General features: G+C 39.7%; 1 protein-coding gene across 1 annotated transcript; it reads right to left on the bottom strand.

Moving 5' to 3' along the window:
• Positions 1–10917: 10917 nt before the first annotated feature.
• KPNA3 (karyopherin subunit alpha 3) lies at positions 10918–109891 on the bottom strand. The gene is made up of 17 exons (XM_049852907.1): positions 109734–109891; positions 63077–63121; positions 51451–51540; positions 51229–51258; positions 51087–51139; positions 50857–50952; positions 47712–47797; positions 45603–45689; positions 45067–45236; positions 43597–43641; positions 25155–25286; positions 22622–22750; positions 18403–18507; positions 18237–18308; positions 17920–18082; positions 15410–15504; positions 10918–14697 (listed from the first exon to the last, which is right to left on the bottom strand). The coding sequence occupies exons 1-17, from the start codon at positions 109800–109802 to the stop codon at positions 14599–14601; spliced, it is 1566 nt and encodes a 521-aa protein (XP_049708864.1). The 5' UTR covers positions 109803–109891; the 3' UTR covers positions 10918–14598.
• Positions 109892–132196: the final 22305 nt, after the last annotated feature.

Here is a 132196-nt window from a genome sequence, read left to right as displayed (position 1 = left end):
TTTTGAAGGTCAGCTGCATTCCTTTTGAAGGTGTATTTACTTCAGATTAATCTTAGGATGAATCTCTTAAACAGGGTCGAACTTTCAAGCTAGAGAGATGTACTGGGTTCCTCCCACTCTTGGCCCTGGACTCCAGTTCTTGTCTCTTTAGTACCATGTGTCTAGAGCAAACATTAGCCTCTCAATAACTCTCTCCAAAATTAGCAAACTCCCCTAAGGGAAGTTAGCCCCAAATCTGGGCTCCTTCCTTGGGTCTCCCCCAGATCCTAGTCTGCTAATTCTTCACAATAGTGTAGTGCTTTCTATTGTGTTCAGTTCTTCTAGTTATCCTCCTGAAATGGTTAATCTGAGTTACATCTTTTTTTCTAGAAGCCCAAGTTTTGATGACTTCTTTCAGAAAGAAAATCTTTTTAGTAATTTCTAAAAAAAAAAAAAAGACAACTCTGTTGGACTTCTCAAAGACCCTTCCCTCATTCCTTCTTTCTGCCCTCTGTTGTTGTTAGGTGCCATCGAGTCAGTTCCAACTCATAGCGACCCTAGGGGATACAGCTGAACTGCCCCATAGAGTTTCCAAGGAGTGACTGGTGGATTTGAACTGCCGACCTTTTGGTTAGCAGCCGAGCCCTTAACCACTGCGCCGCCCTCTGTAGGGTAGTTCAACAAGGGCTAGAAGGAGAGGAATAGGAAAGTCTATGACACATGTAGATGCTGAGGCTGTAGGACTGCTCTTTATGCCAAAAGGTAGGGCTGTGTTTCCGTGCTTCTCCTCTGAGACTAGACTTCCTAAGAAGTACAGTCTACCCCCAAATATATCATATTTTTCCAAAGGAAAGAATATATAAGGCATAGAATGCAAATAAACAATCAAATGCCTCATATATATGTGTGTGCATGTGTGTGTATATATATATTTACTATTTAGTTATACATGTTGATATTCATGTTAGTTGCTCAGTCAATTCCAACTCAAGGGAAACCCGTGTGTACAGAGTAGAACTGTGCACCATGGAATTTACAAGGTTCTGACCTTTTGGAAGCACATCGCCAGGTCTGTCTTCCAAGGCCTCTGTGTGGATTTAAACCACCAATCTTCTGGCTAGCAGTGAAGTGCACCACCCAGGAGGGACTCCTTTAGTTATATATTTAAAATCACATACCAAATGATATAGTAATTTAAAATACTGGTTTTTTATTCCACATTCATAGATGTATGCAACAGTTTTTATTCACAAATTTTTACTTGACTCTTTGAAATCACAAGAGAACTTTTAGAGCAATTTCACAGTTTTCTTGACTGCATCATCTTTTCCTCCATCCAGTTGTTGTGAGAGGCAGCACTTCTTAAATCTTTTTGTATGATGCTGTTATAAGAAATTTTATTCCAACCTTCAAGTAACCATTTGCTTTTTGTGATCGCCTTGGTGCAACCACCATTTTACATGATGCTCAGTTGGGCTCATTTACAACATCTAACACTTGCAATTTCGAGGCTATGCCCCCAGGAATAATTTGAACTCTACGTTAAATGTGTTTGAATTTTTTTTTTAAACTGATTACCCGTTCAGGCTACTGTTTCTTCTGATTATATAACTAACTCTTTGTTGTTCAAAACGTAGGAGAACTTTAAAATTTATTAAGGAAAAAAAGCAAGGAAGAGAACAATGTGTATAGCGTGCTACTCTTGGCATGGAAAGGAGGAAATAGAAGGGAACGTATTATTTGTATTTTCTCTTGTGTGCATAAAGAATCTCTGGAAGATTACACAGGAAGCTAACGGGTTGCTGTAGGTCTGAAGGGAGGGAATTAGGCAAATGCGTGATATGGATGGGAATGAGACTTTCACTGTATCCTTTTTAATTTTTGAAACATATCTATCATACCTATTCAAAACATAATGTATTTTTTAAAATTAACTGAGAGACGATCCCATAATATGAAACTCTGTTAAGAGTACTTCCACTTTTCTGAAGGATGGCTTTTTTGGGAAAAAAATTCTTGCTTTATATCTTAGTCATCTAGTGCTGCTGTGACAAATACCACAAGTGGATGGCTTTAACAACAAAAAAATTTTTATTCTCTCACAGTCAAGTAGGCTACAAGTCCAGATTCAGGGTGTCAGCTCCTGGGGAAGGCTTTCTCTGTCGGCTCTGGAAGAAGGTCCTTGTCATCAATCTTCCCCCGGACTAGGAGGTTCTCTGTGCAGGAGCCTGGGGTCCAGAGGATGCCCTGTGCTCCTGCCTCTGGTTTCTTGGTGTTATGAGGTCCCCACTTTCTGCTTGTTTCCCTTTCCTTTCATCTATTGTAAGATAAAAGGTGGTGCAGGGCACATTCCAGGGGAACTCCCTTTAAATTGGATCAGGGATGTGACCTTAATAAGGGTGTTACAATCCCAGCCTAATCCTCTTTAACATAAAATTACAATCATAAAATGAAGGACAACCGTACAATACTGGGAATCATGGCCTAACCAAGTTGACACATATTTTGGGGGGACACAATTCAATCCATGACGATATGACAAAAAGTTCCTACAATGGGGCTAAGGGTTTCTAGGGCACCAAAGAGAAATCGGAAAAAGCAGGAAACAAAGCTTGTGACCTTCACAGGACACACTTTTCATAAAGCCCATGGCATGCAATAAAACTCACGAAATGGCTTCTGGTAATTAGAGATCAGGCCCCAGGAGCCACCTGCCCATCTTGTTACTCAGCAGGAGGTTGAAAGGGAACAAATCCTAGAATGACGACACAACGTATGTTATACAGAAATGTACTTTATTCTAGGAACTCAAGGTTGTCTCCCCCACATCATCAGCATCACACTGACACCCTGTGATGGAGGAGATGGGCATTACTACAGTGATTCCACATTGCTTATGAGAAGAAATAAAGGTCCTAAATGTGAGCACCAATGAAGAATACTTACTACAAAGTGGCATTCTCTCATTTACTGCAGTGTGAAAATGCTAGACACGTATGCCTGGGTAACCCTGCTGGCCCTGCGAGCTGAGGAGGCTCATCTATATAGGACTGATGACAATCTAAAAGGTCACCTAAAGCACAATAAAATGTTAAAAAAAAATCTAAAAGAAAGCTACCTGAGATATCTAATAACTAGAAGGTTATGAAATAGCTAATAGCTAGAAGGATCAGCCTTAATCCCCAGGGTATTTCCTAGGCTAGCCTGGCAAGGTGTCTGTCTCTGCTAGCTATATATATCTGTCAAGAAGACAGGACAAGCAGATCAGCTGGACAGGGCCTCCTCCTTCTTCATCATTACTAGGGGACACACAGAACGGGCAAGTGTCTGTACAGCCCCTTTTGTACTCATTTCTTACCAGCAGATAATCAAACCAAACCCCTTGCCATGGAGTTGATTCTGACTCATAAAACAAAACAAAAAAAACAAACCCGTTGTCCATCATAAGTCACGGCGAATGGGAAAGACACCAGGATTGAAGATGGACGAATGTTGTCTGTTATGGATTGGACTGTGTCCCCCAAAATATGTGTTGGAATCCTAACCCCTATGCCTGTGGGTGTGATCTCCTTTGGGAATACGGTTCTCTGTCATGTTAATGAGGCTGGATCAGTGTAGAGTGTGTCTTAAGTCAATCGCTTTTGAAATGTAAGAGCACAGTAGGTACAGAAGCACGCAAGCAAAGATGAGGGAAGACAGATGCCACGCCACAGAAAGATTGCCAAGGAACCAAGGAACAGAAGCCGAGAAGAGACAAGGACCTTCCCCAGAGCAGAGGAAGAGCCTTCCCCTAGAACCGGGTGCCCTGAATTTGGACTTCCAGCCTCCTAAACTGTGAGAAAATAAACTTCTGCTCCTTAAAGCCACCCATTTGTGGTACTTCTGTTACAGCAGCACTAAGAAACTAAGGCATTGTCCTAATGTCCAAAGAAGAAAAAAATAATTCCAGAATTGTCAAACAGATCATTCGTGAGCAGTTAGAAATTAAAACAATTGCTGGCAGTGAAGACAAGTTGAAAGACTTTCTTTTCTTTGATGGGCTCACATGTTGGCGAATTCTTTTAGTAAAACAGTTGATAAAATATGCTTTTTAATATTATGATATCCTGGTGAAAATGTTAGTTGAAATACAATACTATTAGCTGGTTGATTCACTTAGAGAGTCTTAATTAACTCAGGGATATTTGAACTAAGAAACTAATGGATGGTTATCTACTAACCTGGTCTTTCTTAGATTCCTCAAAAAATTCTTCTTCTACTCCACCTAAGCCATCCCCTCCCACCACACTTTGACCTCATTACCTGTAACTTTGCCACTTCCAAAATCATTGATGTGTGTGCCCTGTTGACCACAGTTCTCTTCTTCCAGCATAGCTTGTTCAGTTATTCTCACTATAACCATTCTTTGACTCATCAGAACCTTACAGAGGTTGAACCCTCCCAATTCATCGTTCATTCCTTTTCTTTGCTTCCCTTATCATCTAATTTATATTCTGTTGTCCATCACTGTACTAACACTCTTGTTAATACTAAAAATTCCTGGATCTGAATCTGGACATTGCTCCTTCCTAGGTTCCTGAACTTGGTCAAGTTAATTCATCTTCTCTGTGCCCATTTCCTCATCTGGATATGGGTATAGTTGTAGTACCTAACTCATAGGGTAGTTCTGAGGTCATGCAAATGAAGTACTTAGCACCATGCCTGGCACATGGTAAATGCTGAATGTTAGCTATTATCGAGTATTTACCATGGCCAAGCGTGGTGCTGACTGCTTTATTTGGATGACCTCACAACTATGCTGGGTGGCACAGTTTGCGCTTGATGACTACTAACGTAAAGGTTGGTGGTTCAAACCTCAGCATTGCGGAAAAAAGGCCTGGCAATCTGTTTCCATAAAGGTTACAGCCAAGAAAACCCTATGAAGCAGTTCTACTCCACTTGGAGTCACCATGAGTCAGAACCAACTCAATGGCAATGGGTTTGGTTTGGAGCTACTATCGTCGCCGTCAAGATCTGTTCAAGAAAACTTCATCTCTGAATGAATACCAGCATTTGCTTTTTCATATCTACACCCAAATAGCTGAGCATCTTTGGAGGAAGTTAAACAGTAAGGCAGACTGGAGGCACCGTTAACTTTTATGATCACTAGTTTCAAATGGATCCTCAACACGACTGAAATCCAAGTTTTCCTGGTTAATTTCTTTTCAGTACCTTTCTCATCTGCGTTCTCTTCAAGCATCTAGTGTCCTCACCTCCCATCAGTCTTAGTGGATGCCCCTACTTCCTATTTTATGGAGGGAGAGAAAAAAACAAAAAACACCACCACACAAATTGCCTCCTCTTCTTTCTTCTAAGTCTACAACGCCTTCACCTCATCCCATTTACCTCTGCTGTTACAATAAAATTGCCACACCTTCTAAGTGGACAACTAGATGTCTAAGTAGGTATCTCAAACCAAACATGATAAAAACAGAACAGTTTCCACACACATACCCCTAAACTTGGTGCTTCCGCAGCCTTCCACTCTCGGTAAATGGCACCATTTGTCTATGCATCTGCCCAGGCTTTGATCTCACCTCCCCTGAGACCCGAGATCCCATCTGTCTTAGCTACCTAGTGCTGCTGCTGTTAACACATTCTATGAGTGGGTGCCTTTAAAAAATAGGGATTTATTTTCTCACAGTTCTGGAGGCTAAAAGTCCAAATCAAGGTCTCGGCTGTATGGATTTCTTCCTTGTCAGTAGCCATGGGTGTTCCTTTGTTCTTGGCTTGTAGGCGATCAGCACATGGCATCTGTCTCCCACCGTGTGTGTCTGTGTGTCTGTTCTGTTCTTTTTATAGCTCAGATGTGATTAGGTTTAGGACCCTCTCTGCAGTGGTACAGCCTCATTAACATAAAAGAAAACCCTATTTCCAAACGGGATCACATCTACAGGTAGAAGGGCCAGCAATTCAACATTATCTTGGGGCGGGGTGGGTGGTGGCGGGGGGAACATAATTCAGGCTGTAACGCCGTCATCCATTAGCCAGACCTTAAGCTCTAACCTCATGGTGTGGATCACCATCTCCAGTACCACAGTCCATCATCAGCTCTTGCCTGGAAAACAGTCTAACTGGGTTTCTGCATCCACTCCTTGTCTCTTCCCCCGTTCTCCACTCTGCAGCAAGCCGGATCTTTTTAAAGGATACACCTGATCTCTGCAGCTTCCCACTGTAATTGGAATAAAATTCAAACTCTTCTTGGTGGCCTACAAGGTCCTTTACAATCAGGCCCTCTCCCCTCCCGCAACAACGCTCACCTATTCTGCAGAGAAGCCAGGCTTGTTCCTCCCTCAGGACTTCTCACTTGCTAGTTCCCCTCCCCCAGATCTTCAGAGGACTACCCTCTGCATCATTCACAAAGGTCATCTCCTCAGAAAGGCTTTTCCTGACCACTGTTTATAAAGAACAGGACTCCTCCCACCCGTAGTAACTCGTTATACCATTTTCTACATAGCAGAAGTTTTCTTATTCCTTTACAAATTTATTGCTAGTCTTTTGCCACTAGAATGTAAAGTTCCACAGGACTAGGGGTTGTCTGCCTTGTTTACTGCTGTTTGCGCCTGGCACCTATTAGAGTTTTTTTTTTTTTTTTTAATTAGAGTCTGGCAAATACTAGTTGTTGGTGGCGCAGTGGTTAAGTGTTTGGCTGCTAACCAAAAGGTCAGCAGTTGGAATCCACCAGACACTTCTTGGAAACACTATTGACTTGATGGCACCGGGTTTGGTTTTGGTTAGGTTGCTCAATTAAATAACGGCTGAGTGAAGGAGTATGGCCACTCCTGGCCCCTATGCTCTGGATTCTCTCCTACAACCTAAAGAACTGATTGTTCTTCTCTTGTATATTCAATGTCTTTCTCAACTGGATTTTCCCCATGGCATCCTTTAGCCACCATCCTCCCCTCCTCCCCTTCAGAGCAAATATAAACTGAATGAAAAAACTAAGCAGATTGACTGTCTCCATTTCCTGTTCTCCTGCTCCTCTGTCCAACTGCTGATTTCTGTCCTCATTACCACACTATACAGGTGAGTCTTACTAAGGTGACTCACTAAACCCAAAGGACATTTCCATGGAGTCAATTCTGACTCATAGAGACCCTATAGGGCAGAATAGAACTGCCCCCTTGGGTTTCCAAGGAGCAGTTGGTGGATTTGAACTGCTGACCTTTTGGTTAACTGCCAAATGCTTAACCACTGCGGCACCAGGACTCACTGGGCAGTGAAATTTTTTTTCCCTTGGTTTTCGGAGAGAACATACGGATTTTCTATCTTCCTAGCCATTCCTTCCGTCTCCTTTGCAAGCTCATTCACCACACCACTGAATGTTGAAACGCCCTAACACTCAACCCTAGGCCCCGTTCTCACTCCAAACACCAGACCCAGGCAGTCTCATCCTGACCTCCTGCTTTAATGACCATCAAATAGGCAAGAGCACTCAAATCCCCAGCCCAGACCTCTATATTTCCTTCTGCCCTGTGTGAGTCATTTGGATGTTCATCTCTACAAAACCCCAGCCGCACTCATCACCCTCACCCCCAATCTGATTCTGTCTTGTGTTATTTCCTTACCTCATTTCCACTCATCTAACTTCCGTTCATGAGTTAGAACTCAGAAACCTAGAGCTCATCCTGGGTGCCTCCCTCTGCTTCAAACACACATGGAAGGCAGTGCTAACTCCTGCTTCAGTTGGGAAGCATCTTTTGATGCCACGCTTCATGGGCCGAGTGGTTTCACCGCCTCTTGCTTCAACGCTTCACACTGCAACCAGTGAAAACTTACTAAGCACGAATCTTACATCACCCCTCTTACTGACTGGCATGTGATCTGTAAGGCAGTGAGGTCTGGCCTCCACCTATCAATTCAGTGCTCCCCCTCCATAATCCTTCTATCTTTGATCTAGCTGTACTCGCTCTTTCACTCCCTGGAACTCCCCATGGTGCCTCCCATATGGCCTTTGTACCTACGGTTCCTTCTGCCAGAAAGCTTTTCCGGTCAATTTGCCTAATTAGTTTCTGCTTTTTCTTCATCTCCATCAGTTGTGTAACTTTGGGAAAAGTTAACATCTGCCTGATAACAGAACTTCCTTCACAGATCTGAGGGGATTGAGCTGGTCCTTCTCAGTACTTATGACACTTAGTAAGGACTGTGTCAGCCCAGTGATCACCTTCCTAACGAGGCCCATTCCTCTCCTATCTACTTTATGTCATCATGTACCTCTTTCTGCTGACATTTGTTGTAGCTTTTCTTTTACATTTATTTCTGTAAACTTTTATTTTTTTTTTTTAATAGTATCGTGTGCCCTAGAGTACCTGGCATGGAATAGGGTGATCAATAAGCACTTGAACGGATGTTTCTAGAGGCTTAGTCAAAGTTCTTACTTCTAAAAGACTGAACACACGGAAAGAATAGATAACAGAATCTGATCTGATTATGAGGAAAACTGGGCTGAAATACAGTGAAACCTGTAAGCTGGAACTTGACGGGACTGCCTTGTTTTTCCAGGTCTAGCAAGTTTTCGGCCATTGATAGGGTGCAGTCTCACCACTTTTCTATTGCTCGTTTTAGTGGAAAACATTTCCTCCTCACACAGATTCCGGTACTGCAAAAAATGGGCTGCAACAACAGGTTCGGGCGTAACGACGATTGTGAAGATGGCGCAGGGCCGGTTAGGGTTTCGTTCTGTTGTGCACACGGTCGCTATGAGTCGGAATTGATTCGACGGCACCTAACAACAGCAACTGCAATATGAAATTTATAAATTCTTATATTCAGATTTGAAAAGTGCAACGGCATAAGTACAGGTCAAAGAGAGCCGATGTGAAGGGGAGCTGGAGGCTTTTACTTGAATGACAAATCTAGTATGATTAAGCTGGTAAGATAACTGAAATAATCTCCCCCACATTCATGGAACTGTGTCTAGATAATGGAACATTCCCATTGCATTGATACTAGTCATAGCACACACTTTCTTCTTGGGGTCCTTGGAGTGCATCAAGCTGGCAGGAAATAGGTTCAGGGAACCACTCCATAAGCAGAGTGGTTGAAGTACATGGGGCTGTTCAGACTGAAGAAGGGAACTGATAAAAAGGGATTAGTCTCTTCTGCTCTCTGGAGACAACAAAAAAGTCTATGCCCCGTCAAAAACACTAAATTTACAATGATGGTCATTTAAGAGGATGATTTTTGTTCAATATTAAAAAAGGACTTTGTAACAGCTTAAGCGATCAAACAGTAGGAGAAATTTTTCTGAGTTACTCTGCCAGGAATATTTTCATAAGATGGCCTGCCTCAAAAATCAGATTTTATCTTAAAAACATTATAGAAAATGTGTATTTTGCTGTTAAGTGTAGGGCTGTATCACCATGAGGCTGTTTTACTCACCATCAAGTGAAATAGCTGTCCTTTGGCACAAAACCCCACATCCTTGGTACCACCGCTTCAGAAAAGAGAAATTAAGAAGGTTGATGGCAATTTGTTAGGGAAGAGGGATGTTGCGGAAGAGATTCTCCTGCAGGCAGCACCTCCTGTATAGCACGGCTCAGCCATAGCTCTTCTGCTTTTAATCATTTCCAATACATGTCTACTGAACATCTAGAGTCCTGTGCTTAATCCAAAGGAATCTAAATCATGAACCACTTGGAATGGTGTAGATCTAGTCCTGAAGAACTTATCTTTTCAAAGTCTCAGTCCCACTATATCCAAGAAGCATTTCACTGTTTCCCTTCTCTGAACTTTGTTCTCATCTATTTCTACTTATTAAACTTAGAACACGTTCCTGCTAGTGGCAAAAACCGTTCTTTGAAGAACGGCCTGTCTCATCTACTGTTGTATTCTCCACCGTCCTCCGTCTGCTGCCCTATACTATTCACAAACGTGTAGATATTCCCAATTTTAAAACTAGTTAGCTAGTTTTTGCTATATGATTTAAACTAGTTTTATACTGCCTGTTTTCACTATTATTTAATTAATGGACCATCCATTAAATTAAAAAAATAAATAAATAAAATGGCTTCGCTTTCCCATCCAGACGTGCAGTTTCCTGAGGATGGGGCTAATCTCTCACAACGCTTCAAGAACTGGTTTTCAAACTATGATATGATTTTCTGGTCCAATGCTCGCTTTCCTCAGAGAACTAAGAGACCAACTAAAAATGTTTGAAAAACACTGCCACAGGGAAGCGTTGAGCAGATGGGTAAAATCTCATTTATAGGTAATTTCATGTTTTTCACCCAACCCTATTATGTATCCAAAGAATAATTCTAAGAGGGTAAACAGTTAACCATATTCTCATTTCTACTCTAAGCCATTTGCAATAGATGGGCCCCAGTAATACCACTAGCTCCCACAGACGGTGACCTGGAAACGGTTAGGCTCTGATTTCTCCTAAAACAGCAAATGAAGAAAAGATAGTTTGTCTCCTCTTTCTTTTTATCCTATGCATCTCAGGAAAGCCTAGAATTGTTCACACAACAAAACGTCATCTGAGTGGAGACGTTTTCCTCAGGAATTGAGGCCAGTTGTTCTCAACCAGGGGAGACTTTGCCCTCCCCCTCCCCGGGAACATTTGGCAATATATGGAGACATTTTTAGCTGTCATGACTGGGGGGAGAAGGGGTGCAACTGGCATCTAGTGGGTAGAGGCCAGGGATGCCACTAAGCATCCGACATGCACAGGAGAGATCCCCCACCAAAAAGGACTATCTGGCCTACAATGTCAGCAGTGCAGGGTTTAAGAAACCCTGATTTAAAGTTAGCACAGGGATTTTATGGGCAAATAAAGAGGCTGAGGATGTGACTATGGCTGCATTCCTACATCCCTTTCTCCAAATACTTTCTCTTGATATATATATATATATATATATATATGTTTTTTGTTGTTGTTATGATGCTTTAAGTGAAAGTTTACAAATCAAGTCAGTCTCTCATACAAAAATTTATATACACCTTGCAAAATACTCCTAGTTGCTCTCACCCTAATGACACAGCACACTTCTCTCCACCCTCTATTTCTGTGTTCATTTGGCCAACTTCTGTCCCTCTCTGCCTTCTCATCTCCCCTCCAGACAGGAGCTGCCCACATAGTCTCAGGTGTCTACTTGAGCCAAGAAGCTCACCCCTCACCAGTGTGATTTTCTGTCTTATAGTCCAGTCTAATCCCTGTCTGAAAAGTTGGCTTTGGGGATGGTTCCCTTGGGCTAACAGAAAGTCTGGGGACCATGACCTCTGGGGTCCTTCTAGTCTCAGTCAGATCATTAAGTCTGGTCTTTTTATGAGAATTTGAAGTCTGCATCCCACTGCTCTCCTGCTCCATCAGGGTATAGAGTATTTTCTGAGACTCATTCTATCTCTGTTTTTCAGCTGACTGATTCAAGTACACTTATATGATAGGTCACGCAGAACACTCCTTGGGTTATAATGCCTCCCTACTCATAGCTTAATGTACAGAAATTATACTCCCTTTCCCCAAATGGATCAACTAGGGTTAGAAAAATTAGTAACAATGACCCCAAGACAACTCTCAGCAATTAATCCCCTGAAAAGGATGACATTTCTGAAGGAAATTCTGGCAAGATTATATAGGAGTACTATCACATTTATTATATGCTGATTTTTTCAAAAATAATTTGAAGTAGCATTATATAACAGTAAAAATGTTTGTATACTTAAAAGTTTAGCTCCTCCTTTGTTGTTTCAATTAATTTGAGATTTCACTTTGAGCCACAATTTTTATCTAACAGGCTAAAGCTTGCAGGTTTCAATTATGATCTTTCATAGCTACATGTTTTCAAGGGTTAGACAAGACTTAAGGTCTTTTTTGTTTTTTGTTTGATGAAAGTCATAACCACACCACCTTTCAAATAAATGGCCCTTTTTTAGGGTACAGTATTTAAGTCTGAGACTCTGCACTACTTGTTATAAGGTACTCCTTAAGCTAGCAGTGCTATTGGTCATCCAGGTGCTGCGATAGTGGGAAAGGAGATATTAACACACAATGGAAGGCTGATTCATGATTCACCTCCTTTGTAGGTGATATGTGAAAAATAACTCCAAATTTAAATTTAACCACACAAAAGCAAAACTAAGCAATTACGTTTTTTTGAAATAAGTCCTTCACTGTTTTATCATATTTGATAGCAGCTTTTTTTTATTGGTTACAAAACCTAAGCCCATATACAAAATTAGGAACACATTTAGATGCCTCTTTTGAAAGAACGTTTTAGTCTTTAACTGAGTTAAAAAAAAAATAAAAACAATGCAATTTTTAAACACTGTTTTGAAAACTTAAAAGTGCAGCAATATAGTTTCCTTTATCTACGAAATGGTGTAATTCCAATTCAAAACCTGGTAAGGTCACAACAAATTGCATCAAGCCAATGCATACGCAGGGGTCTGCACTACTTGATGCTATTGTTCATTTAAATGTTAGTTTGCACTTAGAACACAAGAGGAAATAGCAATTGTTCACAGGAGAGGCCCGATTTTAATCTCAATGTGTGCAAAATTTGAAAGGTAACTGTCAGTGAGTATGAAGAGTCCAGAAGTAACTCAACTGGAAGGGGTACAATTCACAATATCAAGAAGATTTGGACTTCAAGGGTTTCACCGAAGTTTGTGACCTTAATTAGATTTGATTTTCTTATTCCTACTTTTAGTGAATGCCACACAGTTTCAAAAATTTAGACTATAGCGCCCGAATAGGATGCAGTTACCGTATGAAGCTTTAACTCAAAATCTGGATAACGAAAAAAAGGCACAATGAACTTCAACTCAATTTTATGTGCACAAGAGTTGAAAAATCTGAGCCACCTTAAAGAGAAATTGATTCTAAAATTTATAAAACCTATAAATAATCAGAGGCCAAACCACTATATTAAAACAGATTCTCTAGCAAGTAAAAATCTTGCAGTTTAAACATACGCTTGTATCCACTTTAGATACAAGACAAAACTCACTCTTTAAAGTGGCTCCACCTTGGCAGATACATATAGTTTTAATGAACGCACACCTGCTATGTGTTGTTTATCAGTGAAAAAAACCCCAGCTGATTCACGAAGCTCTGATGGCATCTGTCTCATCTTCATCACAGTAAATACACCCCCCACTGGATAACTACATTAGTTTGGACTTTCTATCCTTTCACATCAATGCATTGGGAAATTATACCCAGTAAACAATAGCAACAAAACCATTTTTGTGACAGCACAAATTATTCTGTTTTAAAATTTTCAAATCCATATTCTTTCATTAATAACTGGGTCAGACAATTTTACCAAAAGCAATGACTTTACATAGTAATACCAGATATTGCAGAATTATTTAAAGATCACTGAAAATCAGGTTTATGTTAAACAACTGCAGATTATTCCTCTACACAGATCCTTGTCTGAATGTTTTAATATGTGAATATGCATTTAGAATAGGATCTGAATTAACGCTTCCAATACTCAAGAAAATGAAGTCTTATGACACTTCTAAATAGTTGCTGGTTTGTTGCCAACCACATTATCAAAAGCACTGGTTACTAAGTAAAAAATAGTTTAAGACTAAAATTACAGTAAACATGAAAGCTCCACAGTTTAAACCCAACGTAAATCAACCATATCCAATTATCAATTTAAAACAAAAATATTAACTCCTGAAAGCTGAAAGCAAGATTTTTTTTTTTTTTTTTTAAACATCACCAATGGGTGTTTTAGACCTTTTCCCCCCTTTTATAGTTAGGGACTCTTGCTTTCACCTTACACAGAAGTTCAAGTCCATAACAGGTTGCAGCTCAGGTAAAATACCATGCACAGCATTTGATTACTTCAAAACAGCAGGAACACACAGGCTGGAGTGAGTGGTCAAATGGGGCTCGCTGTTCTCAAAATTTAGGTACAATGGCGAAAGCATTACCAGCCATATCTAAAGTTCTTCCTCCAACCCTGGCTTCTGAGGCAGATAAGAAACACATCAATTACTGGTAGATGAAGTACAGTTTTTTAAAACTTATCTGTTTAATCAATAACCAAGTTTTTTTTTTTTTTAATTTTTTTTAAGTTACTTATTTTGTGTGTCAGTTCCACCAATGAAAATCATTTGGCTTGTACTTTAAAATCTATTCTTCCACGTAAAGAGTATGAAAATATGTTTGTGGAGGACAATGATGGAGGCCCAGGTCAGACTGCACCTCTTTAGAGTCTTCCAGCATGTATATGCATCATACCAAAGGTTCTTGATCCACGGCGCACCATCTTCCAAAGGAGTATCAGTGCGCAGCCGACACGCCACCGTTATGGAATATTCTTAACTGTAGACTGTAGCTGTCAGCGTGTGGCACCAGGGAATGGGGAGGAAATAGGGTAGTTGAGATTGTTATGGAGAATTCTAAAACAGTTTAGGAAATCATGCATATGCATTTACAGTCCATGTTATAGTGACTTTTGGCAACTGCAAAGTGACTGAGACATGGCTTGCCTTAGAAGCATCAAAACGAAGAGGCATGTATGTTTTGGAGCCTTTGTTGTTGTTCTTGTTATTTGGTAGCCTTCTGGTGGTGCTTCATACTGAATGCGAGAGAGATGCTGCACTCAACTTAACTTAAAAATTAAATTCTTTTGTTTGAAGGTTGGCTGTTGGGTCAAAATTGTAAGTACCTCCTTGTGTGGCTTCAGGAATGAGGCTAGGGTCTTCATCGATCTATAAAAAGCAAGGAAAAAATCCTTATTATGTTATAATACCATATATACTGGTGTAAGCAGAATTAGTTTTTTATCTTTTAGGAAAGAATTCTGTATGAATGCTTTAGTCATAAAAACATGTTTCAGTAAATATGGAAGTGTTAATTTTATTAAGAAATTTAACAATTTAAAAAGTGGACACAGACTTCAACACTGCCCCTTGTTAAGCTCTCGTAGCTGTAGATTTATTTAACCTCTATGAACATCTCCGTGGAAGAAAAATGTGGCACAGTGGTCTTCTGTCAAGATTTACAGTCTCAGAAACCCTCTGGGGCAGTTCTACTCTGTCCTACAGGGTCACTATGAGTTGGAATCAGCTCAATGGCAATGGGTTTGGTTTGGGTTTTTATATCAACATATGTATAGTTTCTATAATTACTATTTCTTCCCAGTTAATAAATTATAAATGCAACAAGAATTATTTTCACAGTTTTACTTTTAATGAATTTTCAGACATAGTATATAAGAGAACTGATTGACAGAGAACAAACAATTTTTTGTTGTTATTTGGATTTCTTAAATAACTGGAAAGATTCTATCTAAGAGAATCTGATAGAATACAGTGTAAACTTTGGTTGTACTAATGATAAAAGGAAAATTCTTAGTAATATTTACATTATGTGTAGGTTTTAATTTACATGCAAACATGCCCTATTTTAATATATACTTACATCATCACCAGAGAAATACTGATCTATGATTTCAAAGGCTAATTTATAAATATCTTCATTTTCGTGTTGCTGTAAAACTTCAATTTTTTCCAAGCCTGATAAAATAAAACAAACAAAATAGCTAAGCAGCTACTAATCAAAACTATGATCATTTTAATTATGGCAAATTAAAAGGGATTTGGAGCAGTTCCTCTCCCCCCACTCCCCAAAAATGATAGTTTGTCTAAAAAACAGCTTAAAAACCTAAGCTGCTCTGGTTGGAGACCAGCAGCCCACTAATTTCTCCCTCCTTAGAAGCCCTTTAGGTATACTGGTCCCTGAGGTAGACAATCTAAAAAATACCTGAACACTCTATTTGACAGAGGAGGGAGCCATGGCACAGAGACATAAAGGGATATATCCCCAGTTACATAGCAAGCAAGCTAGGGACAGAACTAGAACTGTGATCACCGCAGACTGCTTTTACACAACCATACTGTCTCACGCAGTAATTTTTATCTTTTCTTGGTTTTCTCAATGTCATTACTTTTGTATAACTACAAAAGTATGTTTTAAGAAACTTAATGATTAACTGACACAAACAGAAGATAAAACTTTAAATTTGAAAAAAATTATTTTTAGGAAATCAGTAGGGCACTTGTGTCCTATAGCCACAATGAAACTGGAAAATAATTGTTTCAGAACAGTAATCATAGAATGCCTTCATTTATATTTCCAACATACTGACTCCTGGCATCAGATATACAAGTCTACAAATTTACATCTCAGTAATAAATATTATTCCTTGAAATTTCCTTTTGGCTAGGTTATTTTAAAATAGTAACTTTCTTTTCTTTATATAGTAATATAAAGTCAGAAAAATGGGAAAACAAGTGCCAAAGATAATGGATGTAAAATGCTTTAATTATAAAATGTTAATATGCATTTTTATTTTCAGTATTACTCCCATAAAAACCAAAAAACCAAACCCAGTGCTGTCGAGTCGATTCCAACTCATAGCGACCCTACAGGACAGACTAGAACTGCCCCAAAGAGTTTCCAAGGGGCGCCTGGTGGATTTGAACTGCTGACCCTTTGGTTTGCAGCCATAACACTTAACCACTATGCCACCAGGGTTCCAGAAGCAATTATGTTAATAAAAAGCCAAAGAGTTAACAATTCTGACAGTTACTCAAACTCTTCCAGTTGTTAAGAAGCGGATTAAAATGCTAATTTTAAATTATCTTAAAAAGTAAAACACCTTAAAACCAAAACAAGCACTGGATCAATACTAAGAAAGATATGGATTTTAACTTTCCTTCTATTACTAACAACTTATGTGACCTTGAACAACGCTCAATATCTCAGGGATAATTTCTTCTTGCTAAGAAAACCCTTTTGGTCTGAATTTTCATGATGCCACAGCATTTGTTTTCTTTTTTAAAAAAAAACCAAACTGGTAGTATAATCATCCAAATTATCAATAAAATGCAAAAAATAAAATATGACATAATGGTAAATTCATCTAAGGTTTGGCCAATTTTATATATTGAACAGGGACCTGTAAAAATAGAATTTTGAAACGTCTGCGCATATCTCATTGTCAGAGAAACAATGGTCCGGTATTTCAAATCAGAGTTCTTTCTCATATTAAAATTTCCAAGTAACTTCTGTAGTAGTAACTTAAGCATGCGGTTAGAGCAAATCATTAAGAACCACTGTAAGTCAGAGAGGTGAAAGGAAACACCTAGACTCAGAAATCATTAGTCTTTTCCAACAATATGGAAGAGTACCATATTTTTACACTAGGCATTTGTTTGCTGGCTGCGACCCCCGCCCCTTAGATATTTTTGGAAACACACTATGCTAATTTTTCTACAGCAACATGTGCAGGAGGACTGGCATGGGTGTGCTTGCGAGGGAGCCTTCCGGGGGAGGGCGCAGTCAGCAAACAAACAGTATTTCCCCAAGTGGGGTCTGCAGAATCACAGGAGAATAGGTATAATGTAAAAAAAGGTGTTTCAATCTCAAGAAGTTTCAGGAATGCTGGGTTAGACAAAGCGCACAAGTTTCTCTAATGCAGAGGTTCTCAGAGCTTTTAACTTGCTCTCAAACATTGTGACTTCCAGAGAAGCATTACCGTATTTTCCACGAATAATGCACCCACACGTATAACGTGCATAGCAGGCCTGGAAAATAATTCGTGAGGAGGCTGCACGGTTGGCAAAAACAAAACAAAACAAAACAAAGTGTATCCTATGCATTATCTGCATAAAAATATGGTAGTGTTTTATAAAAATCAATGTGAATCTCTAGGAGGGAACTTCAGAACCAGTTTTTGTAAACTGGACAAATGTTTTCTGGACAACCCTTCTGGAATGCTGATATAGAGAATAAAGAATAGCAACCTATTCTGATGACTTAATAGCAATGTATTCTAACAGTTTACATTTCTAATAAGTTATCCTTAAAGGAACTGATGTTTTAGAGTTCCAAGTTCAACTATATTTCTTCATTCGATTCATCCTTACCTCCACATTCTTCTATTATTTCAGCTATTGTGCTTGCTTCATCACCAGCCATTATCAGGATGTTTTTCAGACCATCTAGAACCACCTGAACAACTTGAGAATCTTTTACTGACAGCAAATTACAGAATGGTGGTATTACATTCTGTTGTACAAGGTACTCAACCTGAACAAAAGAGAAGAAATATTTTCATTTATAGAGTATCTTTTCCCCCAGAAGAACACAGTAAAGGGATTAGAAACAATCAGCAACTCCTAACCGTATAAGAGTAGTGTACTTTCCAATATTAACAATCATAATAGAGTTTTTTCAAACTCACCTGATCTTTTCTGCCACTTATTGTTAAGTTGCTAATCGCCCAAGCAGCTTCTTTTTGTGTTCCAAAGTCCCCCTGGAGGTTGAGAAAGAAATCATAAAATGAATTTTTTACCCCAAAAGTCTTGTTATAATACATTAATAGACATAATGAACTCTGTATGACTGACCTTAGCAAGCTGATGAATAATCATAGGTATTAATCCAGCATCTATTACAGCTTGAACCTGTTGCTGGTTGCCTGCAGTTATGTTGGAAAGGAACCAAACTGCTTCCTATAATTGAACAAAACACAGGACACCTTTATTTGGAAAATTATATCTTTAACACTTTTATGTTTTTTTATTTTAACATACTTTACATATGCAGTAACAAAATCACCTGAGCTGTGTTAAGGAGACTGCATCTAAAAAGCGATTAGGTTATAACAAATTCCTATCTTTAAAAAAGTTATAAGGAAGCTTCCATTCATACTATTTCGGCCCCATTAACCTGGCATGTATTTCTTCAATAACATATATGCTTACTATAAGCCAGGCACCATTCTAGGCACTGCTGACACAGCAGTGAACAAAATGGACAAAAACCTTTGCTCATGGATTTACATTACTGTGCATTAAGAACAACAAAAGAACCCAAACCCATTGCCATCGAGTCAATTCTGACTCACAGTGACCCTACAGGACAGAGCAGAACTTCCCCATGGGGTTTCCAACAGCGGCTGGTAGATTTGAACTGCTGACTTTTTGGTTAGCAGCCAAGCTCTTAACCACTGTGCCATAAGCACCCTGTAAAAGGCAGGTGGTAGAAATAAATTTAAGAGTGACTTTCCTAATACTTTGTTAAAACTACTTCTAATAAAAGTGAATTTTTATTTAAAAAATACTTACAAGATACAGTCATTTAATTATTTCATAGAAATCAGCATCTAATGTCACAAATGTTAATTCCAGGAAAAGCCAGTTGAGACTAAGTATTCCTACTAGTTTTCTTTTTTATTGTGATAAAAATATATGTAGTATTTACCAATTCAACATCTTTTACCTGTACATCATTCAGTGACAATGATTATGTTCACTGTGTTGTGCAAACATGACCACTATCCATTTCCAAATTATTCCCACCACCATTAACAGAAAGTCAGTGCCCCCCAAGCAAGGACCCCCCTTTTTCCCCTTCCCTCCCACTCCTGGTAACGACTAATAAACTTTGGTCTCTGTGTATGTGCCTATTTCATATAAATGGGATTGCCCTTTTGTGACTGGCTAATTTCACTCAGCATCATGTTTTCAAGATTCATTCATGTTGTAGCATATATTGAGAATTCACTTCTCTTTATGACTCAGTAATATTCCACTGTACGTAGAGACTGGTATTTTATTTATTCATCTGTTGATGGATATATCAGTCATTTCTACCTTTTGACTACTGTGAATAACGCTGCAATGAACACTGATGTGAGGTATTTCTGGTATTTTAATTTCTCAAGGGAAACACCATCATTACATACATGCTCTGGGGGTGAAAATTATGATATTTGTTTCTCCAGCAGAGGACAAAACCAATTTACCTAAGATCCAACCTTTCTTTCAATTAATTTAGGGATCTGAAGATAAGTATATTCAGGTAGTCCATAAATGAAAGATAAAAACAGTATAATTACAGCTGACTTGTTATTATTAACTATAAGAGGCTAAGGATTTAAGCAACAGTACTACAGATGTCCTGGGTTTTTTGTTATCATAACTACAAAAAACAAAATACACTTAATCTAACAGATTTATTATAATTTTAGTGTCAAATGTGTATCTTCTTCCTCCTCCACCACTTAAAGAACTGATTGTAAATTCATTTTGCCATCTGTTATCGATCGAATTGTGTCCCCCAAAAATGTATGTCAACTTGGCTAGACCGTGATTCCCAGCGCTGTGTGGTTGCCCACCATTTTGTGATCTGATGTGATTATTCTATGTGCTGTAAATCCTACCTCTAGGATGTTAATGAGGCAGGATTAGAGGCAGTTATGTTAATAAGGCAGGACTCAATCTATAGGATTAGATTGTATCTTGAGTCAATCTCTTTTGAACTATAAAAGAGAGCAGGGAGCAGAGGAGGGGGACCTCATGCTACCAAGAAAAGAAGCTCTGGGAGCAGAGCACATCCTTTGGACCTGGGGTCTTTGTGCTGAGAAGCTCAACTGGGGGAAGACTGATGACAAGGACCTTTCCCCAGAACCGAAAGAGAGAGAAAGCCGTCCCCTGGAGCTGGCACCCTAAATTCAGACTTCTAGCCTCCTAGACCATGAGAGAAAAAATTTCTGTTTATTAAGGCCATCCACTTGTGGTATTTCTGTTATAGCAGCACTAGGTAACTAAGACACCATCCAACTATGGTAATATGTTAATAATTGGTGAATCTGTGTTATAGTAATTGGTTGTTCACTGTACTAATCTTGCAAATGTTTTGAAGGTTTGAAAATTTTCAAACAAATGTAGAAGAAAAAAGCAAGTTGGTAACTTCTACCTCTAGGGTCCCATTGTAGTCCCAAAGATGTAAATAACACAGATGCTCAGGGTGTAAAGTATTGGAAGCAATGGACCACTAGCTGAAGTTAAGTAGGTATCTATGCTAAAATTAATTCTATTAAACATATTATGTAAATTAAATATTTCAGTATTTTAGTTTCCAAATATAAAACTCATCTCTATTATTGAAATTTCTATAGTAAAAATAACAGACCTAGAGTCTGAAAGTCTCTAGCTTCTTTCCCTTCACTGGAACAAATGTGTCTATAAAATGTGAATGTCAACAACATACTTTTCCATAGGAATCTGTCATGTTATACTCAAGCAACTACATAAATAGAATTATGACATGGAAGAGGAAAGATCAATTCTGCTAGAGTTGGGGATCATGGCACTTCAGGCAGATAAAGATGTATCCAACAAATACCTGACCACCATTTTTATGACTGTTGCTGCACTAGACAATGGTGATGAAACACTGTGGTGGGAGGACTCGGTCACAAAGGTGACTGAAAATGGCCATTCAGAGAATGGCAAATAGTGAGCAGGAGAAAAAAAAAAAACTCATTGCCGTCGAGTCCATTCCAACTGATAGCAACCCTACAGGACTGAGTAGAACTGCCCCCAGAGTATGACAGAAGATATGAAATGAAGGCTGGAAAGGAAAGGTAGAGAACAGATCACAAAGAACCTATATCACACAGAAGAATCTATTCTTTATCCTAAAGATATGGGGAGAACTTTAAGTAAAAGAATGATACCATTTGTGTTTTTTAAAGGATGGCAAACAACAGCAAATGATTCTGTTCTCCTCCAAAGTAATCTGCCAAGGGACGTCTGCCAGGAAACCAGCTGATTTACACAACCCACTGCTTCCCACTCTGTCGTCATCATGTTCTTACCTGATTTACCACTGCGTAACTCATCTGTCTCTTCTTCCTCTTGGGAAAAAAATACACAGCAGTCTTCTATCTGAGAACTATCTTCCATACATATGCATATGCTTTTGTTCCTGAGTGAGCTCATTACTTAAGTACATATACAATTAATAGTAATTTTGTATCTCAAGCTTGAAATCTTTAAAAGAAAAATTTTTTATGATCTTTTAATTTCGGTGTTCCATCTTCGGCTCCAAATCTAATTTTGTAGGGAGGTTAATTTATGATATCTCTATTTGTTTATAAAAAATATCAGCCATTTAAGTGCCAAATTTTGTATGCACTTGACCTAGTGGCTATAATTTACTGCTTGTTGGTATTACTCAATATATTTAAGTTAGAAAAAAAAATCTAAAAATATTGTTTATTCTGTGATGATCACAGCAACACTTATAAGAAGCAATTAAAGTTGAAAAAAAAAGAAACTTCAAACAATTGCAAAGGTGATTTGAAGTTAATTCTCATCTTATCTGCATTGGTTTTGAAGAAAAACCACAACAGAAGTAGAAACAACCAGAAAACAAAAACTAAGCCCGCTGCCATTGAGTCGATTCTGACTCATTGGGACCCTATAGGACAAAGTAGAACTGCCCCAATAGGGTTTCCAAGGCTGTAAATCTTTATGGAAGCCGACTGTCACATCTTTTTCCTGCGGAGTGGCCGGTGGGTTTAGACTGCTGACCTTTCTGTTAGCAGCCGAGTGCTTTAACCACTGCATCATCAGAGCTCTTCAGTATACTCGTAGTCCAATCTAATTATAAGAACATAACACAGGCCCCAAACCAAATGTTTTCTCATTACCTCCCTTTGAACCACTGATCTTACGGTTAGCAGCAAAGTGCTTTAACCCAACAGAAACAAGGGGGCAGCTAAATGATATAAACAAAGCGAGAACAATAGAGTGCTGAAGACAGTGTATGCCTTACCTTATTGATCTTCTCTTTTGGGTGTGATAAGAGATTAGGGAAGTGTGACAGGACATCACAGTTGAGAACAACCTGGGTCTGCTCATCAGTGCCAGTCACTATGTTGCCAACAGCTCTGAGTGCTGCCGTCTAGAGTGGGGACACAGTATCTCTGTAAGTTTATTTATTTACTTATGATGAAACTGATTTTTCATCATCTTGAGAAAATGTAAACAGTAAATAACATTTATTTCATCCTCACACAAAGTATTAAACAGAACTGAGAGGAATTCTGAATTTTAAACAAGTCACTTGTAAAAAATATTTCATGGAAAAACTATGTGGGCAATTGATTAAAAAAAAACCCAAAAAATTTTAAAAAAGAAATTACAATAAAAAACCTAAAGGCCCATTTTAAATAGCTATTTTAATCTATTCCTAAAGTTTTATCTCCTTAAAAGTGTTTTATTATCCACCAGTGTCTGTCTGCCGTTAGAGTGCTGGCTGAAAATGAGGTCAGTGCTGGGCAAGTCACTCCGCTCCTCTGTTCAGTGGAACCGCAGACAAGAACATGTATGTCTCAGGTGGCCCTCTGTGCTTCCTCAGCACCCACCTCTGTAATGACACAACACAGCCAACTAAAAACACTGGCTCATCTGTCTGTTCTATCCAACCCTTGAGGTCTGAAGCTCTTCAAGGACAAAAACCATTTTTTATTTGAATCGGCAGTCTTATCACAAAGTACCATGCATGGTACACAGTAGGTGTTCATTAAATGCTTACTGAATGAACAAATAAATGAAGAGTCCTGGATTATAGTTATATTCTAGTTATATGCTCTTAAAAGTCACTTTATTTGAGGACTTTTGCAATGAGATATTCCAAAGTAATACAGATGTAAAGAATCATACATGTTACATATTATTTTAACTTTGGGATTTCATAGACTATGAAAAAAATTTTTTTCATTCTTTATTAAGGGCAGGAACAGAGAACCTTGTATGGTTAGCAGCTTTTATTTATAAAGAGGGTTGTTAAAAAACATCTACCATGTTTTATCGTTCCATAAAATAACATCCTGACATGAAAAAAGGCACTACAGACAATGCCAGAATGAAGACATTCTATTCCCAAAAGGACTTGTGTGCGCTAGTTCAGGTATGAACAGGTGTGTAGTCACTCTACATTGTCCTTGATATTCTCGATTTAAGTGCTGTTCTGAAATTCAGGTATAACAGCTAGAGAGAACAGAAAAATCAGGAGCAGAAAGAAGAGAGATTTGACTTAAAATATTCAACAAAAACAGCTAAAGAAGAGTGGAGGAACAGATGATAAAAGAATGACAGGTAATTTCTGAAGCTGAGTGATGGGAACATTGGGGTTCATTATATTTCTACTTTTACGCACATCTGAAAATTTCCAATAAAATGTTAAAAGAGAGAGAGGGATTTCAAAGACATGCTAAGTTACTGTGTACACTAACATAACAACTCAGTCAATATTTATGGAGTGCCTACTGTATGACAGGGGCCACTTTAAGCACAGAGATAACGATGAAAAGATATTTACTACACTCTTGAGAAACTCTGAATCCAATGACCATAGTAGTTAAGATAATGTAGTAAATTATAAAAATAGAAATGTTATTTCTAAAAAAAAAAACAGCAGTTCCTCTTCTGGGGAAGGTGAGGGAAAGTTTCTCTGGAGAAATACTGCTGAGCCCTGCAGGTTATCTCCCACACAAAGTGTGTAGTGGGGGACACTCCAGGCGTAAGAGCCAGATGCTTGTTAGTGTAGGGGATGACAGCATTCTTCGTTAAGTACGTGGACATGTACGGCTGAGGTATAATTCTCATATGGGAGAGGCAGGCAGGAAAAGTTTGAGAGCTGGGAAGTGACCAGATGATAAAAAACCTCTTATCTGGATTGGGATATTGGTGGCACCAAAACATTTTAACAGAGGCCAAGACTGGGCATACATTTCCATTTGGAAAGCTCACTTTGGCATAAGTGGGACAAACTGATCTAGCAGCCACCTACCCCTAACTAGACTGGGGAGACACTGGAAAGAGAGGGAGGCAGTTAGGAGGCTACTGAAATTAACAGAGAAAAAGAAACTGATTCTTGAACTAAATCAGTGGCTCAGATTTGAAGGCTATATATAAAGAAGAATCGAAAGGACTTTGTAACAAAGAGGAAATGAAAGGGGGGATCGAGGTTTCTAGTTTAGACCACACTGTCCACTGAAAGGGGACAGGCTTGTGGGAGATGATGAGACACTGCATTTCTGTCTGGTTGAAATGACAATAGAATGCTTGATAGAGTTCTAGGAGGATATATTTACGAGGTCAAAAACAACTGGCTGTATGGGTCGGAAACTCGGCCAAGAATCTGAGACAAAGATATGGAAATCAACAAAATCAGGGTCAGGCGAATAATAGGAGAAATCTGGGAAGAGAGGCACCTACAGGCAGAACTGAAACCTGGCCATGCAAGCTAACTGGTTATAGCAAACACAATTCTATACAGGCAGGAAAATTTTAAAAATACTTACTTGAACTTTCACTTCCTGGTGGCTTAGAAGGGGCACCAGAAATGGCACAACCCCTGAATCAATAACCATCTGTATCTGCTCATTCCCTCCATCTGTCAGGTATGACAGGGCCCAAACAGTATCGACAAGAATCTGCAAGAGGAAAAAAGAACTGCCAGTTTACATATTTGTCTGAATGTGTACTTCTTCTGTTACCACCCTTAGGTTTTATGTTTTAGCTTGGTGGCAACAACATCTGCTTCCCTGACAAATGGATTAAGTAGGAGGTATCTTGCTCTCAAGCCCTACCTCAGACTACTCTTCACAAAAAAGACCCACAGAAGTCTGTGATAACTTCTACCTATCTTCTGCATTTATGTATCCGATAGGCAAATTTAAAAACAGGCAGAAAAGTAATTATGCTTGCACCACAAGCTAGGTACCTAATAATCACATTCATTAGACACAGAATGAGGCCAATACTTCAAGTCTGTTGTTGTGTGCCACTGCGTCAATTCCGACTCACAGCAACCCTATGGGGCGCAGTAGAACTGCCCTATAAGGTTTCCTAGGTTATAATCTTTACTGGAGCAGATTGCCAGGTCCTTCCTCCAGTGGAGCTGCTGGTGGGTTCAAATGCCGACATTTTGGTTAGCAGCCGAGTGCCTAACGATTGTGCCAGCTGGGCTCCCTCCTTACTAGAAGAGGCCAAGAAGATCATCTATCTACTCTAGAGGTTTTCAGACATGTTTTGCAACGCAGTTAATTTTTCAGACTACAAAAGTAAATAAGCGCGCCCTCAGTTGAGGAACATGGAGTACAACCCATCCCCCTATGTCCATCCTAATTTTGCAAAGAAAAAAACATAGGCTCAGAGGTTTGGTGACTCGTTCAAGGTCAAAGAGTTTGTCTGTGGCTCTCCATGGTGTTTTCACAGAGAAATGTGAAACACTGGTCTTATCCTGTGTGAAATTCAGAGATGTTTATTATTAAAATTAAAGACATCCTGTAGCTCTAAGATAACACCAGCCACCTAAATTCAAATCTCTCCACGTACCCTTACAAAAAATAGATGAATGAGAAGAGCAAATACATACTGACTAGGTAGAAGCTACCTCGGATCCCTCTTGCAACAAAGACTCGGAAAAACAAGTGACTCGATCACATACATGACAACCTACGAAACCTGACCATCAAACACAGACCTAAGAGTTGACCCTAGTCACAGGTGAGCGAAAAGCTGCGTCCTGAAGCAGCAATAGCCTCTGGAACCAGCGTCTGGCGCCACAGCCTTGAGCCCTCACAGTTCCCTGGTGCCAAGTGGCGGGGCTGATTGCAGCTTGCTGAGGCGGGGCAGGCATGGGACACAGCCCTAACCCCCAGCCCCCTGGGGTAACCTCGGTAGAGACTCAGCCAGCGCGAGCAGGCTGCACACTGACGGGGCTAATGAGAGAAGGAGCAACCATGGGGAAGCAGTGACTGTTTTCGGAGCCTGAAGCCAGCGTCCCAGTCAGAAAACCTTGATGCTGGGCTTTGGACTGGGCGCAGGGGAGCTGACACGGCATCCTGAGACGACGCAAACACGGGATGCAGCCCTAACCCTTGAAGTGACCTCGGGGGAAGCCCAGCCAGCGCATGCAGGCAGCGCAGCGACGCGGCTGACAGGAGAAGTCACCGGGAGGAAGCCACTGGTTTTGGAGCCTGGAGTGTGGAGTCCCAGCCGGAGAACCTTGGTGCTGGGCTTTGGACTGGGAGCGGAGGAACTGACCACGGCTTCTGAAACAGCACAAGCATAGGACGCGGACCTGACCCTCGGGGGCAATCTCGACCCAGCCAGCTGCACACAGGCTACACACCCTTGGGAATCTCAGATAAAACAGTCAACATCAAGCAAGATAAGTAACTTTGTCTATATTCCTGGGTGCTACTCTCTCCTATCTATCTGATCCCACCCCTCCCCTTCCCAGGCAGCTTCATTAACATTGGAATTTCCTGGACCAGGGAGTGAAGTGCTGTGTGGTTTTTTTTGTGTGTGTCTTTTCCTAACCCATTCTCCTGGCCTGAGAGAAGCAGCTACAAAAAACTCAGGGACCAAAAATCCTTCCCTGACTTCCTGAAATTGGAATAAAAATACACAACTCCAGCCAAGCATATGAGATCCACAGTCTTGGGCTTTCATCCCTACAGGGAACAGGTGGCTATTATAATGCAAAGGCATTCTGATAGTGATCTGACTGTAACTGTTTTAGCGGATTACTGGAAAGACAAGTTTTCCAAGTCTGATATCTCTACCTATTAAACAGAGCCCTCACTGACCCACAATGGGGAACTGAGGACTGAAGCTCCACCCAAACCACCTAGCCTCCTGCCAAAGGGGTGTGAGGACAGTGACACCTACCAATCTGTAGCGGTACATGCATTGGGTGCCTAAGGTACAGCTGCAGAGCCCACCCACCAAAGTGCTTTAGGAATAGAGACACACCTACCTCACTGGCACTTGGGGGAAGCCTGTCATCATCCTGCCCCCGCCCCCGGAGTGTGACCCCCTGCTGCTACTAGACTCTGGTGCACACAACTATCACCACTACTCCTCTAAGTTAACAGGTGACAGTATACACCACACACTTGGTGACCCAAAATCAGATTCTACTCAAGAATAATGAATGGACTCTTAGGCTTATATATCTGATAACAGCCCAAACCAGCTGGTAATAGGACATAAGTGATTCAAAGGCTACAACAATCAAGACAGTGCAATCTAGTAGCCCATCTGGGTATACTGAAAGAAAACAAAACAAGATAAGACTCAGTGAGCAAATATAAAAATAAATCATTACAATATCTTACAGATGGCTCAGAGACAGCAGTTGATATCAAACCACATAAAGAAGCAGACTATGATTGCTTCTACAACTCCCCAAATTAAGGAATCAAAGTCTTTCCCAAATGAGTACACAATCCTGGAATTGCCAGATGAAGAATATAAAAAACTAATTTACAGAATGCTTCAAGACATCAGGGATGACCTCAGAAATGAAATAAGGCAATCTTCAGAAAAGCCAAGGAACACACTGATAAAGCAGTTGAAGAAATCAAAAAGATTATTCAAGACCATAGTAGAAAAATTAATAAGCTGCAAGAATCCACAGAGAGACAGCATTCAGAAATCTAAAAGATTAACAGTAAAATTACAGAATTAGACAACTCAGGCAGTGAGAGGAGCAGAATCGAGCAACTGGAATGCAGAGTGGGGGATCTGGAAGATAAGGCAACTGACACCAATACAGCTGAAGAAAAATCAGATACAAGAATTAAAAAAAATGAAGAAACCCTAAGAATCATGTGGGACTCTATCAAGAAGAATAACCTGCGTGTGATTGGAGTTCCAGAACAGGGAGGGGTAACAGAAAATACAGAGAGAATAGTTGAAGATCTGTTGGCAGAAAACTTCCCTGACATCATGAAAGGTGAAAGGATAGCTATCCAAGATGCTCATGGAACCCCATATAAGATTGATCCAAAAAGAAAATCACCAAGACATATTATCATCAAACTTGCCAAAACCAAAAATAAAGAGAATATTTTAAAAGAAAGGTCTCCGACAAAGGAGAATCAATAAGAATAAGTTCAGGCTACTCAGCAGAAACCATACAGTCAAGAAGGCAATGGGATGACATATATAGAGCACTGAAGGAGAAAAACTGCCAGCCAAGGATCATATATCCAGCAAAACTCTCTCTCAAATATGAAGGTGAAATTAAAACATTTACAGATAAACACAAGCTTAGAGAATTTGCAAAAACCAAACCAAGGCTACAAGAAATACTAAAGGAAATTGTTTAGTCAGAAAAATCAATAATATTAGATACCAACACAACACAAGGTCACAGAACAGAAAGAACATTCTGATATCAACTCAAATAGGGAAATCACAAAAACAAAATAAGATTAATTTTAAAAAGAAAAAAATGCTCAAAACATGGAATCATTGAAGTCATTATGTAAAAGATCACAATAATCAAAAAGAGGGACTAAATACAGGAGGCATAGAACTTCCATATGGAGAGGAAAACAAGGTGACACAGAATGATACAAGTTAGGTTTTTACTTAGAAAAATAAGGGTAAATATTAAGGTAACCACAAGGAGGTCTAACAATTCCATAACTCAAAAACATTACTACTCACCAAACATAAATTCAACTACTATGAAAATAAGGAACACACATTTTACAAAGAAAAACACCTCAGCACAAAAAAGTAGGGTAGAAAAATGAAACTGTCAACAACACACACAAAAAGGCATCAAAACGACAGCACTAAACACATACTTATTTATAATTACGCTACATGTAAACGGACTAACCCCACTGCCCCACTGCCATTGAGTTGATTCCGACTCATAGCGACCCTATAGGACTCCCCCATAGAGTTTCCAAGGAGTAAATAGACTAAATGGACCAGTAAAGAGACAGAGAGTCTCAGACTGGATAAAGAAACACGATCCGTGTATACGCTGCCTACAAGAGACACACCTTAGACTTAGAGACACAAACTAAAACTCAAAGGATGGAAAAAATATATCCAGCAAAAAACAATCAAAAAAGAGCAGAAGTAGCAATATTAATTTCTGACAAAATAGACTTTAAGCTTAAATCCACCACAAACGATAAAGAAGGACACTACATAATGATTAAAGGGAGAATTTACCAGGAAGATATAACCATATTAAATATTTATGCACCCAATGACAGGGCTGCAAGATACATAAAACAAACTTTAACAGAATTGAAAAGTGAGATAGACACCTCCACAATTATAGTAGGAGAGACTTCAACACACCACTTTCAGAGAAGGATAGGACTTTCAGTAAGAAGCTCAACAGAGACACGGAAGACCTAATTGCTACAATGAAACAACTTGACATCATAGACTTATACAGAACACTCCACCCAACTGCTGCAAAGTATACTTTTTTTTCTAGTGCACATGGAACATTCTCTAGAATAGACCACATATTATTAGGTCATAAAACAAACCTTTGCAGAATCCAAAACATTGAAATATTACAAAGCATCTTCTCAGACCATAAGGAAATAAAAGTGGAAATCAATAATAAAAAATCAGGGAAAAGAAATCAAATACTTGGGAACTGAACAATACCCTGCTCAAAAAAGACTAGGTTATAGAAGACATCAAGGAGGGAATAAAGAAATTCATAGAAGGCAATGAGAATGAAAACACTTCCTATCAAAACCTCTGGGACACAGCAAAAGCAGTGCTCAGAGGTCAATTTATATTGATAAATGCACACATACATAAAGAAGAGCGAGCCCATATCCGAGAACTGTCCCTACAACTTGAACAAATAGAAAGTGAGCAACAATAGAATCCATGAGGCACCAGAAGAAAACAATAAAAATTAGAGCTGAACTAAATGAATTAGAGAACAGAAAAACAATTGAAAGAATTAACAAAGCCAAAAAAGCCGGTTCTTTGAAAAAATTAACAAAATTGATAAACCATTGGCCAGATTGACTAAGGAAATACAGGAAAGGAAACTAATAACCCGAATAAGAAATGAGATGGGCCATATCACAACAGACCCAAATGAAATTAAAAGAATCATATCAGATTATTAAGAAAAATTGTACTCTAACAAATTTGCAAACCCCGAAGAAATGGATGAATTCCTAGAAAAACACTACCTACCTAAACTAACACAGTCAGAAGTAGAACAATTAAATAGACCCATAACAAAGAGATTGAAAAGGTCATCAAAAAACTCCCAACAAAAGAAGCCCTGGCCCGGACGGCTTCACTGCAGAGTTCTACCAAACTTTCAGAGAAGAGTTAACACCACTACTACTAAAGGTATTTCAAAGCATAGAAAATAATGGAATACTACCTAACTCATTCTATGAAGCCACCATATCCCTGATACCAAAACCAGGTTAAGACATCACAAAAAAAGAAAATTACAGACCTATATCCCTCATGAACATAGATGCAAAAATCCTCAACAAAATTCTAGCCAATACAATTCAACAACATATCAAAAAAATAATCCACCACGACCACGTGGGATTTATACCAGGTATGCAAGGTTTGTTTAATATTAGAAAAACCGTTAATGTAATCCACCATATAAATAAAACAAAAGACAAAAATCACATGATCTTATCAATTGATGCAGAAAAGGCATTTGACAAAGACCAACACCCAATCATGATAAAAACTCTCAGCAAAATAGGAATTGAAGGAAAATTCCTCAACATAATAAAGGGCATCTATACAAAGCCAACAGTCAACATCATTCTAAATGGAGAGAGCCTGAAAGCATTTCCCTTGAGAACGGGAACCACACAAGGATGCCCTTTATCACCGCTCTTATTCAACATTGTGCTAGAGGTCCTAGTCAGAGCAATTAGGCTAGACAAAGAAATAAAGGGCATCCGGATTGGCAAGGAAGAAGTAAAATTATCTCTACTTGCAGATGACATGATCTTATACACAGAAAATCCTAAGGAATCCTCCAGAAAACTACTGAAAGTAATAGAAGAGTTCGGCAGAGTCTCAGGTTACAAGATAAACATACAAAAATCACTTGGATTCCTCTACATGAACAAAAGGAACATCGGAGAGGAAATCACCAAATGAATACCATTCACAGTAGCCCCCGAGAAGATAAAATACTTAGGAATAAAACTAAAGATGTAAAAGACTTATACAAAGAAAACTACAAAGTACTAGTGCAAGAAACTAAAAGGGACCTACATAAGTGGAAAAACATATCTTGCTCATGGATAGGAAGACTTAACATAATAAAAATGTCTATTCTACCAAAGGCCGTCTATACATACAATGTGCTTCCGATCCAAATTCCTATGACATTTTTTAATGCGATGGAGGAACAAATCACCAACTTCATATGAAAGGGAAAGAAGCCTCGGATAAGTAAAGCATTACTGAAAAAAAAGAAGAAAGTGGGAGGCCTCACTCTACCTGATTTTAGAACATATTATACAGCCACAGTAGTCAAAACAGCCTGGTACTGGTACAACAACAGGCACATAGACCAATGGAATAGAATTGAGAACCCAGATATAAATCCATCCACATATGAGCAGCTGATAATTTGACAAAGGCCCAGTGTCAGTTAATTGAGGAAAAGGTAATCTTTTTCACAAATGGTGCTGGCATAACTGGATATCCATTTGCAAAAAAATGAAACAGGACCCATACCTCACACCATGCACAATAACTAACTCCAAGTGGATCAAAGACCTAAACATAAAGACTAAAACGATAAAGATCATGGAAGAAAAAATAGGGACAATGTTAGGAGCCCTAATACAAGGCATAAACAGAATACAAAACATTACCAAAAATGACAAAGAGAAACCAGATAACTGGGAGCTCCTAAAAATCAAACACCTATGCTCATCTAAAGACTTCACCAAAAGAGTAAAAAGACCACCTACAGACTGGGAAAGAATTTTCAGCTATGACATGTCCGACTAGCGCCTGATCTCTAAAATCTGTATGATTCTCTTAAAACTCAACCACAAAAAGACAAACAACCCAATCAAGAAGTGGGCAAAGGATATGAACACGCACTTCACTAAAGAAGATATTCAGGCAGCTAACAGATACATGAGAAAATGCTCTCGATCATTAGCCATTAGAGAAATGCAAATTAAAACCATGATGAGATTCCATCTCACTCCAACAAGGCTGGCATTAATCCAAAAAACACAAAATAATAAATGTTGGAGAGGCTGTGGAGAGATTGGAAGTCTTATACACTGCTGGTGGGAATGTAAAATGGTAGAACCACTTTGGATATCTATCTGGCATTTTCTTAAAAAGTTAGAAATAGAACTACCATACAACTCAGAAATCCCACTCTTCGGAATATACCCCAGAGAAATAAGAGCCTTCACACAAACAGATATATGCACACCCATGTTTACTGAAGCTCTGTTTACAATAGCAAAAAGATGGAAGCAACCAAGGTGTCCATCAACAGATGAATGGTTAAATAAACTACGGTATCTTCACACAGTGGAATACTACGCATCGATAAAAAACAGTGACGAATTTGTGAAACATTTCATAACATGGAGGAACCCGCAAGGCATTATGCTAAGTGAAATTAGTCAGATGCAAAAGCACAAATATTGTATAAGACCACTACTATAAGATCTTGAGAAATAGTATAAACTGAGAAGAACACATTCTTTTGTGGTTACGAGGTGGGAGGTAGGGAGGGTGGGAGATGATTACTTACTGATTAGATAGTAGATAAGAACTACTTTAGGTGAAGGGAAGGACAATACTCAATACAGGGAAGGTCAGCTCAACTGGACAGGAGCAAAAGCAAAGAAGTTTCTGGGATAAACTGAATGCTTCAAGGTCATCGGAGCAAGGGCGGGGCTTTGGGGACTACGGCTTAAGGGAACTTCTAAGTCAATTGCCAAAATAAATTCTATTAAGAAAACATTCTGCATCCCACTTTGAAATGTGGCATCTGGGGTCTTAAACGCTAACAAGCGGCCATCTAAGATGCATCAATTGGTCTCAACCCACCTGGAGCAAAGGAGAATCAAGAACACCAAGGCCACATGATAACTATGAGCCCAAGAGACAGAAAGGGCCACATGAAGTAGACACTTACATCATACTGAGACCAGAAGAACTAGATGGTGTCCGGCCACAACCGATGACTGCCCTGACAGGGAGCACAACAGAGAATCCCTGAGGGAGCAGGAGAACAGTGGGATGCAGACCTCAAATTCTCATAAAAAGACCAGAGTTAATGGTGTGACTGAGACTAGAAGAATCCCAGTGGTCATGGTCCCCAAACCTTCTGTTGGCCCAGGACAAGAACCATTTCCGAAGACAACTCAACAGACACAGAAAGGACTGGACAATGGGTTGGAGAGAGATGCCGATGAAGAGTTAGCTAGTTGTATGAGGTGGACACTTGAGACTGTGTTGGCATCTCCTGTCTGGAGGGGAGATGGGAGGGTAGAGAGGTTTAGAAACTGGCAAAACAGTCACGAAAGGAGAGACTGGAAGGAGGGCGCGGGCTGACTCATTAGGGGGAGAGTAAATGGGAATATGGAGTAAGGTGTATGTAAGTTTATATGGGAGAGACTGACTTGATTTGTAAAGTTTCACTTAAAGCACAATAAAAAAAAAAAAGAAGAAGAGCAAATAAAATCACATGTAGCCCACATCTTCAGCATTACTAGGAATCACAGAACACGACAAATTTCAAATAACATGTCAGAAGAGGAAAAATTAAATTCCCACTTTTGTCTGGGTTTCTGCCCCAAGCCTGTGTGAGACTTCAGCTTCTGAAGAGGCTGCATGGAAAAGAGGAGAGGGCACTGAAAGGGTGAAAGGCAACACAGCCAGTAAAACTACTGCTCCTAAAGATAAAAGAAATAGTTCTCTGAACCTCCAGGCAAAAATATCAAATTACTTGTAAAAGTAAGAAAGTTACTGTGAAATAGCAATTTTTAAGAAATGAGGAAAGATAGTGCTAACTAAGGATCAGGCTATAGAAAAATAGTTATACATGTAAGAACTAAGAAAATACAAGCTTTTCTTCAGAAGTCTACTAAAGCAGGGGTTGGCAAAGTATAGCCTGTGCACCAAATCCAGCTGTTTTGTTTTTGTAAATAAAATTGTATTAGAATACAGTCATGCCCATTTATTTACACATTGTCCATGGCTGTTTTCATGCTATAAAGCAGAGATGCATAGTGCAACAAAGACTGCACGGCCTGCAAAGCCCAAAATTTTTACCTTCTAGCCCTTTACAGGAATCCTTGGGTGGTGCAAAAGTGCTTGATTACTAGCCAAGAGGCTGGCAGTTCTAACCCAACCCGGGCTTCCTTGGAAGACAGGCCTGGCCATCTGCTTTGAAAAGGTTATATAGCCTTGAAAACTCTATGAAGCAGTTCTACTCTGCAGACATGGGGTCACTGTGAGTCAGAACTGACTAGACGGCAACTAACAACAACAACAACAAGCCCTTTATAGAAAAAGTATGCCAGCCCCTATACTAGAGGATGAGCTTCATTCAACCAAGAGATGACCAGGGAAGCTTCAGTAAAAAAACTCATGTTGAGCATTTAACATACCCACTTCTCACTTATCAACATGGTTAGGTTCCAAAGACTAAGCTGTTACGTGAAAACTGGTGTTCTGCAAAAATGGAGGATAACCATATCAAATCACAAAATGGAGGATGACTATATCATTACATAACTGTCAAATACGATCATTATAAAACTGCCAAACCACTGAGAATGATGGCTCCGCCAAGTTAACACATAACCGTAGCTATCATAGCTATAGTTACTCTCGCCTCGCATGTTGGTGTTCGTTACTGCCAACGTACGGTGTTAATGTGCAAAGCAGTTAGTAGATTTTTTTACTATTGTTTAAATGCGAAATGTTGGATAACGAGACAGTTGATAAGGAGTAGGTTTATAGATCGTAGATCACAGATTAACACAAATGTGAGGACATGAATGGAATAATAATTTGTAAATGGTGTATGTTCTGGAAAAACAGAGACACTGCAACTTTAAAACTGGCAAGACAGAAGCTATGCCTGTGAGCTGGGCCCATCTACCATCCCAACCCAGCTGTAATGAGGCCTTGCTCCTGGAGGGTGCCTAGAGATGCTGCGTGTGAACAGAGCCAGTCTGGCAGTAACAAGACTTAAATAGGATTCAGAGTCTCATAATACCTGAAATGTCCAGAATACAACTGAAAATAACTTGTCATATCAAAAACCAGGAAAATCTCAATTCGATAGAGAAAATATGATATACAGGCACCAACAATGAGATGACACAGATATTATCTATGGAATTATCTGACAAGAATATGACAAGGATGTTAAAGTATCATAAAAATGCTTCGACAAGCAATTATGAACATTCTCGAAACATGAAAAATAGGAAGTCTCAGCAAAGAAATAGAAGATATAAAGAAGAACTAAACAGAAAATTTTAAACTGAAAAATTCAGTAACTGAAATGAAAACCTCACTGGAAATGTTCAATATGAATAAAGATGAGAGAAGAGAAAAAAAAAAAACTCATGAACTAAAAGACAGGTCAATAGAAATCATCCAAACTCAACAACAGAGAGAGAGAGTGAAAAGAAAGGAACAGAGCCTTCTGGACTACTTATAGAACAATAACAACAGACCTAGTATTTATGTCATCAGTGTCCCAGGACATGTGGAGCTAAAAAAATTTTGAAGATATTTATAATGGCAGAAAGTTTCCCAAATTTGGCAAAAGACATAACCCTACAGACTGAAAACTGGAAGGAGGAGGATGAGAGAAAGAGAAAACAGAATAAGCTCATCAATCATTGCACAGGTAAAAGACAGGAGTCAAAAAATACTATTTAAAACTGTCTCACTACATAGTTAAAAAGAAAAAGTGCATTACAAAAGGTAACTACTAAAACAAAAATACAAACCTTCCTAAATACCAAAAGAAATTTTAAAAAGGAGAGAAAAAAAAAAAAAAAACACTAAATAGAGAATAAAACACACAAATTATAACACAAAATAATATGAGAATTGAAACCAAACATATTAATCTTATCAATATATGAGAACTTGGGCCACATCAAATAGTTTATGGTAACAATGTGTTCTATGGTGAATTCTTATTGCCAAGCCATACCAGTCTAATCTTTGGGTAGTCTACAGACTGAGTAGCTAAGGTCAGTCAAATGGGTGCTCCATGTCCACATGACAGAGACCCAATAAACACCCTGGACACTGAGGCCCTGGTGAGCTTTCCTGCTTGGTAATATGTTTTGCAAACATAGTTGCTGGGAGAAATAAATACCACCAGTATATGACTCCACTGGGAGAGAACAACCTGAAGCTCGTACTTGGCTTCTCCCAGGCTCTGCTCTATGAGCCTTCTGCCTTTGCCAATTTCAATTTAAAAATTCACTGGATGGATCCAATAGCAGATGAAGATGAGACCAAAAAAAAAAAATTCAAGAACAGTAATAAACTGTAACTGTGAGTATAACAACTTTTTTTGAGTCTTTCTAACTAATCACTGAATCTAAGGGTGGTCTTGGGGACCCTTGATATGCTTATTACCAATGTCACCCATAATCAAGTCTCAGCACATAACCAAACTGCTACAACTGATTAATTTCATTTGTACCAGTGGTAAAATAAGCTAGATATGTATCAAATATTAGAGGACTCTCTAATCTATCTAGGAATGTCAAGCCATGAATGAACAAAAAGGGCAGGAAAACCAAATCCCATTGCAAATAAACTTTAAGCAGCACAATGAATGGAAAGCAAATGAACACAGACTGACCTGAAGTAGTCCAAATTTTTCCCCTAGTTCTCAGAGTCAATATTTAGCTTTCCTTCTAATGTCTCAAAGGGACATTAAAGTCCAAAACCCACCTAATTTCTTCACACTCCAACCCAGCTTTTTCTCCACCATTCTCAGCTGTCACTGACTCAAATTCTCAAGCCATTCCTGCTGTTTTATACCTCTTTCTGCAGCTATTATTTTCTGTTGCATCCTACCCTAACACTCTAGTTAGAAAGCTTGGTATTACCCTTGATTCCTCTCCTCTCACCATCCATATCAAATCCAGCAAATGTTACCATTTAAACATTTCTCAGGTCTCCCTTTGCCTTTTTATTCCTATTGTCTCAGTTCTAATACTGGCCCTGATTTTCTCTAATCCACACCACAAAACGACGACTAATCTGACTTTCCAACTCCAGTCTCCTCTAAAATCTATACCCAAATTAGTAGGTATGCGCTATCAATCCAAAATACAAATTTGATCATTATTCTTTGGCTCCCTATCTACTACATAAAAAAAAAGATATATGACTCTTTCACGTGGTAATCAAGACCTTTCATGATCTGTTGTTATTAGGTGCTGTCTAATTGGTTCCGATTCATAGCGACCCTATGTACAAAAGAACGAAACACTGCCCGGTCCTGCACCATCTTCACGATCATTGCTATGTGAGCCCGTTGCTGCAGCCACTGTGTCATCTATCCCGCTGAGGGTCTTCCTCTCTTTTGCTGACCCTCTATTTTAACCAAGCATGATGTCCTTCTCCAGCAAATGATCCTTCCTGAAAAAGTGTCCAACGTACATGAGATAAAGTCTCGCCATCCTTGCTTCTAATGAGCATTCTGACTGCACGTCTTCCAAGACAGGCTTGTTTTTTCTTCTGGCATGATATATTCAATATTCTTCGCCAACACCACAATTCAAAAGCATCAGTTCTTCTTTGGTCTTCCTTATTTAATGTCCAGCTTTCACATGCAGAGGTGACTGAAAACATCATGGCTTGGGTCAGGGGCACCTTATTCCTTAAAGTGACATTTTTGCTTTTCAACACTTTAAAGAGATCTTTTACAACAGATTTGCCCCATGCAAAGTGTTGTTTGATTTTTGACTGCTGCTTCCATGGGTGTTGATTGTGGATCCAAGTAAAACGAAATCCTTGACAACTTCAGTTATTGGTCCAGTTGTGAGGATTTTTGTTTTATGTTGAGATGTAATCCATACTGAAGGCTGTGGTCTTTGATCTTCGTAAATGCTTCAAGTCCTCTTCACTTTCAGCAAGCAAGGTTGTGTCATCTGCATAACGCAGGTTGTTAAATGAGTCTTCCTCCAATCCCGATGCCCGTTCTTCTTCCTATAGTCCAGCTTCTCAGATTACTTGCTCAGCATACAGACTGAATACGTATGGTGAAAGGATACAACCCTGACACACACTTTTCTTGACTTTAAGCCATCTAGTATCACCTTGTTCTGTTCAAACAACTGCCTCTTGGTCTATGTACAGGTTCCTCATGAGTACAATCAAGCGTTCTGGATTTCCCGTCATTTGCAATGTTATCCATAATTTGTTATGATCCACACAGTCAAATGTCTTCGCACAGTCAATAAAACACAGGTAAACATCTTTCTGGTATTCTGTGCTTTCAGCCAAGATCCATCGACATCAGCAATGATATCCCTTGTTCCATGTCCTCTTCTGAATCGGGCTTGAATTTCTGGCAGTTCCCTACTGATGTACTGCTGCAGCCACTTTTTTTATGATCTAGGATCTGTTAAGACTCCACCTTATTTTTCCCCCCACTCTGTTTCATAATTTATGCTTGTATTGCTCAGCTGTTAAAAATTCCTTTGCTAACCCCTGAAACTACTGCCCTGAGATAATCTTTAAACCTTAAACCAAAAATATCCCTTGAAGTCTTCTTAAAACCAAGTAACAGTTTAGCATTAACTATTTAAAAATGTCGGCCTTGGACCTTACGCTCTTTTAAGGTAGGAAATTTAGGGGGCCAAAATTTATGTTAACGGAGGAGGAACAACTCATAAAAGGAGTATGAGAACGGTTGCACAATTCAAAGAATGTAATCAATGTCACTAAAAGGTATATGTAGAAATTGCTGAATTAGTGTATATTTTTTGCTATGTATATTCTCAACAACAAAAGAAATAAACAAACAAAAAAAAACTTTGCTGGTTCTTCCACTGCTGCCACTGTTTAAATACAGATAATTCCTTGGAATTCAATTTTTAGTCCTCTTTCTGAAATACAGCTTTCCCTAAACAATCATATTCAATGCTCAGTTTCATCAAATCTCATAAACTGACAAATTTGAAATATGTATTGTTTTATGCTTCCTAGAAATATGCCATAAAGGGACACCAAGTCAATCAGACCCAATGTGTCTGTCCTACAATAAACTCATCATCTTCCCCAGGCACGTGTATCTTTTTGCTTTATTCCTTCTGAACATTCATGGCATTGAAAATAATTTTTACTTCTTCTCTCTGAAACTTCCCCCCACCAGTTCTACTCACTTTATCTCCTAACTCTCAAATTCTTTCTCTCCTAACCATTACTATTGTTACTGCTTCTAGTTCATAATTCATCAACGTCTGTAGGCCTACTCTGCGAACAAAATAGGTCTATCTATCAAACTCTCCCCACTGCAAACCTTTATACTTCTAAGGTATTTAACAGATCTGAATACATCACTCTTCTATTTAAAAATCTTCAATGGCTCTGCACTAATTACAAAATAAAGTCCAAACTCCTTAATACAGGATTCAAAACCCTGCAACTTAACTCCTTGGCAAACGTCTTGGGTTATTAACTACCTATAGTCTCCAAACCCTCCGTGTACTTTCTCTAGTCCTAATATCCTTCCTTGTGTCTTTTAAAAATAATTTTATTGTTCTTTAGGTAAAAGTTTAGAGCACAAGTTAGTTTCTCATTCAAGAATTTATACATAAATTGTTTTGTGACATCAGCTGCAATCCCTGCAATACGACAGCACTCCCCCCTTTCCACCTTGGGTTCCCTGTGTCCATTCATCCAGTTTTCCTGTTCCTTCCTGCCTTGTCATCTTCCTTTTTGGGCAGCAGTTGCCCATTTGGTCTTACCTATTTGATTGAACTAAGAAGCACATTTCTCATGTATGTTATTATTTATTTCATAGGCTAAATCTTTGTCTGAAAAGTGGGCCTTGGGGGTGGCTTCAGTTCTGAGTTAGCAGGGTGTCAGGGGGCCGTAGTCTTGGGAGTTCATCCAGTCTCTGTCAGACCAGTAAGTCTGGTCTTTTTTTTGGTGAATTTGAATTTTGTTCTATGTTTTCCTCTGTCTGAGACCCTCTACTGTGAGCCCTATCAGAGCGGTTGATGGTGGTAGCCAGGTACCATCTAGTTATCCTGGGCTCAGGCTGGTGGAGGCTGTGGTACTTGTGGGTCCATTAGTCCACTGGACTAACATTTCCCATGTGTCTTTGGTTTTCTTCATTCTCCTCTGCTCCAGACAGTATGAGACCAGTAGACGTATCTTAGATGGCTGCTCACAATCTTCTACGACCCCAGACACTACTCCAAGCTGGATGCAGAATATTTTCTTTTTGAACTATATTATGCCAATTGACCTAGATGTCCCCCGAGACTATGGTCCCCAGCCCTCAGCTCCATCAATTCAGTCCCTCGAGCTGTTTGCCTGTGTCTAGGAAGTGTCTATGATTTTGCATTGGACGCATTGTTCTGACTTCCCCTATTGTGTGTGCTGTCTTTCCTTTTACCAAAGTTGACACTTGTCTACTATCTAATTAGTGATTTCCCCTCTCCACCTCTTCCCTCCCTCGTAACCATCAAAGATTTTTTCTATGTGTAAACCTTTTCCTGAGTTTTTGTAATAGTGGGCTCATACAGTATTTGTCCTTTTGTGATTGACTCTTTGATCAGCATAGTGCCCTTCAGATTCTTTCCTTGTGTTTTTGAATGACTTCAACTTGGAAAAAATCCTACTCATCCTAGTTGTGTGACCTTTGACAAATTATTTAACTATTTCTAAGTCTCTATTACCTTACTTGTAAAATGGAGAGATAATGATAGTACAAATCTCAGGATATTTATAAGGATTAAATGACTTACCATACGTTAAGTGCTTCAAATAGTGCCTGGCACCTTTTAAACTCTCAATAAATGCTAACTATTAACGTTATCATCTGTGTCATCTCTGTCACACTTCCACCACCAACCTTCACCTTATAATGCTCATTTCAAATGTTAGTTCCTAGTGAAGCTGTCTGATTTGTCAGACAGAATAACCTGTGCTCCTATAATCTAGCACTTTGGTCATTCCTCTGTTGTACTTTTCCCCTTGTTTGTGCTTACGCTGTGTTGTGTTGTATATTTATGTGGCTGTGGTATGAAAGAACATAGGCCTTGAACCTGGCTTCAATTTTCAGCTACAGCTCTCATTCGCTGCACGACCTTATGTTACGGAACTTTACTGAGCTTCAATTTCCTAATTTGTAAAATAGGATAATAAAACTTATAAGGGTGCTGGTAGGGTAAAAGGAAACCACAGAAAAAGATTCAGCATAGTGAGTTCTTGACAAATGCTCACTTCTTTCCCTCTTCTTAAGGTCTTAAAAGAGCAGTCTCTATGTCTTCTTTATCTCTGAACCCACAATTTACGGCACAACTCTGGCATAAGTGGAACAATCTGTGACTGTTTGCTAACCCTGACAAATATGCCTGTAACCCCAGTCCTTTGTTACTTTAATACCCCTGGCTTTCACATAAACACAACGAACAGATGGTGAAAGCTTTTATTTACCTATAATTCCATGATGTCCTAGGGAAAAGTCCTGATAGAATATCAGATATTTTGCTTATTTTCCTTTTAATCTTGGCTGTCAGAAAGCTCAGAGCTAAGCTTAATACTCAACTGCAACAACTAAATTTTTTCTATTAATTTACTTCTTTTTCCTTTCAAGAAATTTATTATCTTAGATGTCTTTTGCTAAGTCACCTTATACCCAGTTTGAAAACAGTACATAAACATGTTCTGCCTAATTTTTATGACATATGAGACTAACATATCACAAATAAAAAGTGACTTTAGTTACCTTTAAAACATTCTGTCCTAAGAGATTGAAGTCCTAATATGAGCTAGAGAAATGCAGCTTAATTTTTACATATGGACCATATTGCCTCATAAGAAATGCTAGCAATAATGTATTTCATCCCAAGGATAAATCACACACACACATAGACACAAAGGTAAGATTTCAAAAATACGAACATACAACAAATCATAAAGAGATCTTAGTTGGAACAATAGAAGCTAGTCAATGTTAATCTCACTGAAGTTTATCTATTATTGTTTGAAAGATAAAATATTTTGCCTTACTGCATTTAGAACTTTCACATTGCCTAAAGAGCATCAAATTAAACATCACACCACAATATAACATTAAATGTTTAACCAAATCTCATGTAACCAAAGTATCATTTAAAATGCCTCTGCATTTAAAACTATATATCCTTCAATACTATGCTACAAAAGCTTGTAGCCAGGGAGACAATGCGGTTTTATGGAAAAAGCAAAACATCTGTTGTCAGAAGGCCCTGGTTTGAATATCACCTCTGACCCTAGCTAGCTCTGCAACCTTGGATAAGCCACTTAACCTCTCCCTAAGGCTGTTTCTTCTTATTCTGTAAAATGGGGACAAATAATACCTAGCCTACCTATTGAAAAATCAAATGAGATTTAAAAAAATAATAACGAAGGTACTTTAACCTTTATTAGGTTTAACCACTTTACAAATATTAATACTTAAAAACACTATAACAATCCAGATAAAGAAATTAACTACATACATGGTAATTTCTCTCAAGTCAGCATTTTGCTGTCTGGATGGTTTAGCTACAAACCTAATCTATCCTTAATCCTGTTTTCAAAAACTACTTACACATTGTGGAAGCTTGACAGGTTGAAAAAAATATATGCTGACACTTACTAAAAGCCTAAAAGAGTAAATAATCCTTCCAGTCCCCATTGAGAGCGAAATCTCGAAGATTCTGCTTTACTTACGTTTATGTCTGTATGGTATATGAGGACACACAATGCTGGCAAAATCTAAGGAAAGAAGATAGATAATAAGTAACACTAGAGTTGATGAATAAGTCTTAGTAAAAATAAACTGCTACACAGAAAGCAGTAAATACTGTTTGTAGGGCAAGAAAAACAACATGTTTGAAACTCTTCACTTAAGAAAATGAAAATTTAGTAAGATCATCCTAAAACACCAAAAGTATATTTAAGATGTCCAGTTAAAATACACAAATAATCTGTCAGAGATAAACGTGCCTTAAAGGAAAAACATTTGTTTTCAATAAACTTATTTATACACACAATGCCGAGCGGAAAGAATGGAGATACAAGTACTACCAGTATGGCTACTCAAGAAATGTTACTATTAAAACTGCCACCATCATCTCACTTACCTGAGTAAAGTAAAAATCTGATTTTATCTAAGAAGTTATGTGATTCATATTAAAGTTTTCAACCTCAGATTTAGTCAAGAAATTTATAACCAATACGTCTACATATAAAGCTTTTGTTTCTTGAATTTCGGCTTTACAGATCTTTATTTAAAATCTGGGGAAGGAATGGGGAGGGGTGTCGATGGGAATCACACTCAGTACCCTTTCCAGAAAACAAATGGTAGCAGAAGCTAGCTAAAGATGTCAATGATAAAGACATCATTTCTCTACAGTCAAACAAATAAAAGTTACGAAGAATTTTTACAAACTTAAAATACTCAAATCCATTTACAAATTAGATGTAAAAAAGTTTTTACTTTCCTTTAATTAGATTTAACACAAAGTATGTCACACTTTTAAGAACACTAATTTTGTGAGACATCAAGGGACACTTCAGTTGGACTTAATGCAAACTTACTCAAGGACATTTGCATAGAAGTACACTAGTTTCACTGCATAAGCACCTTATTTAGTAATTTTTAAATCAACAATGCAAGGCAGTAACAAAACTTCCAGTTTTTTTTTTTTTACTTTCTGCTTTTGTATTTTCCTGTTTGAATTTTTTATGTTTTCTTTCTATAAACATACCCAAAAACCAAACCCAGTGCCGTCGAGTCGATTCCAACTCATAGTGACCCTATAGGACAGAGTAGAACTGCCCCAAAGAAGTTCCAAGGAGTGCCTGGCAGATTCGAACTGCCGACCCTTTGGTTAGCAGCCGTAGCACTTAACCACTACGCCACCATACAGTGGTTAAAAAAGAAGAACCGGGATGGACTGACAATTTTTCAGGTGCTATAAGACACTCAACTTTTATTTCACAAGAGTCAAAAATAAAATGAATAAAGTTAAGTAAAAATGATTCACTTTTAACAGCCCTCTTGAGAGATAATTTACATACCATAAAAAATGTTATACCTGAATGAAATCAGTATATTATTTTTTCCCTGTGCATGAAAAACTAAAGCATAAACATAGGGAAAAATATACCATTGGGCCTTTACAATTCTTCATTTACCTCCTGAACTGTTTCCATAGGCGGTGGGGGGTCCTTATTCCTGCAGAGATTGACAATGACCCATGTGACGTTCCGAAGGAAGGTGATGGGAATGGAGGGATTGATGAAGGACAGAAGAGGTTTGACAACTCCCAGTGATATGACATAATCTCTACATTGAGGACCATCACCTACAGAAATGAAAATTGTATTTAAAAAAAAAGTACATTCAAGATGAGAAAGTCTGAAATGTATGCAATGGCTCATGTCGGGACACTGATGTTCTATGTTTCCTCACCATTAGTCAAGCGCATCAGGTGCTGTTGTTTCCCCAGATTTTGATTTGGGGGCACAAAATTTAACCTACCAGTCCTGATAGCAAATCACAGTATCCTTTTCAAAGAGGTACCACGTTAAGTTAGTATTTATAAGGCAAGAAGACAGTCAACTCACAACAAATTTAGAGGAAACATAGTGTATAATGTCTATGCCAACGTAGGAAAAAAGTTAATATAAGGTTGTTAATTGGAGTCTTTTCAAACCTAAATAAAACTTACCTATAATGTTTCCCAAAGCCCATACTGCTTGTTCACAAACATTCTGATGTGGTGAATGAAGAAGTCTCAGAAAAAGAGGTACTGCATCTATAATAAAAAAAAAATATGTTTATGCTTATATTTATATTCTATAATAAAGAACAATATTTATACTCACGAAACGTTGAACAGTTTATAGGTTTCAACCTAAATAAACTGATAAAATACACAAAGTCCAGCACACTACAGATGCTCAATTACAGTTATCTGAATACATGTAGCAAAAAGCTTTATCCTAAAAAATCTATTTCAGTATTTTCCCCTACTAACATTCCAGTACACATCAATCAACAATATCTAAAGGCTGCTATTATATCATTAACTAAAAGAAAATAGCAGCATGAAACCTTTCCTGTAATGCATAAAAAAAGAGCTCTTACCCCAACATGTAACCTCAAAATGAAATACTCAGTCAAATGGAATCTCAATCCCTGATACAAGATTAACCAAAAAATTTGATTAATTCCGTATCAGGTCTCCTTTATATTTTAAAATAATTTATCATATAATCTTTACACTTTGTTGTTGTTGTTAGCTGCTGTTGGGTCAGCCTGACTCACGGCAATCCCACGCACTAACCTGCACGGCTGCAGATGAGACTGTCCTTCCGTTTCACATAAGTTAAATATTACCCGAAAACACGGATCTCACAGCCACTTCCAGGTAGGAAGCGGAAGCATAAGCCAGATCTTGAGCTCCAATCAACTGTGTGCTGCCGCAAAGATTTTTTGCTCTATCTGTGCATTACCTGCGTTATTTACCTAACACTTTCATAAAAATGACTGCCTTTTAACAGCTCTGTTGAGATATAATTTACATGCCATAAAATTCATCTGTGTAAATAATTTCTTTTCATTGCTGAAGAGTATTCCATTATATGAATACACCATATTTTGTTTATTTACTCTTCAACTAAAGGATATTTAGTTTATTTCCATTTTTTGGCTATCAAAAATAATGCTATGAACATTCATGTGCATTTGTGTATAAGTCTTCGTGTGGGTGTATGTTTTCTTTTCTCTTAGGTATATACCTGAGTGGAACTGCTGGGTCATATGAAAACTCTATGTTTAACCTTTTAAGAAACTTTCTCTGGACCATTTTACATTCCCACCAGCAATGTATGAGGGTTCCGGCTGACATTTTTAACTACTTTATCACTTTTATAAATAGAAGACCGATATCACTTACCACAGACAGAAGATAACCAAAATACAAACACAATGAAAACAAAACATTGTTACTAAATTGTACCTACTAGTGTCTACTGAAAGCCATAGTCTAAGGCCTGTTTCCTTTCTGTTAGAACTAACACCTAACTGGAAGCTTTCTCCTTGATACTACTGAAATAGCTGAAAGAGAACTAAAAGGGACTAGTATTCTCACTACATGATTCAATGTAACTTACTGTTATATACTACTTAAAATCATCTTGAGTCCCACCCAAAGTCAAAGTGTCCCACACTATAAAAGACAATGTATCTGGTCACATCTAGTTCATTTCAAAGACCTTTTATTAGTTTGGGTCACCAAACCACTAATAGTGAGCCTGGACTTGAAGTAAGCAAAATTATATATATATATATATTTATGACAAGCTAAATGATGTAAGCCACTGTACCCTGGAAGTATAAGAAACACAAATTTTAGGCCATTATTAGGAAATGTCTCTACTCAAAAATAAACTCTATTCACTTTTTAGTAACCACAATCAAAATTATTTAATAACAGATTAATGATACCTATGGGAAAGATGGAAACCCTGGTGGCAGAGTGATTAAGTGCTATGGCTGCTAACCAAAGGGTCGGCAGTTCGAATCCGCCAGGCGCTCCTTGGAAACTCTATGGGGCAGTTCAATTCTGTTCTCTAGGGTGGCTGAGTCAGAATTGACTCGACAGCACTGGGTTTGGTTTTGGTATGGGAAAGATTATCAATTATCAAAAAGTGACTTATAGAATTCACCAGTTTAAAAATGTTACAAGCTAAAATTCAGTCTTTATTCCAAATATCCATTTCTGTGCCATCGTTTAAGAAAAAAATCCAGCGAGTAAGGGTGTTAATGTACTTACTAGACTGTACAACGGCTTGAGTCTGTGCAGATGTTCCTGATGCTATGTTAGTTAGTGCCCAGGCAGCTTCAAACTGTAATGAAGGACTGAAAAAAACAGAGTTACCATTTAAATCTGTGAGCCGCAGTTCTATATAGCTATTCTTTACCTTGCCCTTGAATTTTGCCTTGTTATATCCAATGCCTGTTGGATATTCCCACTTGTATGTCTCATCAGCTCCCAAAGCCTTCAGTTACCATAAACTTGGTGCCTTAATTCCACTGGTAGTTGTAACATTAAAGCCAAGCCAAACCTGCTGCCGTCAAATAGATTCCAATTCATAGTGACCCTACACGACAGAGCAGAACTGGCCCACAGGGCTCCCAAGAAGCAGCTGGTGGATTTGAACTGCCGACCTTTTGCTTAGCAGCTGAGCTCTTTACTACTATGCCATCAGGGCTCAGTCACTATAAACTTGCTTCTTTATCTCCATTGATAGTTGTAACATTTAGCCAGCCATTATTTTCCTCGACTCCTTCTCCTCTCCCACAGACGCCACATCTAATTAGTAAGTCATGTCAGTGTTACCCCCTAAACATTTTCTCCATTTATATCATCACCCCTAACAGCACTGTACTAGTTTAGGCCCTCATCATCCCATCTGAATTACTGCCACAGCCTCTAGACTGATCTTACAGTCGAAACCCCATCCAACTCCACTATACCATCTGCTTTTCTTACTGGAGATTATTATAAAGCTGCCTAACTTTGCTGAAAGGGTAAGATCATTATAATTTGGAATAGTGATGGAAGACTTCATAAAGAAAGTGAAAACTGAACTAGTTCTTGAAAGATGAATAGAAAAAGGAAGGCACTGACAACTGGAAGTAGAAATAAAGGTATCATGGGTGGCAGGATCATGATGTGCATGGATGACAAGGAATAGATCAAGAGAGCAGAAGCCAAGGAGAGATGCAAAAACATAACAAAGAATGAAATTGGAAGGCAGGTTATGCAAGAGCACGTGTGTGCCTGAAGGGAGGGGAGCATGCATCAAATCCCAGGCTTTATTCTATACACACTGAAATAACTGGGTGCTGCTGAAGGTTTTTGAAAAGGGGAGTAAAGAAAATAATGTTGAAGACAATAATATGCGGAATAGATAAAAAATTAAAGGCTCATGTTCCTGTTAAAACACATGCAAAACTATCTACATGAAGAAAGGATAGATAGGGGAAAGAATATAAATTCCCTTAAACAGAGTACCAAGGTAGGAGGAAGTGGTGGTACGCAAAACCTAAGGCGAACGAAAGGTTAGGGAGTTAGGAGAAAGAGGGCTAGGATGTTAGTATCAAAAGGTCAAAGGGATCCAAGAAGGAAAAGCTGTCAAGGAGAACGAATGTAAGAGATACAGCAAGCAGTGAAGACAGAAAATATACACGTTTAAAGGGCAGAACAGATGAAAAGACGGAGTAACAAACAGGAAACGCGTGATGACTTTTGGTAGAAAATAGAGAATACGAGGCTATCAGAGGCAGGGGATAAGTAAAAGGACAGTAAGATCAAAGATGATAAACAGTGTATACTGTCCCAGATTTAAAGGAGAAAAAGTTATTAAGCTAGTCTAGATGGTTTGGCAAAACACTGGAAATGGGGCCTTACATGAGAAACTGGAAAGATGTCCAAAAAAAAAAAAAATTACAAAACCAGGGAAAGTCTTCCAAGAGGTCATATGAACAAACAAAGTACAGACAAAATAACAAGTGAGATAAATAAATGGTAAATTGACACTTACATTATAAGCTTGATATTATCTAAAGTATTTTGTATATATTATCGCTACTCGTTATAACCATCTAATTTTTATAAATGAGGTATCTGAGGCTCAGAGACACTACCTGACTTATCCAAAGCCACTTGTGTTTTGGTCAACAGCAGATTCTGGATTTAAATCAGGGTCTACTTAGCTCCAAAGTCTCTGCTCTTTTACACTACAACATAATTTCCCATGACAAATTCTTAAAGTTAAATTCAAATCACTGACAATTTTCTATTTTGCTGCGTTTTGTAATTATTCATTAAATTATATGTATTTCAGCACAGTTTTCTATATATATGTTAACTTTTTTTAGACACCATACAAACGAGTCTTTGCCAAAGACTAGAAAGTAAAGAAAAAAGAGAAGTGGACCGCAAACAAAAATGGGCCCTAAAGGTGGAAGTAAGAGAATTTATTTTTTAAAAGGCTGAAATAAAACTTACCTTTACTTAAATGAGCCTTGTTACAGAACATATACATGAGAGTATAAAAAAAGTATTAAGGACCTTTGGGAGAAGGGTAGGCTGTGGTACACAATAGAAGCAAAGGAAGTATTTTAAATACTAAGAAACTCTTTTATGGCAACATTCGTATACACTATTCTTATCTAGTCAACTGAAAATTCCTTACACAGTATTTGGTAAAACATCCAAGTTTCAGTCTAAATGCTCTTAAATGCAAAAACTTTATTTGTTTTAAAGTGTTTTGGAATTCAAACTTACATTCTCCCCAGTTAATTCAAATGATGAGGTTTAGATATAGCAGTAAATGGAAATGGAGCCAGTACTGCAAGAGATACCAGTGGTGTTTTCTCCCTTCTCTGCCGGGTAAGTTTAAGCCTGCTCCTTTATTTATTTATTTTTTAATTCTACCAAAAATAAAAAGCAAGATGTTAGACAACTAACCACGGCTGAAGTTAACAGATCTTCAGGGGATCAGTGGATCAGCTGGAATACTCCCAGGGTAAGAAAGAGCCACTGAATTCTGGAAACCATTCATGTTGACTCAGTCATGAGGCTAAACTATATATAGACTCATAAGCAAAGAGTGACTCAAATACTATTTGGGTTGTTTTAAAGTATTGCTAATGAAAGAAGGTAACAAGTAAATATTTAGGATAAGTTAGAATAGGCAATAAACAAGAGCTAAAATTTTCCTAGAAAATATACACGTACTTCATAAACTGAAAACGAAAACAGTTTAGGTCTGCAAGTACAGAATGCAAAAAATACATGACGATTAAAGACATAATGACTACAAAACCAAAGTGAAGCTATTGATTAAATGACAACCCTAAATTTTACGTTAACTGAGAAAAAGTGAATAGGGCATCAAACCCATACTTACTTATCATCCCTTTCTAGACATTTGACTAGAATTGGTAAGATCCCAGATTTTATTAGGTCATCAATTGGTGGGTTTCTGTCACTGGATAAAAGCTTTCTAGAAACAGAAAGACGAGAAGAAATAAATTGCTATAATTTTCAAACTATCAACAGAAATAATGTACTACCTTTAGACTGTCAGCTAAGAGACACTAGGGATAACATGTTTCATGTGGACAAATTAGCATTTACCTTGCAGCCTGGACAGCACTCAACTGGACCACTGGATTATCACTTGTGGCATTCTGCAACACCAAATGTAAATTTCAGAAATTAAAAAAAAAAAATTAATTTCAAGACACTTTAAAATGAGAATATTAAATTGATGACATACCTGCAATATAGCTTCTAGTGTTACGTTTTGCTTAAAAAGAAAAAAAGAGTTGAGCAGAAAGTTTATTAGCAAAACTGTAATTCATTAAATCCTGTATCTTTTAAAACTAGAGTTAATATACCTCAATTATCATTGTAAAACTGGTCTTACATTAAAAATGAAGTTCTCCTGGTTATTATAAAAATTATTTTAAAGACACTACATAAGAATAAGGTAACTTACTGCTTTAAAATCAGCATCAACATCTGAATCTTCTAAACTTTCTTCTTGGGGAACATTCCTCTTTTTCAGTAAGTGTTCATCTCTTTTGTTCTGAAAGGTAACCAGTAAATGGTCAAGCAGTCATGAAGACTGCTGTTAATGAAAACCCCATCACAATTATTTCAGCTTCATCAAACCCAGACACCCAGTGCCGTCGAGTCATAGCAACCCTACAGGACAGGACAGGGTAGAACTATTTAAAAAAAAAAAAATTAGGCAACTGTAAAACAAACAGTGAATCTCTACATGAGGATCATATGGATTAAATGTGCATTCTGCAAACCAATGACAAGGCCACATTCTGGTTTTGGTAACAAAATTAACTGGTTTACAGTCTAGCTTTAACATATATACATAAAAAAATAGTATTAAGCGCCAACCATTTTGCACAAAACTGATCCTTCCGATATTTGGCAAAGATTTAAATTTGGGTACACAACATTATAAAAAAAGTTCAGCAAATATGTTCCAACTAGTATGCCAGTTTTCACCTCCTTATTGCTGTTTGCCTGCAGCAATTTACTACAAAGCCAGTTTATGGGGAAGAGTTCAGTGCTCAAATGGTAAGGTATGTAAGTTTGCTGGGGGTGCCAGGAGTGGGAGTTCATCAACATAACGCCACCTACTTGCCATCCTTCCAGCAACTTAAACTCTCGCTCTCTGGGTTTTATAAACAAGAATTCTCTATAAGCAAATATAATTCTATATTTTAAGAGATTTCAATTAATGGTAACCTGTGCCATTTCAAGTAATATATAACTTTGTATAAATCTCCAATTTCCTCTAAGTTTTTAATTTGCTGGTCTATAAAATAAGGTAGAATTAAATCAAAATAAATTAGATTAAAGGACTAGCTAAGTGATTTCTAAGACCCTTTTCGATTAAAATTTCAAAGGGCATTCTACCTAGTCTTCAGTATAATATTTACAGAAGTCATTAAAACAGAAGGTTATTTAGGTCATTGATACCCACTGCCATTGAGTTATTGACGGTAAATTTCAGGCATTTCCAAATAGCAAATTAAAACTAGAACTGTATCTGTTATGGCTTATCTGCAGGACATACATTTTGTGCTATGTATAAGCAAGCGCATTTAAATAAACTGATGTTTATGTATATACTAATCATTAGGAAATTATCAACTTCTACTTATATCACAGTATACTTTTTCATGTAGTAACTACTCAAATAGTCGATTCTAAATTAGTTATTTCTAAATTAAAGCATCTCACAAATATTACAATCTATGCTTTGATCTTAACATAGCCTCAAGTGTTTCAAGTGGGAAAACGTGGCACACATCATCTTGACTAAGTGACAAGGGCACGCATAAAGGAGAAATTGACATTGTGTCTCCTGGTCTGATACAATGAGAAAACAACATTGATTCTCTGGTATTCCTGACCAAAAAATAGTAACAACCTAAGGAAAACCAGACAAACTCAAAACCACCATTCTACAAAAAACTGGCCTGTACTCTTAAAAAATATGATTATAAAAGACAAAGATTGACAAACTATTCCAGATTGAAGGAGACTAAAGAAATATAACCAAATTCAACATGTGATCCTGGATTGGCTCCTGAATCTACATAGGACGTTACTGGGAACAATGGCAAAATCTGAGTTGGGTCTATAGATGAGAAGTTAGAATTTTCTCTGTGTTAATCCGACAAATGTGCTGTTGTGGTATGTGGGAAAGTTATCTATTTTTAGGAAATACAAACTGATATATTAAGTATAATGGGGCATCAAGTCTGCAACTTAACTGGTTCAGGAAAAAAAACATCTCTCTATATATACATAGATACACATAGAAATACATATATACATACATATACACATACATACATATATATACTTTTTTTTCTGAACCAGTTAAAACATCTCTCTCTATATACATATATACACATAGAGATACATATATACATATATATATATATACACATATATACATATATATATGGTTTTTTTTTCCTGGACCAGTTAAGTTGCAGACTTGATGCCCCATTATACTTAATACATCAGTTTGTATTTCCTAAAAACAGATACTTCCCCACATACCACAGCACATTTGTCAGATTAACACAGATAAAATTCTACCTTCTCATCTATAGACCCAACTCTGGTGGCGTAGTGGTTAAGTGCTGTGGCTGCTAACCAAAAAGCTGGCAGTTTGAATCTGCCAGGCGCTTCTTAGAAACTCTATGGGGGCAGTTCTACTCTGTCCTATAGGGTTGCTATGAGTCGGAATCGACTCGACGTTAGTGGGTTTACACATACGTATATCAATTAGAGAGTGAATAAGGCAAGTATGGAAAAATAAATGTGTACCTGCCATCTACCTAATCTCTATATATAAATGAGAGAGAGAATAAGGGAAGTATGGAAAAATGCTAGTAACCAAAGAAGCTGGGTGCTGGAAAAGGGTATACAGTTAAGTGTTCTTTGTCCTATTTTCACAACTTCTCTTCAAGTTTGAAATTATTTCAAAATTTTAAAAAACTTGATTATTTCGTGGCTTGTAACATAATTTTAAAATTTATTATATGATACGGTAATTTTTGGAAACCCTGGTGGCGTAGTGGTTAAGTGCTACAGTGGCAGTCAAATCCGCCAGGTGCTCCCTGGAAATCCTATGGGGCATTCTACTCGGTCCTACAGGGTCGCTATAAGTCGGAATTGACTTGATGGCAGTGGGTTTGGTTTTTTTTTTTTGGTTTGGCCCCTATTTTTTTTCCCAGAACCTGAACAGAGGCCTTTTAGGGATCTTATTCACTTTCTTTCTCCTTCCTCCAAGTATTCCAGGCATAAAAGTAATGCAAAGCATAAATACAACTGAAGCCTATACATACAGTCCCAGTATGGGAGAGGACATCATTTCATCATTACATAAGATGTATGCTGTTCTTTATTGGTAGATAGCCTTTATTTGGTAAGGAAACTCCTACCTATTCTTAAATTGCTATTTTTTTTTCTTAAACCATGAATGGGAGCATAATTTTACAAACTGTGCTTATTTTGTATCTATTGAAATGGACATATAACTTTCCCCCTTTCATCTGTAAATATGGTAAATTAATTTTCTAATGTAAACTATCCTTACAGGTCCTGGGATAAACTTTTTTTTTTTTTTTTTTTAAATATTCATTACTAGATTCAATTTACTAACTTTTTTTTTTTTTTTTTTTTTCACCTGTGCTCATTAGAGAAAACTGACTTAAAGCTTCTTTTCTCATACTGCCTTGGTCTGGTTTTTGGTGTCATGATTTTAGTAGATTCATTAATGAGTTGTGAAGTGTTCTCTCTTTACTTTCTCTGAAACTATTTAATAAGGCTGAAATGATCTGTCCCTTGAATGTTTGCTGGAGTTCCATCTTTAAGACTGCCTTTTCTTTTTCAGGAGTGTGGGGGTAGGAGAGGTTAAATTTTTAGCCATTGGTATAATTTGTTTTCAGATCTATTCAGGTTTTTCACTTCTTAAGTCATCCTCCAAATCAGCTGGTGTAAAGTTGCTCATATGCAAATTGTGGTACGTGGTTTCCAAAATTAACATTAATTCCCCTCCCATATCTATGCCTCTCCACTGATTCTATGCTTGGCTGTGTTGACTTGCTTTGGCAAGGAACATCGAGCAAGTAGACTTGAAAATGCTCACACATTGAGGCATGGCCTCTCTTGCTGCTCTTGCAATTGTGAAATCACTGTGAGCAACACTGAGCCGGGCTGCTGGAGGATGAGAACTATGCAGAGAACAATCAAGGCCTCAGCCAAGAGCTAGAACAGAGACCATCCTGAATCATCCAGTCACCAACCAACCCACCAGCTGACCAGATACATAAGGGAGCCCGGCAGAGAGCCACTCTGCCAACCCACAGACTTGTTAGCTGAATAAAATGGCTAGTTGTAAATAAGAAACCCTGGTGGCTTACCATAAGGTAAGCAGTCTGAATCCACCAGGTGCTCCTTGGAAACTCCATGGGGCAGTTCTACTCCACCGCAATGGGTTTGGTTTTTTTGTTGTTGTTTAGCTGTAAGTGTCTTACAGTTCTACAGTGATTTATTATGCAGCAAAAACCAATGCACTAAAGTTTTTAAACTTACACTGTATTTCAATCAATACACCATTTTCAATTCCTAGTACAGTTTACCTGTTCCTTCTCTCTACTTACTGTCCGGTCTTGCCAGAGGTCTAGTCTATGGGTACTTCAAAGAACAGAGTTGATAACTCTGCTGTATCTTTGATTTCCATCTCATTAATTTATTTTTTTCCATTTACTTTATGTTTACACTTGAGAGCTGTCTGTAACTTCCCAAGTTGAATATTTAGCTTGTTAATTTTCAGCATTTGGTCTTTTAAATATAGAATTTAAGGCTATAAATTTCCCTTATGAAGTTCCACTTTAACTGCATTCTATAGGTTCTAACATGTATTTTTCCCATTATTTACTTCTGGGCATTCCAAATTTAATTAGGGTTTTTTTGATGCCCAGTGGTTAAGCATTGGGCTGCTAACCAAAAGGTCAGCAGTTTGAATCCACCAGCTGCTCCTTGGAAACCCTATGGGGAAGTTCTACTCTGTCCTACGGGACTGCTATGAGCTGGAATTGACTTGACAGCAATGGATTTGGTTTGATGCCAAGGTATTGAAAGTGCTTTAAATTTTTCACAGCCATGGGGTTTTTGTAATTGTCCTATTCATCAATTTCTAATTTAACTATATTGTGGTCAGAGGACTTGGTCTGTACAACACTTTGAAATTACAGCAGAAGTTTCAAAACTTTTTCAGTTCATAGTATAAGCCAAAGGAAATATCTGACAGTTTCTTTTATTAATTATGTCCAAAAACTTAATAGTCATCTAAAAAAACAAAAAAAAACACACACACAAATTGAAAGAAAAAAATCTTTATTTTACTCTTAAATATGTGACTGAAAGGAATGCAGTATGAGCTAATGCTCAAACTATGGAATACTTAGAGAGCTAGTAGTTTTGAGGTATCTGAAAGATGCTTAATGTCATGTGTTCCTCAATAATTTAGAATATCCTAAGGTGCCCTGGTGGCACAGTGGTTAAGAGCTCAGCTGCTAACCAAAAGGTCAGCAGTTTGAATCCACCAGCCTCTCTTTGGAAACCCTGTGGGACAGTTCTACTCTGTCCTATAGAGTTGCTATGAGTAGGCAATAGGTTTGGTTTTTTTTTTTTAAGGTCTCCTTGTGAGTTCATTGTGGTTCCCTAAGGCTCAACAGCACACAATTTGGAAACTATAGCTTTATACTATAACAAAACCAACTTTAAGGTACGTAGTGGGTTCTACAAGTGTTCATTAGATAAAACTTGTAAACTATGGTGTTTAAAATTTCTACCTAATAATTGGTCTGTTTAAGCTATTTGTTACTGAGCAGAAAATCTCCCACAATAATTACATCTTTGACAAATTTCTCCTCATAGTTTTGTCAATTTTTATTTTTAATATTTTGAGCGTTATTAGGCACACACAAGTTTAGAGTTATTACATCTTAGCAATTGTCCCTTTTTATTATTAGGTAATTACATTAGAATGAAAACATCTTAACATAGGCCAAAATAATACAGGGCATGAGAGTCATACTTTATTCTTAACAAAAATATGTACAAAAGGGAAGAGAATTCCTGGGCAGGTTTCTGGCGACTTGGTTAATCACTAAAAGGGGCTTCATCAAAATCAATAACTTACCACTTTGACACCCCAGAAATTTCTACCCTCCTGAAGACTGTATTATAATAAATTCAGTACTCATAGAAGGTATACCTCTTCTTTTTTTTGTCAAATGGCAGGGGGAGCTCAGGGAACATGGGAATTAATCTAGTTTCAAAACTCTCCTATCCCCAAACATACAGAGATGCATTTCTTAAATTCCTTTAAAAATCCATTATTCATCTATTATCCATGTATATATTTATGTAGTCCTTTTTTAGATCTTGTGTTTTCTGACTATGGTATTAAAATTGAACTACATGGAATTGCCATTTTGTAGGTCAAAATGGTTAAATATGGACAATTCCTTATGGTTCAATGTAATATTTCTTGAGTTAACCACTTCTGTATGTTACTGATCACTATATAAAGCACTTCTTTTACATCCCCAAATTCTTTCCACCTTGAAAAAGTGGCTTGCAACCTTCTACCTGAATTTGTGGAACAAGTCAGCAGTCACTGTAAATCTCATGAAAAGGTACTGGATACAAAGGTGTGGTATATTGTAACTGCCCCCTCACTGTCTTCCTAGCTGCTAACAGACATAGTAGCTACCAATGAACATTAAGGTCAAGTATGTGCTTTTTTTTTTTTTATGTGCTTTAGGGGGAGATGACTGTTCTCTGTCAGAAACCGAGAACTCTGTTAAGCTATCTTAGTGGGGTAAAGCAAGAAGCGCTATTCTGTGGCACCGGTAAATCTAGCCCACTTTGATTAGGGGCAATAAATGATGCCCATTGCTTGCACGGGGCTTTCTACTTTTATTACCCCCTTTTACCTTTTATTACCCCCTTTTACTGCCCCTTCCCCTATCCGCTCTCTGTGCATACTATCTGCCATGTAGACATGGCTATCCTATCAGTATTGAATCCTGGGAGAGAGGTATTTGGGCATTCTCCTCCCCACTCCTGAAGTGGGGCCTGCTTGGATGTGATCTAACCTTGTGGATGGGTTCCCTAGCTTCAGGGAACCTAGGCTGATGATAATGAGTGCTGTTCCATTCATCCCTGCTCTGTTTATTCTGTGAGCAATAAACACCTGGGGATCACGTCATCAGAAGTGCCTGATCTGTGTTCTGTTCCAAACAGTCCTTCACTAAGAACATGTGAATGTACTGACATTGCAAAAGGATAATTAAAATTTATCACAACATTTCAAACCTGAAATAACTAATTTATATCTGTTTTTATCCAGCAATACTCTAAGTGTTTTAAATCCTCACCTAGTTTTAGTTCTATAAAATTAAAGTCTTTATTTTACAGATGAATAAATAGGAACACAGAGACGATAAGTAACCTGTCTAAATTAAATTACATACCTAGGGATTATCAGAGGTAAGACTGGAACCTAGGTGGTAGTTACTGAGGTTGTTTTCTTAAATATATTCTATTGCTTGCTTTTTAAAGTCGTTGCTCTACTCTGCACCTAAATGCTTCTAAAGAGAAAGAAAAATATGCTGACAAAACAGATCTTCCCCTCAATTTTAAAATGAATGAAACGGTACTACCACTGAGTGGTTACATGGATATTCACCCGTGAGTTTTATAAGACACACCCTGCTTAGTATGTCATATTTCAATCAAAAATGTATTTAAATGATACCACTGGCTCATCAAACATGTAAAAATCTGACAACACATTTTCTTTTCCTTGCAAGATCATTTAATTGATCTTACCAATTGGCCACTTTTTTTTATTCTAATTTACTAATTTAGGTTTTTTTGAATTTGGAATTTTTGTTGAGATAATTATAGATTCACATGCAGTTGTAAAAAATAATACAAAGATCCCCTGCACACTTTGCCAATGGCAACGTTTTATAAAACTGTAGTTAAATATGACAACCAGGACACTAGCACTGATATGGTCCACAATCTTACTCAAATTTCCTGTTGTACTTGTGCTGGTGTGTGTCTGCATATGTATATTAAGTTCTATTGAATTTTATCATCTGTGTAGGTTGGGGTACCCACCACCATAGACAGGATAGCGAACAGTTCCAAAAATAAAAGATTCTCTCATGTTGCCCTTTTATAAGCAAAACCACCTCCCTCCCACGACCTCCCCGCCCTTATACCTCACCACTGGCAACCATAATTTGTCCTCCATTTCTAAAATTTTATCATTTCAAAAGAGTTATATAAATGGAATCATATAGTATGTAGCCTTTTATGACTGGCTCTTTTTGCTCAGCATAATTCCCTGGAAGATTCATTCAAATTGTTCTTATAACAGTAGTTCGCTCCTTTTATTGCTGAACAGTACTCCATGATACAGATGTACTAGGTTTGTTTAATCATTTATCTGTTAAAGGACATCTGGGTTGTTTACAAGTTTTGACTACCATAAATAAAACTGCAATAAACATTTGTGTACAGGTTTTGTATAAACACAGATTTTCATTTCTCTGAGGTAAATGCCCAGGAGTATGATCGATGGGTTGTATGGTAGTTTCATGTTTAGTTTTTAAGAAACTGCCAACCTGCTTTCCAGAACTGTACCAGCAATGCATGAGTGATCTAGTTTCTCCACGTTAATACCCAGTGTTTAGCATTGGGTGTTGTCACAATTTTTTATTTTAGCCATTCGGATAGATGTGCTGTGATATCTCACTCTGGTTTCAATTTGCCCTTCCTGAATGGCTAATGGGAAACGCTGGTGGCTAGTGGGAATCAACTCAATGGCAACAGGTATGGTATAGTAATGGCTACTGAGGAAACCCTGGTGGTGCCGTGGTTAAGAGATAGGGCTGCTAACCAAAACATCAGCAGTTCGAATCCACCAGGTGCTCCTTGGAAACTGTGAGGCAGTTCTACTCTGTCCTATAGGGTCGCTATGAGTTGGAAATCGACTCGACAGCAATAGGTTTGGTTTTTTGGAATGGCTAACGATATCTTTTCATGTGCTTATTTGCCATCTGAACATCTTCTTTGGTGAGATATTTCTGCATGTCTTTTGCTCATTTTCTAATTGGACTGTTTGATTTTTTTTTTTTTACCACTGAGCTTTGCGAGCTCTTTACGTATTCTAGATAACTGCCTTTTATTGGATAATGTGGTTTGCAAATATTTTCTTCCAGCCTCTAGCTTATCTTTTCATCCGCTTCACGTCGGCTTTTATAGACCAAAAATTTTTAATTCTGATAAGATCCAATTTACCAATTTTACTGTTTACTGATTGCACTTTTGGGGTCAAGTCCAAGAATTCTTTGCCCAGTCCTAGATCCTGAAGATTTTCTCTCCCATGTTTTTTCTAAGTTTTACAGTTTTCTGCTTTTACATCTAATCCATAATCCACTTTGACTTAATTTTTGTATGTGAGGCTGAAGTCAAAGGGCTCATATTTTTGTCTGTCGATGTCCACTTGCCCCAGACCATTGGGTGAAAAGGCTATCTTTCCTTCAAGGAATTGCTTTGCACCACTGTAAAAACATCAACTGTACAATATGGATGGAACTTGAAGACTTTATGCTGGGTGAAATAATTCAACCACAAAAGAACAAATATTATATGACCTCACTTACATAAAAAGACAAGAAAAGGCAAATGTTTAGAGACCAAAGTTTATTAGAGGTTACCAAGGCAGGTGGGAGAAATAAAGGGTGGTGGTACTGAGTACAGAGTACTGAGTTTCAGTTTATGACAACGGAAAAATTGCATTGATTAAGGGTACGGTTGCATAGCTGATTATCATAAATGCTGTCAATAAATTGAGTACCTATAAAAAGTTGAATTGGCAAAAGTTGTTTGATACTTATAGTAATTAAAATGACAGTAACAACAAAAAAAAAGAGTAGCTGTTGAGGCTGCTTATATACAACCAAACACCTCATGGCATTTTGTTCCTACGTGTGGCGGTTTAAGGTCATGGTTTCATGGGACATCCAAGTTAACTGGCCTAATAACATGGTTAGTGCTTCTGTACTACCTCTTAGTTCATTGTGTAGTGGCCATGGAAGGCACCACAACTCTATTCACCTGGAGCAACGGAGGAAGGAGGACACTCAGGAACAGAAGGAGGATATGGAACATGTGGCTAATTGCCTCCGTGACCAACTGACTCCTTTGCCATGAGACCAGAACTGGACAGTGCCTGGCTACCACTACTGAGCATTTTGATCAAACATTCTATAGATAAATCCTGATCAAAAGGGGGAAAATCCAGAAAAGAACTTCAAACTCTCATGGATTCCAGATATTCTGGTGCTATGGAGGCTGGAAGAACCCATTAAATTACTGTCCTGAGTTAATCTTTCAACATGAAACCAAAAATATCCCCTTAAAGTCTTCTTAAAACCAAACAATAGTTTAGCTTAACTAGTAAAAAAATGTCTGCCTTGAACATTATGCTCTTTTAAGAACTATTTATATGGGATCAAACTGACTAGAGCAACTTGAAAGATTAGATGGGAACCTTCACGGGCAGTGAGTTTCTGTTAATGGGGGAGGAACAAGTCAGATGAGGAGGATGAGAAAGTTTGTACAACTTGAATATAATCAATGTCACTAAATTGTACATGCAGAAACTGTTGAACTGGTGTATGTTTTGCTGTGTATTATTCTCAATAATGACAACAACAAAACTCAAGTGGGAATATTTATGTGTCTGTTTTTGGGCTCTCTATGCTATTCTATTGATCTATGTGCCTATCCCTCTGCCAGTATCACACAGCATTGATTGCTGTAGCTATATACTAAACCAAACCCACTGCTATGGAGTCAATTCTGACTCATAGGGACCCTACAGGACAGAGCAGAACTGCTTATGGGGTTTCCATGGCTGTAAATCTTTATGGAAGCAGACAGGCTGCCATATGTTTCTCCCACAGAGCGCATGTTGAGTTCGAAACGCTGACCTTTCAGTTAGCAGCGGAGCACTTTAACCACTCCACTATCAGGGCTCCTTGTAGCTATATAGTAAGCCTTAATATTGAGTAGAGTGACTGCTCTCACTTTATTCTGTCTTCATCAAGATTGTTTTAGCTATTCTTGTGCCTGTACCTTTCCATATATATATGAGAATAAGCTCGTCTAAGTCTACAAAAAACGTTGCTGGGATCTTGGGAGGAATTGCATTAAACCTATAGATCAATTTTGGGGAAAAATGGTATCTTTACTATGTTGATTCTTGCAATGCGTGAACACAGTATGTCTCTCCATTTAGGTCTTTAATTTCTTTCACTGGCATTTTGTAATTGTCATTTTACAGATCCTGTACATGTTTTGTTAAGTGTGTATCTAAACATATTCTTTGAAGTGATGGTAAATAGTATTGTGTTTTTAATTCCAGACTCTTTGCATGCTCATGTATTAACGTAATTGATTTTTTGTGTTTTTATCTTAATAAATTGTATAGCCTTACTAAACTCACAACAGTTCTAGGAGGTATTTTTTTGAGATTCCTTGGAAACTTCTATGTAAACAATCATGTCATCTGCACAGCGGGACAGCTTTACTTCTTCCTTTCCAATCTGTGTACCTTTCCTTTCTTTCTTTGTCTTATGGCACCAGCTAGAACTTGCAGCACTATGCTGAATGAGAGCAGTGAAAGCAGATATCCTAGCTTGTTTCCAGATTTGGGGGAGAAAACATTCAGTCTTTTATCATTAAATATAATGTTAGATGTGGGTTTGCAGATGCACTTTATCAAGTTGAGGTAATTCCTCTCTATTCCTAACTTGTTTAATTTTTATCAGGAATGGGTGCTGGATTTTGCCAAATGCTTTTTTTGCATCAACTGATATGACTGTATGATTTTCTTCTTAACTTGCTGATATTAGGAATTGAAGCTATTCAAAAGAGAGATTTTACTAAAAAGTCAAACACAGCATAACCTTGATAATCACCCTTACCTTCCGTAGTTCAACTGTCACTTCGTTTCTGTGTCTTCGCATTGTCTAAAAAGAAAAATAAAGATTTCCTAAGTATCCAAACACTGATAATGCTGGTATATAAATTAAGTTCTCAGACATTTAAGATTCAAATTTTAGAGGTAATTTAAGGATTAAAAACTAAGCAGTTTTAGACTTTAAATGAAGACTTATAACCAGTGAAAAAGCCAAAAATCCTGACTATTTCAGTAGCTATCTGTTGGGTAATTTTGAGGAAGATGGAAGGTGAGGCTTGGCTGCCTAGGATCCAGTCTCCTTTCCTAACTGCACCCTGGTTCCTCTGGAGAATGACATCCTCCCAGCTGTGTACAGCTTTCACAGAATCACCACTAGTGTCTCACTCTCTCCTAGCTAAAGTAGGGAATAAGACTCCAACTATGCCAACAACTCTCTCCCCCTACAACTCTGAAAACACATCAACATCCAAACAAATTATTTAGACAAGATAGTAAATAATGCCTACATCCTGGACTTGGTCTATTCCCAGCTCTCCAATGTCCCTACTCACTCTGAGCTACCTAATATTCTTCCAATAAGTTATTGTTTTGATTAATTAAGTCTGGCAGAGCTGGTTTTTGATGCCTGCAACCACTGAATTCAAACTCAAATGATTTATGTTAAAAAAAAAAAAAGTATATAACTCATTGTCATGGCCTTAAAACCATATGAAAATAAAAATAAGTCTGAGATAGATATTTTCTATCATAAGGTAAAGATGGATCCTTCTAAGTTTATAAAGAGGCTCTATGTCTTATCAGGCACTATTAAGATGATTAACAGTTTTTGATCTACTGATATGATGGATTATTTTATTACACATACAAATATCTTTATATCCTTACACGTCTGGAGTAAAAGCTATGTGTTGTTTTTGTTGTTGTGGGCAATTGGGTGGATGCTGGCTCACAGCAACCCTATAGGACAAAGTAGAACTGCCCCGTAGGGCTTCCTAGGCTGAACTCTTTACAGGAATGATCGCCAGATCTTTCCTCCCTCGGAGCTGGGGTGTTCAAACTGCCAACCTTCTTGTTACTAACCCAGTGCTTAACTACTGGGCCACCAGGGCTCCTTAAAAAACTATATGGTCATGGTATATTATACTTTTATACATTGCCAGGTAAGAATACTTTTGTTGTGGTATTTTTGTCAAGCTTACTTAAACTGCAGTGATAAATTAGTCCCTTTTTAGGGAAAAAAATCCTGTGGAACCCAAATAATAAAGTTTGTCAAAATACTGAAATAATAATCTACATATTTTTTTTGAAACTTTATATAGATATACGTTAAATGTAAAAACTGCCAAAAAGTCAAGTTAGTAACATTAATTGATGGAATGATGCATTAATAAAACTATTATCACTGATAGAGTTCAACAGTAGAAAGAGCCTCAAACCTAGCTCTAAAATATGTTTCCATATTTTTACTTCAATACTATTACTACAGAGAATGCCTTATGCACTAGTACATCACACAAAATGGTAATAAAAATGTTGCACAATCTTCAAATACCAGTATTACTGAACTGTCATTTGATAGTTCTGTGAACTGTCTTTACTCACCTGAAGATTTGAACTGTACTGCTATTAAATTTGCCTAAATTGACATATAAGCCAACTGTTACTAAAACTCAAAAGAAAAAAATCTTTTCATTGTAATGACTACCTTTAATTGTTTACTAATTGTTATAAGATGGCATATAACATAATGGGGGAAGAATAATTTGGAAAAGGACAGTGATAATGGCTGCACAACTTGATGAACATAATGTCACAGAATTGTACATGTAAACATTGCTGAATTGGCAAATGTTCTGTTATATTTATATTTTTTAATCACAATTGGGAAAAAAAAAAAAAAAGGATAGTTTAGCAGCCAGGCGTGCTGTTTGTACTACTTAGGGACTTCCTAGGAGTTGAAGGCCTCCTATATTCACTGAAAAGAATCTTATGAGTATAAATGATCAAGCTGGTTTAGGTCAGTTAGCAACAGGAACTGTACTATGTATGATACAAGTACCTCTGAGTCAGTCAATGGCTTATTCTACTTTCTATTTGAGCTACTCTCTTCCCTTACATTCTTCCCAAGTGATCTCATCTAGTCTCATGTCTTCAATTACTCTCTCATGATCACTCCCAAGTATCTATATTTACCCAGCCTTCTCACCTAAGCTCCAAATCTGTAAGTCCATCCATTGAACAAAAATTTACTGAGTGTATCCAAATGAGCAGCAGGATACAAGATCAACATACAAAAATAAACTGGATTCCTACACACCGACAAAGAGAAGTTCAAAAAGGAAATCAGGAAAACAATACTATTTATGATAGCCCCTAAAAAGATAAAATACTTAGGAATAAACCTAACCATAGATGTAAAAGAAAACTACATACCACTATTGCAAGAAAACTTGAGACCCATATAAATGGGAAATCATACCATGCTCATGAATAGAAAGACTCAACATTGTGAAAATGTCAAAACTACCCAAAATGATCTACAGATAAAATGTAATCCCAATCCAAATACCAACAGCATTCTTCAACAAGAAGGAAAAACTAATCATCAACTTTATATGGAAAGCAAAGAGGTCCCAGATAAGCAAAGCATTACTGATGAAAAAAGAACAGGGCAGGAGGCCTCACACTACCTGATCTCTGAACTTACCATACAACCGTGGTAGCTGAAACAGCCTAGCGCTGGTAAAACAACAAACACATAGACCAATAGAACAGAATCAAGAACCCAGACCTAAATCCACCTATCCATGGTCAGCTGATCTTTGACAATGGACCAAAGTCCATTAAATGGGGAAAAGACAGTCTTTTTAACAAATGGTGCTGGCAAAACTGGATGTCCATCTGCGTAAAAAAGAAGAAACAGGACCCAAAACTCACATCATACACAAAAACTAACTCAAAATGGACCAAAGACCTAACTATAAAACCTAACATGATAAAGATCATGGAAGAAAAAACAGGGACAACACTAGGGGCCCTAATACATGGCATAAATAACTGTGCAAACCAAAGCTAACAATGCACAAATACCAGAAGAAGAACTAGATAATCGGGAGATCCTAGAAATTAAACACTTATGGTCATCAAAAGACTTCACCAGACGAGTTAAAAGACAACGTACAGATTGGGAAAAAGTATTTGACTACAACATATCTGACATAGGTCTAATCTCTAAAATCTATTAAATACTTCAATGTTCAACAACAAAAAGACAAAAAATCCATTTAAAAAATCGGCAAAGGATATGAACAGACACTTCACCAAAGAAGACATTCAGGCTGCTAACAGACACTAGCAAACACTGGCCAGTACAGAGATACAAATCGAGATTACAACGAGATACCATCTCACACTGACATTACTGGCACACACACACACACACACACACACAAAAAAATACAGAATATAACAAATGTTGGACAGGTTGCAGGTAGACCGACTCTTACGCATTGCTAGTGGGAATGTAAAATGGTACAATCACTATGAAAAACAATATGGTACCTCCTTAAAAAGCTAGAAATAGAAATACCATACAATCCAGCAATCCCATTTCTAGGAATATATCCTAGAGAAATAAGAGCTGCCACACAAACAGACATATGCACACCCATGTTCGTTGCAGCAATATTCAAAATAGCAAAAAGATGTGAACAACCTAGGTGCCCATCAACAGATGAATGAATGTACAAACTATGGTACATACACACAGTGGAACACTACACAATTGTATGTACACACAATGTAATACTACACAACAATAAAGAACAACGATGATCCACAAAACACCTCACAACATGAATATATCTGGAGGGTATTATGCTGAGTGAAATAAGTCTATCACAAAAGGACAAACGCTGTACGAGAACACTATCATAAAAACTCAAGAAAAAGGTTTACACATAGAAACAATCTTTGATGGTTACGAGGGAGGGGACCGGTGAGAAGCAAAAAACACTAACTAGATAGTAGATAAGTGGTAACTTTGGTAAAGGGTAAGACAACACAAAATACTAGGGAAGTCAGCACAACTTGACTAGGGCAAAGTCACAGAAGCTTTGCAAACACATTCAAATGCCCGGAAGGGCCAAATTACTAGGCTGAGGGCTGGGAATCATGGTCTCCGGGGGTTATCTAACTCAACTGGCATAACACAGTCTACAATGAAAATGTTCTACATCCAACTGCGGTCAGCAGCGTCTGGGGTCTTAAAAGCCTGTGAACAGCCATCTAAGATACATCTTCTGCTCCTACCCCAGGTGGAACAAAGGAGAATGAAGAAAATCAAAGACACAAGGGAAAGAATACTCCAAAGGCCTAATGGACCACAACTACCACAACCTCCACCAGACTAAGCCCAGAACAACTAGGTGGTACCCGGCTACCACCACCAGCTGCTCTCACAGGGATCACAATAGAGGGTCTTGGACAGAGTTGGAGAAAAATGTAGAACAAAATTCAAATTCACACATACACACACAAAAATACTAGGCTTGCTGGTCTGACAGAGACTGGAGAAATCGTGAGAGTATGTCCCCCCAGCACGCTTTTAACTCAGTACTGAAGTTACTCCTGAGGTTCACTTTTCAGCCAAAAACGGAAACCCTGGTGATGTAGTGGTCAACTGCTACAGCTGCTAACCAAAAGGTCGGAAGTTCGAATCCACAAGGTGCTCCTTGAAAACTCTATGGGGCAGTTCTACTCTGTCCTATAGGGTCACTATGAGTTGGAATCGACTTGATGCCAATGCGTTTTTGGTTATACGGCAAACAGTAACACATGTGAGAAACATGCTTCATGGTTCAATCATGTATATGAAACTTATGGGCATACCAGCCCAAAAACAAAGGCAAGAAGGCAGGAAGGGATAGGAAAACTGGATGAATAGAAACAGGGAACCCAGGGTGGAGAAGGGGCGAGCACTGATACATCGGGGGGTTGGCAACCAATGTTACAAAACAATTTGTGTATTAACTGTTTAATGAGAAACTAATTTGCTCCATAAACTTTCACCTAAACCACAATTAAAAAAAAGAGAAAAAAATCAAATGACACAGTGTATTGGGCACTTCTGCTGCAAAAAAACCTCTTTAAAGTTTTAAAAAGCAAAGATGTCACTTTGAGGACTTAGGCATGCCTGACCCAAGCCACGGTATTTTCAATTGCCTCATATGCATACAAAAGCTGGACCATAAATAAGGAAGACTGAAGAATTGATACCTTTGAACTATGATGTTGGCAAAGAATACTGAATATACCATGGACTGCCAGGAGAATGAACAAATCTGTCAGGGAAGACGAACGTACACCAGAATGCACCTTAGAAGCAAGGATGGCGAGACTTTGTCTCACATACTTTGGACATATTATCAGAGGGACCAGTCCCTGGAGAAGGACATCATGCTTGGTAGAGGGTCAGCGGAAAAGAGGAAGACCGTCAGTGAGACAGACTGACACAGTGGCTGCAACAATGGACTCACACATAGCAACAATTGTGAGGATGAAGCAGGGCAGGGCAGTGTTTTGTTCTGTTGTACAAAGGATCACTATGAGTCGGAATCTACTGGACAGCACCTCACAATTTCCCTAATAAACACTATAATTGTGGGAAAAAATTTGTTTTGCTGGTCTGTAAAAAAAGAGGGTGAAAAGACAAGCTAGTGATCAGAAGAAAATATTTGCAAATTACATATCCAATAAAAGACTATTATCGAGAGTATGTAAAGAGCTCTGAAAGGTCAACAGTTCAAAAATTCAAACAATCCAATTAGAAAATGGGCAAAAGATACTGAGACATCTCACCAAAGAGGACATACAGATGACAAATAAGCACATAAACTAAACCAAACCTGTTGCTGTCCCGTCAATTCCAACTCATGGCAACCACCTGTGTTACAGGGTAGACCTACTCCATAGGGTTTTCTTGTCTGTTATCTCTACAGAAGCAGACTGCTGGGTGTTTCTTCCACAGTGTTGCTGGGTGGGCTCAAACTGCCAACCTTTGGGTTTGTAGTTGAACACAAACTGCTTGTGCCACCCAAACACTTTCATTAGCTAATTCAACAACGAGAAAACCCACTGCCGTTGAGTCAGTTCCAACTCATAGCAACCTTATACGACAGCCAGAACTGCCCTATAGGGTTTCCAAGGAGCAGCTGGTGGATTCGAACTGCAGAGTTTTTGGTTAGCAGCCATAGTTCTTAACCACTGTGCTCCCGTTGCTCCTCTACAATGAAATACCACTACACCTACCTAAATGGCTGGGGAAAAAAAAAGGCGACAATACCAAATGCTAATGAGGATGCCGAGAAACTAGAACACTCATGCATTGCTGCTGGGAATGTAAAATGGTACTGCCACCTCGGAACGGTTTGGTAGTTTCTTTAAAAATTAAACACACAAGGCGAGGCCAGGATGGTGGAATAGCCAGATACTTCCAGCGATACCTCTTACAACAAAGACCTGAAAAACCAAGTGAAACAATTATGTTTATGACAATCTATGAGCCCTGAACATCAAAGGCAAAGTCAGAAAACAGACTGAGTGGCAGGGGAAAAAGAGACAGTTCTGAAGTGGAGAGGAGTTGCCAGACCTGAATCACTGGGATCCATCAGGTACCACTCCCAGGGGCGGCTGGGGTGGGCTGGTGGTAGCATTCAGCCAGTTTCCACAAGGAGAAGCAGCCAGCTGCACAGCCTACTCACACCTCCCGAGCCAGAGAAAAATGGCACTCTCGGCAAAAGCTAAGTACTTGCATATGTTTTACCGCACCCCCTGCCCCCAAGCTGGCTTCAGGGCAGTTTATTTCTCTGGGCCTGAGATAGGCCCATTTGAGCACCCTGAGCCATGCTCCCGGACTTGGAGAAGGAATAAATTCAAAACAGGGGGAAAAGATAATTTGCCAGTTCCACTAACCTGGGGAGCTCAGGACATAAGCAGCTCCTGTCCAGGCATAAACGGTCCGTGACTTTGAATACCTTTCCCCCCTGCATGGACCTGGTGGGCCTATTTCAGGAGAATAAGCCCTTGCTGACAGACTGCAACTGTTTAAGCTGTGCAGCAGAGGTGGGAGTTTGATATTTGACACCACTTTGCCTATTAAACAGGGTCCTCACCTACCCACATCAGGGGACTAAGGACTGGTGGCTCCACTCAGGTCACCCAGCCACCCACGACCAGGGTCCAGGAGTAACTGGTATCTCCCAGTCCTTACAACCAAAAGCACTGGGTGTCCATGGTCCTTCTGCAGAACCCACCCACCTATACGCTCTAGGGAACAGGAACTTACTTTCCTCAGAGACACATCAAGGACGGTTCTTAGCCCCTTCGCTCTTCAGAGCGTGACCCCCTGCTGCAACCAGATACCGGTACCAACACCAAACACCCCTGCTCCACTAAGACTGTAGGACAGAGCCTGTATCACATACTTGATGAACAACTACCTGTACACCTGAGCGGAATCCACACAAGAAAAGTGAGTGGATTCATAAGCTCATATACCTGATGACAGCTCTAGCCATCTGGTGACAGGACATCAGAGCTCCAAAGGTGAAAATAATCAAGCTAGCTCACTCAAGCAACCTATTTGGGCATATCAAAACAAAACAAAGCAAGAAACTAGGATACAGTAAGCAAACATAAAATAAACTAACACAATATCTGATAGACAGCTCGGAGACAACAGTCAATATCAAGCCACATAAAGAAACAGACCGTGATAGCTTCCACAAGCTCTCAAAATAGAGAATCAATGAATCTTCTGGATGAAGGTGACTTCCTAGAATTACCAGATGCAGAATTCCAAAAGATTAATATACAGAGCTCTTCAAGACATCAGAAAGGAGATCAGGCACTATGCAGAACAAGCCAAGAAACACGCAGATAAAACAGCTGAAAAATTAAAAAGGTTATTCAAGAACATAATGAAAAATTTAATACGGTGCAAGAATCCATACAGAGATAGCAATCAGAAATTCAGAAGATTAACAGTTAGACAACACAATAGAAAGTCAGAGGAGCTGAACTGAGCAAGTGGAATGCAGAATTGGTGACCTTGACAATAAAGCACTTGGCACCAATGTATATGAAGAAAAATCAGATAAAAGAATTAAAAAAAATGAAGAAACCTTAAGAATCATGTGGGGCTCTATGAAGAGAAATAACGTACGAGTAATTGGAGTACCAGAACAGGGAGGGATAACAGAAAATACAGAGAGAATTGTTGAAGATTTGTTGGCAGAAAACTTCCCTGATATCGTGAAAGATGAGAAGATATCAATCCAAGATGCTCATCGAACTCCACAGAAGATAGATTTTACAAGAAAGTCACCAAAACATATTATAATCAAACTTTTCAAAACCAAAGATGAAGAGAGAATTTTAAGAGCAGCTAGGAATAAATGAAAAGACACCTACAAAGGACAGAAAATAAAAATAAGCTTGGACTACTGGGCAGAAACCATGCAGGCGAGAAGGCAATGTGGTGACCTATATAAAGCACTGAAGGAAAAAATTGCCAGCCACGAATCATATATCCAGCAAAACTGTCTCTGAAATATGAGGGGGAAATTATGATATTTCCAGATAAACAGAGGTTTAGGGAACTTATAAAAACTAAACCAAAAAATGACAAGAAATACTAAAGGGAGTTCTTTGGTTAGAAAAATCAATAATATCAGGTATCAACCCAAGACTAGAACACTGGACAGAGCAATCAGATGTCAACCCAGACAGGGAAATCACAAAAATAAATCAAGATTAAAAAAAAAAAAAAAAAAAAACGCTCAAAACAGGGAAACAGCAATATTATGTAAAAAAAGACAACATTAAAATAGTAAAGAGGGACTAAGAAATGTAGTCCCAGATCTTTCATATGGAGAGAAAGACAAGACAATATGAAGAAATAAAAGTTAGGTTTTTAAATTTAAAAAATAGAGATTCAGCAGAAACAAGATCAACAACAAAGAAGAGGAAAAGACAATATATAAACTACTCACAACAAAAAATTAAGTAGGAAATAGAATCTTTCAAGAACACAAAAAAAGACATCAAAATAACAGCACTAAACTCATACCTATCCGTAATTATGCTGAATGTTAATGGACTAAATGCACCAATAAACAGACAGAGAGTGGCAGAATGGATTAAAAAACAAGATCCGTCTATATAATGCCTGTAACAGGCACACCTTAGACTCAGAGATACAAACAAACTAAAACTCAAAGGATGGAAAAAAATATATCAATCAAAAAAGAGCAGGAGTGGCAATATTAATTTCTGACAAAATAGACTTTAAAGTTAAATCCATCAGAAAGGATAAGGAAGGACACTATATAATGATTAAAGGCACAAACACAAGGAAGATATAACCATATTAAATATTTATGCACCCAATGACAGGGCTGCAAGATACATAAAACAAACTCTAACAGCATTGAAAAACGAGATAGATCCACAATAATAGTAGGAGACACCAACACACCACTTTCGGTGAAGGACAGGACATCCAGAAAGAAACTCAGTAAAGACACGGAAGATCTAAAAGCCATAATCAACCAACTTGACCTTATAGACATATACAGAACACTTCACCCAACAGTAGACAAGTATACTTTCTTTTCTAGTGCACATGGAACATTCTCTAGAATAGACCACATATTAGGTCATAAAGCAAGCCTTAGCAGAATCTAAAACATCTAAATATTACAAAGCATCTTCTCTGACCATAAGGCCATAAAAGTAGAAATCAATAACACGGAAAAGAAATCAAACACTTGGAAACTGAACAATACCCTGCTCAAAAAAGACTGGGTTATAGAAGATATTAAGGATGGAATAAAGGAATTCATAGAATCCAATGAGAATGAAAAACAATTCCTATCAGAAAGTTTGGAACAGAGCAAAAGCACTGCCCAGAAATCAATTTGTATTGATAAATGCACACATACAAAAAGAAGAAAGCAGCAAATCAAAGAATTATCCCTACAACTTGAACAAATACAGAGCAACAAAAGAAACCCTCAGGCACCAGAAGAAACCAAATAATACAAATTAGAGCAGGATTAAATGAAATACAGAAAAGAAAAACAATCGAAAGAGTTAACACCACCAAATCCGGTTCTTTGAAAAAATTAACAAAATTGATAAACCACTGGCCAAACTGACAAAAACAGGAGAGGAAGCAAATAATCCAAATAAGAAATGAGATGGGCGATATTACAACAGACCCAACTGAAATTAAAAGAATCATATTAGATGACTATGAAAAATTGTACTCTAACAAATTTAAAAACCTAGAAGAAAGGGATGAATTTCTAGAAACACACTACCTACCTACCTACCTAACATAGTTGTTACGTAGAACAACTAAACAGACCCATAACAAAAGAAGAGATTGAAAAGGTAATCAAAAAACTCCTAACAAAAAACAGCCCTGGCCCCGTGGCTTTATTGCAGAATCCTACCAAACTTTCAGAGAAGAGTTAACACCACTACTACTAAAGGTATATCAAAGCATAGAAGAGGACGGAATACTCCCAAACTCATCCTATGAAGCCAGCATATCCCTGATCCCAAAACCAGATCAACAAAAAAACAAACGCACTGCCGCCAAGTCGATTCCAACTCATAGCGACCCTATAGGACAGGGCAGAACTGACCCACAGAGTTTCCAAGGAGCACCTGGCAGATTCAAACTGCCGACATTATGGTTAGGAGCCATAGCACTTAACCACTATGCCACCAGGGTTTCCAACCAGATAAAGACACCACAAAAAAAAGAAAATTACAGACCTATATCCCTTATGAACTTACATGCAAAAATTCTCAACAAAATTCTAGCCAATAGAATTCAACAACGTATGACCAAGTGGGATTCATGCCAGGTATGCAGGAATGGTTCCACATTAAAAAAAAAAAATTAATGTAATCCATCATATAAATAAAACAAAAGACAAGAATCACATGATTTTATCAATCGATGCAGAAGAGGCATTTGACAAAGTTCAACACCCATTCATGATAAAAACTCAGCAAAATAGGAATAGAAGGAAAATTCCTCCACATAATAAAGGGCATTTACACAAAGCCAATAGCCAACATCATCCTAAACGGAGAAGAGTCTGAAAGCATTCCACCTGAGATCGGGAACCAGACAAGGATGCCCTTTATCACCACTTCTTTTCAACACTGTGCTGGAGGTCCTAGCCAGGGCAATTAGGCTATCTAAGAAATAAATGGCATCCAGATTAGTAAGGAGGAAGTAAAAGTAACTCTATTTGCAGATGACATGATCCTACACACAGAAAACCCTAAAGAATCCTCAGGAAAACTACAGAAACTAGGAGTTCAGCAGAGTATCAGGATACAAGATAAACATACAAAAATCAGTTGGATTCCTCTACACCAACAAAAAGAACACCAAAGAGGAAATCACGAAATCAAAGCCATTCATAGATAAAACACCTAGGAATAAATCGTACCCGAGATGTAAAAGACTTATACTAAGAAAACTACAAAACATTACTGCAAGAAACCAAGAGAGGCCTACATAAGCAGAAAAACATACCTTGCTCATGGATAGGAAGACTTAACATTGTAAAAATGTCTATTCTACCAAAATTGATCTGTAGATACAATGCTATTTCGATCCAAATTCCTACGATATTTTTTAATGAGATGGAGAAACAAATCACCAACTTCATATGGAAGGGAAAGAGGCTCCAGATAAGTTAAGCATTACTGAAAAAGAAGAACAAAGTGGGAGGCCTCACTCTACCTGATTTTAGAACATATTATACAGCCACAGTAGTCCAAACAGCCTGGTACTGGTACAACAGATACACAGACCAATGGAACAGAATTGAGAATCCAGACATAAATCCATCCACATATGAGCAGCCGATATTTGACAAAGGCCCAAAGTCAGTTAAATGGGGAAAAAACAGTCTTTTTAACAAATGGTGCAGGCATAACTGGATATCCGTCTGCAAAAAAATGAAACAAGACCCATACCTCACACCATGCACAAAAACGAGCTCAAAATGGATCAAAGACCCTAAATGCAAAATCTAAAATGATAAAGATCATGGAAGAAAAAATAGGGACAACGCTAGGAGCCCCAATACATGGCATAAACAGTATACAAAACATTACTAACAATACAAAAGGGAAGCTTGATAACTGTGAGCTCCTAAAAATCAAACACCTATGCTCATCCAAAGACTTCACCAAAAGAGTAAAAAGATTACCTACAAACTGAGAATAAGTTTTTAGCTATGACATTTCCGATCAGCATCTGATCCCTAAAATCTGCATGATATTGCAAAAACTCAACTACAAAAAGGCAAATAACCCAGTTAAAAAATGGGCAAAGGATATGAGCAGACACTTCACTAAAGAAGACATTCAGGTAGCTAACAGATATATGAGGAAATGCTCACAATCATTAGCCATTAGAGAAACACAAATCAAAACTACAATGAGACACCATCTCACTCCCACATGGTGGCAATGTAAAATGGTACAACCACTTTGGAAATCCATTTGGTACTTCCTCAAAAGGCTAGAAATAGAACTACCATAGTATCCAGCAATCCCACTCCTTCGAATATATCCTAGAGAAATAAGAGCCTTTACACGAACAGACATATGTGCACACATGTTCACTGCAGCACTGTTTACAATACCAAAAAGATGGTAGCAACCAAGGTGCCCTTCCATGGAGGAACGGGTAAATAAATTATGGTATAATCCCACAATGGAATACTATACATCAATGAAGAACAATGATGAATCCGTGAAACATTTCATAACATGGAGGAACCTGGAAGGCATCTTGCTGAGTGAAATTAGTCAGTTGCAAAAGGCAAATAATATATAAGACCACTATTGTAAGAACTTGAGAAAGAGTTTGAACAGAGAAAAAAATATTCTTTGATGGTTACGAGAGGGGGTAGGCAGGGAGGGAGGGAGGGAGAGGGGTTTTCACTAATTAGATAGTAGGTAAGAACTATCTTAGGTGAAGGGAAAGACAACATACAATACAGGAGAGGTCAGCACAACTAGACTAAATCAAAAGCAATGAAGTCTCCTGAATAAACTGAACGCTTCGAAGACCAGCGTAGCAGGGGCGGGGGTTTGGGGACCATGGTTTCAGGGGACATCTAAGTCATTTGGGATCATAAAATCTATTAACATAACATTCTGCATCCCACTTTAGAGAGTGGCGTCTGGGGTCATAAATGCTAGCAAGCAGCCATCTAAGTTGAGTCAATTGATCTCGACCCAACTGGAACAAAGGAGAATGAAGAACACCAAAGATACAAGGTAATTATGAGCCCAAGAGACAGAGGGCCACATAAATCAGAGGCTACATCAGCCTGAGACCAGAAGAACTAGATGGTGCCCAGCTACAACCGATGACAGGGAACACAACAGAGAACCCCTGAGGGAGCCGGAAAGCAGTGGTATGCAGACCCCAAATTCTCGTAAAAAAACCAGACTTAATGGTCTGACTGAGACTAGAAGGACCCCAGTGGTCATGGTCCCCAGACCTTCCGTTAGCCGAAGACAGGAACCATGCCCAAAGCCAACTCTTCAGACACGGATTGGACTGGACAATGGGATAGAAAATGATACTGGTAGAGTGAGTTTCTTGGATGAAGTAGACACATGAGACTATGTTGGCATCTCCCATCTGGAGGGGAGATGGGAGAGCGAAGGGGGTCAGAAGCTGGCCAAAGGGACTAGAAAAGAGAGAGTGGAGGGAGAGAGCGGGCTGTCTCATTAGGGGGAGAGCAATTAGTAGTATATAGCAAGGTGTGTATAAATTTTTGTATCAGAGACTGCCTTGATTTGTAAACTTTCACTTAAAGCACAATAAAAATTAAACACGCAACTAGGATATAACCCAGCAATTGCGCTCCTGTGCATTTACCCCAAGGAAATGAAAACTTAAGTTCACACAAAACCTGTATATGAATGCTTATACAGCAGTTTCATTTGTAATAGCCAAAATTTGGAAACAATCCAGGTGTCCTTCAACAGATGAATACTTAGACAAATTATGGTATATCTATACCATGGAATACTAGCCAGCAACAAAAAGGAACAGACTATTGATACACACAAATCTCCAGGGAATTATGCTGAGAGAAAAAAGCCAACTGCAAAAGGTTACATATCATATGATTCCATTTATATAACATTCTTGAAATAAAATTATAGAAATGGAAAGCAAATAAATGGTTGCCTGGGGTTAAGGAAGGACTGAGGGTAGCAGAGAAGTAGATACAGTTTTAAAAGGGTAACATAAGGGATCCTTGTGGTGATGGAAACGTTCATTTCCTGACAGTATAAATATCAATATTATACTATAATTTTGCAAGATGTTACCACTGGGGAAAACTGGGTAGAAGAGATCCATGGTCCCTCCATATTATGTTGTACAACTGCATGTGAATCTACAATTATCTCAAAGTTCAATTTTTAAAAACTTTTAAACAACAGGATATATTTCACATCAGCTATGGAGAAGAAAGAAACCCTGGTGGTGTAGTGGTTAAGTGCTACAGCTACTAACCAAAAGGTCAGCAGTTCAAATCTGCCAGGCACTCCTCAGAAACTCTATGGGACAGTTCTACTCCGTCCTATAGGGTCGCTATGAGTCGAAATCGACTCGACGGCACTGGGGTTATGGAGAAGAAGAGGTGACAGCTAATTTCAAAAGCGTACCTAGTAGGGAATCAATCCACAACAACAAAAATAGAGGGGACTAAATAAAGACAGGAGCCCCGGTGGTGCAGTGGTTAAGAGCTACGGCTGCTAACCAAAAGGTCGGCAGTTCAAATCCAACAGCCACTCCTTGGAAACCCCATAGGGCAGTTCTTCTCTGTCCTATAGGGTTGGTATGAGTCAAATCGACTCGACAACAGTAAGTAAATAAAGATAACGACTATAACAAACTTCCCTAAATATAAAAAATATCCTATAAAAAGTATAAAACAGATCACATAGAAAGGCTATTTCATACATACATATACATATAAATGGAAACCCTGGTAGTGTAGTGGTTAAGTGCTACGGCTGCTAACCAACAGGCTGGCAGTTCAAATCCTCCAGGCGCTCCTTGGAAACTCTATGGGGCAGTTCTACGCCGTCCTATAGGGTCGCTATGAGTTGGAATCGACTCGAAGGCAGTGAGTTTATACATATAAACAACACAAACGATTATAAAGAAACTGAGAAAAAACATATACATATATTAATTATTTTAAGTGGGCTTAACTTACTAAAAAGATTTTCAGATTGGCTGACAACGCAGAATCTAACACTATGCTGTGTACATTCATATACAACTCTGCAATGATCGCCAAGATTTATTGTTAAAGTGGAGCAAGGTGTTCAGAAGTATGTACAGGGTTTTTTATACTATGCTACATAAGAAAATGGAGAGTGATATGGATATATATACAGAAACCATAAATCATTTTTAAATGATTACCTATGAATTGACTCAATGGCAATGGGTTTTTTTTTTTTATAGGAGTAAAAAGGAAATAGGGTAAAGAGGACAAGAAAATTAGACTACATTTGACATCAGAAACACGAAAATGAATAATGTATATGAAAAAATTAAATTTAAAAAGAAAAATAATCCTAAAAACACGAGACAAATGAACCAAAATGTATTCAGTTAGTAGCACAATCACAGTATTCCATGTGACCTTTCAACACAGTAATTTGACTGTGTATCTCCAGTCAACCCTAAGTACAAGAGCACTAACTGCAAAGAAAACTTTAAACTGTTTTCAGTAATGCTATTACTGGTTGTCCTGGTGGTATTGTTATTCTGAGACTGCCGTGTGTGTATCTGGAATAAAGCAAATGAGTAAGAGTGTAACATTCTAATTCTATTATGCCTGGTGTCACAGAAAACCAGAATGTCAGCCTGGGAGAAACGAGATTTAGAAAAAGTTTAGTAAAAACCCTGTAGTCCTGAATCTGAATTGGAAATATCAGTATAAAGGCATTATAAATTTTTCTTTAAGAAGTCCTAGATCTGTCCACTTAAAAGGTATAGAAACAATGACCAAATCAGTGCACAGACACCAAATCAGTGGTCTCAAAATATCACTAAAAGGAGCCCGGGAAGAATCAGCTGTTTCCAGGCCCAGGAGCAGAAAAAGTACAAGAAAAGCTATCAAAGATTACTGGAATCCTGATAAAAACTCTCATCAGAACAGGAATAAAAGGGAAATGTCTCAACAAAATTAAGGGCACATATGTAAAACCAAAAGTCAACATTATTCTCAATGGGGAAACACTGAGAGCCTTCCCCTTAAGAACAGCAATGAGACAAGGGAGCCCATTATCACGTCTTATTCGATATTGTACTGGAAGTCCTAGCCAGAGCAATAAGGCAAGAAAAAGAAATAAAAGATATCCAAATCAGAAAAGAAGAAGTAAAACTATCCTTATTCAAAGATGACGTGATCCTATACATAGAAAACCCTAAAGATTCCACAAGAAAACCACTGGATCTAATAGAAGAATTCAGCAATGCTGCATTCAGATTCAGATCGTGTGGTACGAGATCAACACACGAAAATCAGTTGGGTTCCTTTACATTAATAAGGAGGATTCTGAAAAGGAAACCAAGAAAATGATACCATTTACCATAGCCCCCAAAATGACAAAATACCTAGTAATCAACCTTACCAGGCACATAAAAGATTTATACAATGAAAATTATAAAACACTACTACAAGAGACTAAAAGAGACCTACATAAATGGAAGGACATTCCACGCTCATGGAATGGAATACTTAATATAGTGAAAATTTCAACACTGCCTCAAGTGATCTACAGATACAATGCAATCCCAATACAAATCTCAATAACATTCTTTACTGAAATGGAAAAACTAATCAACTTTATATGGAAAAGAGGCCCCAAACAGCCAAAGCAATATTGAAGAACAACAAAGTAGGGGGCCTCACATTCCCTGATATCAAAACATACTAAACAGTCACTGTAATCAAGAGCCTGGTCTTAGTTCAGCGATAGACATGCAGATCAGTGGAACAGAATTGAGAATCCAGAAATAAATTTATCCACTTATGGGCATCTGATTTTCAACAATGGAGCAAAGTTCAAAAGTTCATTCAAAGGGAAGAAACAGTCTCTTCAATAAATGGTGCTAGCAGAACTGGATATCCACTTGCAGAAAAATGAAACAGGACCCATGGCTCACACCATATACAAAAACTAACCAAAGACCTAAATGTTAAACCTAAAATTATAAAGTTCCTAGAAGAAAACTATGGGACCTAATCTTTTAAAAACAGGCTAACAAACGTAACTACAAATGCATGAATAGCAGAAGATAAATCAGATAACTGAGACTTCATAAAAATTAAATATTTAAGGTTATCAAAAGAGTAAAAAGAGAACCTACAGACTGGGAAAAAATCTTCGGAAATTACATATCCAATAAGGGTATAATCTCTAAAATATACTGACAACTTCAGCAACTCAACAACAAAAAGACAAGCAACCCAATTAAAAAATGGGCTAAGCCTAGTAACATGGTTAATACTTCTGTTCTGCCTTCTAGTTCATTCTGTAGTGTCTGGGTTCTTAAAAGCTTACAAGTGGTTACTCCAGGCACAACAATTTGTCACTATTCACCTGGAGCAAGAGAGGAAGAAACTCAGGAATAGGAAAAAACAAAATGTGTGGCTCATTGCCTCCATAAACAACTGCCTCCTCTGCCACGAAACCAGAAGAACTGGATGGTGCATGGTTACCATTACTGAACATTTTGATCAAAGGTTCTCTAAAAGAATCCTAACCAAAAGCGGGAAAACAGAACAGAATTTCAAAATCTCATGGAATCCAGACTTTCTGGAGCCATGGAGGCTCAATGAACCCCCAATACTATTGCCCTAAGATAATCTTTAAACCTTACACCAAAAATATTCCCTGAAGTCTTCTTAAAGCCAAACAATATTTTAACTTAATAATTAAAGAACGTTTGCCTTGACAATTATGCTCTTTTAAGACTATCTATGTGGGATCAAATTAACAGCAACTGAAAATAATAGAAAGGAACCTTGGGGAGCAGTGAATATATGTTAATCGGGGAGGAACAACTCAGAAAAGGAGGGCGAGAATGGTTGCACAACTCGAGGAATGTAATCAATGTCACTGAATTGTACATGTAGATACTTGAATTGACGTGTTTTTGCTGCATATATTATCAACAAAAATAAAATTATTTAAAAAAAATATACAGTTAGAAGAGCACCTAAAAAAAAAAAAAAATGGGCCAAGGACTATGAAGACACTTCACCAAAAAAGATACTCAAGTGGCCAACAAACATATGAAAAGATGCTTGTGATCATTAGCCATTAAACAAACAAAAAAAAACCAGTGCCGTCGAGTCAATTCCGACTCATAGCGACCCTATAGGACAGAGTAGAACTGCCCCATAGAGTTTCCAAGGAGCGCCTGGCAGATTCGAGCTGCCAACCCTTTGGTTAGCAGCCGTAGCACTTAAGCACTACGCCACCAGGGTTTCCCATTAGCCATTAAACCCCATTATCCACCAGGGTTTCCCATTAGCCATTAAACCCCATTAGCCATTAGAGAGATGCCAATCATAAATACCATCTCATCTTGGCTAAAATGGCACTAATTTAAAAATAAAAAAAAGGTAAACAAATGCTGGTGAGGATGTGGGCAGACTGGACACCAATGCACTGGTGGTGGGACACGTAAAATGCTACAACCACTATGGAAAATAGTATGGTGCTTCCTCAAGAAACTAGAAATACCTTATGATCCAGCCATCCCATTCCTAGGTATATACTCTAGAAATCTAAGAAAAGAGACACAGACAGACATATGTACACCTATGTTTCACTGCAGCATTATTCACAACAGCAAAAAAGTGGAAACAGCCTAAGTGCCCTCCAATGGATGAATGAATAAGCAAAATATGGTACATACATACAATGGAATACTACGCCACCATAAAGAACAACGAGTCTGTGAAACATAACATGGCTGGATCTGGAGGACCTAATGCTAAGTGAAACAGGTCAACCACATAAGGACAAATATTGTATGATCCCACTTTTAAAGTATCTAGAAAAGGCAAATGCATAGAGATCAAAGTTTTTTAGTCGTTAACAGAGGTGGTGATGAAAAACTTTGCAAACAGTGCTGACGTCTGCACAACATTGTGAACGTAATTAACGTCACTGAATTGTACATGTGAATTCATTTCACCACAATAAAAAAATTTTTAAAGAGATAAAGACACCCCTTTGGGAGCAAGGGAGAATGAAGAAAACAAAAGATACAAGGGAATGATTAGTCCAAAGGACCAATGGACCACAACTACCACAGCCTCCACCAGACTAAGTCTGGTACAACTAGATGGTGCCCGGCTACCACCACTGACTGCTCTGACAGGGATCACAACAGAGGGTCCCGGACACAGCACGAGAAAAATGTGGAGCAAAATTCTAACTCACACAAAAAAGATCAGACTTACTGGCCTGACAGAGACTAGAGAAACCCCAAGTATGGGCCCTGGACACCCTCTTAGCTCAGTAATGAAGTTACTCCTGAGGTTCATCCTTCAGCCAAAGATTAGACAGGCCCATAAAACAAAACGAGACTAAAGGGGCACACCAGCCCAGAGGCAAGGACTAGATGCCAGAGGGGACAGGAAAGCTGGTAACAGGGAACCCAAAGTCGAGAACAGAGAGTGTTGACCCGTCGTGGGGTTGTTAACCAATGTCATAAAACAGAATGTGTACTGCTTAATTAGAAACTAGTTTGTTCTGTAAACCTTCATCTAAAGTACAATAAAAAAAAAAGAGAGAGAAAGGAGAGAGGCTCAAAAAAAAAAAAAAAATCCTACTGAACACTTTCCCTCTAAGGTACTTATAAACAACGTAAATTATTCAACACACACGTAATACACATATACTGGACAAATTACATTAGTACACTATTCTGTGATGGTACGCCAGAGTGGTCGGAACATCTGCTCTGGGGTCAGACTGCCTACCTAGGTTTGAATCCTGGCTCCCCTACCTGCAAACTTTGATATTTTGGGAAAATTACTAGCCTATCCACCTCAGTTTCTTTATCAATAAAATGTCCCATAGGGTTATTGAGACAAAGGAATCAAATTCATACCAAGACTTTGTAACAGGGGCAGTGCCTGGAACACAGACAGCCTTCAATATGTTGGCTGTCTTCACCACTGAAGCCCTGGTGGCACAGTGGTTAAGCATTTGGCTGCTATCCGGAAGGTCAGCAGTTCAAATCTACCAGCTGCTCCACAGGAGAAAGATGTGGAAACCCCACAGGGCAGTTTTACTATGTCCTGTAGGGTCAATATGAGTCAAAATCTAATTGATAACAACAGGCTTCATTTTTGGTTTTGGTCTTTATCATCGTTAATGGACACTACTCATGCTCCCATATTCCACCTATGTCAGGGTGAAATTTCTCATCTACCTCTCTGCCACTGAAAGACCACTGATTCTACCCTGCTATGTAAAAAAGACTGCCCGTTCTCACTTCTGTTATCAGACGGAGACCCTTCCTTTTTTTTCTTTCATTTTTACCATGACTCAAGATTCTGTGGTAATCCTTTGGACAGCAACCAGACCACATATCTGTTAGTCAACTAGGATAAATTTTGGATGTTTTACATTTCATTTAAAAACTCTGACATGTTCAACCAAAAAACAAAACAAAACCCAATGCCGTTGAGTTGATTCCGACTCATAGCGACCCTACAGGACAGGGTAGAACTGCCCCATAGAGTTTCCAAGGAGTGCCCGGCGGATTTGAACTGCTGACCCTTTGGTTAGCAGCCATAGCATTAACCACTATGCCACCAGGGTTTCCACAGTTTATATCAAACAGGCAGACCTTTCCTTCAAGACTATGTACAGTGTTCTCTGGGGAATCCCTGTCCCTGGCAACAAAACTCTAACTCCTCTCCCTAAATCCAATTTAAGGCACTGAACAATTTCCCAATAATCAGCCATTAGAAAGACAGACCTAGACCCACAAAGATGACTTTATTCCTTTAACTCCTTGATTTTTCTCTCAATCTATTAACTCCTTCCTGTTGCTGCTTCCACCTCACATGGTCCTCATCCTATAATTCCTCTGTTCCCTTGTACTTCTATCTTGTTGCCCTGGCAAAAAGCTAACCCTGGGTAGCTTTGTTTCTGTCTCTACTCCAAAAGCTGGTTGCTAAGTGATGCAAGGAAAAAAGAAAATTACTCAACCTCCAGTATGGGTGTTACAAATTCTAGGTCTCTAACTTCAATTAAGCTCTCAATGCCTGCCACCTGGAAATCTTTTTACGCTTCCTTTGTTAGATTTCACACAAAGAGCTACTCCTTTCAAGTCCCCTTCCCTATATCCTCCTTCCTCTCTGCAGAAGACCAGGCCTCCTAATAAAAAAAAAAAAAAAAAAAGTTAAATAAATAGTAGCAACTTCAACTTCCTATCATGTACATCCAAATCTCCCTCATACCCCAACCCCAATTATCTGTATCCTCAAATGTCCTTGTCTCCTTTCATCCTATCACAATGACAATCCACCTGCACTCCTGATCAAACCTTTCATCTCCTCAGTGGCCCTGTTTTCACTGATTATCTCCTCTCTTCCATTTTTCAACCTCTAATGCTCAGGTCTTTTTCATCTTACTTGGGAGGAAAAAAACAAAAGCCCTCTTCAAACTCATTTTCTCCTACTACCCTCCTTAGCCAAAATTCTTGAAAGAATAGTCTACACTGTCGTCTATTTTTCATTTCCACTCTTTTAGCCCACTCCCATCTAACACTCCATTGACACGGTTCTTGCCAACATCATCAGCAACCTCCTATTGGAGGAACACAATTCTTACTTGGCATCTCTGCAGGACACTTAACTACTCAGTCTCGCCTCCTTGACTTCCATAATATCATATTCTCCTGATTTTCTTCCTCACTGGCTTTCTTCCTCCCTCAGGCCTTCAATGATGTTCCTCCCTAGAGTTCTGCCTACAGCCCTACGGCTCTATTTATCTACTCACTCTATAAAACCTTCCTAGGTTATCATGTATTTCCACAGCTTCTATTACTAACTAACTACATACCGATAACTCTGGGATCACCTGAATTTGTTTCCTGATGAATTCTGAATCATGCAGTGGTGTGTAACTTTTTAATAAGGCTGGAAAACCTGGTGGCATAGTGGTTAAGCGCTATGGTTGCTAACCAAAAGGTCAGCAGTTTGAATCCACCAGGCGCTCCTTGGAAACTCTATGGGGCAGTTCTACTCTGTCCTACATGGTCGCTGTGAGTTGTAATCAACTCTACAGCAATGGTTTGGTTTTTTTTGTTTTTTTATAAATAGAATATATGTACTTCTAGGAAACATCTAGTGATTCTTTACAGGGAAATCTTTATATACAGCAACCAACTAGTACAGTGTATTATTTTGTTCCTCTGTCTACATTTTAGGTTGAGATTAGTCGATGTATCAAAGTGGAACCATTACTTTTTTTATATAGCATTTTTATTGAGATGTAATTCACGTAACATCCAATTCATCCACTTAAAATGTACAATTGAAGAGTTTTAATATATTTACAGAGTTGTGCAACCATCACCATAATCAATTTTAGTATATTTTCATCACAACAAAAACAAACCTTGCAACCCACCCCCAAGTCCTAAGGCAACCATTCATCTACTTTCTGTCTCTATAAACTTCCTATTCTGGACATGTCATATAAATGGAATAAAACAATATGTGGTCGTCTGTGACTGGCTTCTTTCATTTAGTGTAATGCTTTCAAGGTTCATTCATGTTGTTAACATATTAGTACTCCATTTCTTTTTACTGCTGAATAACACTCCATTGTATTGAAATATCATGTTTTATTTACTCATTCATCAGTGTGATGGTTAAGATTGTGTGTCAACTTGGCGTGGCCATGATTCTCAGTGTTTATATGTGATCACTCCCACGATGGGATGGTTTACTTGGGAGTGTGGCCTGCATCCGAATACGGGCAGACATTCTGGCTTTTTTGCTCGCTCTGGATCCTGCAGCTGCTTCCTGTTTGTCTGACATCCGATTCTTGGGACTTGGGCTATCAGCTTATCTGCCAATCTTGGGGTTCCTCAATCTTCACAGCTTGTGAGCAGAGCCCTGATCTCCGACCTGCTGATCTTGGGTTCACCAGCCCCTGTGGCTATGTGAATCAAGAGAAGCCTCTATCCTAATCCACGGACTTGGGACGTTCCAGGCTCTACAATCACATGAGATGTTTCTTTGATATAAATCTCTATGTATATTTATAAGCTTTACTGGTTTTGCCTCTCTAGAGAACATAGCCGAAGATAATCAGTTATGGGCATTTGGGTTGTTCCCAATTTTGGGCTATGAATAATGCTGCTATGGTAAGTTTTGGGGGGACATATGTTTTTATTTCTTTGGCTACCGGCATACTGCGGAGATATTGCAGGTTCAGTTCCAAACCACCACAATAAAGCAAATATTGCAACAAAGTGAGTCATTCAAAATTTTTGGTTTCCCAGTGCATATAAAACTTATGTTTACACTATACTGTAGTCTATTAAGTGTGTGCCTTAGTTATCTAATGCTGCTATGATAGAAATGACACTCGTGGATGGTTTTAACAAAGAGAAATTCAATCCATAGCAGTGTGCGACAGCATTATATCTTAAGAAAAAATGTACATACCTTAATTTAAAAGTACTTTATTGCTTAAAAAAAAAAAAAATGCTAACCATCATCTGAGCCTTCAGGTATGTATGCTGTTTTTCTTTTAAGATATAATGCCACTACACACTGTTATGGATTGAATTGTGTCCCCCCAAAATGTGTGTCAACTTGGTTAGACCAAGTTTTATCATGAAATTGCAGCAATTCAGTCACATCTTCAGGCTTCACTTCCAGTTCTCTTGCTATTTCAACCACATCTGCAGTTACTTCCTCCAGTGGTTTTCAACCCCTCAAAGTCATCCATGAGGCTTTCAATCGACTTCTTCCAAACTTCCATTACTGTTGATATTTTGACCTCCTCTCATCAATCATGAATGTTCTTAATGGCATCTAGAACGGTGAATTCTTTTCAGAAGGCTTTCAGTTTATTTTGCTCAGATCCATCAGAGGAATCACACTACCTTTGGCAGCTATAGCCTTACAAAAACATATTTCTTAAATAATAAGACTTGAAAGTTGAAATTAAAATTACTCCTTGATTCATGGACTGCAGAATGGATACTGTGTTAGCAAGAATGAAAACATTAATCTCCCTGTACATCTCCATCAGAGCTCTTGGGTGACCAGGTACACTGTCAATGAACAGTAATATTTTGAAATGAATCTTTTTTTCTGAGCAGTAAATCTCAACAGTGGGCTTAAAATATTCAGTAACCCATGTTGTAAACAGATGTACTGTCTGTCATCCAGGCTTTGTTGTTCCATTTACAGCGCACCAGCAGAGTAGATTTAGCATAATTCTTAAGGGTCCTATGATTTTCAGAATGATAAATGAGCACTGGCTTAAACTTAAAAGTCACCAGCTACATTCACCCCTAACGAGAGAGTCAGCCTGGCCCTGGTAGCTTTGAAGCTAGGCACTGACTTCTCCTCTCTAGCTATGAAAGTCCTAGATGGCATCTTCTTCCAATATAAGGCTGTTTCCTCTACACTGAAAATCTGTTTAGGGTAGCCATGTTCATCAATTATCTTACCCAGATCTTTTGGATAACTTGTCGCAGCTTTTCCATTTTTATGTTATGGAGACAATTTCTTTCCTTAAACCTCATGAACCAACCTCTGCTGGCTTCAAACTTTTTTTCTGCAGCCTCCTCACCTCTCTCAGCCTTCAAAGAATTGAAAAGAGTAAGGGCCTTTCTCTGGATTAGGCTTTGGCTTAAGAGAATGTTGTGGCTGGTTTGATCTTCTATCTAGACCACTGAAACTTTGTCCGTATCAGCAATTAGGCTGTTTCTCTTTCTTATACTCGTGTGTTCACTGGAGTACACTTTGAATTTCCTTCAACAACTTTTTCTTTGGAATCACAACTTGCCTAACTGTTTGGAAGAAGAGGCCTAGCTTTCAGCCTATTTCACCTTTCGACATTCCTTCCTTACTAAGCTTAATCATTTCTAACTTTTGATTTAAAGTGAGAGGTACAAATATTCCTTTCACTTGAACACTTAGAGGCCACTGTAGGGTTATTAACTGACCTAATTTCAATATCGTCATATCTCAGGGGATAGGGAGGCCCGAGGAAAGGGAGAAAGACATGGGAATGGCCGGTCAGTGGAGTAGTCAGAATACACGCAACATTTATTAACTTCATCATCTTATATGGGGAAGGTTTGTGGCACCCCAAAACACTACCAGTAACATCAAGGAAGGATCACCGATCATAGATCAGCATAGCAGATACAATAATAATTCAAAAGTTTGAAATATTGCAAGAATTACTAAAACGTGACACAGAGACATGAAGTGAACACATGCCGTCGAAAAAACAGCGCCAACAGACTTGTTTGACACAGGGTTGCCACAACCCTCCAATTTGTAAAAAACACAGGATCTGTAAGGCACAATAAAATGAAGTGCAATATAACGAGGTATACTTGTATATACCTAGGAGTGGAATTGTTGGGTCACATAACTCTATGTTAGTCTTTTGAGGACTGTAGACTGTTTTCCAAAGTGGCTGCATCATTTTACAATCCCACCAAAGTATGACGGCTCTGATTTTTCCTAATCTTCCCCAATACTTATTACTATGTCTTTTTGATTTCAGATATCTGAGTAGGTTTGAATGAAAGCAACGGAGGTTCAGTGGTAGAAATGTTGTCTTCCGTGCAAGAGATCCAGTTTTGATTCCCAGCCAATGCACCTCAAGCACAATCACCTCTCATTTCTTGGTGTAGGCCTGCATGTTTCTGTGATGCTGAGCAGGTTTCAATGGAGCTTCCACACTAAGACTATGAAGAAAGGCCTGGCTATTTACTTCTGAAAATTAGCCAGTGAAAACCCTACAGATCACAACTGCTCAATCTGCAACCAATTATGGGGGTAGGGTGGGATGGATGGAAGCGTTTCATTCTGTTGTACACGGGGTCACCATGAATCAGGGGCCGACTCAACAACGGCTAACAAAAACAAATCCACAAATCTCACTGTCTTTGATTTGCAATTCCCAAATGACTAATGATGTTCAGCGTCTTTTCATGTACTTATCGGTATATCTTCTTTGGAGAAATGTGTGCTCAAGTCCTGCGCCTATTTTTTAACTAGATTATCTGTCTTTTTTATTGTTGAGTTGTTAGGAGTTCTTTATACACCCGAATACAAGTTCCTTATCAGATACAGGATTTACAAATATTTTCTCCCATTCTGTGGAATGTTTTTTAAACTTTCTGAATGATGGTTGAAATGTAAGTTTTTGTTTTTTTTTTTGATGAAAATATACACAGCCAAACATACATTCAACAACTTCTACATGTACAATTCAGTGACACTGGTTACATTCTTCACATTGTGTCATCACTCTTGCTATCTCTACCATAATTATTTCACCATTAACTTAGACTCACCATCCCCTAAGCTTCACATCTATGCTTTAGAGTTACTGTTGTCAATCTGGTATCATATATATAATTCTTTAAAAGAACGCAATGCTCCTAAGCTCTTTTAAGATCTACCTACATGGAGATGGTACCCAACTATCACCACTGACTGCTCTGACAGGGATCACAATAGAGGGTCCCAGACAGCGCTGGAGAAAAATGTAGAACAAAATTCTAACTCAAAAAGAAAGACCAGACTTGCTGGCCTGACAGAGACTGAAGAAACCCCAAGAGTATGGCCCCCAACAACCTCCTTTCAGCTCAGTAATGAGGTCGCTCCTGAGGTTCATCCTTCAGCCGAAGACTGAAAAGGCCCACACAACAAAACAAGACTAAAGGGGTAGGGACTGGAAGGCAGGAATGAACAGGAAAGCTGGTAATAGGGAACCCAGGGTTGAGAAGTGAATGTTGACCAGAACAATGTGTGGAGAAACTGTTTGATGAGAAACTAGTTTGTTCTGTAAACCTTCATCTAAAGCACAATTAAAAAAAAAAACAAATAGTAGAAAAACATGGTGCCAAGCAGAGAAAAAAAAAAGTTCTATCTATGTGGGATTCAACTGACAACAGCAACTTAAAAAGATTAGATAGGAGCCTTAGGGGGCAATGAGTTAATGTTAATGGGGGAGGAACAACTCAGAAAAGGAGAGTGAGAAAGGCTGCACAACTCTAAGAATGTAATCACTGTCACTGAATTCTACATGTAGAAATTGAATTGAATTGGTGTGTTTTGCTATGCATATTCTCAACAATAACAAAAAATAAATTATTAAAATAAATACAAGAGTGCAAAGCGCAAGGCAAATATTCTTTACTAGTTGAGCCATTCAGGTCTTCCTGCAGTCTCAATAGGTCCAGAAAGTCTAGATTCCCCAAGAATTTGAAATTATGTTCCACAGTTTTACCCCTTTTGATCAGGATCCATCTACTGAATCCTTGATCAAAATGTTCCATAATGGTAGACAGGCACCATCCAGTTTTTCTGGTCAAATGGCAAAGGAGGGAGAGTTCATGGACAATCAGACCTGCTATGAAATGCAAATTTTTTATGGTGATGAAATCCAATTTATCTATATTTCCTTTTGTCACTTGTGGTTTGATGTCACATCTAAAAAACTACTGCCTGATCCAAGACCACAAAGGTTTACACCTATTTTTTCCTAAAAGGTTTATGGTTTTAGCTCTTACATTTAAGTCTTTGGTCTATTTATTTTTCTATTTTTAATTGTAGTTTACATGAAGGTTTACAGAGCAAACTAGCTTCTCATTAAACAATTCATACACATATTGTTTTGTGACATTGGCTGCAAAACCCACGACACGTCAACACTCTTCCTTTCTTGATCTTGGATTCCCCATTACGTATTTTCCTATCCTTTCCTACAACAAAGGAGAATGACAAAAACCAAAGACACGTGGGAAAGATTAGTCCAAAGGACTAATGGACCACGACTACCACAGCCTCCACCAAAATGAGTCCAGCACAACTAGATGGTGCCTGACCACCCCTACCAACTGCTCTGACAGGGATCACAATCGAGGGCCTGGCATAGAGCAGGAGAAAAATGTAGAACAAAATTCTAACTCACAAAAAACAGACCAGACTTCTGGTCTGATTGAGACTGGAGAAACCCCAAGAGAATGGCCCCCAGACACCCTTGAAAGTCTGAAGTCACTCCTGAGGTTCACGCTTCAGCCAAAGATGAGACAGGCCTGTAAAACAAAATGAGACTAAAGGAGCACAAAAGCCCAAGGGCAAAGACAGCACGAGGGGACAGGAACGCTGGTAATGGGGAACCAAAGGTCAAGAAGGGGAGAGTGTTGACATGTTGTGGGGTTGGCAACCAATGCCACAAAACAATTTATGTATTAACTGTTTAATGAGAAACTAATCTGTTCTGTAAACCTTCATCTAAAGTACAATTTAAAAAGCGGGGGGGGGGGCAGCTAATGTGGACAGTAAATTTCTGATATCAGACTTGAATAATCTCAACTGTAGCTACCTTTAGCCAGCATCTTTTTTTAAGTTTTTATTGTTTTAAGTGAAAGTTTACAAATCAAGTCAGTCTCTCACACAAAAACCCATATAAACCTTGCTACATACTCCCAATTGCTTTCCCCCAGTGAGACAGCCCGCTCCCTCCCTCCACTCTCTCTTTTCGTGTCCATTTCACCAGCTTCTAGCCCCGTGTACGATTTCATCTCCCCTCCAGGGAGGAGATGCCAACACTGTCTCAAGTGTCCACCTGATTTAAGAAGCTCACTCCTCACCAGCATCCCTCTCCAACCCACCGTCCAGTCCAATCCCTGTCTGAAGAGTTGGCTTTGGGAATGGTTCCTGTTCTGGGCCAATAGAAGGCCTGGGGGCCATGACCACCAGGGTCCTTCTAGTCTCAGTCAGACCATTAAGTCTGGTCTTTTTATGAGAATTTAGGGTCTGCATCCCACTGCTCTCCTGCTCCCTCAGGGGTTCTCTGTTGTGTTCCCTGTCAGGGCAGTCATCGGTTGTAGCCAGGCACCATCTAGCTCTCCTGGTCTCAGGATCATGTAGTCTCTGGTTCATGTGGCCCTTTCTGTCTCTTGGGCTAGTAATTACCTTGCGTCCTTGCTGTTCTTCATTCTCCTTTAATCCAGGTGGGTTGAAACCAACTGATGCATCTCAGATGGCCGTATGCTAGCATTTAAGACCCCAGACACCACTCTCCAAAGTGGGATGCAGAATGTTTTCTTACTAGATTTTATTATGCCAAGTGACTCAGATGTCCCCTGAAACCATGGTCCCCAAGCCCCCGCCCCTGCTACGCTGGCCTTCAAAGCATTCAGTTTATTCAGGAAACTTCTTTGCTTTTGGTTTAGTCCAGTTGTGCTGACCTCGTTTGTATTGTGTATTGTCTTTCCGGTCACCTAAAGTAGTTCTTATCTACTACCTAATTAGTGAATACCCTTCTCCCACCCTCCTTCCCTGCCCCCTCTTGTAACCATGAAAGAACATTTTCTTCTCTGTTTAAACTACTTCTCGAGTTCTTTTAATAGTGGTCTTATACAATATTTGTCCTTTTGCAACTGACTAATTTCACTTAGCATAATGCCTTCCAGATTCCTCCATGTTATGAAATGTTTCACAGATTCATCACTGTTCTTTATCGATGCCTAGTATTCCATTGTGTGAATATACCATAATTTATTTATCCATTCATCCACTGATGGGCACCTTGGTTGATTCCAGCCAGCATCTTCTAAGTAAACTGCTGTACTTTTAAGTAAACAGATTTTGGTGTATTCTGTAAGTATAACACCCTTGGGAATTGAAGCAGTTTATTAAAACTTTACGCCCAGGTCTCTCTCCTGAGCTAAAGTGCCTCATGGATCACTCCCCCGAAAATCACACAAGTTCCTTAACACATTCAAAATGGAACTCATCTTTTTTCTCACTGATCTTGCTTCACCTACCATTTTTACCCTTTCTTAGATAGTAGCAATGTCTAAAAGTGGAGTATTAAATATCTCTGAGAGGAGTTCTGAGAATTAAATGAGACAAACATTAATAAGAGCAGCTAGCACTGTTTGTGTCACAAAGCAGGTAGTCATCAATGTTCCTTTCCCTTTTCTACAAGTTGTAATCTACTTTTCCAATTTAAACTTCATTACTTCTCTTGTCCACTGAGTTTTCAATTTCAATTTTATTTTTCATTTCTAGCTATATCAGGTTCCTTTCATATATGCTGGTCTATTCTGAGAGTATCTTGTTTACTGACTTGATGTTTTTGATTCCTTCTGATTCAAACACTGAAAAGATACTTATTTTATACTCTTTCCCTGACACCTCTATTACTGAATTCTTAGGATGTTTAAGACTGATGTTTTTGGGTGTCAGCACATTTATCCATTTAGATTTACTTTCTCATGGTTATGTGTTTCATAATATTGGATTATGAGCTTGGGGGAAATTTCCACATCTTTTTCCTACACTAGTGGGACTATCCAAAATTTTAAACATTTAGCCCCTTTGTTATTTAGTGTTGCTGTAACAGAAATACCACAAGTTGATGGCTTTAACAAAGAGAAATTTATTCTCTCACAGTTTAGAAGTCCAAATTCACAGTGCCAGCTCCACGGTAAGGCTTTCTCTGTCAGCTCTGGGGGAAGGTCCTTGTCATCAATCTTCCCCTGGTCTAGGAGCTTCTCAGCGCAGGGACCCCAGGTCCAAAGGACACACCCTGCTCCAGGCTCTTCTTGCTTAGTGGTAGTGAGGTTCCTCTCCTCTCTGCTCAATTCTCTCTTTTATATCTCAAAAGAGGCTGACTCAAGATAACAATCTTGTAGATTGAGTCCTGCCTCATTAACACAACTGCCTCTAATCTGCTTCATTAACATTATACAGGCAGGATTTATAACAGAGGAAAATTACATTTGTACAGACAAAATGGTGGACAATAACACAAAACTGGGAATCATGTCCTAGTCAAGCTGACACACATTTTTTGGGGACACAATTCAACCCGTAACAGCCTCTTTATAATAGTAATCAAAACCAAACAAACTCAAAACAAACCAAACAAACTCAAAATCTAAATATCAGAACACTAAATTATATTAAATTTGTTATTTGAACAGTATCATCTCTGGGAGACAAGCAATATTTTGATCTAAAAAGTCTTATCAAGTATGGAGAAATTAATACTAAGTAGGAAACTTCAGACCTCCTTCTTACCAAGTCCCACTGATCTGCTTAGTTAAATTAAAATACGGGGGGAGGGGAGGGAATGGAGTTTAGCAGTGAATCCAATATCAAAAAACTGAAATCTTTTTCAACTCCTCAATAAATCCAGTCCATTGCAGACAGAAAATTCCAATGTATCCTTATTCCAAGGTATCAACTTGAATTTTTTAAAAATTAAGGCAAGAGTGAGGTTTTTCACTTAACAAATAACTTCTCAATGGGATTCCTTTTAAAAATAAGTTCTATTTGGCACAAGAAATATAGAACTAAAAGATAGGACTCTGTGTCCCAAGACAGTTTCATAAAATAATGCAAGAAGAATGTCATCCAAGTTAAAGGAGAATTGTTACAAAGCATATGTTCATTATCTTGATGGTTTCACAAGTACATATATATGTATAAATATCTCCAATTGGGCACCTTAAATATGTACAGTTTATCAAATGTTAATTATATCTCAAATAAAATAGCTTTAAAACAATAAGCCTTAGTGAATAAAACGTGATTCAAACTGCAAAACTGATTTCAATGCCTGCCCAGCTACCCTCCTCCATGCTCTGTTCAGGTTTCTACCCTTCAGTCTCTTGATTATTACCTTAAATGAAGAGAAATGACAACAGTGTCTACAATAACACCCTCTAAACACTGCAAAGATATCCAGAAGAGCTGGACCTTTACCTCTCTGGGACTCTAGAATAGGGAACACACAGAAAGGGCACACATACACTGTTTCAACACAGGATGCATGAGGAGCACAGATCTCCCTTGTCCCTCTATCATTCTAATGCTTCTATGTTTGCTTAAACTTTTTGTTGTATGTTTTCCTATAGGCAAGGTATAATAAGCTAGAGCACATCAAGGTATTTCAGAGACATGTGAAGTATTTAACACTGTTCTGATGATGTGTAACATTCATTCGAGTTATATTTTCATTTTAAAAAGTTGAGAGAAAAATTGCTACCCAAAATATTCCAAATATAAAGCAGCTTTTATTTCCATAGAGTTTACTCATTCTGTAATAATTTCTACACCATCTCTGGAAGTTAAAAAAAAAAAAAAAAAAAACTACATATTATCATCAGCCTATTTTAGGGAGGGTGATAAGATTATCCCTTTATTTCTCTTAGTCGGAAGATGATGGGGAAAACAGAAAAAAAATGTTATTTATCAATTTCCTGTGTCACATCCCAACCCTACACAACTGACCTACAGGGTTTTCGGTTTAAAAGTGTGCGATATAACAGCAGATATTTTTATTTTGAAAATTCATATTACAAGTGTGTTTTTAACTGGGTGCTTAATGGTATGACAGAATTACTGTTTTTTCCTTGGGGGCGGGTAGGATAATGCCATTGTGAAATGCATCTTAATGGAGAATCCTTATCTTTTGCAGCACATGCTAAAATATTGACAGATGTCTGGGGTTTACTTCAGAATAATTCAGGGAAGGATAGAAGTGTATGGGGTATAAATGAAACAAGCTTGGCCATTATAATTGTTTTAAACTGGGAGATTGGTATGCAGGAGTTCAGTATATTGCCTTAACTACTTGTACATGTTTGAAAGTTTTCTAAAAGTTTTTAAGTATGTTGTGTTTAATAACACCAGTACTGGAATCAGAAAACATGGATACCAATTAGGTGAGTGGACAATGTTTATTGTTTCTTCTATATCCTCAGCTTCCAAAAAGGAGTTGAATTCACTGAATTCTGATATAGGTCTTGCTAGTTCAATTTTTTTTTTTTTAATGATTCAATTGGATATGACTCCTACACTTTGATTTTGGCTTAAACAACAATTCTAACTATAATCCAAGAGCTCTGCTCAGCTGCTAACTGAAAGGTTGGGGGTTGGCAGTTTGAACCACACAGTGGCTCCATGAGAGAAAGACCTAGAGAGCTGCTCCCATAAAAATGAGTCTAGAAAACCCTATGGGGCAGTTCTGCTGTCATGTGGGGTTGTTATCAGTCAGAATCGACTCGATGGCACCCAACAACAACTATAAATCAGAATGCATTTATAGCTAAATCTTATACAATCAACAGAAAAATTTTCGTAATTGTTGCCAAAACAATAATAATCTGAGTACTAATCTCATCTGGGCCCTCATTCCAAAATAGTTCCTATTTTGCATTTCCCAAAACACATATTCTTCAAGCATTACCCCTCTCAGACCCTTCATTCTCCAGAGATAACTTTCTCAGAGAAAACAGAGGCCATCGGGGTAATCTTTTTCAGCTTCCCTACCCTACTACCGTCCATCCTCACTTTTGTCTATACTTCTTCACGTCCTTTCCACCAAAGGCCCCTTCAAAATCTAACCACAAATTATTGCTCTTAATGACTCCCCACCTACCCTCAGCTCAATCATTTATTCCTTTTCTAGCCAGGTTTTTAAATCTTCTTGCTCTGGTTTCTTTAATTTGGCCTATAAGCACCCTTCTAAACGAATCGGCAACAACAAAAAGCCTTCTTTTAACCTTACTTCTTCCTCAAGCTAACCTGTGGTTCCTCCTTCCGATGACTACCGAATTTTCTAATTGGCCTACTGTCTCAACTCTCGCTCACTCCTTAATCCATGATAATCTAGTTCCCAGCCTTCGCCACTCTCCTGATTTTCTACTTCGCACTGGCCCCTAATTGCCTGACTTATTTCAGGCCCTCCTCATACTTCCCTCTCTAGTATTTGATACTTAACTACTGCCCCTCTTTCGGGAAACTCTCTTCTCCTGAAGTTCTGATAGACGACGGTGCAGTAAGGATCAGCATGAATCCAACGCCCAAAATGTGAAGACTGATCCAGCCCTCACGTTCCCACTTCTCCATCCTCGTTACCAGCCACCCCTGTGGTTCTCTTTCTCTCTCTTTGACCTTAGCTACCGGGAACTAGGTCAGAGCTCACAAGTTAAAAGGATATCATCCTTCAGACTGCCAAATAGATGCCAGCTGCAAGTCTGGGGACTCCACACAACATCCCAAACTTCTGACCTGCTAGCCACAAATTCAGGGCCAGTTTCCCACTACCACTTTAGAATACCAGCCATAGCTCCTGAGTTCACACAACACCCTTACTTTCTGACTTGATGGCTCTTACTACCCCTGTGCAAGAGACGGAGAAAGTAGTTACTGTTGTTAGGTGACACTGTCAGGTCCTGCAACAGCATTCACGAAGAGAACCCACCAGCCGCTCCAAGGGAGAAAGAGTGGCAGTCTGCTTCCGTTAAGATTACAGCCTTGGAAACCCCATGAGACAGTTCTACTCTGTCCTATAGGGTTGCTGTGAGTTACAGTCAACTTGACAGCGACAGGTTATACCATACTTAAGGCTATAGATTTATACATAGGGCAAAGTCTGGGAGAGTTCCCAACACAGAGCTTTAATATCCCAAGAGATGCACTACCCTCCTGGAAGATGTTCTTGTCAACTAGGAAGGCTTTCTGAACCTCTGTACTCAGGGATTTATTGGCCAGTCCTGCATGACAGGCTAAATCATGCCTCCTGAGGCTAGGTGATACAGGCTCTCAGGTGAGTAAGGCTTCAAACCAGTTCAGTCATGGCTGACGAAGACAAACCCGAACAGACTCGCATATTTTAAATTTGGGTGATCTGGAACTGTAACTGAAATGAGAAAAATTATGAGTTGATGCCCTGGAATAGGAGACTTGGAAAAGGTGTAACGAGCCCTTTCCGGAGCCTGCATGAGACTGGATTGCTGCCAGGACTGAGGAGATCAGCACATATTCAAAGGTGTGTGGCTGGCCACCATCTTTGAACAGGGCACTGCTGTTTCCGACTCTGCACAAAATCCAATGCGCAAGAGATTTGGTTGCTATGCAACACATACCCTACCCTTGTTTTCTAAGAGGGAGATGAAGTTTCTAGCAAGTCTTCAACTCATAATTTTTCCCATCCCGGTTATGGTCAGGTCACCCACACTTTAAAATTCGGATCTGTCCCAGTGTCGCTTCCTCGGCCATGATTAAACTGGAAAGATGGGTTCGAAGCCCTGCAAGTGAGTCTCTTCTGCTCTGGCCAGCCCCCACCCATTCACACAAACCCTCAGGTCTGTCCTGAAGTCCCAGACAAAAGTACCCCCATTACTCCAAGGGTTACGTCTCCAGAGCCAAGGACAAAGGCCACCTTACTTGGGCTAAAACTACGTCCTTTACCACACAACCACTTTGCGGCTAAGCCTCCCCCAGACTCGTTCTTCGTTGGCTCTTTCACCTAGTCTCCTAAAAAAAAGCTACAGTTCCCTCAGAGTTCTTTCCTCCTCTGGTCTTTTAACCTTATAAACTCTCATCTGTATCATCATTTCAATTAATCTAATCATTGCTTCAACTATTTTGCAGATCTTCACTACTGGCTACATCATTCCAGAACAGCGGGTAGGCAAACTAAGGCTTTTGAACCAAACCCAGCCTTCCACCTGATTTGTAAATAAAGCTGTATTGGAATACAGCCACATCCATTTGTTTGCCTACTATCTGCCAGATTTCATGCTCAGAGCAGTGTTGAATAGTTGAAACATGGACCATATAGCCCTCAAAGCCTAAAATATTTAAACTTATAAAAAATATTATGGCCCTTTACAGAAAAACTTCTGCTCTAGAAGAGAGAACAGATTTATAAACTGTAATTAGTAATCCTAATAACTTTTCCTGCCTTTCAATCACAATGTCAGTGCTCTTAGCCAGGTCAACCATCTCTCAGAACCCCCTGAAAGTTTAATTGTTCCTCCCAAATTCTCTCCTCATCTTCACCAATTCATCTTCCATATGCAACCAAAACAACAGTTCTAAGCCCACAAATCCACTTCCCTACTTAAAATTTTCCCCACAAGAGAGGCTTTTCACTATCTGGCCCCTGCCAACCCCCTATTCAATTTTCTCATCACTCCACCTGTAAGAAAGACTGAATTACCTCAGTTGCCCAGAACATATTATGCTGTCTCTTACTAGCATGTCCACTCAACATTTACTACCAAAAAAAAAATACCTACACATTCTTCTAGTTCCAGCTTAGGCACAATCATCTCCACAAAGCCTTCCCTGACTCACCCAGGCCAACTTGGGTGACTCTTTCCCTATGTGCCATCCATACTCAGTACATACTTCAATTTTAACCAAAAACCAAACCAAACTCATTGCCATCGAGTCAATTACGACTCACAGCAACCCTACAGGACAGAGTAGAACTGCCCCATAGGGATTCCAAGGAGCGGATGGTGGATTCAAACTGCTGACCTTTTGGTTAGCAGCCAAACTCTTAACTACCGCACACGCCAGGGCTCCACTTCAGTTATAATAAGAATTAACTTTCACTTTTACATCATTTCTGTATTAGTCTACACATCTCTTGAGCAGGGACACTGAGGTAGAGTAGGAGAACGGTTATTAACGACAGAAGTTTTAAAGTCAGATATCTGGGACTGAGTGCCAGCTCTGCCCCGTCCTAGTTACATGTTTTTAGCAAATTACTTAACTCATTTCACCTATATAATGAAGATTTTGTGAGATTATTTAAGGTTATTCTTATAAGCACACATTAAGTACTCAACATTTATTAGCTATCATTATTTCATTGTTTTACCCCTCAAACTTAGTTTAGAATTTGAGTAACTGCTGAATGAAACAACTGAAGCAAGCTAGTTCCAGATGCATTACTATCAACTGCATAATCGATATTTCCATCTGAATAACATTTGGATTCCAAAACTCTTTACCTTTACTTCTGAACTGTTTCAATTGGAGTAGAATGACCAATTTGTTACAGTGTGTTCAGGACTTTCCTAGTTTCAACATTTAAACTCCCACGTTAGGAGAACTAGGTAAGTCCTGGGCAAACAAGGACAGTGAATCACCTTAGAGTTAAGTTGCACACACCAGAAACTGACTTGAGTCAATTTAAGCCAAAAAACAAAAAAAAGTGTGTATGGGGGGAGGGGGGCTTACTGAAGAATATACACTAATTCACAGAACCAAAGGAAAAGCTAAACAATCAGGCTTAAAGAGGTAAGGATGAAAGCACCCCACAGGTCTAGGTGGCATCTTCACAGTGCTTCTGCCAGGATGAATCAATTAGGTCCTAGTGCCAGCTCACCTGAGTCCCTGGGTGGCACAAATGGTTAATGCACTCAGCTGCTAACTGAAAGGCTGCAGGTTCAAGTCCACCCAGAGGTACCTCAGAAGAAAGGCCTAGAGATCTATTTCTAAAAAATTAAGCCATCGAAAGCTAGAGTAGAAATGCACGGTTCTACTCTGACACACACAGGGTCACCATGAATCGGAACTGACAGCAACAACTGGTCAGCTCATGCAAGATTTAAAATCCCAGAGACAGCATTTGATTGGCCTAACTCGGGTTAGCCAGACAAGAATGAGGCATCCTAATTCACCAAAGGAGGCAGGAACACCTTCATTAAAAAATCCCATGGAGGGATATCCAATGGCAGAAGAGCTTCCAAAAGCCAAATCAGAATGCTGTTTTCTAAAGAAGGGGGAGTGGATGTAGAGCTACCACACCAAGTCAGTTATTCGCGTTATATTTCTGCCTTAGCAAACTCCTATTCATCCTTCAAGGACCTAGCTCAAATATGATCTTCTGTGTAACCTTAGTCAACTTCCTCAGATAAAATTGTTGTTGTTGCTGCTGCTAGGTGCCGTTGAGTTGGTTCCGACTCATACAGACCCTATGTACAACTGAACAAAACACTACCCGTCCTGTGCCATCTTCACAATTCTTGCTACATTTGAGCCCACTGTTGCAGCCTGGAATTGGTCACTCTCTTTCTCCACGGTCTTACAATATTCTGCAAATTATGTACCCGTATCTCAGGGTTTTATCACAGAATGTGGAATCCCTAGGTGGTGCCTGACTGCTAATGGGAAAGGTGAGTAGTTTGAACCCACCCAGAGGCATCTCAGAATAAAGGACTGCTAATCTGCTTTTTTTTTTTCTTTAATCTACTTCTGAATGGTCACAGAAAACCCTATGGAGCACAGTCTACTCCACATACATACAGTTACCATGAGTCAGAATCAACAACAACTAGGTCTGGTTTTTTATTTCTTTAAATCATAAAACATATCATGCTTTATACTAAGTATAAGCTTAGGTATTAGTATTTCCCACTAAACTGAACTTGCCTAGAGCAAACCAAAAACCAAACCCAGTGCCGTCGAGTCGATTCGGACTCATAGCGATCCTATAGGACAGAGTAGAACCACCCCATAGTTTCCAAGGAGCGCCTGGCGGATTTGAACTGCCAACCCTTTGGTTAGCAGCCACAGTACTTAACCACTACGCCACCAGGGTTTCCAATGCCTGCGTGGCACATACCAAATAAAAAAAACCAAACCCACTGCCATCAAGTCGATTCCGACTTACAGTGACCCTAAAGGACTGAGTAAAACTGTCCCGTAGAGTTTGCAAGGAGCGCCTGGTGGATTTGAACTGCTCACCTTTTGGTTAGAAACTGTAGCTCTAAACCACTACACCACCAGGGATTCCAAATAAATGTTTAATAAATCTGTTGTCCAAGTCACTAGGATATATGAAACATCAAGCTAAAAAGAGAGGAGCTACCACTGGTAAACATGCTTACAGCAACGAAGACAAAACTGACAGACTAAGAGCAGGGGAAGGGCAGGAACAAAAACTATGGAGAGTAAAAACTTCACAACCATAGAAATTTAAAGGTAAAATTCTGACAGACTTAAGAACCAGAAAACATTACTTACGTAAGAGCAAAAACCAATATCCATATGCATATTAGTGATTCTCAAAAACTAAGAAAACAAATTATATTCTATTTAAGAAGGCAGAAAAGTGTGTAGGATATTTTCAGAAAGATGGCATTCCAAAACAAAGAAAATTTGATATGTAAACAAATAAATTCCACAGCTCGGAAAATTCAACCTTTCAGAATGATTACCCAAGAAACATAGTCACAATTTATTTTACCATATTTTAACTGTTTATGTTGGTGTACTAGCCTATGGCAAAATTTTTCTTAATAGCAAAGCCGCAAGAAAGGATAGCCACATTCTCCTTATACTTTTAGTATTCCTTTACCAAAAAGATAAAGCAACATAGACTTAGAAACGAAAATACAGCCGCGCCTTATGGTGCAAACAGTTTGCCCCTGACAGCTGGCATTTCAAACTCACACAGTGGCACTGCAGAAGAAAGGCCTCGAGCTCTGCTTCCGTAGAGATTACAGCCCAGAAAACTTTATGGAGCAGTTCTACTCTGTAATGCATGGGGCATGGGGTGTCATGAGTTGAAAGTGACTTGACAGCAATGGGTTTGGTTTTTTTTTTGGTTTTATGCTAACAAAACTAAAAGTAAATTTAGGACTGTCCTGTAGAGTTGCCATGAGTCAGAAGTGGCTCTACAGCAATGGGTTTGGTTTTGGTTTTTTTTTTTAAATCAACCAAGGAATGAGAACAGGATTGACTCTGAAGTTAGATTTTCTAGAAATATGTTTTCTAAGTCTTTTACTGGATACCAAGAAGTCAGTTTACTTTTTTCACTTCAAATGTTATCCAGTCTGTTATATTTTGCCCGGATAACTAACATCCATTTCACCAAATGTAGTAACTTTCAATTCATGACATCAAACCATTCCTTATCATCTGAACCTCCAACAGCTCAATCTTGGCATCATTACTGGGATACATTCTACAGTACACAGCATTATCAAGTCAAGTATTTTTTATAAAAAATGTTTAACCCGAAGCTAATCAAGTCTTTAAATCTAACTTCCAGTTTACGAAAAATCTGTAATGGCAGAGGGGAGGCTGAAGGAGGATGGGAGGTACAAGTTAAACACCACCACAAGGAAACAGGCAGACGAATCCAGAAATTAGGACTTTCTATTAGGTGGGAAAATTTAAAGGACAATTGGGGACATTTAAATGTGGACTAACATTAGACATTATTATAAGGTTCTGAATTGTTTTAGGGTGATGTGTGTGTAAGAAAGTATTCTTACTCTCTAGATATGCAGCCTGAAGTATTTAGTAGTAAAATGTCATAGGTCAACAAAAGATGAAGGAACTACAGCAAATTATTTATTAGTATTAAGTCCAACTGATGTACATATCGGGTTAATTCTATTATTCTCCCTATTTTTCTGTATATTAGAATTTTTTTAAGAAAAAAATCAAAAACTATTTCACTATGCATGTGCCTCAATTTCCCAATACTTTATTTTACTTGTCATGATACAAAGTTTGGGCTTGATTTGAGAAGGAATAGGAAATGGCACTGAAAGATTAAATGTTCTGCTCAAAAATACACTTTAGGAGAACCACTGTGCCAGGCAGGGGTTCCTGGGATGGATGTGCTCATTCAAAGGTATTTGTTAGCGCTTACTTTGTTTCAGCCACTGTACTAAGTAGCAGACAGTAGCAACAGTCATTCCTTCCAAGAGCTTGCAATCTTGTAGGAGAAACAGACAAAACATAATTAAAATACACCCTCACAACTACAATGAGAAAGGCATACTCAGAGTTCTTCTAGCAGCAAAGAAGGGTACCTAACGCCATCTCGGAGGACAAGGGGGACTCAGAAAGACTTCTCAGAAAAACTAACGCCAGAATTGAGAACTTAAAAGGGGTAGGAATTAGTCAGGCAACAGGAGGCAGGGAAGGATATTCCAGTCAGCAGGACAGCCCTGAGAATAGAAACAGCACTGGCTGGGACCGGAGGGAGGATTCCAGATTATATATAACGTATAAGAAGTTCAAGGTTGCTAGAGCTTATGGGGATGGGGGTGGGAGGGAGAGGAGAAGGAGAACACTGTAGCTGGAGAAATAAACAGGCATCAGACTCAGACAAAACCTCATGAATTGGATGAAGACCACCACTTTGGAGATAATTTTTAAACAGCCAGGTGATAGGTAATGAGGCCTAACGGAGGCTGGAAGCAGTGGAATTGAGAGGTAGGGTCAGATTCCAGAGAGGGCAGAGATTCAAGCTCCATGATCGGCATCTGACCGAATGTGGAAGATGAGGAAGGAGTCCAAAAAGCCTCTCAAGTTTCAAGTTCAGGTCACAGTGAGGGTGATGATGCCATAAGCAGAAATAAGGAAACAAAGGCAGAACATGGTTTTAAACACTTGGAGCTTAAGAAGCTGATGGGATGCTCATGTGAATAATTTCAGGAGATGATTAAAAGACATTTAAGTCCCCAACACTGAGGTGATGGTTAGAGCTGAGAGAGCTGTTGATGTGAGCAAGAAAACCAGCCTAGAGAGAAGCGCATCCCATACAGAGTAAGACATGGCTGCACTCAGCCGGGAGGGACAGGAGGTAGCAAAGCAGACTAAGAAAGAGCATTCAGTATAGTAGAAGGACCAGAACAGAGTCTATGCCCTCCCAGTGAAAAGATAATTATAGTGTGTCTGCTATATGACAAAGAGATTCCTGAAAAACTTCATGTTCTGGAAAATTAGGGAGAAAGGGACATGCACAAAGATGGTTTGAGCAATAAGCACCTTTAAAACACAGCACATGGCTAAATTAAGCCAAGAGGCAGAATGTGAGGTGACCAGGCAACAGGCACGCTCCTGGGCTTGCTGCACTCAGCTGTGTTTCTGTATTTTGTGTACAACCGCTGTTACATGGGAGCGCTAAACATCAATGCGCTGGTAAAAGTCAAATAACGAACCACTATAGATTTTGCATTAACATCATTCCTCTATTTGCCGTTCAAGTACAAGTTAGTTTGTGTTACTGAAATACATTACAGCAGAGCAGGCTGCCAGAGAAGGGCTAGGCAACAGTATCAATACCATGGAGTCAAAACCAAAAGAAATTACTAATATCTCAGAATAATACCATACCTATTATTCCCAAAATGTCCAGTGTTTAGTCTCTCTTCTCAAAGAACATTTATGAAATTTTATGTACTGGGCACTAAATGACCAACCACAGCCCAAAGCCTCTGCCCTCAGTGGGCTTCTTGACAGAGCCCACATACTTTAATAGCTAGCCACATACATAATTTGTGGCACATTCCAGCAAATCATCCAAATAGGTGAAGGAAAATTCACTTAGGAAAGCATTAGAGGGAAAGGAGAAAAAGAATAAGCACTGATGATACCAAGTATGTTATTAGTCAGGAAAGGCCTTGTAGAGAACTTCTGAAGGTCTTTTTTTTTTTAAAAAAAACAGAATGGCATTGTGTAACAGAATTGTAAACTTAGTATTCCAGAAATTCGTGAAGGAGTCTGAGCGAAGAAAGATTTTGCCAAGGTAAGAACAATTCAACATATAGCCAAAGAAGGCATATAGAATAGCTTGTACACACACACACACACACAAAAGAAGAGCATATACAAAGGCATGGAGATGAAATCTACTGGTTACTCCACCATCCTGAACATTTTATCATGGCAGGCACAAAAGAGATATAAGGAAAAGTGGCAGATGAGGTAAAAAAAAAAAAAAAAAAAAAAAGGTAGGGCCTTATGTGGCACTTATATTAACTACTGTAACTGATGAAAATGTTGTCACATCCTTGAGGTATACAGGAGCAAGAAAAAGAAAAATTGACCTGAGTGACAGTTACCTAGGTGTTTATAAGCACTCACTGGACAGAACTTTCCTATACTCATGTTTGAAGATTTTTAAATACTTCTTTAAAATGTGAGAAAATAAGAATCAATGCCTTATGTGAAAAGGTCTAGTATTGAAGCACACATTCCAGCCTAAATAAAAGTAATTAAGAGTTTCCCTTTCATTGTGTATTTCCTAGTTTTACCTACAAATTCCATTCCCCTACTCAAGCTCCCAATTGCTATCAGTGATAATTATTCCCTCCCCATCTCTATCTAAAAACCTTAGGAAAATCTTTAACCACTTCCTCTCTGTGAGCTTTGCACTTAAACACAAATCAAAAAAGAAAAGAAGAAAATCCCAACCTCATTCCAGACTACGTCCAACTCATTTTTAGAAAATTCCTCCTTGCAGACTGGATCACAACACTACTCCTCCAGAACGAATTGAAGACGTTACTGTCAGTCACCCTTTCCACTGCTCTAATCATGTTACAGCTTCTAACTCTGCTCTGAGATAAATAAATCTTCCTATCAAGAAAAGGCTTCCAACCAACTCTTTGTCACAAGGCATATTCTCAGACCACCACAGGACATTTGCAAATCTTATCTCTTCACTCCCTAATCTCTTTTTTCACCTAGATTTTTAGTCACTAACTTCTCACGAGCACCTTTCAAGTCCTTTAAGATTTACCAACCTTGCTTTTTTTCCTCTCCAAGGATCTCTTAAAATCTTTCTATGAAGCCATTCTTGACTGAATGACTATGAAATGATTTCCTCCTCCACCCTCTCCCCACCCACAATGTCCTGACACAATTCTACACTTTTCTTTAGAAAATATTTATCCCTGCACTTAGCATCTTATTTGTATATCAGCTGGTTGCATAGTTTATAATATGTCTGATCTTTTGTCCATCCTCTTTATGAGAAGGTAGGAATATCTCATCAAAGTGCATCTCCTGTTTGGGAACAGCCTGATAATCACCAACTACTTAGTCACAGAGCTAAGTTGTAGTACAAGTTTCTAAAGGCAAAGACTAAATTACATTGGCGGGCAGGGGTCTAGTCTTAATTATGCCTAAATCCACAATAACGGCATTTGATCAGATTTGACCCCAAACCATCTTTAATCACATCTCTGGCACTCCCTTTTCTCTCAGAGACACAGCAGTCTTGCTACCTTCTCTCAGAACTCTTCCATTACTGTACCCTCATTCTGGACTGTGTCTTCCTTCCCCTCCCCCTCCTCCAGCCCTTGGCCTGGAGGTCTTTTCCTTCATCCTTCTCACTCCCATTCATGCATTAAGAATCCACGGGAACATCTCCCCTGACCCTCAGCTCCAAGTTAGGGTCTTCTCATGCATTCTCAGAGTACCTATACCATAACCCTGGTGGAGATACTGCACTGTAATCATCAGTTTACTCTTCTATCACCCGCACTAGACTGTCAGCTCCTGGAAGGCACACACTGAATTATATTTACTTTTCTATCCCCAAGACCTAATATTGCGTTGGCTGGGCACACTCTTAAGACACCCAATAGAAAGTCAGTGAATGAACACTCATACCCACTGCGTGACCTTGTGTAGGCTACATAACCACCCTGAACTTCCTCATCTAAAATACTCTCCTCAGGTAGTGGGGATAATGCTATACCTGGCTTATAACACCATTAAATGAGATATCACGAAGCTCTCAGTATAGCGTCTGCCACGTACAACTACCATCTGAATATCTGCTATTTCAGGCCCTTAGGTATTCTAATGTATCCTGGAAGTGTGATGCTGGTGTAATTAATATTTTCAAGGAACCATGCTGTCTTTTTCAGGCATCCAAAAGTCACTGGTCACCTTCTGATCAGCAGCAAATACTTCTGTGTACCTATTACGTTCAGGAGTCCTTAATAAGTATCACTGCACTCCTGGAACATAGAACAGGGGCAGACAAAAACCTGTACCAATAACCAAGAAAAGCAAGAAAGAATGTTATTAGTTCTTCTGTACAAAAGGTATTTTTTAAGGCTACACAAGCTTTGCTTTACAGTAGTGGTAGCTTCAAGAAAACTACTGATGGAGAAAGTTAAAACTTAACTCCTATCATCAAGTGAACCAATTGCAGGAGATAGTTCCAAAATTTCCTCTTGCTATTTCTAAATTTCACTTTCACTTAGATGTATTTCTCACAAAGGAAATTTTAACCAAGACCAGGACAGAGAGAGATGACCTTTATTTGTCTCATTCAAATGGGAATTCCACAGATATTTCCCTAGGGTTTTTTCCAGTTAGTATTTAACTCTGCACCTCTGAAAAATGGCCTGAGTTTCGTCTGTTCCTCTACAAAAAAACACTGAATAGTATCTTTTCCCCACCACCTTCCCTCTTTAAGACGGGACAAAACACGCACTTCTTAATCGCACTGGCCCCTTGGGAACAATCACAGAGCGGCAATTCATGCCACCTCGAATTACAAAAGGAGGCTGTGGACTTAAAAACATTCTCCCCCTAACAAATCCGGAGGTCAGAGTCCCAGTGAAGTTTGTGCATTATACTTCACAGCTATTAGTAGCTGCAGAGAGACCTCTAGCGCTGCCTTGATAAGCCCGATTTGCAAATAGTACCTGCTAATGTCACCTCAACGAGACAATGGCAACAAGCTGAGTAGCAACAAACTGAGCGACCGCGATGAATGTTTACAGTTTTGTAACCACTTGGAAACCCTACCAGCTTGGACCAAGAGGTATACAAGGTCGAATGAACCTATGTATTCAATTTATTTCAGTAAAACACTGCAAAGAAATCACCCGATGCACACCCTACTCCAAGAAACGCTAGGAAAACAGGTCCTACAAGCGGAGGTGAGAAAAACCTCTCCTCCAAAGCCTCGACACAATAGATGGTAAACTACTGTCCACCTCCTGTATGCTCCAAATGCCAGAAGGAACAGAATAGGGGCTGGAAAAGCACAGCACGACTGGCCCAAAGGACAGCACTGGAATACATGAAAATGGTCCTGGCGCATCCTACCCTCCCCCACCCACCACCCTCAAACAAGTCAGTTACCCGGCTGGTCCCCACCCCCCTCTGCGGGCCGCCGCCGCCCGCCTGGGCCCGGCTCTCCAAGGTAGGCGAGGGGACCGGCAGAGCCGCGGCTCCATGTGCGGCAGCGCGGGAGGCACCGGGAGGCTGCGCCGAGCGGAGGTGAGCGGCAGTGGGCGCCAGCCGCGGCCGCCCCTCGGCGATGCGGGTCCCGGCCCGGGCCGCAGCATCGCCGTCCGCGCGGCCCCAGCCCGCGGACCCCGCCTCAGCTCCACATCCCTTCCTCGCCGACACCAGGCCGCGCCCGCGTGACGGGGCCGAAAGCCCCGGCATTTCCCTGTCGCCGCGCCGGCAGCTCCGGAGGGCGGCTGCAGCCCGGCCCTCGCCCCGCCGCCCGCTTTGCCCAGCCCCGGGCCCCGGTGACGGGAGGCGGCGGCCAACTCCGACCGACCGCGAGCCGGCGAGAACCAGCCCGGCGCCCGCCCCCCGCCCCTCCCGCCGCCGCCGGGCTGGCGCGGCCGGGCGGGCGGGCGAGCCGCGAGGCCCAGACCGCGGAAGCACACTCACTTCCACATCGCGGCCCTTGTTCTTGAAGCTCTTGATGCGGTGGTTCTCCAAGCCGGGGTTCTCGGCCATGGCTGCGCGCGGCTCCGTGGGCGGCTACTCCTGCGGCTGCGGCGGCGGCGGCGGCGAGAGTCGGCGCGGGAGGGGGAGGTGGGGGAGAGTGGGAGGGAGGGAGGGGGAGGGGGAGAGGAGAGCACGTTCCGTGACGCCTCCTAGCGCGAGGTGGCGGCAGCGCCGGAGGAGGCGCGGCCGACGGCCAGGCGGGGCGTGGCGGGAACGGCTCCGGGGAGCGGCGTGCGCCGGGGGAGGCTGGGGACACGTGACTGAGAGCAGGGACCCGCCTGGACGCTCGCCCGGCTGGATGTGTCCGGTTGGTTCTTGGGATGACCCCAGCCCCTTGGGAAGGCCTCCCCCATAACCCCTCGGGGCTGCAAATTATCTGCCAGAAATGGAGCCGGATTCAGCGGCTTTTACCAATCCCCAGACGAGAGCGGCGGGCGGAAACTACAGTTCCCAGCATGCCAGGCTCCGGCCGGGGGTAACTCTCCAGCCCTGTGAGAGAACGAGGAGAATGCCGGGATTCCTGCGCTCTAGGGCTCTCGGCGGGGCGGCCGAGTGCCGAGGAGCGAAGCCCCGCCCCCAATACCGCCTCTGGGCGGGGCAGAGGGAGGTGCTTCCCTGGAGATGCACCTTGCGCCCTATTGGGAGGGAGAGGGGGCGGGGCGTCATGGAAGGCACACTTCGCCCTCTGTAGCCTGGAAAATTAGAGAAGAACCATGGTGCGTTCTTTGCTCGCCCACTTCTTTGGGTCCCCTGAAATAGCAGCCACCCTCATTCGCTGTTCCCTTGCTCTGCTTTGGTTTTATAAATAGAATTTATTTCCACCTGACACGTACATTAGTCTGCATGTGATATGTGGGTCCATGTGTATGTTACCTGACTTCTTGTGCCCGGATTAAACTCGATGAGTGCAGGGATTTTAATTTATTACTGAATCCCTCACGTCAAAACAGTGCCTAGCACGTCGAAGGTACCCAGTAAATGCTCGTTGAACAAATTATACCGCTTTCGCAACTTGCTGTTTCTTCATCATCCTCCCAGGCCCGATTCTACAACACCCACTCTGCTGCAGTTCTCACACCTCTTTTTCCGCGGTCTCCACACATAACCTCAGTCTTCAAGCAGCAGTCAATCTCCAGTCTGCTGACTCTCCATTCTAGCATCTCCCCGTAGCGTCATCTGAGAAATAATCGAGGGAAATTTGGATCAATAACACTAATAGAGAGCTGCTTTCTGGAGCCGATGGGCTTGTGAGATAATTCCATTTCCGAATCTATGCCACATATAAGTAGGCATGCCATGTTATAGTACATGTAATTCAAATAAACTGAGATCATTCAAAGGTTGGTAGAAATATAACCATGGAGAGATTAACGGATGAAGACAATCTTTTAAAACAAACCCCTGCCTTCACCTCGATTCTGACTCATAGCGACCCTATAAAGACAAAGTAGAACTGCCCCATGGAGCTTCCAGGGAGAGCCTGGTGGATTCAAACTGCTGACCTTCTGGTTAGCAGCCGTAGCTCTTAACCACTATGCCACCGAAGGAACCTTAAAGAGTTAGAGGTGCAGGGGTCATAAACTCAGAGGCCTTCAGTGGCCAGGCAGAGAGCCAAGTGGAGCTGGCCACGCTGTCCAGGGGCATTCTTTTGGTGAGGGTGACATGTGGCCTCTTGATAAACACAGGCCCTTTAAGGCTCCAGACCACTGTTGCCATATTGGAATGTGGCCGAGGGTTGCCAGAGTTACAAATTTTCAAGGGAAACCAAAACCTGAATTTTTTTTCTTAAATCTTTTTTAAATGTTGACTCATATTTTCAATGCTCTTCAGCGGTCCAGGCACTTTGGAACTTGACCCCCAGCTTGCAATACCTGATCCTAGTCCAATACTCATTTGAAAGAAAAAAACAAAAGTCTGAGAATAGATTACTTCAACTCTGGTTCTTAAGGAGACAGAGGTTGCATGTTTGCCACTCTCCCTGATTCACTGAGAAGGAAGGGAGAGAGGTTTCTAGACTGTTGTTCAATCTCTATTCTACTTTAGCAAAGGGTTCTCTATTCAGTTCACCTTATCCCCTTCTGGAGACCCTGGTGGTGTAGTGGTTAAGAACTACAGCTGCTAACCAAAAGGTTGGCAGTTCGAATCCACCAGGCACTCCTTGGAAGCCCTATGGGGCAGTTCTCTGTACTGTAGGGTCACTATGAGTCGGAATCAACTAGACGGCAGCAGGTTTGGTTTTGGTTTATCATCTCTTTACCCTATCTGCTGTCATCAAATGTGTACATCTTTCATCACTCAGTTTAGTCTGTGGCACGCTTAATGAGTGCTTACTATGTGTCAGCCATTGTACTAGCAGTAGGATGCTTTGTAAACAGGATAGCCTGGTTCCTGCCTCCACACAGATTCACATCTATCAGAGAAGACAGAAAATGAAATAAGTAATCACCCAAAAAGTATGGATGTTAAGAAAGGAGAAGAAAGCTCAAGGCTCATAGCAGGGAGACCTTTATAACCTGCCAACTCTTGACTCTTAACATTTGAGGAACTTAGTGCAAATGGAAGTCCGCATAGCATATGTCTGAATATTTAAAAGTTATAAATCAAGCACACAACCTTGAATAAAATACATCCTAGCCTCCTACATTCACAAATGCACCTCTTTAACAACCTGGAAGTCTGGGTTCACATTTAAATTTCTTGACTTCTTGGAATTCTGCTTCAGAATGTGGCAGCTCAAAGAGGGCAGGACCCCAGCCCAGCCCACAGCCCACTTTCTGTTCCCCTTCTTTCCCATATCCTGGTTCTGTCCCCCTCTGGAACAGACTTTAAGAATATGTGTGCATACCCCTGCACATAACATTCAAGTTCTGCCCACGCACCCCCAAAGCTGTCAGCATCCCCCTACTCCCTGAAGAGGTGGCCCTTGCCATTGGTCAGGCCTCAGTCAGTTGCCATCAAGTCAGCTCTGACTCATGGTAACCCCATGTGTGTAAGAGTGGAACTGTGCTCCATAGGGTTTTCTGATTTTCAGAAGCAGATCGCCAAGTCCTTTTTCCAAGGTGCCTCTGGGTGGACTCGAACCTCCAGCCTGTCGGTGAGCAGATAAGCATGTTAACCATTTGCACCACCCAGGGACTGCTCAGCCTAGAGAGAACAAAGCAGTGGCATGACATGCCCCCTGGAGGATGGACCCAGGGAAGAGACTTGAGAAGACCTGGAAGCAGACTTAATGCCATTTCGACAGGGAATCCCATGGTGTAGAGACATAGGTGCCAGTCCCCCCTACCAACCTACCAAGTCCCTTCCCTTTTCCTACTCCCCTGCCTCTTAATACAGGTTCCTGATGAATATGATGCTAGTTATGTGGTGAATACTCAAAATATATTTGGAAAATAAATCCATGTAAAAGAAGAGCTTTCAGGAGAAATTCCAGGGCAAGGGCAAAGGCCAGTGAGCAAAGAGGATATAATCAGCAATTAAGCCAAAAAACCAAACCCGTTGCCATCAAGTCAATTCTGACTCATAGTGACCCTATGGGACAGAGTAGAGCTGTCCCACAGGGTTTCCAAGAAGCAGCTGTTGGATTCAAATTGCCAACCTTTTGGTTATCAGCCACAACACTTAACCACTATGCCACCAGGGCTCCAATTAGCAATTAGAAGCACAAAATTTGAGTCACTGGAGATGGTTATTTCCTAGAGGTTAAGGGCTCCAAGGTCTGGTGGGCACTATATGAGGTAGACACTTGGTGTAGTTAAGGCTGTGGAGAAACTCTCTGGCCAGGGTACCAGGTTTGCGGATGCTGAAGTTACCAGGGATAATGGCAAGGAATAAAGATGACAAGGTTAGATCTGGGCAAGGGGCCTCCCTTTAGAGAACCTCACTCTTGCTCCCTCTGGCTGCACTCTCCCCGTAAGGAAAGGAGTCCTTGGGGCCAAAGGGTCCTGCTCACTAGAACCTGTGCCTCCAGACCAGGAAGGAGGGTTCTCAGCCTGGTGGTCAGGCTACCCTGTCTTCACCCTCTGACTCACTGTTTACCTTGCCAAGGCGTTGGGAGTCATGCTAGGGGGCAGCTGGGTGCCAATACTCAACAGGAAACACACACACAACAAAAAGGAGTTCATAATTTTTCTACTAAGCTACCTTTTCTCTGCAAATTCCCTATGTTAACAGCGTAACCACTCCCGTAGAGACTCCACTGAGAGCTAAGAACCAGCTTTGCTTCCTACCTTCACTGTAAATTCACCCTTCGGTGTCTCTCCTTCCCACACCACCCACGAGACTATCATGTTGTTTTTGTTAGTTGCTGTGGAGTTGATTCTGGTGACCTCACAGGTGCAGAGTAGAACTGCTTCACAGGGTTTTCATGGCTATGACCTTTCAGAAGCAGATCACCAGACCTTTCTTCTGAGGTGCCTCTGGATAGGCTTAAACCTCCAGCCTTTCAGCAGGTAGTCGAGCTCTTTGCTGTTTGCGCCATCGAGACTACCTTAACCAAAAAAGAAAACAAAAACCAAAGCCCATAGCCATCGAGTAAGACTAGCATAACACCTCCTAACTGGTCTCCCTGCCTCCTCCATCCTCCCTGCAACAAGCTGACTCCCTTCCCCAGACTTCCTGGCTTCACCTCTACTCTGTGATCAGGACACCCCCTCTCTCCACCATTATCTCCCAAACCATTTATAAACTCCTCAGTCTGGTGGTTAAGATCATATGTGATTTGGCCCCGTTACAGAACACCTTTCCTAGTTCTGGCTTCCCTGCACATAGCTGATGTTTCAGCTAACATGTTCTACTCACCCTGTCCCAAATATGCCTTGACCTTTCCAGCATTGACATCTTTTCTGTTCAGTTTTCCTAGAAGGCCCTGCCCTCATCTCTGTCTGTCAAAATCGACCCCTCTTTAAATGCCCAGCTGAAGTGGTCACCTCCTCCGTGAAGCTTTCCCAGAATGGTGTAGTGGTGAGAACTCAAGAATCTGAAAACTCAGGCTCTAGTGCTGACTTCCTAACAGACCAAACCCAGGCAGCCCACTTATCTTCCCTGAATCCTCTTCTCATCTCCAAAAGAGGATTCTGTATCGTGGGAATTTTGTGAGAGTCAAACTCTAAAATGCGCTTGCAAGCACTTTAAATTACTTTAAGGTCATCTCATTTTATACTACTGAAGTGATGGGACCGGGACACGTGCATTACTTCTACACCATAATTTTCCAATAATTAGACTATAATAAACATTATGTTAATTACTAAAATACTTGTTACCCTACTACAAAAGTACTTTAAACTTAGTACTTTAAAGTACTAAAAATACTAATGTATTATTTTTTATAGTAACAACTATTGATAGTTGCTACTATTTTTCCAACCAGGAGTGGTATCTTTTCTCTATGAATCTCCGAAGGACTTTTCTAGGAAAACTGACGCTACACAAATTGCAGCAACACACTGTTTTGTGTTGCTGCAATGTGTGTAGCATCTTTTTTCTTTTGCTTACCTATAAACCCTTAAAATGGCTTGTACGTATTTGTGTTTTCCCAAGAATAATTGGATCTCAATGCATGTTTGTTGAATGAATAAATGGACTAATGAATAAATGTATGAACTCTCTCCTTCCCTCACGATCACCTTTTGGCTACTTTACTACTCTCTAAGAGCACCTGAAACAAAGCAAATACAGAAAACCGAAGGAAATAACATTCAAATCAATCAATCCAACTGTTGTTAGCTGCCGTCCAGTCAAGGTGGCCCCCAACTCATAGCGACCCCATGTAGTACAAAGTAGAACTGCTCCATAGTGTTTTCTTGGCTGTAATCTTTATGGAAGCAGTTCATCAGACCTTTCTTTTGTGTAGCCACCGGGTGGGTTTGAACGCTAACCTTTACGTTAGCATCTGATTGCAAACCACTTGCACCATACAGGCTCCTTACCCAGCTCTTAAAAACGTAGGTGGTAAAGAAGGCTAAAACAATAATAAGAGTTTCCATTTACTGACTATGAACTGTGTGCCAGGCATTTACATACATCATCTCTAGCCCCCCGAGAACCCTGCATGGTTGAAATGATCATCTCCCTCTCTCTCTGGGACAGGTGGGAGAATAGGGCTCTGATTCTGGGGTCTGTAACGGCAGCAGGAACAATGAAAGGACTCAAGCACAGAAACACAAGTGGTTCCTGGTGTGGCCAACACCTAGGATGGTGGTGACAAAGACCTCCAGCTTCCCCAAAGAAGAAATACATTTCTTGGGGCTCTAGGAAAGCGAGGCCTCCTCTCCAAGGGATGGCCCCTCTCCAAGGGGTGTCAGCTGTGGATAATGCTGTGCCCAGTAGAGCAATGATCTCCTGACAGTCAGTAGCAGCAGACACAGCATTAAGGTGAGAAGTCAGCGAGGAAGAACCTGGGAAGCATTCAGAAATAGCTGAGGACACTTAGAGGGGGCTAATGTCTGGAAAGTGGGCCCATGAAGACTTATACATAATAAAGTGGATAATGCAAATAAGATGCTCTCATTGTATAATAATGGGCTGATGGGCTCGAAATACATGCATTACACCTACAGTATAATTTTCAAATAATTAGACTATAATAAAATAAACAATGTTAAACTGTAGGAAGCATATTTTAATCTTTCGATAATCCAGAATATACTTAAGGACTTCACCACGTTTTAAGGTTATGATTCTAGACCTTAGTTATAATTTTACAATAGTCTAAATTTAGAACCAAATGGTACCTTGGAGAAGAGCACTGTCTTGGAATTTTAGTGACTTCCTGTGTGTCCTTGAACACCTTTCTTTGCCTCTGAGTCACAGTTTCCCCACCTGTAAAACAAGCAGGTTGAGCTAGATGATTTCTAAGTCTCCTGCCACCAGCATAATTCTATGGATTTGTTAGAGCGTTTGAAGTTCCTGGGTGACATGAATTGTTGTCATGCTTGTCTGCTAACCGAAAGGTTGAAAGTTCGAGTCCACCCAGAGGTGCCTCAGAAGAAAGGCCTGGCAAACTACTTCTGAAAATCAGCCATTGAAAACCCTATGAGTGCAGTTCTACTCTGACACACATGGGGTTGACTTAACTGCAACTGAAGAGAGCATGTTTTCACTCCAGCATCCCTTGTCCCCATCTATTTTACTGATAAGGAATCTGAGGATGACAAAAGATAGTTGGCAGAGAGGGACTAGAAGCTGAGTGTTCTGACTTTTTCCACTGGTGTCCAGTCCTTCATGGGTCTTCTGGTTTTCTACAGGCTCCCATTGTGCCCAACCCCCCAAGTCTGCCCTCCCTGAAATGCATTTGGGCCACCAAATCCTCCCCAAAGCAGAGTGCTCACTCTCTCAAAGTTGTTCATCTCAGATAAGAATTAATTCACAGTAAGGTATGAACAACCTTATTAAACCATGGAAACTCCAAGAGATGGAATGCGTGGTATATCTAACCTATTTTTAACATGACTGTGAACATACTCCTCTGTCCTTGTTACTGAGGGAATTTGTGATTTCCTGAATTTGAAAATGCCTAGAGAACAGACACATCTTGCAATAAGAAGACATTTCTAAGTGAATTTTTTTCCTGTGACAAATTGCTTTGTCTCTTATAATCAACATGGTCAATATATTAATAATTCCTAAGTAAAATGTACAATAACCCGAAACAAATTTTTTCTTTTGTAAATTTTCTTGGTCTCTTAACTTTGAGATTCGCCTCCCTATATATTCTTCAGTTTACCTTACTTTGATTTGGATTAAATAGTTTTTTTTTGCTTTCAACTAAAGGAGCTGAAGAGAGGATTTCAGAGGGCTTCTCGAGAAAACAAAGTAAAGTATTATAATGAAATGTGAAAAGACTTGGAGTTAGAAAACCAAAAGGGAAGAACATGGTTGGCATTTCTCAGGCCAAAAGAACTGAAGAAAATTCAAGTGTTGAGTTGCAATAATGAAGAATTCTATGCAGGAAACATCAAAAGAAGATGGAAGGAATACACTGTCACTACCAAAAAGAATTGGTCGACATTCGATCATTTGAGGAGGTGGCATATGATCAAGAACCCCTTGTACTGAAGGAAGCAGACCAAGGGGCACTGAAGGCATTGGCGAAAAACAAGTCTTCAGGAATCGACGGAACACCAGTTGAGTTGTTCCAGCAAACGGATGCAACGCTGGAAGCAGTTACTCATGCACGCCAAGAACCTGGAAGACAGCTACCCGGCCAGCCGACGGGAAGAGGTCCGTGTCTGTGCCCGTTCCGAGGGAATGTGGTCCAACCGAATGCGGAAATTATCAAACGATATCATTAATATCACACGCAAGTAAAAATTTTGCTGAAGGTAATTCGAAAATGGTTGCAGCAGTGCATTGACAGGGAGCTGTCAGAAATCCAAGCCGAATTCAGAAGAGGATGTGGAACCAGGGATATCATTGCTGATGTCAGGTGGATCCTGGCTGAAAGCAGAGAATACCAGAAGGATGTTTACCTGTGTTTTATTGACTATGCATTCGACTGTGTGGATCATAACAAATTATGGATAACATTGCGAAGAATGGGAATTCTGGAACACTTAATTGTGCTCATACTGAACCTGTACATAGGCCAAGAGGCAGGCATTTGAACAGAACAAAGGGATACCACATGCTTTAAAGTCAAGAAAGGTGTGCATCAGGGTTGTATTCTTTCACCATACTTATTCAGTCTGTATGATAAGCAAATAATCTGAGAAACTGGACTACATGAAGAATGTGGCATCAGGACTGGAGGAAGACTCATTAACAACCTGCGTTATGCAGATGACACAACCTTGCTTGCTGAAAGTAAAGAGGCCTTGAAGCACTTACTGATGAAGATCAAAGACTACAACCTTCAGTATGAATTGCACATCAACATAAAGAAAACAGAAATCCTCACAACTGGACCAATAAGCAGCAACATGATAAATGGAAAAAATACTGGCTTTGTCAAGGGTTTCATTTTACTTGGATCCACAATCAAAACTCATGGGTGCAGGAGTCAAGAAATCAAACGATGTATTGCATTGGGCAAATCTGCTGCAAAAAAGCTCTTTAAAGTGTTAAAAAGCAAAGATGTCACTTTGAGGATTAAGGGGCACCTTACCCAAACCCCAGTCTTCTCAATCATCACATATGCACGTGAAAGCTGGACAGTGAATAAGGAATACTGAAGGAGAATTGATGCCTTTGAATTATGGCATTGTCAAAGAATATTGAATATACCACGGACTGCCAGAAGAGCAAACAAGTCTGTTTTGGAAGTACAGCCAGAATGCTCCTTGGGAGCAAGGATGTCAAGACTCTGTCTCACATACTTTGGATATGTTATCAGGAGGGACCAGTCCTGAAGAAGGGCACCATGCTTGGTAAAGTAGGGGGTCAGAGAAAAAAGGAAGACCCTCAACGAGAAGGATTGACACAGTAGCTACAATAACAGGCTCAAACATACCAATGATTGTGAGGATGGTGCAGGACTGGGCAGTGTTTCATTCTGTCATACATAGTGTCACTATGAGTCGGAACTGTCTCAACAGCACCTAGCAACACTCCTTCATGTTTGCTACCTTTCATGTCTAAGTGTGCTAGGTATAGAACTGTAATCTGACCCTATGAACGCCAGTAAATTTCCATTAGTCAGAAAAGCGTGCCTTAAACCAGCCCAAGCCAGATTTGGTCCACCCCACATGAACAGAAGGGCCAGCAGTGATTGTTAGTTGACCTCAACAGAGGACATTGCAACAGGTGGAACAAAGCAGAAGGAAAATCATCATATGGACCCCATTCCGTAGAGAGAGGTCCAACACAAAACAACATCGCTTCCTATTTCCTGGCAGCCATAATTCCTGCAATGTCTTCCCTATGTATTCCTTCTAGAATTTTCCCTCCTCTGTATGCCTGCATGGCCGCCATCTTGCTGCCCAAATCACATGGAAGCCCTGCTTCCCTGTAGCTTGGGGAGTCACATCTGAGGAACTTCCTCCTGCTTCTTGCTCTGTGCATTGCAATAAAGTTACTTGGTCTTTCTCAAAGGCTTGTGTCCAGATTACCGGCGAGTCTGAGCATGCTGAACAGAACCCACCTTCTAGGATTTGGCAACAATTTTTGGCCCCCAACGTGGGGCCAGAGGGTCACACAGACACTCTGTCCAGAGCCCAGCACCCTCTCGACTGCAAGCGGAACCTCCACCAACCTTCAGCGTGTGATGAGCCTCTTGTTCCCGAGGGTCAGGCAGCGACCAGCTGGAGGCACTTTGAGAATTAGAAACTAACTCAGATATGGACATCCACTAGGTAAGTGCCCTGGAAATTTCTCTTTTTAAGTGTAAGTGCTTGGGATTGGAGATGAGGAGCTATCTGGAGGATTGAAAGTAAAACTAAGACATCCCCATTAAGGTGGATTGAAGCCCTGCTAAGACGTCCTTGTTACCTTCCCCGACACTCCCCCTAGCTGACAGGAGAGAATGGGCACCCTAGTCTGGGTGACTGCAGTCCAGGTTTTGGTTCTAGCTCTGAGTGAGTATGTGTAAGTAAAATATAAACCCCCCTGGTCGTTCCGGACTTGGAAAGCGATCTGTACTCCATCAACCCTTTACCTCTGCTGGTGCCCCCTCCTCCTTACCCACCTGGGGTTTGGGACTGGTTCTCCGCCTGCCGTCAGCCCGAATGGCCGCAACGTCGATGGCCACGGCTGGCTCAACGGTCCTGTCGGAAGCTCCCTGTCCTGCCCAAGGAATAGTCTCCCCAGCGCATACCTGTAGTGGGGTATAATTTGGCCAGGGATCCACCCAAGTCTTCTCAGAGCAATTTCCACTGAGACCAATGCCTACCAGGCTGAATCACAATGGCCAGCTTAGAGGGTTTATCTGGGACCATACACTGTTCTCCACCACTGACAGGTACAATTGGAAGAACAATCCCCCAGCATATAGAGATGACCCAAAATGCACAGGAGCTTTGTTTGTGTCCATCTTTGCCACACATCACCCTAACTGGGCTGTCACTCACTCTTAAATTTTTTTTTTTAACTCCACAGGAATGGAGGGTGGTCTTAGAAAAGGCAAGCCAAGAGACCAACAGGTTGCATAACCTCAACTCTTGGAATGGTATTAGACTCCCAGCAGCCCTGGCTATACCGTCCATAGATCCACCCTGGGACCCAAATGATTGGCTGGGGGGCAGACAGCTAGAACACTATAAAAGCTGTTTGATAGTTGGTTTACAGCAAGGGGACCCCAGACAAATGAGCCTTAGAAAAGTTCAGGATGTACAACAAGGCCCTAAGGGAAATCTCTCCAGCTTCCAAGAACAGGTGTATGAAGCATATTGGCAGTTTATTGATTTAATACCTGAGGACCCAGCGAATGCTAGGTTAATAAATACGACTTTCATCAGCCAAAGCTTCCCTGACATCAGATGGAAACCTCAAAAGTTAGAAGGAGGTCTAGGAATGAGTAAACAGAAATTAAAAAATGAGAAAATGTTAACACTCAGACGTTGCCATGTCAAATTTTAATAGCAAAACATAAAATAACAGTTTTGTCTAAAGCAATGCAGAACTCTACAACTTATTGAGATTGCCTTTATGGTCTTCAATAATTGGGACCAGGTACAAGAAAAAAAGGAAAATTTAAAAAATGAAACAACAGGCCGCCTTCAGGGCAGCAACTCTCAGAGGTAAACCACCACCCAGGCAGACCTCATGCAGAATAAGTCCTCATGAGCCCCAAGAGGGCCGATGGCCAACTCAAGCCCCCGTAAAGCTTGGCCCCAAACAAGAAAGCCACTGGAAACAAGAGTGCCTCTTGTGGCTAACACAGCCGGAGCAGCAACCGAAGAAGAAACCCATAACACAGCTCCCACAGCGTCAGCTGATGACTCCCACTGACAGGGGCCAGGGGCTCCCCTGCAGCCCACTCAGCCAGTCTACATCTCCCACGAGGAGCCTTGAGTTACAATAACTGTGGGTGGGCAACTGACTGAATTTTTAGTGGACCTGGGTACAACCTATTCGGTTTTAAACACCTTGAAGAGCCTGCCTTCTAAAAGAAACATGACCATTGCTGGAGTGTCTGGAAAACCTGCCAGTAAACATCCTATGGACTGTCAAGACAGAGGTACAAAAATGACTCACAGCTTCTTATATGTATCTGAATGTTCTAGTCCCTTCTTGGGAAGAGATTTACTAACCAAGTTAAATGTTCAAGTTACCTTCTCAGCAGGTCAACTAAGTGTATTCCAGCAGGCCTGACCTGTGTGACCAGCCCCTCCCTAACCCTGATTTAGAGCTGTTCACCGATGGAAGCAGCTTTGTAGAACAGGGAGTCAAGGAAGCTCTGCTCAGAAGGCAGAACTCATTGCTTTAACCCAAGCCCTCCAACAAGCTCCAACCGACAAGTCAATGTATATACAGATTCCAGGTGTCATGGATTGAATTATGTCTCCCAAAAATGTGTGTATCAACTTGCTTAGGCCATGATTCCTGGTATTGTGTAGTTGTCCTCCATTTTGTGATTATAATTTTATGTTGAGAAGATTAGGGTGGGACTGTAACACCACCCTTACTCAGGTCACCTCCCTGATCTAAGGTAAAGGGAGTTTCCCTGGGGTGTGGCCTGCACCACCTCTTATCTCTCAAGAGATAAATGGAAAGGGAAGCAAGCAGAGAGTTGGGGACCTCATATCACCAAGAAAGCAGAGCCAGGAGCAGAGTGCGTCCTTTGGACCCAGGGTCCCTGTGCCTGAGAAGCTCCTTGAGCGAGGAAAGATTGATGAGAAGACCAGCAGAGACAGAAAGTCTTCCCCTGGAAATGACACCCTGAATTTGGACTGCTAGCGTACTTTACAGTGAAGAAAAAAATTTCTCCTTGTTAAAGCCATCCGCTTGTGGTATTTCTCTTATAGCAGCACTAGATGACTAAGATACCAGGTGTGTCTTTTCTGTACTTCATGCACACGGAGCCATCTGGAAAGAAAGAGGACCCCTAACATCAGGTAAGAAAGAAAGAAAACACGGCAGAGGAGATTCTAGCCCTTCTAGAAGCAGTGCATTTACCAACAGAGGTGGCAGTTATACACTGCCCCAGGCACCAGAAGGGAGAGTCTCACTTAATTAAAGAATTAGGCAGCCAAACAAGCCACCAGGACAAAACCCTCTGCCACCTGCCTTGCTTGAAACCCTCAGTACACTGAGTGTTACATGACCAGAGCTGATAAATGGAGTTTTTAAACAATGACATGTCAAAAGACAGATGGTTGTACAATTCCCAAGGACAGGTGCTAGTGCCAGGCCCACCTGATGCACCCAATAATAAAGGCAGTTCATGAGAGTATACATTATGATGGAGATGCTATATTCCACTTGCTGACCACAATAATTAAAAGGCCTAATATTCAAAAGGCTATCCAGAAAGTAGGGCAACAATGTGTCACCTGTTGGAAGAACAATCAAGAAACAGGCCTACCACCTCCTATGCCTGGAGCATAAATTGGCGGGACCGGAACTAGAGAGTACGGGCAAGTAGGCTTCACTGTTAAGCCAACAGCTACAGGAGGTTTCAGATGTCTCTTAAGTGTTTGTAGTTACTTTTACCACATGGGTAGAAGCCTTCCCCTGCCAAATAGAAAAGGCATCCAAGGTAACAAAGCTCTTCTTCGATAATGGAGGAGCTTTCGTATCCAAGGTTACCCAAGAAGTTTCAGGGCATTTAGGCATCTGGTGAAAATTATATGCTTCCTGGAGGCCACAGTCTACTGGAAAGCCAAGAGACCAAGATGCCCCAGGGCCAAACTGCTGCACAGTGCCCTGTTGAGAGTTGGTTGGCTCCTAGAAGCAGGCTCTATTGATTCCCTATGAAATGCTGTAATGCTTACAACCCAGTGCGTGCCATCGAGTCGATCCCGACTCATAGCAACCCTATAGGACAGAGTAGAACTGCCCCATAGAGTTTCCAAGGAGCACCTGGCAGATTCGAACTGCCAACCCTTTGGTTAGCAGCCGTAGCACTTAACTACTACACCACCAGGGTTTCTGCTGTAATGCTTAGGGATCAAAAATACTTGGAGATCAAAAATTCAAGCTTTTGAGACTGAAATTTGACACGAGTACTAAAAAAAAATGGCTGGTTACGAAAAAATTAAACTAAAAACTAGTAATAAAAAAATCATAGAAATATTATGTATGTTTGTTTCCTTATTTATGACATCACACTTTTGTAGCATGAAAAAAAAAAAAACTTGAATTGTCCTGGAGAAGCCTTATGATTACGTGGCTGTTTAAACCTATGAATTGACCTAGGGGATTTCTGACTCCTAAACCATTCCTGAGATCTAATTTATGAACATATTCAGCAAATGTTTTTATTTGTACAAGTCTGTTAGCTGCCTGGGGCCCTGGTGGTACAGTGGTTAAGCATTTGGCCTCTAAGCAAAAGGTTAGCAGTTCGAATCGACCACCCGCTCCTTGGAAACCGTATGGGCCATTTCTACTCTGTCCTATAGGATTGCTATGAGTTGAAATTGACTCAACAGCAATGGGTTATTAGCTATCTAAGTCTGACTTACAGAGTAATGAGACAAAATTCATTACCTACCCCCAGCTCAGCTAGGCGGTAAAACCCACGCAAGTTACACGTCTCAGCAGGAAGTGTGTCAACTTACCAAACCTCTCTCCTGCCCTGACCTCTGTCCCTCTTTCAGATCAATATGGAGCCTCGTGTAATAGCATCCAAGGCTGAGAGAGACAGCTAGTCCTCACTGCCCTCCCAGAGGGACACGCGACAGTTAGAAATGCCAGCATGCAGCGCCGAGATAAACCCAGACATCCAACAATGGTTTTCTCGATCACAACTAGACAAAACAAGCCAAACAAAAATAACCAGGGGAAGCTATGAGTAACCTACAACTCATCATATTTTGAAATTAGAATAATTGCTAATGTCACACTTTCTCGGACGTTCAAGTTTTTCCAAGCTCTTAAAAAAATAAAATGAAAAGAATAGAAGCAGAATTATGCAATGAGGTGATGGAAAAGATATGGGACAATACTCCTTCCTTCCTACTCACAGGTGCATTATAAACTACCCTAATTAAAGAAGTGTGTCCCCTGCCCAGACCTTTAGTTTTCTTTCATACCAAAGAAATAAAAACAAAGGGAGTTATCTCCTAGAAGCCTGCACCCCCATCACTGGGGGTGGGGCGGGTGAGAATACATGACAGAGTGATGTAAGACTGTTTTCTGACCCACAATATGAGCAGTTACAGTTTCAGTCACTCTCTCCCTGTCAAGCAAAAAATAAGAACTAAGCCAGACTCTACTGTTTGAAATGGTTACAATTCTGACAAAATGTCTGTATTAGTAATCATTTGATTACTATAGAAATGAGAACTAAAAACAAAGTCAAACAAACCAACAAACAAAAGCTGCCCTCCAGTTGCTTCTGATTCATGGTGACCCCATGTTTATCGGAGTAGAACTGTGCTCCATAGGGTTTAAAAAAAATTTTTTTTATTGTGCTTTAAGTGAAAGTTTACAGCTTAAGTTAATCTCTCATTCAAACATTTAGATGCAAATTGTTTTGTGACTTTGGTTGCATTCCCCACAATGGGACAGCATGCTCCCCTTTTCCAGCCAGAGTTCCCTGTGTTCATTCGTCCAGTTCCTGTCCCTTCCTGCCTTCTCATCCTGCTTTGATAGGAGCTGCCCACTTGGTCTCCTGTATTTGATTGAACTAAGAAGCACGTTCCTCACGTGTATTGTTTTTTGTTTTATAGGCCTGTCTATTCTTTGTCAGGAAACCCTGGTAGTGTAGTGGTTAAGAGTTACGACCGCTAACCAAAAGGTCGGCAATTGGAATCCACCAGGTGCTCTTGGAAACTATCAGGCAGTTCTACTCTGTCCTATAGGGTCGATATGAGTCGAAATTGTCTTGACAGCAGGAGGTTTGGTTTTTGGTTTTAATCTTTGTCTGAAAACTGGGCTTCAGGAATGGTTTCAGTTCTGGTTTAACAGAGTGTCTGGGGGCTGTAGTTTTGGGGATTTCTCCAGTTTCTGTCAATTAAGTCTGGCCTTTTTACATGAATTGAATTCTGTTCTACATTTTTTTCTTCCTCTGTCCAAGACTCTCTCTTGTGTTTCCTGTCAGGGCAGTCATTGGTAGTAGCTGGGCACCATCTATTTCTTCTGGTCTCAGGTTGGTGGAGTCTCTGGTTCTTTTCGTCCTCTAGTCATTTGGGCTAGTATTTTCCTATGTCTTTGCTTTTCTTCACTCTTCTTTGCTCCGGGTGGAATGGGACCAATAGATGTATCTTAGATGGCCTCTCACAAGCTTTTAAGACTCCAGACACTACTCACCAAAGTGGGACATAGAACATTTTCTTTATTAACTATGTTATGCCAGTTGACATAGATGTTCCCCAGAATTGTGATCCCCAGGCCCCAGGCCCAGCCCCTCAGTCCCTCAAAGTGTTTGAATGTGTCTAGGAAACTTCTTTGCTTTTGTGTTGGTCCAAGTGTGCTGACTTCCCCTGTATTGTGCGTTGTCCTTTCCTTCACCAAAGTTGACACTTGTTTTAGTATCTAGTTGGTGATTTCCCCTCTCCCTCCCTCTGTACCCTGGTAAACATCAAAGAATGCTTTTTTCTGTGTGTAAACCTTTTCTTGAGTTCTTATAGTAGCAGTATCATACATAATTTGTCCTTCTGTAACGGACTTATTTCACTCAGCGGAATGCCCTCCAGATTCATCCATACTGTGAGACGTTTCACAGATTCATCATTGTTCTTCATCATTGCATAGTATTCCATTGTGTGTATGTACCATAATTTGTTTATCCATTCATCTGTTGATGGGCACCTAGGTTGTTTCCACCTTTTTGCTATTGTGAATAGTGCTGCAATGAACATGGGTGTGCATATGTCTATTCGTGTGATGGCTCTTATTTCTCTAGGGTACATTCCTAGAAGTAGGATTGCTGGATCACATGGTATTTCTATTTCTAGCTTTTTGAGCATTTTAAGGAAGTGCCAAGTGATTGTACCATTTTACATTCCCATCAGCAGTGCGTGAGGCTTCCAATCTCCCCACAACCTCTCCCACATTTGGTATTTTGTATTTTTTTGGATTAGTGCCAGCATTGTCGGAGTGGGCTTTGATTTTGCATTTCTCTAATGGCTAATGATCTTGAGCATTTCCTCATGTATCTGTTAGCTGCCTGAATGTCTTCTTTAGTAAAGTGTCTCTTCATATCCTTCACTGATTTTTTAATTGAATTATTTGTCTTTTTGTTGTTGAGGTGTTGCAGTATTTTGTAGATTTTAGAGATTAGACCCTTATCAGATAAGTCATAGCCAAATTTTTTTTCTCAGTCTGTAGGTTCTCTTTTTACTCTTGTAGTGAAGTCTTTTGATGAGCGTGGAAAGAGACGATGGGAAAGCTCAATATCATCAGTCAGAACAAGGCCAGGGGCTACTGTGGAACAGACCATCACTTGCTCATATGCAAGTTCAAGCTGAAACTGAAGAAAATCAGAGCAAGTCCATGAGAGCCAAAATATGACCTTGAGTACATCCCACCTGAATTTAGAGACCATCTCAAGAATAGATTTGATGCATTGAACACTAGTGACCGAAGACCAGATGAATTGTGGAATGACATCAGGGACATCATCCATGAAGAAAGCAAGAGGTCATTGAAAAGACAGGAAAGAAAGAAAAGACCAAGATGGATGTCAGAGGAGACTCTGAAACTTGCTCTCAAAAGTCGAGCAGCTAAAGCAAAAGGAAGAATTGGTGAAGTAAAAGAACTGAACAGAAGATTTCAAAGGGCCTCTCGAGAAGACAAAATAGAGTATTGTAATGACATCTGCAAAGAGCTGGAGATGGAAAACCAGAAGGGAAGAACACGCTCGGCGTTTCTCAAGCTGAAAGAACTGAGGAAAAAATTCAAGCCTCGAGTTGCAATAGTGAAGGATTCTATGGGGAAAATATTAAACGATTCAGGAATCATCAAAAGAAGTTAGAAGGAATACACAGAGTCAATATACCAAAAAGAATTAGTCGATGTTCAACCATTTCAAGAGGTGGCATATGATCAGGAACCGATGGTACTGAAGGAAGAAGTCCAAGCTGCTCTGAAGGCATTGGCGAAAAACAAGTCTCCAGGAATTGGTGGAATATCAATTGAGATGTTTCAACAAACAGATGCAGCGCTGGAGGTGCTCATTCGTCTATGCCAAGAAATATGGAAGACAGCTTCCTGGCCAACTGACTGGAAGAGATCCATATTTATGCTTATTCCCAAGAAAGGTGATCCAACCAAGTGTGGAAATTATAGAACAATATCATTAATATCACATGCAACCAAAATTTTGCTGAAGATCATTCAAAAATGGTTGTAGCATTATATGGACAGGGAATTGCCAGAAATTCAGGCCGGTCTCAGAAGAAGACGTGGAACTCAGGGATATCCTTGCTGATGTCAGATGGATCCTGGCTGAAAGCAGAGAATACGAGAAGGATGTTTACCTGTGTTCTATTGACTGTGCAAAGGCATTCGACTGTGTGGATCATAACAAACTACGGATAACACTGCGAAGAATGGGAATTCCAGAACACTTAATTGTGCTCGTGAGGAACTTTTACATAGATCAAGAGGCAGTTGTTCAGACAGAACAAGGAGATACTGATTGGTTTAAAGCCAGGAAAGTTGTGCATCAGGGCTGTATTCTTTCACCATACCTATTCAATCTGTATGCTGAGCAAATAACCCGAGAAGTTTGCAGTACATGAAGAGGAACGGGGCATCAGGATTGGAGGAAGACTCATTAACAGCCTGTGTTACGCAGATGACACAAACTTGCTTGCTGAAAGTGAAGAGGACTTGAAGCACTTACTAATGAAGATCAAAGACCACAGCCTTCAGTAGGGATTGCAGCTCAACGTAAAGAAAACAAAAATCCTTACAACTGGACAAATAAGCAACATCATGATAAATGGATAAAAGATTGAAGTTGTCAAGGATTTCATTTTACTTGGATCCACAATCAACAGCCATGGAAGCAGCAGTCAGGAAATCAAAAGATGCATTTCGCTGGGCAAGTCTGCTGTGAAAGACCCCTTTAAAGAATTGAAAAGCAGAGAATGTCACCTTGAAGACTAAGGCGCACTGGACCCAAGCCATGGTATTTTCAATCACATCATATGCACGTGAAACCTGGACAATGAATAAGGAAGACCGAAGAAGAGTTGATGCCTTTGAATTGAGGTGTTGGCAAAGAATATTGGATATACCATAGACTGCCAAAAGAACGAACAAATCTGTCTTGGAAGAAGTGGGGCCAGAATGCTCCTTAGAGGCAAGGATGGCAAGACTGCGTCTTACATACTTTGGACATGTTGTCAGGAGGGATCAGTCCCTGGAGAAGGACATTATGCTTGGCAGAGTAGAGGGTCAACGGAAAAGAGGAAGACCCTCAACAAGGTGGATTGACACAGTGAGCTCAAGCATAACAATGATTGTAAGGATGGGTCAGGACTGGACAGTGTTTCGTTCTGTTGTGTACGGGGTCGCTATAAGTCGGAACCGACTCGACGGCACCTAATAACAAGTGTTTGATTTTTAGGAGCTCCCAGTTATCTAGTTTCTCTTCTGGTGTTTGTGCATTGTTAGTTATGGTTTGTATACTATTTATGCCATGTATTAGGGCCCCTAGCATTGTCCCTGTTTTTTCTTCCATGGTCTTTATCATTTCAGAGTTTTTATTTAGGTCTTGATACATTTTGAGTTAGTTTTTGTGCATGGTGTGAAGTATGGGTCCTGTTTCATTTTTCCTGGAGATGGGTATGCCAGCACCATTTGTTAAAGAGAATGTCTTTTTCCCATCTAACAGACTTCGGGCCTTTGTCAAATATCAGCTGCTCATAGGTGGATGGACTTACATCTGGGGTCTCAGTTCTGTTCCATTAGTCTATGTGCCTGTTTTTGTACCAGTGCCAGGCTGTTTTGACTACTGTAGTGGTATAATAGGATCTAAAATCAGGTAGTATGAGGCCTCCCACTTTGTTCTTCTTCTTCGGTAATGCTTTACTTATCCGGGCCTCTTCCTTTTCCATATAAAATTGGTGATTTATTTCTCCGTTGCGTTAAAAAATGCTGTTGGATTTGGATCAGGATTGCATTGTATCTGTAGATCGCTTTGGGTAGAATTGACATTTTCACAATGTTGAGTCTTCCTATCCAAGACCAAGGTATGTTTTTCAACTTATGTAGTTCTCTTTTGGTTTCTTGCAGTAGTGTTTTGTAGTTTTCTTTGTATGTGTCTTTTACGTCCCTGGTTAGATTTATTGCTAAGTACTTTATCTTCTTGGGGCTACTATAAATGGTATCGATTTGGTGATTTCCTTTCCAAAGTTTTCTTTGTTAACATAGAGGAATCCTACTGATTTTTGTATGTTGATCTTGTATCTTGCTACTTTACTGAAATCCTCTATTAGTTCCGGTAGCTTTCTTGTGGATTCTTCGGGGTTTTTTGTGTATAAGATCACATCATCTGTGAAAAGGGATAATCTTCCTCTTTCCTTACCAATTTGTATGCCCTTTATTTCTTTTTCTTGCCTTATTGCTCTCGTCAGGACGTCCAGCACAATGTTGAATAAGAGTGGTGATAAAGGGCATCCTTGTCTGGTTCCCCAATCCCAAGTGTCTTTCCACTTAGAATGATATTGGCTGTTGGCTTTGTATAAATGCCCTTTGTTATGTTGAGGAATTTCCCTTCTATTCCTATTTTGCTGAGGGTTTTTATCAGGCATGAGTGTTGGACTTTGTCAAATGCCTTTTCTGCATCGATTCATAAGATCCTGTAGTTCTTTTATTTACGTGATAGATTACATTGATGGATTTTCTAATGTTGTACCATCCCTGCATACCTGATATGAATCCCACTTGGTCATGATGTATTATTTTTTGATATGCTGTTGAATTCTATTGGCTATAATTTTGTTGAGGATTTTTGCGTCTATGTTCATGAGGGATTATTGGTCTGTAATTTTTTTGTGGTGTCTTTACCTGGCTTTGGTATCAGGGTTATGCTGGCTTCATAGAATGAGTTCTGGAATATCCCTTCCTTTTCTCTGCTCTGAAATAACTTTAGTAGTATTGGTGTTAACCGTTCTCTGAAAGTTTGGCAGAATTCTCAAGTGAAGCATTCCAGGGCAGGCCTTTTTTTTGTTGCGAGTTTTTTTTTTTTTTTTTTTTAATTCCCTCTTCAATTTCTTCTTTTGTTATGGGTTTATTTAATTTTTATACCTCAGTTTGTGTTAGCTTAGGTAGGTAGTGTTTCTAGATACTAGAAATTTGTGCATTTCCTCTAGGTTTTCAAATTTGTTGGAGTACAATTTTCATAGTATTCTGTTATGATCTTTTTTATTTCAGTTGAGTCTGTTGTGATATCATCCATCTCATTTCTTATGTGGGTTATTTGCTTCCTCTTCGGTTTTTCTTTTGTCAGTTTGGCCAGTGGTTCATCGATTTTGTTGATCTTTTCAAAGAACTAACTTTTGGTCTTGGTGATTCTTTCAAATCTTTTTCTATTCTCTGTTTTATTTGTTTCCGCTCTAATCTTTATTATTTCATTTCTTCTGGTGCTTCTGGGGTCCTCGGGCTTCTTTTGCTGCTCTTTCTGTTTGCTCAAGTTGTGGGATTAATGTTTTGATTTGGGCCCTTTCTTCATATGTGCATTTTACTGCTATAAATTGACCTCTGAGCACTGCTTTTGCTGTGTCCCAAAGGTTTTGGTAAGATGTGTTTTCATTCTCTTTCGATTCTATGAATTTCTTTATTGCATCCTTGATTTCTTCTGTAACCCAGTAGTTTCTTTCTTTCTTTTTTTAAAACAAGGTGTTGTTCGGTTTCCATGTGTTTGATTTTTTTCCTTACTTTTTCTGTTATCGATTTCTACTTTTATGGCATTCTTAGAAAAGATGCCTTGTATTATTTTGATGTTTTGGAATCTGTTAAGGCTTGCTTTGTGTCCTAAAATGTGGTCTATTCTGGAGAATGTTCTATGTGCATTGGAAAAGAATGTATACTTTGCTGTTGTTGGATGGAGTGTTCTGTATATGTCTACGAGGTCAAGTTGATTGATTGTGACATTTAGATCTTCTGTATCTTTATTGAGTTTCTTTCTAGATGTTCTGTCCTTCACTGAAAATGGTGTGTTGAAGCCTCCTACTATTATTATGGAGCTATTTCTCTTCTCAGTGTTGTTAGAGTTTGTTTTATATATTTTGGAGCCTGTCATTGGGTGCATATGTATTTATTACGGTTATATCCTCCTGGTGTATTGACCCTTTAATCATTATATACTGCCCTTCCTTATCCTTTATGGTGGGTTTTGTTTTGAAGTCTAT

This window comes from Elephas maximus, chromosome 14, assembly GCF_024166365.1.
Source record: "Elephas maximus indicus isolate mEleMax1 chromosome 14, mEleMax1 primary haplotype, whole genome shotgun sequence".
NCBI classification, from domain to species: domain Eukaryota; kingdom Metazoa; phylum Chordata; class Mammalia; order Proboscidea; family Elephantidae; genus Elephas; species Elephas maximus.
The sequence above is the reverse complement of the archived record's forward strand: the minus strand, read 5'-3'. Positions and strand labels throughout refer to the sequence as shown.

Coding starts and splice junctions, on each gene's coding strand:
- KPNA3 (XM_049852907.1), bottom strand. CDS start 109,802: ATGGCCGAGAACCCCGGCTTGGAGAACCACCGCATCAAGAGCTTCAAG. Junction 51,541..63,076: donor TGACAGTTGAACTACGGAAG/GTAAGGGTGATT, acceptor GTTACCTTTCAG/AACAAAAGAGATGAACACTT. Junction 45,690..47,711: donor TCAAGCCGTTGTACAGTCTA/GTAAGTACATTA, acceptor TTTTTATTATAG/ATGCAGTACCTCTTTTTCTG.